The 134,147-nt window shown below is 48.9% G+C and overlaps 10 protein-coding genes and 6 long non-coding RNA genes across 24 annotated transcripts; 3 read left to right on the top strand and 13 right to left on the bottom strand.

Moving 5' to 3' along the window:
- Positions 1-29,375: 29,375 nt before the first annotated feature.
- LOC144902032 (uncharacterized) lies at positions 29,376-31,297 on the bottom strand. The gene is made up of 2 exons (XR_013630265.1): positions 30,535-31,297; positions 29,376-30,465 (listed from the first exon to the last, which is right to left on the bottom strand). It is a non-coding gene; the product is annotated as an uncharacterized LOC144902032 (long non-coding RNA).
- A 4,126-nt stretch (positions 31,298-35,423) lies between these two features.
- LOC144902054 (extended synaptotagmin-1-like) lies at positions 35,424-36,136 on the bottom strand. The gene is made up of 4 exons (XM_078798592.1): positions 36,100-36,136; positions 35,864-36,010; positions 35,659-35,804; positions 35,424-35,566 (listed from the first exon to the last, which is right to left on the bottom strand). Exons 2-3 carry the CDS (start codon positions 35,984-35,986, stop codon positions 35,691-35,693), a joined length of 237 nt encoding a protein of 78 aa, XP_078654718.1. The 5' UTR covers positions 35,987-36,010; positions 36,100-36,136; the 3' UTR covers positions 35,424-35,566; positions 35,659-35,690.
- Positions 36,137-36,307: 171 nt separating this feature from the next.
- Positions 36,308-37,868, bottom strand: LOC144902044 (uncharacterized). Its single transcript, XR_013630281.1, has 7 exons — positions 37,809-37,868; positions 37,643-37,694; positions 37,188-37,244; positions 36,756-36,804; positions 36,583-36,681; positions 36,409-36,504; positions 36,308-36,337 (listed from the first exon to the last, which is right to left on the bottom strand). It is a non-coding gene; the product is annotated as an uncharacterized LOC144902044 (long non-coding RNA).
- Positions 37,869-39,427: 1,559 nt separating this feature from the next.
- LOC144902043 (uncharacterized) lies at positions 39,428-41,997 on the bottom strand. Its single transcript, XR_013630280.1, has 6 exons — positions 41,115-41,997; positions 40,769-40,820; positions 40,591-40,687; positions 39,706-39,776; positions 39,540-39,612; positions 39,428-39,458 (listed from the first exon to the last, which is right to left on the bottom strand). It is a non-coding gene; the product is annotated as an uncharacterized LOC144902043 (long non-coding RNA).
- A 1,782-nt stretch (positions 41,998-43,779) lies between these two features.
- On the bottom strand, positions 43,780-44,492 carry LOC144902070 (extended synaptotagmin-1-like). Its single transcript, XM_078798762.1, has 4 exons — positions 44,456-44,492; positions 44,220-44,366; positions 44,015-44,160; positions 43,780-43,922 (listed from the first exon to the last, which is right to left on the bottom strand). The coding sequence occupies exons 2-3, from the start codon at positions 44,340-44,342 to the stop codon at positions 44,047-44,049; spliced, it is 237 nt and encodes a 78-aa protein (XP_078654888.1). The 5' UTR covers positions 44,343-44,366; positions 44,456-44,492; the 3' UTR covers positions 43,780-43,922; positions 44,015-44,046.
- A 171-nt stretch (positions 44,493-44,663) lies between these two features.
- LOC144902021 (uncharacterized) lies at positions 44,664-46,224 on the bottom strand. Its single transcript, XR_013630248.1, has 7 exons — positions 46,165-46,224; positions 45,999-46,050; positions 45,544-45,600; positions 45,112-45,160; positions 44,939-45,037; positions 44,765-44,860; positions 44,664-44,693 (listed from the first exon to the last, which is right to left on the bottom strand). It is a non-coding gene; the product is annotated as an uncharacterized LOC144902021 (long non-coding RNA).
- Positions 46,225-49,700: 3,476 nt separating this feature from the next.
- On the bottom strand, positions 49,701-53,345 carry LOC144902019 (uncharacterized). Its single transcript, XR_013630244.1, has 5 exons — positions 53,286-53,345; positions 52,818-53,064; positions 52,320-52,388; positions 49,803-49,854; positions 49,701-49,721 (listed from the first exon to the last, which is right to left on the bottom strand). It is a non-coding gene; the product is annotated as an uncharacterized LOC144902019 (long non-coding RNA).
- Positions 53,346-57,215: 3,870 nt separating this feature from the next.
- On the bottom strand, positions 57,216-61,331 carry apof (apolipoprotein F). Of its 3 annotated transcripts, none has more exons than XM_078798607.1 (4): positions 61,255-61,331; positions 58,823-61,172; positions 58,537-58,729; positions 57,216-57,444 (listed from the first exon to the last, which is right to left on the bottom strand). In XM_078798607.1, exon 2 carries the CDS (start codon positions 61,160-61,162, stop codon positions 59,969-59,971), a length of 1,194 nt encoding a protein of 397 aa, XP_078654733.1. In that variant the 5' UTR covers positions 61,163-61,172; positions 61,255-61,331; the 3' UTR covers positions 57,216-57,444; positions 58,537-58,729; positions 58,823-59,968. The 3 variants fall into 3 exon arrangements, with proteins under 3 accessions (XP_078654733.1, XP_078654731.1, XP_078654732.1); XM_078798605.1 differs by having other exon boundaries at positions 58,537-58,668; XM_078798606.1 differs by having other exon boundaries at positions 57,216-57,441; positions 58,537-58,668.
- A 918-nt stretch (positions 61,332-62,249) lies between these two features.
- c1galt1lb (core 1 synthase, glycoprotein-N-acetylgalactosamine 3-beta-galactosyltransferase 1, like b) lies at positions 62,250-70,251 on the bottom strand. Its single transcript, XM_058054308.2, has 5 exons — positions 69,486-70,251; positions 69,132-69,389; positions 65,116-65,780; positions 64,360-64,585; positions 62,250-62,847 (listed from the first exon to the last, which is right to left on the bottom strand). The coding sequence occupies exons 2-5, from the start codon at positions 69,355-69,357 to the stop codon at positions 62,843-62,845; spliced, it is 1,122 nt and encodes a 373-aa protein (XP_057910291.1). The 5' UTR covers positions 69,358-69,389; positions 69,486-70,251; the 3' UTR covers positions 62,250-62,842.
- Positions 70,252-70,378: 127 nt separating this feature from the next.
- Positions 70,379-83,456, bottom strand: os9 (OS9 endoplasmic reticulum lectin). Of its 3 annotated transcripts, none has more exons than XM_058054303.2 (15): positions 83,279-83,456; positions 82,722-82,904; positions 82,168-82,231; positions 82,009-82,085; positions 80,168-80,266; positions 79,842-80,043; positions 78,270-78,416; positions 78,084-78,199; positions 77,436-77,496; positions 77,275-77,357; positions 76,972-77,181; positions 74,578-74,767; positions 73,565-73,732; positions 73,091-73,200; positions 70,379-71,810 (listed from the first exon to the last, which is right to left on the bottom strand). In XM_058054303.2, the coding sequence occupies exons 1-15, from the start codon at positions 83,426-83,428 to the stop codon at positions 71,673-71,675; spliced, it is 1,998 nt and encodes a 665-aa protein (XP_057910286.2). In that variant the 5' UTR covers positions 83,429-83,456; the 3' UTR covers positions 70,379-71,672. The 3 variants fall into 3 exon arrangements, with proteins under 3 accessions (XP_057910286.2, XP_057910288.2, XP_057910289.2); XM_058054305.2 differs by having other exon boundaries at positions 78,084-78,196; XM_058054306.2 differs by lacking the exon at positions 73,565-73,732.
- A 1,307-nt stretch (positions 83,457-84,763) lies between these two features.
- b4galnt1b (beta-1,4-N-acetyl-galactosaminyl transferase 1b) lies at positions 84,764-92,117 on the top strand. The gene is made up of 12 exons (XM_078798484.1): positions 84,764-85,073; positions 86,334-86,411; positions 86,820-87,037; positions 88,112-88,282; positions 88,367-88,473; positions 88,547-88,584; positions 88,652-88,832; positions 89,592-89,684; positions 90,257-90,444; positions 90,527-90,667; positions 90,759-90,996; positions 91,204-92,117. Exons 3-12 carry the CDS (start codon positions 86,829-86,831, stop codon positions 91,410-91,412), a joined length of 1,575 nt encoding a protein of 524 aa, XP_078654610.1. The 5' UTR covers positions 84,764-85,073; positions 86,334-86,411; positions 86,820-86,828; the 3' UTR covers positions 91,413-92,117.
- Positions 86,385-93,011, bottom strand: LOC144902034 (uncharacterized). The gene is made up of 5 exons (XR_013630268.1): positions 90,812-93,011; positions 90,195-90,664; positions 88,181-89,661; positions 86,837-87,010; positions 86,385-86,399 (listed from the first exon to the last, which is right to left on the bottom strand). It is a non-coding gene; the product is annotated as an uncharacterized LOC144902034 (long non-coding RNA).
- An 859-nt stretch (positions 93,012-93,870) lies between these two features.
- arhgef25b (Rho guanine nucleotide exchange factor (GEF) 25b) lies at positions 93,871-118,829 on the bottom strand. Of its 3 annotated transcripts, XM_058055254.2 has the most exons (19): positions 118,598-118,829; positions 112,100-112,308; positions 110,350-110,455; positions 108,704-108,802; positions 101,455-101,717; positions 101,282-101,383; positions 99,284-99,411; positions 98,712-98,778; positions 98,499-98,602; positions 98,346-98,415; positions 97,815-97,904; positions 97,651-97,743; positions 97,530-97,580; positions 97,389-97,466; positions 97,129-97,320; positions 96,078-96,258; positions 95,799-95,992; positions 95,636-95,713; positions 95,084-95,246 (listed from the first exon to the last, which is right to left on the bottom strand). In XM_058055254.2, the coding sequence occupies exons 4-19, from the start codon at positions 108,750-108,752 to the stop codon at positions 95,196-95,198; spliced, it is 1,791 nt and encodes a 596-aa protein (XP_057911237.2). In that variant the 5' UTR covers positions 108,753-108,802; positions 110,350-110,455; positions 112,100-112,308; positions 118,598-118,829; the 3' UTR covers positions 95,084-95,195. The 3 variants fall into 3 exon arrangements, with proteins under 3 accessions (XP_057911234.2, XP_057911237.2, XP_057911235.2); XM_058055251.2 differs by lacking the exons at positions 108,704-108,802; positions 110,350-110,455; positions 112,100-112,308; positions 118,598-118,829 and adding an exon at positions 105,309-105,782 and having other exon boundaries at positions 93,871-95,246; XM_058055252.2 differs by lacking the exons at positions 108,704-108,802; positions 110,350-110,455; positions 112,100-112,308; positions 118,598-118,829 and adding an exon at positions 105,309-105,791 and having other exon boundaries at positions 101,458-101,717.
- On the top strand, positions 111,707-116,574 carry ankrd33ab (ankyrin repeat domain 33Ab). Its single transcript, XM_058055265.2, has 4 exons — positions 111,707-112,362; positions 112,428-112,557; positions 113,219-113,359; positions 115,024-116,574. Exons 1-4 carry the CDS (start codon positions 112,108-112,110, stop codon positions 115,839-115,841), a joined length of 1,344 nt encoding a protein of 447 aa, XP_057911248.2. The 5' UTR covers positions 111,707-112,107; the 3' UTR covers positions 115,842-116,574.
- Positions 118,450-124,381, top strand: LOC131106322 (activin receptor type-1B-like). Of its 3 annotated transcripts, XM_058055264.2 has the most exons (9): positions 118,455-118,626; positions 119,531-119,776; positions 120,040-120,306; positions 120,369-120,599; positions 121,202-121,369; positions 122,672-122,828; positions 122,895-123,019; positions 123,089-123,219; positions 123,690-124,380. In XM_058055264.2, exons 1-9 carry the CDS (start codon positions 118,563-118,565, stop codon positions 123,813-123,815), a joined length of 1,515 nt encoding a protein of 504 aa, XP_057911247.2. In that variant the 5' UTR covers positions 118,455-118,562; the 3' UTR covers positions 123,816-124,380. The 3 variants fall into 3 exon arrangements, with proteins under 3 accessions (XP_078654608.1, XP_057911247.2, XP_078654609.1); XM_078798482.1 differs by having other exon boundaries at positions 118,450-118,626; positions 122,895-123,219; positions 123,690-124,381; XM_078798483.1 differs by having other exon boundaries at positions 118,486-119,776; positions 122,895-123,219; positions 123,690-124,381.
- Positions 124,382-124,424: 43 nt separating this feature from the next.
- On the bottom strand, positions 124,425-133,433 carry LOC131106325 (5'-AMP-activated protein kinase subunit gamma-1). Its single transcript, XM_058055266.2, has 13 exons — positions 133,311-133,433; positions 131,532-131,583; positions 131,365-131,465; positions 131,213-131,294; positions 131,092-131,150; positions 130,980-131,025; positions 130,145-130,199; positions 129,466-129,592; positions 129,173-129,338; positions 128,321-128,358; positions 128,093-128,239; positions 127,244-127,343; positions 124,425-127,176 (listed from the first exon to the last, which is right to left on the bottom strand). Exons 1-13 carry the CDS (start codon positions 133,410-133,412, stop codon positions 127,166-127,168), a joined length of 1,086 nt encoding a protein of 361 aa, XP_057911249.2. The 5' UTR covers positions 133,413-133,433; the 3' UTR covers positions 124,425-127,165.
- Positions 133,434-134,147: the final 714 nt, after the last annotated feature.

Genomic DNA, 134,147 nt, shown 5'->3' with positions numbered 1-134,147 from the left:
AAGGGCCAGCTTAAAGGGCCAGCCTTAAAGGGCCAGCTTAAAGGGCCAGCCTTAAAGGGCCAGCTTAAAGGGCCGGCCTTAAAGGGCCAGCCTTAAAGGGCCAGCTTAAAGGGCCAGCCTTAAAGGGCAAGCCTTAAAGGGCCAGCCTTAGAGGGCCAGCTTAAAGGGCCAGCCTTAGAGGGCCAGCTTAAAGGGCCAGCCTTAAGGGGCCAGCTTAAAGGGCCAGCCTCAAAGGGCCAGCCTTAAAGGGCCAGCTTAAAGGGCCAGCCTTAAAGGGCCAGCTTAAAGGGCCAGCCTTAAAGGGCCAGCCTTAAAGGGCCAGCTTAAAGGGCCAGCCTTAAAGGGCCAGCTTAAAGGGCCAGCCTTAAAGGGCAAGCCTTAAAGGGCCAGCCTTAAAGGGCCAGCCTTAGAGGGCCAGCTTAAAGGGCCAGCCTTAGAGGGCCAGCTTAAAGGGCCAGCCTTAAAGGGCCAGCCTTAAGGGGCCAGCTTAAAGGGCCAGCCTTAAAGGGCCAGCCTTAGAGGGCCAGCTTTAGAGGGCCAGCTTACAGGGCCAGCCTTAAAGGGCCAGCTTAAAGGGCCAGCCTTAGAGGGCCAGCCCTAAGGGGCCAGCTTAAAGGGCCAGCCTTAAAGGGCCAGCCTTAGAGGGCCAGCTTAAAGGGCCAGCCTTAAAGGGCCAGCTTAAAAGGCCAGCCTTAGAGGGCCAGCTTTACAGGGCCAGCTTAAAGGGCCAGCCTTAAAGGGCCAGCTTAAAGGGCCAGCCTTAAAGGGCCAGCTTAAAAGGCCAGCCTTAGAGGGCCAGCTTTACAGGGCCAGCTTAAAGGGCCAGCCTTAAAGGGCCAGCTTAAAGGGCCAGCCTTAGAGGGCCTGCTTAAAGGGCCAGCCTTAAAGGGCCAGCTTAAAGGGCCGGCCTTAAAGGGCCAGCCTTAAGGGGCCAGCTTAAAGGGCCAGCTTAAAGGGCCAGCCTTAGAGGGCCAGCTTAAAGGGCCAGCCTTAAGGGGCCAGCTTAAAGGGCCAGCCTTAAAGGGCCAGCTTAAAGGGCCAGCCTTAGAGGGCCAGCTTAAAGGGCCAGCCTTAAGGGGCCAGCTTAAAGGGCCAGCCTCAAAGGGCCAGCCTTAAAGGGCCAGCTTAAAGGGCCAGCCTTAAAGGGCCAGCTTAAAGGGCCAGCCTTAAAGGGCCAGCCTTAAAGGGCCAGCTTAAAGGGCCAGCCTTAAAGGGCCAGCTTAAAGGGCCAGCCTTAAAGGGCAAGCCTTAAAGGGCCAGCCTTAAAGGGCCAGCCTTAGAGGGCCAGCTTAAAGGGCCAGCCTTAGAGGGCCAGCTTAAAGGGCCAGCCTTAAAGGGCCAGCCTTAAAGGGCCAGCCTTAAAGGGCCAGTCTTAAAGGGCCAGCCTTAGAGGGCCAGCCTTAAAGGGCCAGCCTTAAAGGGCCAGCCTTAAAGGGCCAGCCTTAGAGGGCCAGCCTTAAAGGGCCAGCTTTAAAGGGCCAGTCTTAAAGGGCCAGCCTTAGAGGGCCAGCCTTAAAGGGCCAGTTTAAAGGGCCAGCCTTAAAGGGCCAGCTTAAAGGGCCGGCCTTAAAGGGCCAGCCTTAAAGGGCCAGCTTAAAGGGCCAGCCTTAAAGGGCCAGCTTAAAGGGCCAACCTTAGAGGGCCAGCCTTAAGGGGCCAGCTTAAAGGGCCAGCCTTAAAGGGCCAGCCTTAGAGGGCCAGGTTAAAGGGCCAGCCTTAGAGGGCCAGCCTTAAGGGGCCAGGTTAAAGGGCCAGCCTTAAAGGGCCAGCCTTAGATGGCCAGCTTAAAGGGCCAGCCTTAGAGGGCCAGCTTAAAGGGCAAGCCTTAAGGGGCCAGCTTAAAGGGCCAGCCTTAAAGGGCCAGCCTTAAAGGGCCAGCCTTAAAGGGCCAGCTTAAAGGGCCAGCCTTAAAGGGCCAGCTTAAAAGGGCCAGCCTTAAAGGGCCAGCTTAAAGGGCCAGCCTTAAAGGGCCAGCCTTAAAGGGCCAGCCTTAAAGGGCCAGCTTAAAGGGCCAGCCTTAAAGGGCCAGCTTAAAGGGCCAGCCTTAAAGGGCCAGCTTAAAGGGCCGGCCTTAAAGGGCCAGCCTTAAGGGGCCAGCTTAAAGGGCCAGCTTAAAGGGCCAGCCTTAGAGGGCCAGCTCAAAGGGCCAGCCTTAAGGGGCCAGCTTAAAGGGCCAGCCTTAAAGGGCAAGCCTTAAAGGGCCAGCCTTAGAGGGCCAGCTTAAAGGGCCAGCCTTAGAGGGCCAGCTTAAAGGGCCAGCCTTAAGGGGCCAGCTTAAAGGGCCAGCCTCAAAGGGCCAGCCTTAAAGGGCCAGCTTAAAGGGCCAGCCTTAAAGGGCCAGCTTAAAGGGCCAGCCTTAAAGGGCCAGCCTTAAAGGGCCAGCTTAAAGGGCCAGCCTTAAAGGGCCAGCTTAAAGGGCCAGCCTTAAAGGGCAAGCCTTAAAGGGCCAGCCTTAAAGGGCCAGCCTTAGAGGGCCAGCTTAAAGGGCCAGCCTTAGAGGGCCAGCTTAAAGGGCCAGCCTTAAAGGGCCAGCCTTAAAGGGCCAGCCTTAAAGGGCCAGTCTTAAAGGGCCAGCCTTAGAGGGCCAGCCTTAAAGGGCCAGCCTTAAAGGGCCAGCCTTAGAGGGCCAGCCTTAAAGGGCCAGCTTTAAAGGGCCAGTCTTAAAGGGCCAGCCTTAGAGGGCCAGCCTTAAAGGGCCAGCTTAAAGGGCCAGCCTTAAAGGGCCAGCTTAAAGGGCCGGCCTTAAAGGGCCAGCCTTAAAGGGCCAGCTTAAAGGGCCAGCCTTAAAGGGCCAGCTTAAAGGGCCAACCTTAGAGGGCCAGCCTTAAGGGGCCAGCTTAAAGGGCCAGCCTTAAAGGGCCAGCCTTAGAGGGCCAGCCTTAAGGGGCCAGCTTAAAGGGCCAGCTTAAAGGGCCAGCCTTAAAGGGCCAGCTTAAAGGGCCAGCCTTAGAGGGCCAGCTTAAACGGCCAGCCTTAAGGGGCCAGCTTAAAGGGCCAGCCTTAAAGGGCAAGCCTTAAAGGGCCAGCCTTAGAGGGCCAGCTTAAAGGGCCAGCCGTAGAGGGCCTGCTTAAAGGGCCAGCCTTAAGGGGCCAGCTTAAAGGGCCAGCCTTAAAGGGCCATCCTTAAAGGGCCAGCCTTAAAGGGCCAGCTTAAAGGGCCAGCCTTAAAGGGCCAGCTTAAAGGGCCAGCCTTAAAGGGCCAGCTTAAAGGGCCGGCCTTAAAGGGCCAGCCTTAAAGGGCCAGCTTAAAGGGCCAGCCTTAAAGGGCCAGCTTAAAGGGCCAGCCTTAGAGGGCAAGCCTTAAGGGGCCAGCTTAAAGGGCCAGCCTTAAAGGGCCAGCCTTAGAGGGCCAGCTTTAGAGGGCCAGCTTACAGGGCCAGCCTTAAAGGGCCAGCTTAAAGGGCCAGCCTTAGAGGGCCAGCCCTAAGGGGCCAGCTTAAAGGGCCAGCCTTAAAGGGCCAGCCTTAGAGGGCCAGCTTAAAGGGCCAGCCTTAAAGGGCCAGCTTAAAAGGCCAGCCTTAGAGGGCCAGCTTTACAGGGCCAGCTTAAAGGGCCAGCCTTAAAGGGCCAGCTTAAAGGGCCAGCCTTAAAGGGCCAGCTTAAAAGGCCAGCCTTAGAGGGCCAGCTTTACAGGGCCAGCTTAAAGGGCCAGCCTTAAAGGGCCAGCTTAAAGGGCCAGCCTTAGAGGGCCTGCTTAAAGGGCCAGCCTTAAAGGGCCAGCTTAAAGGGCCGGCCTTAAAGGGCCAGCCTTAAGGGGCCAGCTTAAAGGGCCAGCTTAAAGGGCCAGCCTTAGAGGGCCAGCTTAAAGGGCCAGCCTTAAGGGGCCAGCTTAAAGGGCCAGCCTTAAAGGGCAAGCCTTAAAGGGCCAGCCTTAGAGGGCCAGCTTAAAGGGCCAGCCTTAGAGGGCCAGCTTAAAGGGCCAGCCTTAAGGGGCCAGCTTAAAGGGCCAGCCTCAAAGGGCCAGCCTTAAAGGGCCAGCTTAAAGGGCCAGCCTTAAAGGGCCAGCTTAAAGGGCCAGCCTTAAAGGAACAGCCTTAAAGGGCCAGCTTAAAGGGCCAGCCTTAAAGGGCCAGCTTAAAGGGCCAGCCTTAAAGGGCAAGCCTTAAAGGGCCAGCCTTAAAGGGCCAGCCTTAGAGGGCCAGCTTAAAGGGCCAGCCTTAGAGGGCCAGCTTAAAGGGCCAGCCTTAAAGGGCCAGCCTTAAAGGGCCAGCCTTAAAGGGCCAGTCTTAAAGGGCCAGCCTTAGAGGGCCAGCCTTAAAGGGCCAGCCTTAAAGGGCCAGCCTTAGAGGGCCAGCCTTAAAGGGCCAGCTTTAAAGGGCCAGTCTTAAAGGGCCAGCCTTAGAGGGCCAGCCTTAAAGGGCCAGCTTAAAGGGCCAGCCTTAAAGGGCCAGCTTAAAGGGCCGGCCTTAAAGGGCCAGCCTTAAAGGGCCAGCTTAAAGGGCCAGCCTTAAAGGGCCAGCTTAAAGGGCCAACCTTAGAGGGCCAGCCTTAAGGGGCCAGCTTAAAGGGCCAGCCTTAAAGGGCCAGCCTTAGAGGGCCAGCTTAAAGGGCCAGCCTTAGAGGGCCAGCCTTAAGGGGCCAGCTTAAAGGGCCAGCCTTAAAGGGCCAGCCTTAGATGGCCAGCTTAAAGGGCCAGCCTTAGAGGGCCAGCTTAAAGGGCAAGCCTTAAGGGGCCAGCTTAAAGGGCCAGCCTTAAAGGGCCAGCCTTAAAGGGCCAGCCTTAAAGGGCCAGCTTAAAGGGCCAGCCTTAAAGGGCCAGCTTAAAAGGGCCAGCCTTAAAGGGCCAGCTTAAAGGGCCAGCCTTAAAGGGCCAGCCTTAAAGGGCCAGCCTTAAAGGGCCAGCTTAAAGGGCCAGCCTTAAAGGGCCAGCTTAAAGGGCCAGCCTTAAAGGGCCAGCTTAAAGGGCCGGCCTTAAAGGGCCAGCCTTAAGGGGCCAGCTTAAAGGGCCAGCTTAAAGGGCCAGCCTTAGAGGGCCAGCTTAAAGGGCCAGCCTTAAGGGGCCAGCTTAAAGGGCCAGCCTTAAAGGGCAAGCCTTAAAGGGCCAGCCTTAGAGGGCCAGCTTAAAGGGCCAGCCTTAGAGGGCCAGCTTAAAGGGCCAGCCTTAAGGGGCCAGCTTAAAGGGCCAGCCTCAAAGGGCCAGCCTTAAAGGGCCAGCTTAAAGGGCCAGCCTTAAAGGGCCAGCTTAAAGGGCCAGCCTTAAAGGGCCAGCCTTAAAGGGCCAGCTTAAAGGGCCAGCCTTAAAGGGCCAGCTTAAAGGGCCAGCCTTAAAGGGCAAGCCTTAAAGGGCCAGCCTTAAAGGGCCAGCCTTAGAGGGCCAGCTTAAAGGGCCAGCCTTAGAGGGCCAGCTTAAAGGGCCAGCCTTAAAGGGCCAGCCTTAAAGGGCCAGCCTTAAAGGGCCAGTCTTAAAGGGCCAGCCTTAGAGGGCCAGCCTTAAAGGGCCAGCCTTAAAGGGCCAGCCTTAAAGGGCCAGCCTTAGAGGGCCAGCCTTAAAGGGCCAGCTTTAAAGGGCCAGTCTTAAAGGGCCAGCCTTAGAGGGCCAGCCTTGAAGGGCCAGCTTAAAGGGCCAGCCTTAAAGGGCCAGCTTAAAGGGCCGGCCTTAAAGGGCCAGCCTTAAAGGGCCAGCTTAAAGGGCCAGCCTTAAAGGGCCAGCTTAAAGGGCCAACCTTAGAGGGCCAGCCTTAAGGGGCCAGCTTAAAGGGCCAGCCTTAAAGGGCCAGCCTTAGGGGGCCAGCTTAAAGGGCCAGCCTTAGAGGGCCAGCCTTAAGGGGCCAGCTTAAAGGGCCAGCCTTAAAGGGCCAGCCTTAGATGGCCAGCTTAAAGGGCCAGCCTTAGAGGGCCAGCTTAAAGGGCAAGCCTTAAGGGGCCAGCTTAAAGGGCCAGCCTTAAAGGGCCAGCCTTAAAGGGCCAGCCTTAAAGGGCCAGCTTAAAGGGCCAGCCTTAAAGGGCCAGCTTAAAAGGGCCAGCCTTAAAGGGCCAGCTTAAAGGGCCGGCCTTAAAGGGCCAGCCTTAAAGGGCCAGCTTAAAGGGCCAGCCTTAAAGGGCCAGCTTAAAGGGCCAGCCTTAGAGGGCAAGCCTTAAGGGGCCAGCTTAAAGGGCCAGCCTTAAAGGGCCAGCCTTAGAGGGCCAGCTTAAAGGGCCAGCCTTAAAGGGCCAGCCTTAGAGGGCCAGCTTTACAGGGCCAGCTTAAAGGGCCAGCCTTAAAGGGCCAGCTTAAAGGGCCAGCCTTAGAGGGCCAGCTTAAAGGGCCAGCCTTAAGGGGCCAGCTTAAAGGTCCAGCCTTAAAGGGCAAGCCTTAAAGGGCCAGCCTTAGAGGGCCAGCTTAAAGGGCCAGCCTTAAGGGGCCAGCTTAAAGAGCCAGCCTCAAAGGGCCAGCCTCAAAGGGCCAGCCTTAAAGGGCCAGCCTTAAAGGGCCAGCTTAAAGGGCCAGTCTTAAAGGGCCAGCTTAAAGGGCCAGCCTTAAAGGGCCAGCCTTAAAGGGCCAGCTTAAAGGGCCAGCCTTAAAGGGCCAGCTTAAAGGGCCAGCCTTAGAGGGCCAGCTTAAAGGGCCAGCCTTAAGGGACCAGCTTAAAGGGCCAGCCTTAAAGGGCCAGCCTTAAAGGGCCAGCCTTAAAGGGCCAGCTTAAAGGGCCAGCCTTAAAGGGCCAGCTTAAAAGGGCCAGCCTTAAAGGGCCAGCTTAAAGGGCCAGCCTTAAAGGGCCAGCCTTAAAGGGCCAGCCTTAAAGGGCCAGCTTAAAGGGCCAGCCTTAAAGGGCCAGCTTAAAGGGCCAGCCTTAAAGGGCCAGCTTAAAGGGCCGGCCTTAAAGGGCCAGCCTTAAGGGGCCAGCTTAAAGGGCCAGCTTAAAGGGCCAGCCTTAGAGGGCCAGCTCAAAGGGCCAGCCTTAAGGGGCCAGCTTAAAGGGCCAGCCTTAAAGGGCAAGCCTTAAAGGGGCCAGCTTAAAGGGCCAGCCTTAAAGGGCCAGCCTTAAAGGGCCAGTCTTAAAGGGCCAGCCTTAGAGGGCCAGCCTTAAAGGGCCAGCCTTAAAGGGCCAGCCTTAAAGGGCCAGCCTTAGAGGGCCAGCCTTAAAGGGCCAGCTTTAAAGGGCCAGTCTTAAAGGGCCAGCCTTAGAGGGCCAGCCTTAAAGGGCCAGCTTAAAGGGCCAGCCTTAAAGGGCCAGCTTAAAGGGCCGGCCTTAAAGGGCCAGCCTTAAAGGGCCAGCTTAAAGGGCCAGCCTTAAAGGGCCAGCTTAAAGGGCCAACCTTAGAGGGCCAGCCTTAAGGGGCCAGCTTAAAGGGCCAGCCTTAAAGGGCCAGCCTTAGAGGGCCAGCCTTAAGGGGCCAGCTTAAAGGGCCAGCTTAAAGGGCCAGCCTTAAAGGGCCAGCTTAAAGGGCCAGCCTTAGAGGGCCAGCTTAAACGGCCAGCCTTAAGGGGCCAGCTTAAAGGGCCAGCCTTAAAGGGCAAGCCTTAAAGGGCCAGCCTTAGAGGGCCAGCTTAAAGGGCCAGCCGTAGAGGGCCTGCTTAAAGGGCCAGCCTTAAGGGGCCAGCTTAAAGGGCCAGCCTTAAAGGGCCATCCTTAAAGGGCCAGCCTTAAAGGGCCAGCTTAAAGGGCCAGCCTTAAAGGGCCAGCTTAAAGGGCCAGCCTTAAAGGGCCAGCTTAAAGGGCCGGCCTTAAAGGGCCAGCCTTAAAGGGCCAGCTTAAAGGGCCAGCCTTAAAGGGCCAGCTTAAAGGGCCAGCCTTAGAGGGCAAGCCTTAAGGGGCCAGCTTAAAGGGCCAGCCTTAAAGGGCCAGCCTTAGAGGGCCAGCTTTAGAGGGCCAGCTTACAGGGCCAGCCTTAAAGGGCCAGCTTAAAGGGCCAGCTTAAAGGGCCAGCCTTAGAGGGCCAGCCCTAAGGGGCCAGCTTAAAGGGCCAGCCTTAAAGGGCCAGCCTTAGAGGGCCAGCTTAAAGGGCCAGCCTTAAAGGGCCAGCTTAAAAGGCCAGCCTTAGAGGGCCAGCTTTACAGGGCCAGCTTAAAGGGCCAGCCTTAAAGGGCCAGCTTAAAGGGCCAGCCTTAAAGGGCCAGCTTAAAAGGCCAGCCTTAGAGGGCCAGCTTTACAGAACCAGCTTAAAGGGCCAGCCTTAAAGGGCCAGCTTAAAGGGCCAGCCTTAGAGGGCCTGCTTAAAGGGCCAGCTTTAAAGGGCCAGCTTAAAGGGCCGGCCTTAAAGGGCCAGCCTTAAGGGGCCAGCTTAAAGGGCCAGCTTAAAGGGCCAGCCTTAGAGGGCCAGCTTAAAGGGCCAGCCTTAAGGGGCCAGCTTAAAGGGCCAGCCTTAAAGGGCAAGCCTTAAAGGGCCAGCCTTAGAGGGCCAGCTTAAAGGGCCAGCCTTAGAGGGCCAGCTTAAAGGGCCAGCCTTAAGGGGCCAGCTTAAAGGGCCAGCCTCAAAGGGCCAGCCTTAAAGGGCCAGCTTAAAGGGCCAGCCTTAAAGGGCCAGCTTAAAGGGCCAGCCTTAAAGGGCCAGCCTTAAAGGGCCAGCTTAAAGGGCCAGCCTTAAAGGGCCAGCTTAAAGGGCCAGCCTTAAAGGGCAAGCCTTAAAGGGCCAGCCTTAAAGGGCCAGCCTTAGAGGGCCAGCTTAAAGGGCCAGCCTTAGAGGGCCAGCTTAAAGGGCCGGCCTTAAAGGGCCAGCCTTAAAGGGCCAGCTTAAAGGGCCAGCCTTAAAGGGCCAGCTTAAAGGGCCAACCTTAGAGGGCCAGCCTTAAGGGGCCAGCTTAAAGGGCCAGCCTTAAAGGGCCAGCCTTAGAGGGCCAGCCTTAAGGGGCCAGCCTTAAAGGGCCAGCTTAAAGGGCCAGCCTTAGAGGGCCAGCTTAAACGGCCAGCCTTAAGGGGCCAGCTTAAAGGGCCAGCCTTAAAGGGCCAGTCTTAAAGGGCCAGCCTTAGAGGGCCAGCCTTAAAGGGCCAGCTTAAAGGGCCAGCCTTAAAGGGCCAGCTTAAAGGGCCGGCCTTAAAGGGCCAGCCTTAAAGGGCCAGCTTAAAGGGCCAGCCTTAAAGGGCCAGCTTAAAGGGCCAACCTTAAAGGGCCAGCTTAAAGGGCCGGCCTTAAAGGGCCAGCTTAAAGGGCCGGCCTTAAAGGGCCAGCCTTAAAGGGCCAGCTTAAAGGGCCAGCCTTAAAGGGCCAGCTTAAAGCGCCAGCCTTAGAGGGCAAGCCTTAAGGGGCCAGCTTAAAGGGCCAGCCTTAAAGGGCCAGCCTTAGAGGGCCAGCTTTAGAGGGCCAGCTTACAGGGCCAGCCTTAAAGGGCCAGCTTAAAGGGCCAGCCTTAGAGGGCCAGCCCTAAGGGGCCAGCTTAAAGGGCCAGCCTTAAAGGGCCAGCCTTAGAGGGCCAGCTTAAAGGGCCAGCCTTAAAGGGCCAGCTTAAAAGGCCAGCCTTAGAGGGCCAGCTTTACAGGGCCAGCTTAAAGGGCCAGCCTTAAAGGGCCAGCTTAAAGGGCCAGCCTTAAAGGGCCAGCTTAAAAGGCCAGCCTTAGAGGGCCAGCTTTACAGGGCCAGCTTAAAGGGCCAGCCTTAAAGGGCCAGCTTAAAGGGCCAGCCTTAGAGGGCCTGCTTAAAGGGCCAGCCTTAAAGGGCCAGCTTAAAGGGCCGGCCTTAAAGGGCCAGCCTTAAGGGGCCAGCTTAAAGGGCCAGCTTAAAGGGCCAGCCTTAGAGGGCCAGCTTAAAGGGCCAGCCTTAAGGGGCCAGCTTAAAGGGCCAGCCTTAAAGGGCAAGCCTTAAAGGGCCAGCCTTAGAGGGCCAGCTTAAAGGGCCAGCCTTAGAGGGCCAGCTTAAAGGGCCAGCCTTAAGGGGCCAGCTTAAAGGGCCAGCCTCAAAGGGCCAGCCTTAAAGGGCCAGCTTAAAGGGCCAGCCTTAAAGGGCCAGCTTAAAGGGCCAGCCTTAAAGGGCCAGCCTTAAAGGGCCAGCTTAAAGGGCCAGCCTTAAAGGGCCAGCTTAAAGGGCCAGCCTTAAAGGGCAAGCCTTAAAGGGCCAGCCTTAAAGGGCCAGCCTTAGAGGGCCAGCTTAAAGGGCCAGCCTTAGAGGGCCAGCTTAAAGGGCCAGCCTTAAAGGGCCAGCCTTAAAGGGCCAGCCTTAAAGGGCCAGTCTTAAAGGGCCAGCCTTAGAGGGCCAGCCTTAAAGGGCCAGCCTTAAAGGGCCAGCCTTAAAGGGCCAGCCTTAGAGGGCCAGCCTTAAAGGGCCAGCTTTAAAGGGCCAGTCTTAAAGGGCCAGCCTTAGAGGGCCAGCCTTAAAGGGCCAGCTTAAAGGGCCAGCCTTAAAGGGCCAGCTTAAAGGGCCGGCCTTAAAGGGCCAGCCTTAAAGGGCCAGCTTAAAGGGCCAGCCTTAAAGGGCCAGCTTAAAGGGCCAACCTTAGAGGGCCAGCCTTAAGGGGCCAGCTTAAAGGGCCAGCCTTAAAGGGCCAGCCTTAGAGGGCCAGCTTAAAGGGCCAGCCTTAGAGGGCCAGCCTTAAGGGGCCAGCTTAAAGGGCCAGCCTTAAAGGGCCAGCCTTAGATGGCCAGCTTAAAGGGCCAGCCTTAGAGGGCCAGCTTAAAGGGCAAGCCTTAAGGGGCCAGCTTAAAGGGCCAGCCTTAAAGGGCCAGCCTTAAAGGGCCAGCCTTAAAGGGCCAGCTTAAAGGGCCAGCCTTAAAGGGCCAGCTTAAAAGGGCCAGCCTTAAAGGGCCAGCTTAAAGGGCCAGCCTTAAAGGGCCAGCCTTAAAGGGCCAGCCTTAAAGGGCCAGCTTAAAGGGCCAGCCTTAAAGGGCCAGCTTAAAGGGCCAGCCTTAAAGGGCCAGCTTAAAGGGCCGGCCTTAAAGGGCCAGCCTTAAGGGGCCAGCTTAAAGGGCCAGCTTAAAGGGCCAGCCTTAGAGTGCCAGCTTAAAAGGCCAGCCTTAAGGGGCCAGCTTAAAGGGCCAGCCTTAAAGGGCAAGCCTTAAAGGGCCAGCCTTAGAGGGCCAGCTTAAAGGGCCAGCCTTAGAGGGCCAGCTTAAAGGGCCAGCCTTAAGGGGCCAGCTTAAAGGGCCAGCCTCAAAGGGCCAGCCTTAAAGGGCCAGCTTAAAGGGCCAGCCTTAAAGGGCCAGCTTAAAGGGCCAGCCTTAAAGGGCCAGCCTTAAAGGGCCAGCTTAAAGGGCCAGCCTTAAAGGGCCAGCTTAAAGGGCCAGCCTTAAAGGGCAAGCCTTAAAGGGCCAGCCTTAAAGGGCCAGCCTTAGAGGGCCAGCTTAAAGGGCCAGCCTTAGAGGGCCAGCTTAAAGGGCCAGCCTTAAAGGGCCAGCCTTAAAGGGCCAGCCTTAAAGGGCCAGTCTTAAAGGGCCAGCCTTAGAGGGCCAGCCTTAAAGGGCCAGCCTTAAAGGGCCAGCCTTAAAGGGCCAGCCTTAGAGGGCCAGCCTTAAAGGGCCAGCTTTAAAGGGCCAGTCTTAAAGGGCCAGCCTTAGAGGGCCAGCCTTAAAGGGCCAGCTTAAAGGGCCAGCCTTAAAGGGCCAGCTTAAAGGGCCGGCCTTAAAGGGCCAGCCTTAAAGGGCCAGCTTAAAGGGCCAGCCTTAAAGGGCCAGCTTAAAGGGCCAACCTTAGAGGGCCAGCCTTAAGGGGCCAGCTTAAAGGGCCAGCCTTAAAGGGCCAGCCTTAGAGGGCCAGCTTAAAGGGCCAGCCTTAGAGGGCCAGCCTTAAGGGGCCAGCTTAAAGGGCCAGCCTTAAAGGGCCAGCCTTAGATGGCCAGCTTAAAGGGCCAGCCTTAGAGGGCCAGCTTAAAGGGCAAGCCTTAAGGGGCCAGCTTAAAGGGCCAGCCTTAAAGGGCCAGCCTTAAAGGGCCAGCCTTAAAGGGCCAGCTTAAAGGGCCAGCCTTAAAGGGCCAGCTTAAAAGGGCCAGCCTTAAAGGGCCAGCTTAAAGGGCCGGCCTTAAAGGGCCAGCCTTAAAGGGCCAGCTTAAAGGGCCAGCCTTAAAGGGCCAGCTTAAAGGGCCAGCCTTAGAGGGCAAGCCTTAAGGGGCCAGCTTAAAGGGCCAGCCTTAAAGGGCCAGCCTTAGAGGGCCAGCTTAAAGGGCCAGCCTTAAAGGGCCAGCCTTAGAGGGCCAGCTTTACAGGGCCAGCTTAAAGGGCCAGCCTTAAAGGGCCACCTTAAAGGGCCAGCCTTAGAGGGCCAGCTTAAAGGGCCAGCCTTAAGGGGCCAGCTTAAAGGTCCAGCCTTAAAGGGCAAGCCTTAAAGGGCCAGCCTTAGAGGGCCAGCCTTAGAGGGCCAGCTTAAAGGGCCAGCCTTAGAGGGCCAGCTTAAAGGGCCAGCCTTAAGGGGCCAGCTTAAAGAGCCAGCCTCAAAGGGCCAGCCTCAAAGGGCCAGCCTTAAAGGGCCAGCTTAAAGGGCCAGCCTTAAAGGGCCAGCTTAAAGGGCCAGCCTTAAAGGGCCAGCCTTAAAGGGCCAGCTTAAAGGGCCAGCCTTAAAGGGCCAGCTTAAAGGGCCAGCCTTAAAGGGCCAGCCTTAGAGGGCCAGCTTAAAGGGCCAGCCTTAGAGGGCCAGCTTAAAGGGCCAGCCTTAAGGGACCAGCTTAAAGGGCCAGCCTTAAAGGGCCAGTCTTAAAGGGCCAGCCTTAGAGGGCCAGCCTTAAAGGGCCAGCTTAAAGGGCCAGCCTTAAAGGGCCAGCTTAAAAGGCCAGCCTTAAAGGGCCAGCTTAAAGGGCCAGCCTTAGATGGCCAGCCTTAAGGGGCCAGCTTAAAGGGCCAGCCTTAAAGGGCCAGCCTTAAAGGGCCAGCCTTAAAGGGCCAGCCTTAAAGGGCCAGCCTTAAAGGGCCAGCTTAAAGGGCCAGCCTTAAAGGGCCAGCTTAAAGGGCCAGCCTTAAAGGGCCAGCTTAAAGGGCCAGCCTTAGAGGGCCAGCTTAAACGGCCAGCCTTAAGGGGCCAGCTTAAAGGGCCAGCCTTAAAGGGCAAGCCTTAAAGGGCCAGCCTTAGAGGGCCAGCTTAAAGGGCCAGCCGTAGAGGGCCTGCTTAAAGGGCCAGCCTTAAGGGGCCAGCTTAAAGGGCCAGCCTTAAAGGGCCATCCTTAAAGGGCCAGCCTTAAAGGGCCAGCTTAAAGGGCCAGCCTTAAAGGGCCAGCTTAAAGGGCCAGCCTTAAAGGGCCAGCTTAAAGGGCCGGCCTTAAAGGGCCAGCCTTAAAGGGCCAGCTTAAAGGGCCAGCCTTAAAGGGCCAGCTTAAAGGGCCAGCCTTAGAGGGCAAGCCTTAAGGGGCCAGCTTAAAGGGCCAGCCTTAAAGGGCCAGCCTTAGAGGGCCAGCTTAAAGGGCCAGCCTTAAAGGGCCAGCTTAAAGGGCCAGCCTTAGAGGGCCAGCTTTACAGGGCCAGCTTAAAGGGCCAGCCTTAAAGGGCCAGCTTAAAGGGCCAGCCTTAGAGGGCCAGCTTAAAGGGCCAGCCTTAAGGGGCCAGCTTTAAAGGGCCAGTCTTAAAGGGCCAGCCTTAGAGGGCCAGCCTTAAAGGGCCAGCTTAAAGGGCCGGCCTTAAAGGGCCAGCCTTAAAGGGCCAGCTTAAAGGGCCAGCCTTAAAGGGCCAGCTTAAAGGGCCAACCTTAGAGGGCCAGCCTTAAGGGGCCAGCTTAAAGGGCCAGCCTTAAAGGGCCAGCCTTAGAGGGCCAGCTTAAAGGGCCAGCCTTAGAGGGCCAGCCTTAAGGGGCCAGCTTAAAGGGCCAGCCTTAAAGGGCCAGCCTTAGATGGCCAGCTTAAAGGGCCAGCCTTAGAGGGCCAGCTTAAAGGGCAAGCCTTAAGGGGCCAGCTTAAAGGGCCAGCCTTAAAGGGCCAGCCTTAAAGGGCCAGTCTTAAAGGGCCAGCCTTAGAGGGCCAGCTTTAAAGGGCCAGCTTAAAGGGCCAGCCTTAAAGGGCCAGCTTAAAGGGCCAGCCTTAGAGGGCCAGCTTAAAGGGCCAGCCTTAAGGGGCCAGCTTAAAGGGCCAGCCTTAAAGGGAAAGCCTTAAAGGGCCAGCCTTAGAGGGCCAGCTTAAAGGGCCAGCCGTAGAGGGCCTGCTTAAAGGGCCAGCCTTAAGGGGCCAGCTTAAAGGGCCAGCCTTAAAGGGCCAGCCTTAAAGGGCCAGCTTAAAGGGCCAGCCTTAAAGGGCCAGCTTAAAAGGGCCAGCCTTAAAGGGCCAGCTTAAAGGGCCGGCCTTAAAGGGCCAGCCTTAAAGGGCCAGCTTAAAGGGCCAGCCTTAAAGGGCCAGCTTAAAGGGCCAGCCTTAGAGGGCAAGCCTTAAGGGGCCAGCTTAAAAGGCCAGCCTTAAAGGGCCAGCCTTAAAGGGCCAGCTTAAAGGGCCAGCCTTAAAGGGCCAGCTTAAAGGGCCAGCCTTAGATGGCCAGCCTTAAGGGGCCAGCTTAAAGGGCCAGCCTTAAAGGGCAAGCCTTAAAGGGCCAGCCTTAGAGGGCCAGCCTTAAAGGGCCAGTCTTAAAGGGCCAGCCTTAGAGGGCCAGCCTTAAAGGGCCAGCCTTAAAGGGCCAGCCTTAAAGGGCCAGCCTTAGAGGGCCAGCCTTAAAGGGCCAGCTTTAAAGGGCCAGTCTTAAAGGGCCAGCCTTAGAGGGCCAGCCTTAAAGGGCCAGCTTAAAGGGCCAGCCTTAAAGGGCCAGCTTAAAGGGCCGGCCTTAAAGGGCCAGCCTTAAAGGGCCAGCTTAAAGGGCCAGCCTTAAAGGGCCAGCTTAAAGGGCCAACCTTAGAGGGCCAGCCTTAAGGGGCCAGCTTAAAGGGCCAGCCTTAAAGGGCCAGCCTTAGAGGGCCAGCCTTAAGGGGCCAGCTTAAAGGGCCAGCTTAAAGGGCCAGCCTTAAAGGGCCAGCTTAAAGGGCCAGCCTTAGAGGGCCAGCTTAAACGGCCAGCCTTAAGGGGCCAGCTTAAAGGGCCAGCCTTAAAGGGCAAGCCTTAAAGGGCCAGCCTTAGAGGGCCAGCTTAAAGGGCCAGCCGTAGAGGGCCTGCTTAAAGGGCCAGCCTTAAGGGGCCAGCTTAAAGGGCCAGCCTTAAAGGGCCATCCTTAAAGGGCCAGCCTTAAAGGGCCAGCTTAAAGGGCCAGCCTTAAAGGGCCAGCTTAAAGGGCCAGCCTTAAAGGGCCAGCTTAAAGGGCCGGCCTTAAAGGGCCAGCCTTAAAGGGCCAGCTTAAAGGGCCAGCCTTAAAGGGCCAGCTTAAAGGGCCAGCCTTAGAGGGCAAGCCTTAAGGGGCCAGCTTAAAGGGCCAGCCTTAAAGGGCCAGCCTTAGAGGGCCAGCTTTAGAGGGCCAGCTTACAGGGCCAGCCTTAAAGGGCCAGCTTAAAGGGCCAGCTTAAAGGGCCAGCCTTAGAGGGCCAGCCCTAAGGGGCCAGCTTAAAGGGCCAGCCTTAAAGGGCCAGCCTTAGAGGGCCAGCTTAAAGGGCCAGCCTTAAAGGGCCAGCTTAAAAGGCCAGCCTTAGAGGGCCAGCTTTACAGGGCCAGCTTAAAGGGCCAGCCTTAAAGGGCCAGCTTAAAGGGCCAGCCTTAAAGGGCCAGCTTAAAAGGCCAGCCTTAGAGGGCCAGCTTTACAGAACCAGCTTAAAGGGCCAGCCTTAAAGGGCCAGCTTAAAGGGCCAGCCTTAGAGGGCCTGCTTAAAGGGCCAGCTTTAAAGGGCCAGCTTAAAGGGCCGGCCTTAAAGGGCCAGCCTTAAGGGGCCAGCTTAAAGGGCCAGCTTAAAGGGCCAGCCTTAGAGGGCCAGCTTAAAGGGCCAGCCTTAAGGGGCCAGCTTAAAGGGCCAGCCTTAAAGGGCAAGCCTTAAAGGGCCAGCCTTAGAGGGCCAGCTTAAAGGGCCAGCCTTAGAGGGCCAGCTTAAAGGGCCAGCCTTAAGGGGCCAGCTTAAAGGGCCAGCCTCAAAGGGCCAGCCTTAAAGGGCCAGCTTAAAGGGCCAGCCTTAAAGGGCCAGCTTAAAGGGCCAGCCTTAAAGGGCCAGCCTTAAAGGGCCAGCTTAAAGGGCCAGCCTTAAAGGGCCAGCTTAAAGGGCCAGCCTTAAAGGGCAAGCCTTAAAGGGCCAGCCTTAAAGGGCCAGCCTTAGAGGGCCAGCTTAAAGGGCCAGCCTTAGAGGGCCAGCTTAAAGGGCCGGCCTTAAAGGGCCAGCCTTAAAGGGCCAGCTTAAAGGGCCAGCCTTAAAGGGCCAGCTTAAAGGGCCAACCTTAGAGGGCCAGCCTTAAGGGGCCAGCTTAAAGGGCCAGCCTTAAAGGGCCAGCCTTAGAGGGCCAGCCTTAAGGGGCCAGCCTTAAAGGGCCAGCTTAAAGGGCCAGCCTTAGAGGGCCAGCTTAAACGGCCAGCCTTAAGGGGCCAGCTTAAAGGGCCAGCCTTAAAGGGCCAGTCTTAAAGGGCCAGCCTTAGAGGGCCAGCCTTAAAGGGCCAGCTTAAAGGGCCAGCCTTAAAGGGCCAGCTTAAAGGGCCGGCCTTAAAGGGCCAGCCTTAAAGGGCCAGCTTAAAGGGCCAGCCTTAAAGGGCCAGCTTAAAGGGCCAACCTTAAAGGGCCAGCTTAAAGGGCCGGCCTTAAAGGGCCAGCTTAAAGGGCCGGCCTTAAAGGGCCAGCCTTAAAGGGCCAGCTTAAAGGGCCAGCCTTAAAGGGCCAGCTTAAAGCGCCAGCCTTAGAGGGCAAGCCTTAAGGGGCCAGCTTAAAGGGCCAGCCTTAAAGGGCCAGCCTTAGAGGGCCAGCTTTAGAGGGCCAGCTTACAGGGCCAGCCTTAAAGGGCCAGCTTAAAGGGCCAGCCTTAGAGGGCCAGCCCTAAGGGGCCAGCTTAAAGGGCCAGCCTTAAAGGGCCAGCCTTAGAGGGCCAGCTTAAAGGGCCAGCCTTAAAGGGCCAGCTTAAAAGGCCAGCCTTAGAGGGCCAGCTTTACAGGGCCAGCTTAAAGGGCCAGCCTTAAAGGGCCAGCTTAAAGGGCCAGCCTTAAAGGGCCAGCTTAAAAGGCCAGCCTTAGAGGGCCAGCTTTACAGGGCCAGCTTAAAGGGCCAGCCTTAAAGGGCCAGCTTAAAGGGCCAGCCTTAGAGGGCCTGCTTAAAGGGCCAGCCTTAAAGGGCCAGCTTAAAGGGCCGGCCTTAAAGGGCCAGCCTTAAGGGGCCAGCTTAAAGGGCCAGCTTAAAGGGCCAGCCTTAGAGGGCCAGCTTAAAGGGCCAGCCTTAAGGGGCCAGCTTAAAGGGCCAGCCTTAAAGGGCAAGCCTTAAAGGGCCAGCCTTAGAGGGCCAGCTTAAAGGGCCAGCCTTAGAGGGCCAGCTTAAAGGGCCAGCCTTAAGGGGCCAGCTTAAAGGGCCAGCCTCAAAGGGCCAGCCTTAAAGGGCCAGCTTAAAGGGCCAGCCTTAAAGGGCCAGCTTAAAGGGCCAGCCTTAAAGGGCCAGCCTTAAAGGGCCAGCTTAAAGGGCCAGCCTTAAAGGGCCAGCTTAAAGGGCCAGCCTTAAAGGGCAAGCCTTAAAGGGCCAGCCTTAAAGGGCCAGCCTTAGAGGGCCAGCTTAAAGGGCCAGCCTTAGAGGGCCAGCTTAAAGGGCCAGCCTTAAAGGGCCAGCCTTAAAGGGCCAGCCTTAAAGGGCCAGTCTTAAAGGGCCAGCCTTAGAGGGCCAGCCTTAAAGGGCCAGCCTTAAAGGGCCAGCCTTAAAGGGCCAGCCTTAGAGGGCCAGCCTTAAAGGGCCAGCTTTAAAGGGCCAGTCTTAAAGGGCCAGCCTTAGAGGGCCAGCCTTAAAGGGCCAGCTTAAAGGGCCAGCCTTAAAGGGCCAGCTTAAAGGGCCGGCCTTAAAGGGCCAGCCTTAAAGGGCCAGCTTAAAGGGCCAGCCTTAAAGGGCCAGCTTAAAGGGCCAACCTTAGAGGGCCAGCCTTAAGGGGCCAGCTTAAAGGGCCAGCCTTAAAGGGCCAGCCTTAGAGGGCCAGCTTAAAGGGCCAGCCTTAGAGGGCCAGCCTTAAGGGGCCAGCTTAAAGGGCCAGCCTTAAAGGGCCAGCCTTAGATGGCCAGCTTAAAGGGCCAGCCTTAGAGGGCCAGCTTAAAGGGCAAGCCTTAAGGGGCCAGCTTAAAGGGCCAGCCTTAAAGGGCCAGCCTTAAAGGGCCAGCCTTAAAGGGCCAGCTTAAAGGGCCAGCCTTAAAGGGCCAGCTTAAAAGGGCCAGCCTTAAAGGGCCAGCTTAAAGGGCCAGCCTTAAAGGGCCAGCCTTAAAGGGCCAGCCTTAAAGGGCCAGCTTAAAGGGCCAGCCTTAAAGGGCCAGCTTAAAGGGCCAGCCTTAAAGGGCCAGCTTAAAGGGCCGGCCTTAAAGGGCCAGCCTTAAGGGGCCAGCTTAAAGGGCCAGCTTAAAGGGCCAGCCTTAGAGGGCCAGCTTAAAAGGCCAGCCTTAAGGGGCCAGCTTAAAGGGCCAGCCTTAAAGGGCAAGCCTTAAAGGGCCAGCCTTAGAGGGCCAGCTTAAAGGGCCAGCCTTAGAGGGCCAGCTTAAAGGGCCAGCCTTAAGGGGCCAGCTTAAAGGGCCAGCCTCAAAGGGCCAGCCTTAAAGGGCCAGCTTAAAGGGCCAGCCTTAAAGGGCCAGCTTAAAGGGCCAGCCTTAAAGGGCCAGCCTTAAAGGGCCAGCGTAAAGGGCCAGCCTTAAAGGGCCAGCTTAAAGGGCCAGCCTTAAAGGGCAAGCCTTAAAGGGCCAGCCTTAAAGGGCCAGCCTTAGAGGGCCAGCTTAAAGGGCCAGCCTTAGAGGGCCAGCTTAAAGGGCCAGCCTTAAAGGGCCAGCCTTAAAGGGCCAGCCTTAAAGGGCCAGTCTTAAAGGGCCAGCCTTAGAGGGCCAGCCTTAAAGGGCCAGCCTTAAAGGGCCAGCCTTAAAGGGCCAGCCTTAGAGGGCCAGCCTTAAAGGGCCAGCTTTAAAGGGCCAGTCTTAAAGGGCCAGCCTTAGAGGGCCAGCCTTAAAGGGCCAGCTTAAAGGGCCAGCCTTAAAGGGCCAGCTTAAAGGGCCGGCCTTAAAGGGCCAGCCTTAAAGGGCCAGCTTAAAGGGCCAGCCTTAAAGGGCCAGCTTAAAGGGCCAACCTTAGAGGGCCAGCCTTAAGGGGCCAGCTTAAAGGGCCAGCCTTAAAGGGCCAGCCTTAGAGGGCCAGCTTAAAGGGCCAGCCTTAGAGGGCCAGCCTTAAGGGGCCAGCTTAAAGGGCCAGCCTTAAAGGGCCAGCCTTAGATGGCCAGCTTAAAGGGCCAGCCTTAGAGGGCCAGCTTAAAGGGCAAGCCTTAAGGGGCCAGCTTAAAGGGCCAGCCTTAAAGGGCCAGCCTTAAAGGGCCAGCCTTAAAGGGCCAGCTTAAAGGGCCAGCCTTAAAGGGCCAGCTTAAAAGGGCCAGCCTTAAAGGGCCAGCTTAAAGGGCCGGCCTTAAAGGGCCAGCCTTAAAGGGCCAGCTTAAAGGGCCAGCCTTAAAGGGCCAGCTTAAAGGGCCAGCCTTAGAGGGCAAGCCTTAAGGGGCCAGCTTAAAGGGCCAGCCTTAAAGGGCCAGCCTTAGAGGGCCAGCTTAAAGGGCCAGCCTTAAAGGGCCAGCCTTAGAGGGCCAGCTTTACAGGGCCAGCTTAAAGGGCCAGCCTTAAAGGGCCACCTTAAAGGGCCAGCCTTAGAGGGCCAGCTTAAAGGGCCAGCCTTAAGGGGCCAGCTTAAAGGTCCAGCCTTAAAGGGCAAGCCTTAAAGGGCCAGCCTTAGAGGGCCAGCCTTAGAGGGCCAGCTTAAAGGGCCAGCCTTAGAGGGCCAGCTTAAAGGGCCAGCCTTAAGGGGCCAGCTTAAAGAGCCAGCCTCAAAGGGCCAGCCTCAAAGGGCCAGCCTTAAAGGGCCAGCTTAAAGGGCCAGCCTTAAAGGGCCAGCTTAAAGGGCCAGCCTTAAAGGGCCAGCCTTAAAGGGCCAGCTTAAAGGGCCAGCCTTAAAGGGCCAGCTTAAAGGGCCAGCCTTAAAGGGCCAGCCTTAGAGGGCCAGCTTAAAGGGCCAGCCTTAGAGGGCCAGCTTAAAGGGCCAGCCTTAAGGGACCAGCTTAAAGGGCCAGCCTTAAAGGGCCAGTCTTAAAGGGCCAGCCTTAGAGGGCCAGCCTTAAAGGGCCAGCTTAAAGGGCCAGCCTTAAAGGGCCAGCTTAAAAGGCCAGCCTTAAAGGGCCAGCTTAAAGGGCCAGCCTTAGATGGCCAGCCTTAAGGGGCCAGCTTAAAGGGCCAGCCTTAAAGGGCCAGCCTTAAAGGGCCAGCCTTAAAGGGCCAGCCTTAAAGGGCCAGCCTTAAAGGGCCAGCTTAAAGGGCCAGCCTTAAAGGGCCAGCTTAAAGGGCCAGCCTTAAAGGGCCAGCTTAAAGGGCCAGCCTTAGAGGGCCAGCTTAAACGGCCAGCCTTAAGGGGCCAGCTTAAAGGGCCAGCCTTAAAGGGCAAGCCTTAAAGGGCCAGCCTTAGAGGGCCAGCTTAAAGGGCCAGCCGTAGAGGGCCTGCTTAAAGGGCCAGCCTTAAGGGGCCAGCTTAAAGGGCCAGCCTTAAAGGGCCATCCTTAAAGGGCCAGCCTTAAAGGGCCAGCTTAAAGGGCCAGCCTTAAAGGGCCAGCTTAAAGGGCCAGCCTTAAAGGGCCAGCTTAAAGGGCCGGCCTTAAAGGGCCAGCCTTAAAGGGCCAGCTTAAAGGGCCAGCCTTAAAGGGCCAGCTTAAAGGGCCAGCCTTAGAGGGCAAGCCTTAAGGGGCCAGCTTAAAGGGCCAGCCTTAAAGGGCCAGCCTTAGAGGGCCAGCTTAAAGGGCCAGCCTTAAAGGGCCAGCTTAAAGGGCCAGCCTTAGAGGGCCAGCTTTACAGGGCCAGCTTAAAGGGCCAGCCTTAAAGGGCCAGCTTAAAGGGCCAGCCTTAGAGGGCCAGCTTAAAGGGCCAGCCTTAAGGGGCCAGCTTTAAAGGGCCAGTCTTAAAGGGCCAGCCTTAGAGGGCCAGCCTTAAAGGGCCAGCTTAAAGGGCCGGCCTTAAAGGGCCAGCCTTAAAGGGCCAGCTTAAAGGGCCAGCCTTAAAGGGCCAGCTTAAAGGGCCAACCTTAGAGGGCCAGCCTTAAGGGGCCAGCTTAAAGGGCCAGCCTTAAAGGGCCAGCCTTAGAGGGCCAGCTTAAAGGGCCAGCCTTAGAGGGCCAGCCTTAAGGGGCCAGCTTAAAGGGCCAGCCTTAAAGGGCCAGCCTTAGATGGCCAGCTTAAAGGGCCAGCCTTAGAGGGCCAGCTTAAAGGGCAAGCCTTAAGGGGCCAGCTTAAAGGGCCAGCCTTAAAGGGCCAGCCTTAAAGGGCCAGTCTTAAAGGGCCAGCCTTAGAGGGCCAGCTTTAAAGGGCCAGCTTAAAGGGCCAGCCTTAAAGGGCCAGCTTAAAGGGCCAGCCTTAGAGGGCCAGCTTAAAGGGCCAGCCTTAAGGGGCCAGCTTAAAGGGCCAGCCTTAAAGGGAAAGCCTTAAAGGGCCAGCCTTAGAGGGCCAGCTTAAAGGGCCAGCCGTAGAGGGCCTGCTTAAAGGGCCAGCCTTAAGGGGCCAGCTTAAAGGGCCAGCCTTAAAGGGCCAGCCTTAAAGGGCCAGCTTAAAGGGCCAGCCTTAAAGGGCCAGCTTAAAAGGGCCAGCCTTAAAGGGCCAGCTTAAAGGGCCGGCCTTAAAGGGCCAGCCTTAAAGGGCCAGCTTAAAGGGCCAGCCTTAAAGGGCCAGCTTAAAGGGCCAGCCTTAGAGGGCAAGCCTTAAGGGGCCAGCTTAAAAGGCCAGCCTTAAAGGGCCAGCCTTAAAGGGCCAGCTTAAAGGGCCAGCCTTAAAGGGCCAGCTTAAAGGGCCAGCCTTAGATGGCCAGCCTTAAGGGGCCAGCTTAAAGGGCCAGCCTTAAAGGGCAAGCCTTAAAGGGCCAGCCTTAGAGGGCCAGCTTAAAGGGCCAGCCTTAGAGGGCCAGCTTAAAGGGCCAGCCTTAAGGGGCCAGCTTAAAGGGCCAGCTTCAAAGGGCCAGCCTTAAAGGGCCAGCTTAAAGGGCCAGCCTTAAAGGGCCAGCCTTAAAGGGCCAGCTTAAAGGGCCAGCCTTAAAGGGCCAGCTTAAAGGGCAAGCCTTAAAGGGCCAGCCTTAAAGGGCCAGCCTTAGAGGGCCAGCTTAAAGGGCCAGCCTTAGAGGGCCAGCTTAAAGGGCCAGCCTTAGAGGGCCAGCTTAAAGGGCCAGCCTTAAGGGGCCAGCTTAAAGGGCCAGCCTTAAAGGGCCAGCCTTAAAGGGCCAGTCTTAAAGGGCCAGCCTTAGAGGACCAGCCTTAAAGGGCCAGCTTAAAGGGCCAGCCTTAAAGGGCCAGCTTAAAGGGCCAGCCTTAAAGGGCCAGCTTAAAGGGCCAGCCTTAGATGGCCAGCCTTAAGGGGCCAGCTTAAAGGGCCAGCCTTAAAGGGCCAGCCTTAAAGGGCCAGCCTTAAAGGGCCAGCCTTAAAGGGCCAGCCTTAGAGGGCCAGCCTTAAAGGGCCAGCCTTAAAGGGCCAGCCTTAAAGGGCCAGCCTTAGAGGGCCAGCCTTAAAGGGCCAGCTTAAAGGGCCAGCCTTTGAGGTCCAGCCTTAGAGGCCCAGCCTTAAAGGGCCAGCTTAAAGGGCCAGCCTTAGAGGACCAGCTTAAAGGGCCAGCCTTAAGGGGCCAGCTTAAAGGGCCAGCCTTAAAGGGCCAGCCTTAAAGGGCCAGCCTTAAAGGGCCAGCTTAAAGGGCCAGCCTTAAAGGGCCAGCTTAAAGGGCCAGCCTTAAAGGGCCAGCTTAAAGGGCCAGCTTAAAGGGCCAGCCTTAAGGGGCCAGCTTAAAGGGCCAGCCTTAAAGGGCAAGCCTTAAAGGGCCAGCCTTAGAGGGCCAGCCTTAGAGGGCCAGCTTAAAGGGCCAGCCTTAAGGGGCCAGCTTAAAGGGCCAGCCTTAAAGGGCCAGCCTTAAAAGGCCAGTCTTAAAGGGCCAGCCTTAGAGGGCCAGCCTTAAAGGGCCAGCCTTAAAGGGCCAGCCTTAAAGGGCCAGCTTAAAGGGCCAGCCTTAAAGGGCCAGCTTAAAGGGCCAGCCTTAGATGGCCAGCCTTAAGGGGCCAGCTTAAAGGGCCAGCCTTAAAGGGCCAGCCTTAAAGGGCCAGCCTTAGAGGGCCAGCCTTAGATGGCCAGCCTTAAGGGGCCAGCTTAAAGGGCCAGCCTTAAAGGGCCAGCCTTAGAGGGCCAGCTTAAAGGGCCAGCCTTAAAGGGCCAGCCTTAAAGGGCCAGCCTTAAAGGGCCAGCCTTAAAGGGCCAGCCTTAAAGGGCCAGCCTTAAAGGGCCAGCCTTAGAGGGCCAGCTTAAAGGGCCAGCCTTAGAGGGCCAGCTTAAAGGGCCAGCCTTAAGGGGCCAGCTTTAAAGGGCCAGTCTGAAAGGGCCAGCCTTAAGGGGCCAGCTTAAAGGGCCAGCCTTAAAGGGCCAGCCTTAAAGGGCAAGCCTTAAAGGGCCAGCCTTAAAGGGCCAGCCTTAGAGGGCCAGCTTAAAGGGCCAGCCTTAGAGGGCCAGCTTAAAGGGCCAGCCTTAAAGGGCCAGCTTAAAGGGCCAGCCTTAGAGGGCCAGCCTTAAGGGGCCAGCTTAAAGGGCCAGCCTTAAAGGGCCAGCCTTAGAGGGCCAGCTTAAAGGGCCAGCCTTAGAGGGCCAGCTTAAAGGGCCAGCCTTAAGGGGCCAGCTTAAAGGGCCAGCCTTAAAGGGCCAGTCTTAAAGGGCCAGCCTTAGAGGGCCAGCTTTAAAGGGCCAGCTTAAAGGGCCAGCCTTTGAGGGCCAGCTTAAAGGGCCAGCCTTAAAGGGCAAGCCTTAAAGGGCCAGCCTTAAAGGGCCAGCCTTAGAGGGCCAGCTTAAAGGGCCAGTCTTAAGAGGCCAGCTTAAAGGGCCAGCCTTAAAGGGCCAGCCTTAAAGGGCCAGTCTTAAAGGGCCAGCCTTAGAGGGCCAGCCTTAAAGGGCCAGCTTAAAGGGCCAGCCTTAGAGGGCCAGCTTAAAGGGCCGGCCTTAAAGGGCCAGCCTTAAAGGGCCAGCCTTAAAGGGCCAGCCTTAAAGGGCCAGCCTTAAAGGGCAAGCCTTACAGGGCCAGCCTTAAAGGGCCAGCCTTAGAGGGCCAGCTTAAAGGGCCAGCCTTAGAGGGCCAGCCTTAAGGGGCCAGCTTTAAAGGGCCAGTCTTAAAGGGCCAGCCTTAGAGGGCCAGCCTTAAATTGCCAGCTTAAAGGGCCAGCCTTAAAGGGCCAGCTTAAAGGGCCGGCCTTAAAGGGCCGGCCTTAAAGGGCCAGCTTAAAGGGCCAGCCTTAAAGGGCCAGCTTAAAGGGCCAGCCTTAAAGGGACAGCCTTAAAGGGCCAGCTTGAATGGCCAGCCTTAAAGGGCCAGCCTTAAAGGGCAAGCCTTAAAGGGCCAGCCTTAAAGGGCCAGTCTTAAAGGGACAGCCTTAAAGGGCCAGCTTGAATGGCCAGCCTTAAAGGGCCAGCCTTAAAGGGCAAGCCTTAAAGGGCCAGCCTTAAAGGGCCAGTCTTAGAGGGCCAGCTTAAAGGGCCAGCCTTAGAGGGCCAGCTTAAAGGGCCAGCCTTAAAGGGCCAGCTTAAAGGGCCAGCCTTAGAGGGCCAGCCTTAAGGGGCCAGCTTAAAGGGCCAGCCTTAAAGGGCCAGCCTTAGAGGGCCAGCTTAAAGGGCCAGTCTTAGAGGGCCAGCTTAAAGGGCCAGCCTTAGAGGGCCAGCTTAAAGGGCCAGCCTTAAGGGGCCAGCTTAAAGGGCCAGCCTTAAAGGGCCAGCTTAAAGGGCCAGCCTTAGAGGTCCAGCCTTAGAGGCCCAGCCTTAAAGGGTCAGCTTAAAGGGCCAGACTTAGATGGCCAGCCTTAAAGGGCCAGCCTTAGATGGCCAGCCTTAAAGGGCCAGCTTAAAGGGCCAGCTTTAAGGGCCAGCTTAAAAGGCCAGCCTTAGAGGGCCAGCCTTAAAGGGCCAGCCTTAAAGGGCCAGCCTTAAAGGGCCAGCCTTAAAGGGACAGCCTTATAGGGCCAGCTTAAAGGGCCAGCCTTAAAGGGCCAGCTTAAAGGGCCAGCCTTAAAGGGCAAGCCTTAAAGGGCCAGCCTTAAAGGGCCAGCCTTAGAGGGCCAGCTTAAAGGGCCAGCCTTAAGGGGCCAGCTTAAAGGGCCAGCCTTAAGGGGCCAGCTTAAAGGGCCAGCCTTAAAGGGCCAGCCTTAGAGGGCCAGCTTAAAGGGCCAGCCTTAAAGGGCCAGCTTAAAGGGCCAGCCTTAGAGGGCCAGCCTTAAGGGGCCAGCTTAAAGGGCCAGCCTTAAAGGGCCAGCCTTAAAGGGCCAGCTTAAAGGGCCAGCCTTAAAGGGCCAGCCTTAGAGGGCCAGACTTAAAGGGCCATTTTAAAGGGCCAGCTTAAAGGGCCAGCTTAAAGGGCCAGCCTAAAAGGCCAGCCTTAGAAGGCCAGCCTTAAAGGGCCTGCCTTAAAGGGCCAGCCTTAAAGGGCCAGCTTAAAGGGCCAGCCTTAAAGGGCCAGCTTAAAGGGCCAGCCTTAAAGGGCCAGCTTAAAGGGCCAGCCTTAGAGGGCCAGCCTTAAGGGGCCAGTCTTAAAGGGCCAGCCTTAGAGGGCCAGCCTTAAAGGGCCAGCTTAAAGGGCCAGCCTTAAAGGGCCAGCTTAAAGGGCCAGCCTTAAAGGGCCAGCTTAAAGGGCCAGCCTTAGAGGGCCAGCCTTAAGGGGCCAGTCTTAAAGGGCCAGCCTTAGAGGGCCAGCCTTAAAGATCCAGCTTAAAGGGCCAGCCTTAAAGGGCCAGCTTAAAGGGCCAGCCTTAAAGGGCCAGCTTAAAGGGCCAGCCTTAGAGGGCCAGCCTTAAGGGGCCAGCTCTGTAAGGCTGGCCCTCTAAGGCTGGCCCTTTAAGGCTGGCCTTCTAAGGCTGGCCCTTTAAGGCTGGCCCTCTAAGGCTGGCCTTTTAGGCTGGCTCTTAAAGCTGGCCTTTTAAGCTGGCCCTTAAAGCTGGCCCTTTAAGGCTGGCCCTCTAAGGCTGGCCCTTTAAGGCTGGCCCTTTAAGGCTGGCCCTCTAAGGCTGGCCCTCTAAGGCTGGCCCTTTAAGGCTGGCCTTCTAAGGCTGGCCCTTTAAGGCTGGCCCTCTAAGGCTGGCCCTTTAAGGCTGGCCCTCTAAGGCTGGCCTTTTAGGCTGGCCCTTAAAGCTGGCCTTTTAAGCTGGCCCTTAAAGCTGGCCCTTTAAGGCTGGCCCTTTAAGCTGGGCCTTTAAGGCTGGCCCTCTAAGGCTGGCCCTTTAAGCTGGGCCTTTAAGGCTGGCCCTCTAAGGCTGGCCCTTTAAGGCTGGCCCTCTAAGGCTGGCCCTTTAAGGCTGGCCCTCTAAGGCTGGCCTTTTAGGCTGGCCTTTTAAGCTGGCCCTTAAAGCTGGCCCTTTAAGGCTGGCCCTTTAAGGCTGGCCCTTTAAGCTGGGCCTTTAAGGCTGGCCCTCTAAGGCTGGCCCTTTAAGGCTGGCCCTTTAAGCTGGGCCTTTAAGGCTGGCCCTCTAAGGCTGGCCCTTTAAGGCTGGCCCTCTAAGGCTGGCCCTTTCAGGCTTGCCCTTTAAGGCTGGCCCTTTAAGCTGGCCCCTTAAGGCTGGCCCTTTAAGCTGGCCCTCTAAGGCTGGCCCTTTAAGCTGGCCCTTTAAGCTGGCCCCTTAAGGCTGGCCCTTTAAGGCCGGCCCTTTAAGCTGGCCCTTTAAGGCTGGCCCTTTAAGCTGGCCCTTTAAGGCTGGCCCTTTAAGCTGGCCCTTTAAGGCTGGCCCTTTAAGGCTGGCCCTTTAAGCCTGCCCCTTAAGGCTGGCCCTTTAAGCAGGCCCTCTAAGGCTGGCCCTTTAAGCTGGCCCTCTAAGGCTGGCCCTTTAAGGCTTGCCCTTTAAGGCTGGCCCTTTAAGCTGGCCCCTTAAGGCTTGCCCTTTAAGGCTGGCCCTTTAAGCTGGCCCCTTAAGGCTGGCCCTTTAAGCTGGCCCTTTAAGGCTGGCCCTTTAAGGCTGGCCCTTTAAGCTGGCCCTTTAAAGCTGGCCCTTTAAGGCAGGCCCTTTAAGGCTGGCCCTTTAAGCCCTCCCCCTTAAGGCTGGCCCTTTAAGCTGGCCCTTTAAGCTGGCCCTTTAAGGCTGGTCCTCTAAGGCTGGCCCTTTAAGACTGGCCCTTTAAGGCTGGCCCTTTAAGGCTGGCCCTTTAAGCTGGCCCCTTAAGGCTGGCTGTTTAAGCTGGCCCTCTAAGGCTGGCCCTTTAAGCTGGCCCTCTAAGGCTGGCCCTTTAAGGCTGGCCCTTTAAGGCTTGCCCTTTAAGGCTGGCCCTTTAAGCTGGCCCTTTAAGGCTGGCCCTTTAAGCTGGCCCTTTAAGGCTGGCCCTTTAAGGCTGGCCCTTTAAGCTGGCCCTTTAAGGCTGGCCCTTTAAGCTGGCCCCTTAAGGCTGGCCCTTTAAGCTGGCCCTCTAAGGCTGGCCCTTTAAGCTGGCCCTTTAAGGCTGGCCCTCTAAGGCTGGCCCTTTAAGACTGGCCCTTTAAGGCTGGCCCTTTAAGGCTGGCCCTTTAAGCTGGCCCCTTAAGGCTGGCCCTTTAAGCTGGCCCTCTAAGGCTGGCCCTTTAGGCTGGCCCTTTAAGCTGGCCCTTTAAGGTTGGCCCTTTAAGGCTGGCCCTTTAAGCTGGCCCTTTAAGGCTGGCCCTTTAAGGCTGGCCCTTTAAGGCTGGCCCTTTAAGCTGGCCCTTTAAGCTGGCCCTTTAAGGCTGGCCCTTTAAGCTGGCCCCTTAAGGCTGGCCCTTTAAGCTGGCCCTGTAAAGCTGGCCCTCTAAGGCTGGCCCTTTAAGCTGGCCCCTTAAGGCTGGCCCTTTAAGCTGGCTCTCTAAGGCTGGCCCTTTAAGCTGGCCCTCTAAGGCTGGCCCTTTAAGGCTGGCCCTTTAAGGCTGGCCCTTTAAGGCTGGCCCTTTATGGCTGGCCCTTTAAAGCTGGCCCTTTAATGCTGGCCCTTTAAGGCTGGCCCTTTAAGCTGGCCCTCTAAGGCTGGCCCTCTAAGGCTGGCCCTTTAAGGCTGGCCCTTTAAGCTGGCGCTCTAAGGCTGGCCCTTTAAGGCTGGCCCTCTAAGGCTGGCCCTTTAAGGCTGGCCCTTTAAGGCTGGCCCTTTAAGGCTGGCCCTTTAAGCTGGCCCCTTAAGGCTGGCCCTTTAAGCTGGCCCTCTAAGGCTGGCCCTTTAAGCTGGCCATCTAAGGCTGGCCCTTTAAGCTGGCCCTTTAAGCTGGCCCCTTAAGGCTGGCCCTCTAAGGCTGGCCCTTTAAGGCTGGCCCTTTAAGCTGGCCCCTTAAGGCTGGCCCTTTAAGCTGGCCCTCTAAGGCTGGCCCTTTAAGCTGGCCCTTTAAGCTGGCCCCTTAAGGCTGGCCCTCTAAGGCTGGCCCTTTAAGCTGGCCCTTTAAGGCTGGCCCTTTAAGCTGGCCCTCTAAGGCTGGCCCTTTAAGCTGGCCCTTTAAGGCTGGCCCTTTAAGCTGGCCCTCTAAGGCTGGCCCTTTAAGCTGGCCCTTTAAGGCTGGCCCTTTAAGCTGGCCCTCTAAGGCTGGCCCTTTAAGGCTGGCCCTTTAAGCTGGCCCTTTAAGGCTGGCCCTTTAAGCTGGCCCTTTAAGGCTGGCCCTTTAAGGCTGGCCCTTTAAGGCTGGCCCTCTAAGGCTGGCCCTTTAGGACTGGCCCTTTAAGGCTGGCCCTTTAAGGCTGGCCCTTTAAGCTGGCCCCTTAAGGCTGGCCCTTTAAGCTGGCCCTCTAAGGCTGGCCCTTTAAGCTGGCCCTCTAAGGCTGGCCCTTTAAGGCTGGCCCTTTAAGGCTTGCCCTTTAAGGCTGGCCCTTTAAGCTGGCCCTTTAAGGCTGGCCCTTTAAGCTGGCCCTTTAAGGCTGGCCCTTTAAGGCTGGCCCTTTAAGGCTGGCCCTTTAAGGCTGGCCCTTTAAGCTGGCCCCTTAAGGCTGGCCCTTTAAGCTGGCCCTCTAAGGCTGGCCCTTTAAGCTGGCCCTCTAAGGCTGGCCCTCTAAGGCTGGCCCTTTAAGGCTTGCCCTTTAAGGCTGGCCCTCTAAGGCTGGCACTTTAAGCTGGCCCTATAAGGCTGGCCCTTTAAGCTGGCCCTTTAAAGCTGACCCTCTAAGGCTGGCCCTTTAAGGCTGGCCCTTTAAGGCTGGCCCTCTAAGGCTGGCCCTTTCAGGCCAGAAACATGTAGCAACATGTCAGTCCACTTTACAAAATTTACCGGTAAATAATCCAACACTTATACATCCAATTCAAGATGGCCATCCTTCATAGTTGCAGTAAAAGTTCACTATTGGCATTCATCCCACTCTACTGTCTAGCAATGTGTTTAGCAGTTGAAATATGCATGTGCTGGAAATGGTGTGTTCCTAACGTCCGAGTGTACTCGGAAGATGAAAACTTGAGCTTTGTTGTCCTTCACATTGTCCCGGAACACATTGGGAGCGTTGTCTCCGTCAAAGGCAATATTAGCGACATCTGGTGGAAGAAGGAAGGCAAAGCAATCTCGCTACAACGAGTGAAAGACAGATCGCCATTACAAACAAAAATGCTTTAATTAGTTCATGTCATTAACAGTTCAATTGCTTGGTGGTCATTATATGCACAAGTTAGCGCCAAAATAACCAGTCCGTTTCAATGCGCGCTGTGACATAAGATGCTCATGACGTCAGCGGTCACGTGATGAAATGGTCACCATTTGGAAGCAGTGTGACTCAGGAAGACTTGACACACTTCGAGGCTTCGGGCTCATTTCACCATCTCTACTAAAAACAAATAGTTGATGGAAAAGCAGAAATCATGAAAATAATGCGTGTAACATCTATTCGCCTTCTTACAGTGTGCATGTTCATCGTTTCGTCGCATGCTTGAGCTTCATGGCCAATTTTTACACGGATTTACGCACCACATTTCCCAAAACGGTGGAAACTTTGGGTCTTGGGAGTTAACTCGGAGTTATGAGGGTGTTAGCGGAGCAATGCTGTCACCTAGTGGCGTTATGGCAGTACTGCAGTGATTTCAAATTGTCACTTTGTTCCAACGATTGAGGGAAGGTTGTCATGTAGCTATGATACCTATTAAGTATCCTCCCTGCTGCGTTAGGAACCTTGGGGGCTGGTCTACAATTGGGTGTGGAGGGGGTGAGGGGTTTCCTTGGGGCTACTCCTTTGCCCTCGGCATGGTTCTGGCTCGGTCACCCTTCTATTTTAACCGCACTAGATACAGGCACGGGACCCACCATAGCCCAGCTGTCCTCCACCTTGAACTACTTGACCAACCCATATATTCATACCGTATATAAACCACATAGAGGCCAGCCCTTTGGAGTGGGTCTCTTTAGTTGACTTATTTTTTATTGCATAATATACACAATGCCATTTCATCACACACATGGGTGAGGCGGGCTTGGCTGGGGTTCCAAGCAGCAATTGAAGACAAGGACAATCCTCCATGTCCAAAGCAGGGATGTCAGAGAGCGGGCGGCAGCAAAGATACGTCCAACAGTTGAGAGTCAGTGAAAGGGCTGCTGGAGTACACGACATCCTCGTCTGAGTTTGCAGCAGAGTCGTACAGCATGGGGTCCACGTCGAGATCCAAATGAGTCTCTAGGATGTCATCGCTCAGTCCTGAACCAACCACAAGAAAGACAGAGGAAGCAAAGTGCACAGTACGGGTCAAAGGTCACAACAACTAACCTTACATGAGACGTCAACACACGTTTGTCTCCATGAAGGTACAGTGCATCCGGAAAGTATTCACAGCGCTTCACTTTTTCTACATTTTGTCATGTTACATTCATGTTTTGAATATATTAAAAATAGAAAACCAAAAAAATCACATTTACATAAGTATTCACAGATCTTTCTACAGCTCAATTGGAGTCCACCTGCAGTAAATTCAGTTGATTGGACATGATTTGGAAATACAATAACTGTCTATATAAGGTCCCACAGTTGACTGTGCATGTCAGAGCACAAACGCCAAGCATGAAGTCAAAAGAACTGTCTGTAGACCTGCGAGACAGGATTGTCTTGAGGCACAAATCTGGGGAAGGATACAGAAACATTTCTGCTGCTTTGAAGGTCCCAATGAGCACAGTGGCCCCCATTATTCGACTAGTCAGGATAGAAGGAAAAATGAATGCAGCAATATATAGAGATATCCTGGATGAAAATATTGTGGGACCTTATATAGACAGTTATTATATTTTCCAAATCATGTCCAATCAACTGAATTTACTGCAGGTGGACTCCAATTACGCCGTAGAAAGATCTCAAGGATGATCAGTGGAAAAAAGATGCACCTGAGCTCAATTTTGAGCTTCATGGCAAAGGCTGTGACTACTTATGTAAATGTGATTTTTTGTTTTCTATTTTTAATAAATTCAAAAAAGTAAAAAAAATACTTTTTCACATTGTCATAATGGAGTATTTTGAGGTAAGAGATTAAATTAATACAATTTGGAATGAGGCTGTAACTTGACAAAATGTGGAAAAAGTGAAGCGCTGTGAATACTTTCCGGATGTACTGTATGTGCCCTGGGATTGGCTGGCCACCGGTCCAGGGTGTACCCCGCCTCTCGCCCCAAATCAGGCTCCAGCATACCCCCACCCTAGTGAGGATAAGAGACATAGAAAATGAATGAATAACTAAACCATGTTGGTGTCATTCAACAGCTGTACTGTAATCTTACCTTGTCTAAGCTGTTGGGACCAAATTCTTGAGCGTCAACATCCTTCAGTATTCTGTTAAATGGATGGTCAAATTTATATCTGGCCCTAACGAGCCCTAGCCAGCCCTAAAGAGCCCTGGCCCCAACTCGCCCTAGCCAGCCCTAAAGAGCCCTGGCCCCAACTCGCCCTAGCCAGCCCTAACTCGGCCCTAAAACCCTCCTCCAACCATAGCCCTAAAACCCTAACCCAAACATTCAAACGAGATCTATGTTGACTACTTACCCAACGGCGCAGCGCAGACTACTCATGTTTCCTTCGGTTAGCTGGTCCGTTGATACCACCATTCTCTGCCAGTCTGTCTTCTTCCTCTTTTGTTTCAACGCTCCAAGGCGTATTACTGCCCTCCACAGGTTGGGCACAAGTGTAAGAAGGCTGGGGGGGCTGGGGCGAGGGAGTGGGGGGCTGGGGTGTGGGACGGGGGAGGCTGGGCCTAAATGTAGAAGGCTGGGGGGCTCGGGGACTGGGGTGTGGAAGGCTGGGCCCAAATGAGGAAGGCAGGGGGTGAGGGAGGGGGGAGGCTGCTATTTCTACTTGCTATGTACTGCCAACTAGGGGTCACTTTAAAGTAATGCTATTCTACTCGGTAAATACCACCATCTCGTGGTCACTTTAATGGACTGCTGCTTCCAACAATGCAATCTCAATGGGCGACGTTTTTCGCCAGTAACTCCCCAACGAAAGGTCGTATAAACATAGAACCGACTTCTGCCTACACAAATTCAGCTGCAAGCTTTCCGTTGAGACCCCCAAGCCAAACAAACTTGGGTGCCCTCATTCCATCCCAAGACCTGCAAAACATCCTTACCGCCAAAGGACAAAACCCCTGAGACTCCAGCGCTACCCCCTGGGTCAGCACCCAGCGCAAACGCACGAGGAAAGAGAAAAACCTTGACCAAGGTCAGCCACCGGGAGAGGAATCCGGCGATTACGGTGACCAGCTGTCCCTGCTCTTGGATCTGATGGCGCGAGGGGAATCGGTTCCCCCCACTCCCCCACCAACCCGGGCCACAGAGGCCCTTCGGCGTTGGGAGTCAGAATTCGCTTTCTGTTGAGAACCCTAAGAAATTGAAAAATAGAATCCAGGAATATGAACCTGTAAAACCTGTAAAACCTCATCCCAAGACCTGCAAAACATGCTTACCGCCGAAGGACAAAACCCCTGAGACTCCAGCGCTACCGCACGAGTAAAGAGAAAAACCTCGACCAAGGTCAGCCACCGGGAGAGGAATCCGACCATTACGGTGACCAGCTGTCCCTGCTCTTGGATCTGATGGCGCGAGGGGAATTGGTTCCCCCCACTCCCCCACCAACCCGGGCCACAGAGGCCCTTCGGCGTTGGGAGTCAGAATTCGCTTTCCGTTGAGAAACCTGTGAAACCTGTGAAACCTGTAAAACCTGTAAAACCTGTAAAACCTGTAAAACCTGTAAAACCTGTAAAACCTGTAAAACCTGTAAAACCTGTAAAACCTGTAAAACCTTATCCCAAGACCTGCAAAACATGCTTACCGCCGAAGGACAAAACCCCTGAGACTCCAGCGCTACCGCACGAGTAAAGAGAAAAACCTCGACCAAGGTCAGCCACCGGGAGAGGAATCCGACCATTACGGTGACCAGCTGTCCCTGCTCTTGGATCTGATGGCGCGAGGGGAATTGGTTCCCCCCACTCCCCCACCAACCCAGGCCACAGAGGCCCTTCGGCGTTGGGAGTCAGAATTCGCTTTCCGTTGAGAACCCTAAGAAAGTGAAACCTGTGAAACCTGTGAAACCTGTGAAACCTGTGAAACCTGTAAAACCTGTAAAACCTGTAAAACCTGTAAAACCTGTAAAACCTGTAAAACCTGTAAAACCTGTAAAACCTGTAAAACCTGTAAAACCTGTAAAACCTGTAAAACCTGTAAAACCTGTAAAACCTGTAAAACCTGTAAAACCTGTAAAACCTGTAAAACCTGTAAAACCTGTAAAACCTGTAAAACCTGTAAAACCTGTAAAACCTGTAAAACCTGTAAAACCTGTAAAACCTGTAAAACCTGTAAAACCTGTAAAACCTGTAAAACCTGTAAAACCTGTAAAACCTGTAAAACCTGTAAAACCTGTAAAACCTGTAAAACCTGTAAAACCTGTAAAACCTGTAAAACCTGTAAAACCTGTAAAACCTTATCCCAAGACCTGCAAAACATCCTTACCGCCGAAGGACAAAACCCCTGAGACTCCAGCGCTACCGCACGAGTAAAGAGAAAAACCTCGACCAAGGTCAGCCACCGGGAGAGGAATCCGACGATTACGGTGACCAGCTGTCCCTGCTCTTGGATCTGATGGCGCGAGGGGAATCGGTTCCCCCCACTCCCCCACCAACCCAGGCCACAGAGGCCCTTCGGCGTTGGGAGTCAGAATTCGCTTTCCGTTGAGAACCCTAAGAAATTGAAAAATAGAATCCAGGAATATGAACCCTGTGAACCCTGTGAACCCTGTAAAACCTGTAAATCCTCATCCCAAGACCTGCAAAACATCCTTACCGCCGAAGGACAAAACCCCTGAGACTCCAGCGCTACCGCACGAGGAAAGAGAAAAACCTCGACCAAGGTCAGCCACCGGGAGAGGAATCCGACGATTACGGTGACCAGCTGTCCCTGCTCTTGGATCTGATGGCGCGAGGGGAATCGGTTCCCCCCACTCCCCCACCAACCCAGGCCACAGAGGCCCTTCGGCATTGGGAGTCAGAATTCGCTTTCCGTTGAGAACCCTAGAGAAATTGAAAAATAGAATCCAGGAATATGAACCTGAATATGAACCGACATTGCTTCAAACAATATTATGTGTGTTAGCCTGTTAAACTATTCAATCTGCAACATTTTACACACACACTGAATGTTGAACCTGAATTTGCCAACAAATAGTTTAACGTCTGTCACCCCCTTGTGACAGCTCTTAGTTTTCCTCAGTTCCTCGTTCATGCCCTTGTTTTGTATTTCCTTCCTGTGTTGCTCTGCTGTGTTTTCAGTTGATGTCCATTATCTCCCGCACCTGTTTCTCATTATTTGTGATGCCTATTTGGTTCAGGTGCGCTCCTTTCTTTGTTGGGTCATTGATGTTGTTTTCTCTGTTGAACATGCTAGTGCGTTGGTCTGCTGCATAGTATCAACAATAAATGCCTTTTTACCTGCTATTGGGTCCTCATCTCTGCATCCTGGGGTCGTGCCGTAAAGCTCCCAAGCCGGAACGTGACAACCTCTCTGTGCTAACCACAAAAAAGAAAAATAATTATCTAACCAGATCATTTAACTTTGAGACAGACAACATGTGGTGCTAAAGTTAGCTTTCTGCTTGTTTAAAGCATCGGCAGCTTACCGGAGCAAAGGTAGCTTAACACAGAGCCAGTGCAATCCTAGCCTCAAGAGGCTGACACTGCACTTCCTGCAAGCCCTCCAAAATGCACGCCAGGTCCTCAACAACCAACCCCGCTGCAAATTAAAACAACCATGGCTGCGGTCACATGATGCACCGTCACCGGTACACGCCCAGTAATTTTATGCCTACCTTTCACATACGCTGCTGATGGCACGACAGACCAGAGCCCGCCACCGGAGCGCGCCAACACAGCCTCGACAGGTGAACAGCAAGGAACAATGAGCGCCCCGGTGACGCCAAGACCCATCAATAACCCTGGCACCGCCTCGCAATCGAGCCCCAACAGCTGATGCCAATTCAGGTGGAAGCGCAACAACGCTCAACCTACCAAAAATGCTGCACATGTAATTCATGTGGCAGCAAGAATATCTGTATTCATTAGTGCAGTTCATTAGTGGAGTGGAGTATTTTGAGGTAAGAGATTAAATTAATACAATTTGGAATGAGGCTGTAACTTGACAAAATGTGGAAAAAGTGAAGCGCTGTGAATACTTTCCGGATGCACTGTATGTGCCCTGGGATTGGCTGGCCACCGGTCCAGGGTGTACCCCGCCTCTCGCCCCAAATCAGGCTCCAGCATACCCCAACCCTAGTGAGGATAAGACATAGAAAAGAGTTTCTACCGGAGTGTCCACCAAACTTGACCTAAGAACCCAATGTAGCATGAAAACCAAATAAGACCTGAGACTAGTGTGCTTGGATATACGCAGCGCTCACTTTTGCATCACATCTGCCTCCCGTTTCTGCTGCTCAGTCGAGCGGTCGGAGTCTTTGGAAGTGAATTTAGCCTCATGATCACCACGAGGACATTTGCTCGGAATCAGCATCTGCAACAATTGCATGTGAAGTCTGGTGCGAGTTAAGACTAGAATGAGAGATCGCCTACCTTGAGTTCAGCTCGAAGAAGAATCTGACTCTCTGGGGAGGCGCCATCCAGATGGAACCACTGATCCAGGACCAGTTCTGGTTCCGAGAGCAGCTCTCTGATTGGGACGACTAAGGAACCCATGGGCAACGTCCAGCTGTGAGAGAGCTGGAGAAACAAAGTGTAAAGGTAGTAATACAAGTCAAGTTTGTTGATATCACATGGTGGAAATACTAAAAATAATATTGTTAACTTACCTTGACAACAACATTCTCTTCTCTAGGGTCATGAACCAGGAAGCAGAACGCCTCATTCCACTGAGGTGATGTCGTGCGATCACACACCTACAGCAAAGATGGACGTGTTAGTCCCGGATGCCAATACCCTGGTTATTATTTGGCTAGTTGCCACGCTTAGTAGTCTCACAGTTTTGTGGGATGTTTTTCCAAGAAGCATATCCGCTCCCACTTTTGGCTCTTTTCCACTCTTTTCCACCTGTTGACACGCCACATGGGTCATAATAAAACACAGATCATGCCTCCTCAGTACCTCCTCGACTCACTTACTGGTAAACCATCTGCTTGTTCGATGAAGACAAACAAAAGTCCCACAGATGGAACGGCTTTGTTCTGGTAGGACTGCCTGGAGTAGAACTTGAGAATCTGAAGAGAATGGTTCGATATTAGTATTTTTTATAGTTGAATGAAGCATTAGTACGCTTTTTCTTCTTCTGGAAGCACCCCCCTTATCCAGTTGGTCTGCCTCCGAGGCTGTTGGAAGCCATTCCAGGATCAGGTGAACGCGACCTGACTTGACATCACTGAGCGTGTACTGATACACTGATACATAAAACACACACAATCCTTTGAATGCTTGAACAATTCAATGACAATAATATAAGCCGTTTCCATACCTGATCCGTGTACTGAGAATCAATTATGTCCTTCAGTTTGACCTTCAGCCTGCATGTTGAGAAACATGACAATTATTTCAACCACTTGATAATGGAATGGATTTCTTTTCTCTAATTCATGTTTATTTTTATTTATTTACACTGCAATATTTGATATTTATACATATATATTTAATATCATTTGCGTTCTACATGAATGTTCTAAATGATTCCAACCATATCAAATTCTACAACCTGTCTTTAATATACTGTAAGTGTGTGACATAATTTTTCTTGTGAATCGGACAATAAAGTGTAGATAAAGGAGGATGGCGGTGCTCTTCTCAATACTGGCATCGCTGCGCTGGAGGTAGTAAGCAGTATTATCAAGCAGTTGCAGTATGTGACAGTATCGATAATAACAACACTACTAATGTGTACTGGAAGCAGTACCTTCCCATAAAGTCATCCTTCATGTCCATGTCTTTATCAAACACCTCCAGATGTAACCTGATGGAGCAACAAAACTCATCATTTATCATCTGGTACATGTATTCATAATGTGACGAGTTGCTACTTTACTGTGGCCAGCAAGCTTTCTACAAATGGATTAAGGATTAAATATTCTAAAACAAAAGATGCAGATTGGGCATTGATACTTTTATGTTGAAAGAACTCAATTGTACATCAATAACTCCTGTAACCACAAATCTCACTCTCTCAATTTCTGCGGCAGTTTTTCCTTGTGTATGGAAGGCATCAGCTGTCATTCAATATATAAGAACGTAGATCCTTGTCCGTTTCCAATTTCAAACCAATCTTCGACTTGAAAAAAGGTTTTGACACTGTAAAGCATAGAATAACCTAAACCATGTTGGTGTCATTCAACAGCTGTACTGTAAGCTTACCTTGTCTAAGCTGTTGGGACCAAATTCTTGAGCGTCAACATCCTTCAGTATTCTGTTAAATGGATGGAGAATGCTGCACATGTAATTCATGTGGCAGCCAGAATATCTGTATTCATTAGTGCAGTCCAAAAAAGGAAAAGCAAGGCGATGGGGGCAGAAGGCATACCATGGAGCAGTCCAGAGACAAAAGAACTCCCAAAATCAGCTGGAGGAGGTCGCGGTCCACTGGGCAGTACACTGAAAAAAAATTTGGAGTGCCATTTACTTGAGCAAAGCTAGGTAACAATTTGCACGCACAATTCCCAAGCAACTTTTCCTTGGGAAATACTCTGGTCAAATTTACTTTTTTTGAATGAAAAGGGTACTCTTTGCTAGTAAATTTGACCCCAAACTACCTTTGAATCTACTTCAAAATCCATATAAATGTACTCGCTTTTCAGGATTGTTTAACTAGTTTTCCCTGACTTTATTTGGAGCAAATTATAAGTAATATTTACATGATTTAAGCTACCACCTACACCACTTTTCTAATATGATTGTGTAGTATTTTTTTTAAGATGGCCTTCTTTGAATGAAATGATCTTAACACATCTTCTACAAAACATTATTTCAAACCAGAACAGCTTCACTGCATTTGTACTAAAGCTGTATTTACTTCCAGATGGCGGTGCACAAAAACACAACACAGCCACAGGTTGAGGCACCTGTGAAATTAATTCAACATTTCATAACTAAACCAAAGACCTGGGATTTATTCCCTTAATTGGGAATCGTATTATTAGAATGATTATTTTTGACTTCCACTTTCCTCATGCAGGTATGGACTTCCCACACTAGTGTGCCAGTCGCCTCCTTCTGGACGTTTGGTGTCTACTATACACTCAGTTGGAGTCCACCTGCAGTAAATTCAGTTGATTGGACATGATTTGGAAATATAATAACTGTCTATATAAGGTCCCACAGTTGACTGTGCATGTCAGAGCACAAACGCCAAGCATGAAGTCAAAAGAACTGTCTGTAGACCAGCGAGACAGGATTGTCTTGAGGCACAAATCTGGGGAAGGATACAGAAACACTTCAGCTGCTTTGAAGGTCCCAATGAGCACAGTGGCCTCCATCCCTACAGTGAAGCATGGTGGTGGCAGCATCATGCAGCAGCAGCAGGAACTGGCAGACTAGTCAGGATAGAAGGAAAAATGAATGCAACAATATATAGAGATATCCTGGATGAAAATATTGCTGCATTCATTTTTCCTTCTATCCTGGCTAGTCGAATAATGGGGGCCACTGTGCTCATTGGGACCTTCAAAGCAGCAGAAATGTTTCTGTATCCTTCCCCAGATTTGTGCCTCAAGACAATCCTGTCTCGCAGGTCTACAGACAGTTCTTTTGACTTCATGCTTGGCGTTTGTGCTCTGACATGCACAGTCAACTGTGGGACCTTATATAGACAGTTATTATCTCAAGGATGATCAGTGGAAAAAAGATGCACCTGAGCTCAATTTTGAGCTTCATGGCAAAGGCTGTGAATACTTATGTAAATGTGATTTTTTTGTTTACTATTTTTAATAAATTCAAAAAAGTAAAAAAAAAAAACTTTTTCACATTGTCATAATGGAGTATTTTGTGTAGAATTTTGAGGTAAGAGATTAAATTAATACAATTGGGAATGAGGCTGTAACTTGACAAAATGTGGAAAAAGTGAAGCGCTGTGAATACTTTCCGGATGTACTGTATGTGCCCTGGGATTGGCTGGCCACCGGTCCAGGGTGTACCCCGCCTCTCGCCCCAAATCAGGCTCCAGCATACCCCCACCCTAGTGAGGATAAGAGACATAGAAAATGAATGAATAACTAAACCATGTTGGTGTCATTCAACAGCTGTACTGTAATCTTACCTTGTCTAAGCTGTTGGGACCAAATTCTTGAGCGTCAACATCCTTCAGTATTCTGTTAAATGGATGGAGAATGCTGCACATGTAATTCATGTGGCAGCCAGAATATCTGTATTCATTAGTGCAGTCCAAAAAAGGAAAAGCAAGGCGATGGGGGCAGAAGGCATACCATGGAGCAGTCCAGAGACAAAAGAACTCCCAAAAACAGCTGGAGGAGGTCGCGGTCCACTGGGCAGTACACTGAAAAAAATTTGGAGTGCCATTTACTTGAGAAAAGCTAGGTAACAATTTGCACGCACAATTCCCAAGCAACTTTTCCTTGGGAAATACTCTGGTCAAATTTACTTTTTTTGAATGAAAGAGGTACTCTTTGCTAGTAAATTTGACCCCAAACTACCTTTGAATCTACTTCAAAATCCATATAAATGTACTCGCTTTTCAGGATTGTTTAACTAGTTTTCCCTGACTTTATTTGGAGCAATTTATAAGTAATATTTACATGATTTAAGCTACCACCTACACCACTTTTCTAATATGATTGTGTAGTATTTTTTAAGATGGCCTTCTTTGAATGAAATGATCTTAACACATCTTCTACAAAACATTATTTCAAACCAGAACAGCTTCACTGCATTTGTACTAAAGCTGTATTTACTTCCAGATGACGGTGCACAAAAACGCAACACAGCCACAGGTTGAGGCACCTGTGAAATTAATTCAACATTTCATAACTAAACCAAAGACCTGGGATTTATTCCCTTAATTGGGAATCGTATTATTAGAATGATTATTTTTTGACTTCCACTTTCCTCATGCAGGTATGGACTTCCCACACTAGTGTGCCAGTCGCCTCCTTCTGGACTTTTGGTGTCTACTATACACTCAATTGGAGTCCACCTGCAGTAAATTCAGTTGATTGGACATGATTTGGAAATATAATAACCTTTTTCACATTGTCATAATGGAGTATTTTGAGGTAAGAGATTAAATTAATACAATTTGGAATGAGGCTGTAACTTGACAAAATGTGGAAAAAGTGAAGCGCTGTGAATACTTTCCGGATGCGCTGTATGTGCCCTGGGATTGGCTGGCCACCGGTCCAGGGTGTACCCCGCCTCTCGCCCCAAATCAGGCTCCAGCATACCCCCACCCTAGTGAGGATAAGAGACATAGAAAATGAATGAATAACTAAACCATGTTGGTGTCATTCAACAGCTGTACTGTAATCTTACCTTGTCTAAGCTGTTGGGACCAAATTCTTGAGCGTCAACATCCTTCAGTATTCTGTTAAATGGATGGTCAAATTTATATCTGGCCCTAACGAGCCCTAGCCAGCCCTAAAGAGCCCTGGCCCCAACTCGCCCTAGCCAGCCCTGGCCCCAACTCGCCCTAGCCAGCCCTGGCCCCAACTCGCCCTAGCCAGCCCTGGCCCCAACTCGCCCTAGCCCCAACTCGCCCTAGCCAGCCCTGGCCCCAACTCGCCCTAGCCAGCCCTAACTCGGCCCTAAAACCCTCCTCCAACCATAGCCCTAAAACCCTAACCCAAACATTCAAACGAGATCTATGTTGACTACTTACCCAACGGCGCAGCGCAGACTACTCATGTTTCCTTCGGTTAGCTGGTCCGTTGATACCACCATTCTCTGCCAGTCTGTCTTCTTCCTCTTTTGTTTCAACGCTCCAAGGCGTATTACTGCCCTCCACAGGTTGGGCACAAGTGTAAGAAGGCTGGGGGGGCTGGGGCGAGGGAGTGGGGGGCTGGGGTGTGGGACGGGGGAGGCTGGGCCTAAATGTAGAAGGCTGGGGGGCTCGGGGACTGGGGTGTGGAAGGCTGGGCCCAAATGAGGAAGGCAGGGGGTGAGGGAGGGGGGAGGCTGCTATTTCTACTTGCTATGTACTGCCAACTAGGGGTCACTTTAAAGTAATGCTATTCTACTCGGTAAATACCACCATCTCGTGGTCACTTTAATGGACTGCTGCTTCCAACAATGCAATCTCAATGGGCGACGTTTTTCGCCAGTAACTCCCCAACGAAAGGTCGTATAAACATAGAACCGACTTCTGCCTACACAAATTCAGCTGCAAGCTTTCCGTTGAGACCCCCAAGCCAAACAAACTTGGGTGCCCTCATTCCATCCCAAGACCTGCAAAACATCCTTACCGCCAAAGGACAAAACCCCTGAGACTCCAGCGCTACCCCCTGGGTCAGCACCCAGCGCAAACGCACGAGGAAAGAGAAAAACCTTGACCAAGGTCAGCCACCGGGAGAGGAATCCGGCGATTACGGTGACCAGCTGTCCCTGCTCTTGGATCTGATGGCGCGAGGGGAATCGGTTCCCCCCACTCCCCCACCAACCCGGGCCACAGAGGCCCTTCGGCGTTGGGAGTCAGAATTCGCTTTCCGTTGAGAACCCTAAGAAAGTGAAACCTGTGAAACCTGTAAAACCTGTAAAACCTGTAAAACCTGTAAAACCTGTAAAACCTGTAAAACCTGTAAAACCTGTAAAACCTGTAAAACCTGTAAAACCTGTAAAACCTGTAAAACCTTATCCCAAGACCTGCAAAACATCCTTACCGCCGAAGGACAAAACCCCTGAGACTCCAGCGCTACCGCACGAGTAAAGAGAAAAACCTCGACCAAGGTCAGCCACCGGGAGAGGAATCCGACGATTACGGTGACCAGCTGTCCCTGCTCTTGGATCTGATGGCGCGAGGGGAATCGGTTCCCCCCACTCCCCCACCAACCCAGGCCACAGAGGCCCTTCGGCGTTGGGAGTCAGAATTCGCTTTCCGTTGAGAACCCTAAGAAATTGAAAAATAGAATCCAGGAATATGAACCCTGTGAACCCTGTGAACCCTGTAAAACCTGTAAATCCTCATTCCAAGACCTGCAAAACATCCTTACCGCCGAAGGACAAAACCCCTGAGACTCCAGCGCTACCGCACGAGGAAAGAGAAAAACCTCGACCAAGGTCAGCCACCGGGAGAGGAATCCGACGATTACGGTGACCAGCTGTCCCTGCTCTTGGATCTGATGGCGCGAGGGGAATCGGTTCCCCCCACTCCCCCACCAACCCAGGCCACAGAGGCCCTTCGGCATTGGGAGTCAGAATTCGCTTTCCGTTGAGAACCCTAGAGAAATTGAAAAATAGAATCCAGGAATATGAACCTGAATATGAACCGACATTGCTTCAAACAATATTATGTGTGTTAGCCTGTTAAACTATTCAATCTGCAACATTTTACACACACACTGAATGTTGAACCTGAATTTGCCAACAAATAGTTTAACGTCTGTCACCCCCTTGTGACAGCTCTTAGTTTTCCTCAGTTCCTCGTTCATGCCCTTGTTTTGTATTTCCTTCCTGTGTTGCTCTGCTGTGTTTTCAGTTGATGTCCATTATCTCCCGCACCTGTTTCTCATTATTTGTGATGCCTATTTGGTTCAGGTGCGCTCCTTTCTTTGTTGGGTCATTGATGTTGTTTTCTCTGTTGAACATGCTAGTGCGTTGGTCTGCTGCATAGTATCAACAATAAATGCCTTTTTACCTGCTATTGGGTCCTCATCTCTGCATCCTGGGGTCGTGCCGTAAAGCTCCCAAGCCGGAACGTGACAACCTCTCTGTGCTAACCACAAAAAAGAAAAATAATTATCTAACCAGATCATTTAACTTTGAGACAGACAACATGTGGTGCTAAAGTTAGCTTTCTGCTTGTTTAAAGCATCGGCAGCTTACCGGAGCAAAGGTAGCTTAACACACAGCCAGTGCAATCCTAGCCTCAAGAGGCTGACACTGCACTTCCTGCAAGCCCTCCAAAATGCACGCCAGGTCCTCAACAACCAACCCCGCTGCAAATTAAAACAACCATGGCTGCGGTCACATGATGCACCGTCACCGGTACACGCCCAGTAATTTTATGCCTACCTTTCACATACGCTGCTGATGGCACGACAGACCAGAGCCCGCCACCGGAGCGCGCCAACACAGCCTCGACAGGTGAACAGCAAGGAACAATGAGCGCCCCGGTGACGCCAAGACCCATCAATAACCCTGGCACCGCCTCGCAATCGAGCCCCAACAGCTGATGCCAATTCAGGTGGAAGCGCAACAACGCTCAACCTACCAAAAATGCTGCACATGTAATTCATGTGGCAGCAAGAATATCTGTATTCATTAGTGCAGTTCATTAGTGGAGTGGAGTATTTTGAGGTAAGAGATTAAATTAATACAATTTGGAATGAGGCTGTAACTTGACAAAATGTGGAAAAAGTGAAGCGCTGTGAATACTTTCCGGATGCACTGTATGTGCCCTGGGATTGGCTGGCCACCGGTCCAGGGTGTACCCCGCCTCTCGCCCCAAATCAGGCTCCAGCATACCCCAACCCTAGTGAGGATAAGACATAGAAAAGAGTTTCTACCGGAGTGTCCACCAAACTTGACCTAAGAACCCAATGTAGCATGAAAACCAAATAAGACCTGAGACTAGTGTGCTTGGATATACGCAGCGCTCACTTTTGCATCACATCTGCCTCCCGTTTCTGCTGCTCAGTCGAGCGGTCGGAGTCTTTGGAAGTGAATTTAGCCTCATGATCACCACGAGGACATTTGCTCGGAATCAGCATCTGCAACAATTGCATGTGAAGTCTGGTGCGAGTTAAGACTAGAATGAGAGATCGCCTACCTTGAGTTCAGCTCGAAGAAGAATCTGACTCTCTGGGGAGGCGCCATCCAGATGGAACCACTGATCCAGGACCAGTTCTGGTTCCGAGAGCAGCTCTCTGATTGGGACGACTAAGGAACCCATGGGCAACGTCCAGCTGTGAGAGAGCTGGAGAAACAAAGTGTAAAGGTAGTAATACAAGTCAAGTTTGTTGATATCACATGGTGGAAATACTAAAAATAATATTGTTAACTTACCTTGACAACAACATTCTCTTCTCTAGGGTCATGAACCAGGAAGCAGAACGCCTCATTCCACTGAGGTGATGTCGTGCGATCACACACCTACAGCAAAGATGGACGTGTTAGTCCCGGATGCCAATACCCTGGTTATTATTTGGCTAGTTGCCACGCTTAGTAGTCTCACAGTTTTGTGGGATGTTTTTCCAAGAAGCATATCCGCTCCCACTTTTGGCTCTTTTCCACTCTTTTCCACCTGTTGACACGCCACATGGGTCATAATAAAACACAGATCATGCCTCCTCAGTACCTCCTCGACTCACTTACTGGTAAACCATCTGCTTGTTCGATGAAGACAAACAAAAGTCCCACAGATGGAACGGCTTTGTTCTGGTAGGACTGCCTGGAGTAGAACTTGAGAATCTGAAGAGAATGGTTCGATATTAGTATTTTTTATAGTTGAATGAAGCATTAGTACGCTTTTTCTTCTTCTGGAAGCACCCCCCTTATCCAGTTGGTCTGCCTCCGAGGCTGTTGGAAGCCATTCCAGGATCAGGTGAACGCGACCTGACTTGACATCACTGAGCGTGTACTGATACACTGATACATAAAACACACACAATCCTTTGAATGCTTGAACAATTCAATGACAATAATATAAGCCGTTTCCATACCTGATCCGTGTACTGAGAATCAATTATGTCCTTCAGTTTGACCTTCAGCCTGCATGTTGAGAAACATGACAATTATTTCAACCACTTGATAATGGAATGGATTTCTTTTCTCTAATTCATGTTTATTTTTATTTATTTACACTGCAATATTTGATATTTATACATATATATTTAATATCATTTGCGTTCTACATGAATGTTCTAAATGATTCCAACCATATCAAATTCTACAACCTGTCTTTAATATACTGTAAGTGTGTGACATAATTTTTCTTGTGAATCGGACAATAAAGTGTAGATAAAGGAGGATGGCGGTGCTCTTCTCAATACTGGCATCGCTGCGCTGGAGGTAGTAAGCAGTATTATCAAGCAGTTGCAGTATGTGACAGTATCGATAATAACAACACTACTAATGTGTACTGGAAGCAGTACCTTCCCATAAAGTCATCCTTCATGTCCATGTCTTTATCAAACACCTCCAGATGTAACCTGATGGAGCAACAAAACTCATCATTTATCATCTGGTACATGTATTCATAATGTGACGAGTTGCTACTTTACTGTGGCCAGCAAGCTTTCTACAAATGGATTAAGGATTAAATATTCTAAAACAAAAGATGCAGATTGGGCATTGATACTTTTATGTTGAAAGAACTCAATTGTACATCAATAACTCCTGTAACCACAAATCTCACTCTCTCAATTTCTGCGGCAGTTTTTCCTTGTGTATGGAAGGCATCAGCTGTCATTCAATATATAAGAACGTAGATCCTTGTCCGTTTCCAATTTCAAACCAATCTTCGACTTGAAAAAAGGTTTTGACACTGTAAAGCATAGAATAACCTAAACCATGTTGGTGTCATTCAACAGCTGTACTGTAAGCTTACCTTGTCTAAGCTGTTGGGACCAAATTCTTGAGCGTCAACATCCTTCAGTATTCTGTTAAATGGATGGAGAATGCTGCACATGTAATTCATGTGGCAGCCAGAATATCTGTATTCATTAGTGCAGTCCAAAAAAGGAAAAGCAAGGCGATGGGGGCAGAAGGCATACCATGGAGCAGTCCAGAGACAAAAGAACTCCCAAAATCAGCTGGAGGAGGTCGCGGTCCACTGGGCAGTACACTGAAAAAAAATTTGGAGTGCCATTTACTTGAGCAAAGCTAGGTAACAATTTGCACGCACAATTCCCAAGCAACTTTTCCTTGGGAAATACTCTGGTCAAATTTACTTTTTTTGAATGAAAAGGGTACTCTTTGCTAGTAAATTTGACCCCAAACTACCTTTGAATCTACTTCAAAATCCATATAAATGTACTCGCTTTTCAGGATTGTTTAACTAGTTTTCCCTGACTTTATTTGGAGCAAATTATAAGTAATATTTACATGATTTAAGCTACCACCTACACCACTTTTCTAATATGATTGTGTAGTATTTTTTTTAAGATGGCCTTCTTTGAATGAAATGATCTTAACACATCTTCTACAAAACATTATTTCAAACCAGAACAGCTTCACTGCATTTGTACTAAAGCTGTATTTACTTCCAGATGGCGGTGCACAAAAACACAACACAGCCACAGGTTGAGGCACCTGTGAAATTAATTCAACATTTCATAACTAAACCAAAGACCTGGGATTTATTCCCTTAATTGGGAATCGTATTATTAGAATGATTATTTTTGACTTCCACTTTCCTCATGCAGGTATGGACTTCCCACACTAGTGTGCCAGTCGCCTCCTTCTGGACGTTTGGTGTCTACTATACACTCAGTTGGAGTCCACCTGCAGTAAATTCATTTGATTGGACATGATTTGGAAATATAATAACTGTCTATATAAGGTCCCACAGTTGACTGTGCATGTCAGAGCACAAACGCCAAGCATGAAGTCAAAAGAACTGTCTGTAGACCAGCGAGACAGGATTGTCTTGAGGCACAAATCTGGGGAAGGATACAGAAACACTTCAGCTGCTTTGAAGGTCCCAATGAGCACAGTGGCCTCCATCCCTACAGTGAAGCATGGTGGTGGCAGCATCATGCAGCAGCAGCAGGAACTGGCAGACTAGTCAGGATAGAAGGAAAAATGAATGCAACAATATATAGAGATATCCTGGATGAAAATATTGCTGCATTCATTTTTCCTTCTATCCTGGCTAGTCGAATAATGGGGGCCACTGTGCTCATTGGGACCTTCAAAGCAGCAGAAATGTTTCTGTATCCTTCCCCAGATTTGTGCCTCAAGACAATCCTGTCTCGCAGGTCTACAGACAGTTCTTTTGACTTCATGCTTGGCGTTTGTGCTCTGACATGCACAGTCAACTGTGGGACCTTATATAGACAGTTATTATCTCAAGGATGATCAGTGGAAAAAAGATGCACCTGAGCTCAATTTTGAGCTTCATGGCAAAGGCTGTGAATACTTATGTAAATGTGATTTTTTTGTTTTCTATTTTTAATAAATTCAAAAAAGTAAAAAAAAAAACTTTTTCACATTGTCATAATGGAGTATTTTGTGTAGAATTTTGAGGTAAGAGATTAAATTAATACAATTGGGAATGAGGCTGTAACTTGACAAAATGTGGAAAAAGTGAAGCGCTGTGAATACTTTCCGGATGTACTGTATGTGCCCTGGGATTGGCTGGCCACCGGTCCAGGGTGTACCCCGCCTCTCGCCCCAAATCAGGCTCCAGCATACCCCCACCCTAGTGAGGATAAGAGACATAGAAAATGAATGAATAACTAAACCATGTTGGTGTCATTCAACAGCTGTACTGTAATCTTACCTTGTCTAAGCTGTTGGGACCAAATTCTTGAGCGTCAACATCCTTCAGTATTCTGTTAAATGGATGGAGAATGCTGCACATGTAATTCATGTGGCAGCCAGAATATCTGTATTCATTAGTGCAGTCCAAAAAAGGAAAAGCAAGGCGATGGGGGCAGAAGGCATACCATGGAGCAGTCCAGAGACAAAAGAACTCCCAAAAGCAGCTGGAGGAGGTCGCGGTCCACTGGGCAGTACACTGAAAAAAAATTTGGAGTGCCATTTACTTGAGAAAAGCTAGGTAACCATTTGCACGCACAATTCCCAAGCAACTTTTCCTTGGGAAATACTCTGGTCAAATTTACTTTTTTTGAATGAAAAAGGTACTCTTTGCTAGTAAATTTGACCCCAAACTACCTTTGAATCTACTTCAAAATCCATATAAATGTACTCGCTTTTCAGGATTGTTTAACTAGTTTTCCCTGACTTTATTTGGAGCAAATTATAAGTAATATTTACATGATTTAAGCTACCACCTACACCACTTTTCTAATATGATTGTGTAGTATTTTTTTAAGATGGCCTTCTTTGAATGAAATGATCTTAACACATCTTCTACAAAACATTATTTCAAACCAGAACAGCTTCACTGCATTTGTACTAAAGCTGTATTTACTTCCAGATGACTGTGCACAAAAACACAACACAGCCACAGGTTGAGGCACCTGTGAAATGAATTCAACATTTCATAACTAAACCAAAGACCTGGGATTTATTCCCTTAATTGGGAATCGTATTATTAGAATGATTATTTTTTGACTTCCACTTTCCTCATGCAGGTATGGACTTCCCACACTAGTGTGCCAGTCGCCTCCTTCTGGACGTTTGGTGTCTACTATACACTCAATTGGAGTCCACCTGCAGTAAATTCAGTTGACTGGACATGATTTGGAAATACAATAACTGTCTATATAAGGTCCCACAGTTGACTGTGCATGTCAGAGCACAAACGCCAAGCATGAAGTCAAAAGAACTGTCTGTAGACCTGCGAGACAGGATTGTCTTGAGGCACAAATCTGGGGAAGGATACAGAAACATTTCTGCTGCTTTGAAGGTCCCAATGAGCACAGTGGCCCCCATTATTCGACCAGCCAGGATAGAAGGAAAAATGAATGCAGCAATATTTTCATCCAGGATATCTCTATATATTGTTGCATTCATTTTTCCTTCTATCCTGACTAGTCTGCCAGTTCCTGCTGCTGAAAAACATCCCCACAGCATGATGCTGCCACCACCATGCTTCACTGTAGGGATGGAGGCCACTGTGCTCATTGGGACCTTCAAAGCAGCAGAAATGTTTCTGTATCCTTCCCCAGATTTGTGCCTCAAGACAATCCTGTCTCGCAGGTCTACAGACAGTTCTTTTGACTTCATGCTTGGCGTTTGTGCTCTGACATGCACAGTCAACTGTGGGACCTTATATAGACAGTTATTATCTCAAGGATGATCAGTGGAAAAAAGATGCACCTGAGCTCAATTTTGAGCTTCATGGCAAAGGCTGTGAATACTTATGTAAATGTGATTTTTTTGTTTTCTATTTTTAATAAATTCAAAAAAGTAAAAAAAAAACTTTTTCACATTGTCATAATGGAGTATTTTGTGTAGAATTTTGAGGTAAGAGATTAAATTAATACAATTGGGAATGAGGCTGTAACTTGACAAAATGTGGAAAAAGTGAAGCGCTGTGAATACTTTCCGGATGTACTGTATGTGCCCTGGGATTGGCTGGCCACCGGTCCAGGGTGTACCCCGCCTCTCGCCCCAAATCAGGCTCCAGCATACCCCCACCCTAGTGAGGATAAGAGACATAGAAAATGAATGAATAACTAAACCATGTTGGTGTCATTCAACAGCTGTACTGTAATCTTACCTTGTCTAAGCTGTTGGGACCAAATTCTTGAGCGTCAACATCCTTCAGTATTCTGTTAAATGGATGGAGAATGCTGCACATGTAATTCATGTGGCAGCCAGAATATCTGTATTCATTAGTGCAGTCCAAAAAAGGAAAAGCAAGGCGATAGGGGCAGAAGGCATACCATGGAGCAGTCCAGAGACAAAAGAACTCCCAAAAGCAGCTGGAGGAGGTCGCGGTCCACTGGGCAGTACACTGAAAAAAAATTTGGAGTGCCATTTACTTGAGAAAAGCTAGGTAATTTGCACGCACAATTCCCAAGCAACTTTTCCTTGGGAAATACTCTGGTCAAATTTACTTTTTTTGAATGAAAAAGGTACTCTTTGCTAGTAAATTTGACCCCAAACTACCTTTGAATCTACTTCAAAATCCATATAAATGTACTCGCTTTTCAGGATTGTTTAACTAGTTTTCCCTGACTTTATTTGGAGCAAATTATAAGTAATATTTACATGATTTAAGCTACCACCTACACCACTTTTCTAATATGATTGTGTAGTATTTTTTTAAGATGGCCTTTGAATGAAATGATCTTAACACATCTTCTACAAAACATTATTTCAAACCAGAACAGCTTCACTGCATTTGTACTAAAGCTGTATTTACTTCCAGATGACGGTGCACAAAAACACAACACAGCCACAGGTTGAGGCACCTGTGAAATGAATTCAACATTTCATAACTAAACCAAAGACCTGGGATTTATTCCCTTAATTGGGAATCGTATTATTAGAATGATTATTTTTTGACTTCCACTTTCCTCATGCAGGTATGGACTTCCCACACTAGTGTGCCAGTCGCCTCCTTCTGGACGTTTGGTGTCTACTATACACTCAATTGGAGTCCACCTGCAGTAAATTCAGTTGATTGGACATGATTTGGAAATACAATAACTGTCTATATAAGGTCCCACAGTTGACTGTGCATGTCAGAGCACAAACGCCAAGCATGAAGTCAAAAGAACTGTCTGTAGACCTGCGAGACAGGATTGTCTTGAGGCACAAATCTGGGGAAGGATACAGAAACATTTCTGCTGCTTTGAAGGTCCCAATGAGCACAGTGGCCCCCATTATTCGACTAGCCAGGATAGAAGGAAAAATGAATGCAGCAATATTTTCATCCAGGATATCTCTATATATTGTTGCATTCATTTTTCCTTCTATCCTGACTAGTCTGCCAGTTCCTGCTGCTGAAAAACATCCCCACAGCATGATGCTGCCACCACCATGCTTCACTGTAGGGATGGAGGCCACTGTGCTCATTGGGACCTTCAAAGCAGCAGAAATGTTTCTGTATCCTTCCCCAGATTTGTGCCTCAAGACAATCCTGTCTCGCAGGTCTACAGACAGTTCTTTTGACTTCATGCTTAGCGTTTGTGCTCTGACATGCACAGTCAACTGTGGGACCTTATATAGACAGTTATTATCTCAAGGATGATCAGTGGAAAAAAGATGCACCTGAGCTCAATTTTGAGCTTCATGGCAAAGGCTGTGAATACTTATGTAAATGTGATTTTTTTGTTTTCTATTTTTAATAAATTCAAAAAAGTAAAAAAAAAAAAACTTTTTCACATTGTCATAATGGAGTATTTTGTGTAGAATTTTGAGGTAAGAGATTAAATTAATACAATTGGGAATGAGGCTGTAACTTGACAAAATGTGGAAAAAGTGAAGCGCTGTGAATACTTTCCGGATGTACTGTATGTGCCCTGGGATTGGCTGGCCACCGGTCCAGGGTGTACCCCGCCTCTCGCCCCAAATCAGGCTCCAGCATACCCCCACCCTAGTGAGGATAAGAGACATAGAAAATGAATGAATAACTAAACCATGTTGGTGTCATTCAACAGCTGTACTGTAATCTTACCTTGTCTAAGCTGTTGGGACCAAATTCTTGAGCGTCAACATCCTTCAGCATTCTGTTAAATGGATGGAGAAATCATTTCAATTATGGCAACTACAAAATCTAAAATCATCACAATGGTTAGTAGTCCAAACGACAAAGCTGCTTGACAATATTTGTTGGGTTTTTTTTTTGTTTTTTTTTTTTTTAAACAAAACACTCAAAATCAACTTAGTTCTTAACCCTAAGATGCATGAGTGACTGGACCCTACACTCTTCCATAAGAGTCCATATTTCTTGAAATGTATAAAAGCTAAGTTAAAAATTTGAATGGTATTATATTGAAAACATGTTTTTTTCGGAATAACTGGAATATGAAATGATAAAAAAAAAATTCATTATGAAGATATTTCAAGAAAACAACCTGACTGGGTCATTTTTGACCCACTTATGCATCTATGGGTTAATACACATTTTTCATCTGTGTCTTGAAACCTAACCTAAACAAAACTCTTTTTTCCTCACAACGGGATATCGTTGAGGAACTCCATTATCCAACTCTTTAAATCAATAAAACTTAAAAGGCTAAACTGCCATTTCCAGATTCAAATAACCATATACATATTGTAATGTTACCTTCTGTAGGGGTTGGCCACCTTGACCCCGGCGGCGGCCTCTCTGTGGCGCGTCCTTCACCCCAGGTGTCTAGAGATGGTGTATGTGTATAGGTGAAATTAAAGTTCCAAAATTCACTTCCATGGAATACTTGTCACAAACAAAAACTCCCGCTCCCCGACGGTATCCACAAGACTCAGGTCGCTAGCATACTTCAACAAATGTTTGCGCTACACGCGGTTCCCATGGCTTAGAGGACACTGCTGCTGCCAAAATAATCACATAACATATATAAAAGGGACGAATCCTTACACATTTAATAAACATAAAAATCTCCTGTTCTGCAACCGAAAACAGCTCGCAGTTGATAGCGAGCTAGCTCGCTAGCTAGCTAGCTGGCTGGCAGGCTAAAGGTAAGCTAATGCTAACGTCGCGTATGTCACATTATGACACTGACGTAAACATTGAACAGGAACAGGAAAGGTGACAGAAAACAAGTCAGATAAGCATATGACCTACCCATATGGCTCCACATCGATGAATTTCCTTGTTAAACGACTGTCCACGTCGTCTTCCGTCGTCTTCCATTGTCTTCCCGTGAAAACATGGCGCCCTCGAACTTCGCCTTGGGAAGTCTGAGCTCAAACGATCCTCTGACGCATGCGCAGAATGGCATGGCACAAGGTGGCCATGTTCACTGTGAGTAGCTGCTGCAATCAATTACAGGTGTGACCGGTGGACCAGCCTCCTGCCATAGAAGGGAGTTCTGTAAAACAAAAAAAGGAGGGAAAGCGCAGTCAATATGCTTTCAAACTATATAGAATTCAGCCTGCTGTCTGCTTTAGTTTTTTGAATATGAGCCTCTGACGTTGAAGGCCATGTGCTACTTAAGCTAGCTCAATGTATGCCGTTTAAAGGTCACTTAAAGCCTTTTCACAATTATAATGTTTTAATAGCGTGTACAAAGAGTACAGAGCGTTTGCATACTTACTACTCACACTTTATTGCGTGTGAGTGCAGGTGCGTAAGAAGCAGGTTGCCCTCAGGCCGTCCCTCTTTTATTTGAAACCTCTCGATAGCGTGCCGGGCGGGGCTTCCGGCCGTCCGTGCTTCATCTGTTTCCGGAAAGTGCGTCATGTTTCAGGCCAAGCGTGGCCCTTTAAGAAAGATGTGTGCTGTAGTTCTGCGTTTTTGGCACCAGGTGTCTCTGTTCTGCATGCAGCGCTTGCAGTGGGGCCGTAGCCTCTCGCATCGTTATGTTTGGGGCCAATAACGTTTTTGTCATAAAATGCTTGTTGAGCCTCTGTAGTGCGGTTAGAAAATAAGAGGGGAAGAACTAATTGTATTTATAAGGGAGTAATTCCATGACTACTATATTGGGGGGAAAGTAACTAATAGTAGTACATTATAAGTGTGTAAGTAAGTCAAAAGGCCTCTAAGGGGCAACAACGGCTAAAAGCCACTAAGTGTACATAAAAAACTTACAATACTGTAATACTGTATATTACTGTATATTATGCACACTCACTACACACATCCAGCCGGGTACTGACATTTGTGTGTATTTGCTTGTACACAGTGTGAACGCACTTAAGTGCAAGTATGCAAGTGTATGTTAAAAGTTGGCTTCTGCATGCATGTGCTTCTACCATATAAGACCATTCACTCGGGAAAGAGACGCCCACAGGAGGACTGAGGCTTCCAAAAGAAGACTTTGACTTTGTACCGCCCATAAGCGAGATAGGTCAGAGTCATCCAAGCTCTCGTCCACCTGTTATTTTTGGAGAAAAGGTCTCTGATTTGCTGTGCTAACCCACTGTTCTTTTAAGGAGAAGGACTTTTGGTCAAGCAACTTTTTCCTACGGAGCGACAAATTCTTGGAACTCCGCACCAAGTGCCTGATCTACCCACTATTGCTTCATTTTCCAAGCATCTTCAACTTTGGAAAATCAAACCCGTTGCCACTAATTGTGATCATTTTTAACTTGTCCACTGCTGCTGATTTGTTGTGTGTTATTATCTATTGTATGTTATAATGTTGCATTTTTACATAGTTGGGTAGCCACAAATTATAACTGCTAATTCATTATTGTAGTATGTCATAAGTCTGTAATTCTGTCATCATTTATCTTTTATTCTTAGGCAGGAGAGCAACGTGCAATTCAACAAGCACTTTATATTTCTGTTCTAGTTCTCTCAGTATTATAAAATGACCATTGTTGGTATTTCATGATTGTAAAATGTTTGGAGAATTGTCAAATGAAAATAGCACTTTACAGCATCTAGTGTGCACTTGGGCAAGTTGCAATATAGTAATACGCATGAAACACATAACCTTGCATGTTTTATGAATAATGTGATTTATATGTTCAAAACCAAGCTGCCAATGGGAAGTGCAAATTAGCCATACGGCTATCATCTCCCATGTCCCATTTTTTCAAAAATCAATCAATCTACACATTTCTTACATATAGTACCTTTAAGACTGACAGCACTCAGTCTGTGACCATCGCTGTCTATGGTCCTGAAGTCTCAGACAGGTCACAGCCCAGAAGGTCCTACAATCAAACACATAGGATTTCTGAACATTTACACCTCTGACCACAACAGTCATAGTACATAGTACATAGTACATAGTACATAGTACATAGTACATAGTACATAGTACGGCTGACTTGGGGGCGAGAGGCGGGGTACACCCTGGACCGGTGGCCAGTACACCACAACTGTAATGTAAAGTATTACAATATCAAATTGCATTTTGTGAAAACAAACTAAAGGATGCTGTAAATAGTACAGGCTATAGACATTAAGCAAAACATCACATTAAAACATAACCATCTCAAATGATCCTTACTAATAACAATTCATGATTGGCAATGTTTACAAACATTAGGCCTAGCGTGCTGGAGGCTCCTAGCGTACTGCATAAGAGAGAAAAATGCAACATGGACATGTTTGACAATCTAGCGGACGCAAAGGTAGCACCAAACCAGTGGTATTATATGAATCTTGAGATTTCAACCAATCCATTGACACCAAATACATCATGCTTGCTGACCGGGAAAGGAGTGAAAAGTTGTTGCAAAGTTGAACTGTTTTACCGCGACGTGACCATAGACTTTTATTTCAACTGTATGTGGTGCAGCTAATTGTTTTGGAGTATCATGCTGTATAAGAGGAAAAAAATACAAGAGTGACACTTTTGACAATATAGCGGACTGAGCTTTAAAACTACTGCCAAACCATCATATATCTTGAGATTTCAATGAATTCATCCATACAAAATACATCATGCTGACTTACCGGGAAATGAGTGAAAAGTTCTTCCAAAGTTGTAGCCTGTCAGTGCGTCTTCTTTGTTCTGATTGGCAGAGTGGTGGAGCATACCCATACATTCATTTATTTGCTGCAACAAATCATCAACAATGACATCACACTTCATTGAAAGGCCGTTGATGAAATATAATGTAACATAAAGTAACACTGGGAAATGTTCTGTTACTTACGGTAGCCTACATGGCAATTCTCATTGTCCTGCATTCACAATGGTAGATTCATTGAAGTTACAGTCATGATTTATTTGTCAGTCATACTTGAATTGTCACAGACAGTCTTGGTCCATGTGACTATCAAAAAGAGCATAGGCCAGTCTTAAATCTTGACTAATGTTTCCATTAGGCCTACTTCAAAGAATGGACTGTCTATCTATTCAAGTTTTTGGCTTTTGATATGCAGACATGAAATGGTTCAAACATTGGCTCTCATAAGCCACCAGCATAGGCTTGTAGCCATAGCCCTTAAAATGATGAGCATGATCTGTGTGTGTGTGTGTTATTAATAACTTGGGACACTGCTCTGTCACTTTCTGACCTGCGGGTTGCTTGTCAACATTCAGTCACTATTGGCAGGTTTATAAGTAAACAAATAGACAACAACAACAACCACAAAGATCAGTATTTTGTCTCATATTCCATTTGTGGGAAGGTATTACATTTACAGATTTGGACTTTCCCACATTTGGAATCATTTCCTGCAAATGTAAAGGAAGGTGTAACTCCCTCGGATGTGCAACGATCAGACAGCTACTAGTTCTCGTCTTTTACTGATGGATTTATTACAAAACCGACGTGAGAACTAAAAGGGGACAAAAGATACAAAACCCTAAAGGGCTGGCCCTTGAAGACTGGCCCTTTAAGACTGGCCCTCTAAGGATGGCCCTCTAGGCTGGACCTCTAAGGCTGGACCTCTAAGGCTGGACCTCTAAGGCTGGACCTCTAAGGCTGGACCTCTAAGGCTGGACCTCTAAGGCTGGCTCTTTAAGCTGGCCCTTTCAGGCTGGCCCTTTCAGGCTGGCCCTTTCAGGCTGGCCCTTTCAGGCTGGCCCTTTCAGGCTGGCCCTTTCAGGCTGGCCCTTTCAGGCTGGCCCTTTCAGGCTGGCCCTTTCAGGCTGGCCCTTTCAGGCTGGCCCTTTCAGGCTGGCCCTTTCAGGCTGGAGCTTTAAGGCCTGCTCTGGCTGGCCCTTTAAGGCTGGCCCTCTAAGGCTGGCCCTTTCAGGCCAGAAACATGTAGCAACATGTCAGTCCACTTTACAAAATTTACCGGTAAATAATCCAACACTTATACATCCAATTCAAGATGGCCATCCTTCATAGTTGCAGTAAAAGTTCACTATTGGCATTCATCCCACTCTACTGTCTAGCAATGTGTTTAGCAGTTGAAATATGCATGTGCTGGAAATGGTGTGTTCCTAACGTCCGAGTGTACTCGGAAGATGAAAACTTGAGCTTTGTTGTCCTTCACATTGTCCCGGAACACATTGGGAGCGTTGTCTCCGTCAAAGGCAATATTAGCGACATCTGGTGGAAGAAGGAAGGCAAAGCAATCTCGCTACAACGAGTGAAAGACAGATCGCCATTACAAACAAAAATGCTTTAATTAGTTCATGTCATTAACAGTTCAATTGCTTGGTGGTCATTATATGCACAAGTTAGCGCCAAAATAACCAGTCCGTTTCAATGCGCGCTGTGACATAAGATGCTCATGACGTCAGCGGTCACGTGATGAAATGGTCACCATTTGGAAGCAGTGTGACTCAGGAAGACTTGACACACTTCGAGGCTTCGGGCTCATTTCACCATCTCTACTAAAAACAAATAGTTGATGGAAAAGCAGAAATCATGAAAATAATGCGTGTAACATCTATTCGCCTTCTTACAGTGTGCATGTTCATCGTTTCGTCGCATGCTTGAGCTTCATGGCCAATTTTTACACGGATTTACGCACCACATTTCCCAAAACGGTGGAAACTTTGGGTCTTGGGAGTTAACTCGGAGTTATGAGGGTGTTAGCGGAGCAATGCTGTCACCTAGTGGCGTTATGGCAGTACTGCAGTGATTTCAAATTGTCACTTTGTTCCAACGATTGAGGGAAGGTTGTCATGTAGCTATGATACCTATTAAGTATCCTCCCTGCTGCGTTAGGAACCTTGGGGGCTGGTCTACAATTGGGTGTGGAGGGGGTGAGGGGTTTCCTTGGGGCTACTCCTTTGCCCTCGGCATGGTTCTGGCTCGGTCACCCTTCTATTTTAACCGCACTAGATACAGGCACGGGACCCACCATAGCCCAGCTGTCCTAAGCTAAGAGTTGTGGTTAGACATGACCAATGTTAACTTAAGCTAAGAGTTGTGGTTAGACATGACCAATGTTAACTTAAGCTAAGAGTTGTGGTTAGACATGACCAATGTTAACTTAAGCTAAGAGTTGTGGTTAGACATGACCAATGTTAACTTAAGCTAAGAAATACTTGAGTTAGCACTGCTTTTGACAGCCCTATTACAAACACATTATTATAAACACATTATAATGGGACTGTCTGCCAACGGAGCTGGTTGTTCCAACTCTGCTTCATGACGCATCTCATACATGAGAGTCTGCCTGTTAATAAGAAGATGTTGCAAGAGGGATCGGTGACGCCATCTTAGCAATTCTGTTGCTGGATTGTATTCTGGATGGTATTCAGACCCCTCTGAATTATGTTTATCAAAGAAAGAGGCAACTCTTGACATTTGTGGTCTTAGTGGACACTTTAGACTTTGTTGCTGGGTTTTGTTCCCACAGTGTCTTCCATCACGAAGATGCTTTGACAAGACGCGATGTTGTGGAAGTAAAAGACGACATACACTATGCCTCCTAATTGTTACTTCGTGTGTAAAGCCGATGTCGTGAATGGACTCACCACGGCTGTGATTCTATCCGGGAGGACAGATAGTGTCGGACATCCATGGGTAGAGCTTCCTTGTCGTACAGGTCGTGTAACTGCTGAGTGAAGGCAGCCGGCATCTTCGTCAGCTTCTCCCACTGAGACATCCTACAGTCAAACGTCCCACAAAACAGCACTGCATCCACAAATGTGCTTTAACGCCACAATACTACGAAAGAAGAGCAAAAGCTACATTATTTTACTCAGTTCGTAAATAGGTACAAAGTAGAGAGTCGGTAACGTTAAAAACACATGCTCATACCTTTCTTCAAAGGTTCGGTCGGTCGGTTGTCGAGACAAGGGGTATATTTAATACTTGACGCTAGCGGGAACTGTCCACTGACTTCCACGAGACTGCGACTTCCCTAAGTCGGAAACCCTAAAACAGAAACCCGGGGTAGCCATTTTGGTTCTGACGTGTGACACAAAACAGCGTTATTGACCCACAATGAACGCTCGCGAGAGAGACGGTTTCCCTCACGAGCTGATTGGTGAATTAGCTGTCAGGGCAGCGCCCACAATTGGTCGGGGGACCCGTCAATCAAGATGTGACGCAAGGGAAAGCGGAACTTAAACCACTCGTTGAATATTTCCAAGGAAATGAGTGGTGACAATGATGACGCAAATGTCGAGTGATTATCGCCACAACCCAATTAGACCACATTTTATTATTTATTTTATTACTATATTAAATGTTGCTCGCATTAATATTTTTTGTGTTCAGCTTACAAAACCTTATAGTACTGAGTAGGACGGCATGAATAAATAATGTTTAAACTTGAACTTTGAAGTTGAATAACAGCGCCACCCTGTGCCTGTATTTGTCACTACAACCCAAGACAACACAGCAGGGTGGGGTGCACGACATTCCAATCCCCCATGACGACGTCTCAAAAGCGACTAGCGACTTTCTCTGACGTCGTTAGGGAGTTTTGTAACATGGTGAAAGCACCTATTGGTCTGAATTTTCTGTTCACTGATTGCCTGGCGACCAGTCCAGGGTGTGCCCCGCCTCTCGCCGGGATAGGCCCCAGCACCCCCCGCGACCCACGTGAGGATAAGAAAATGAATGAATGAATGAATGAGCAGCAGCGGCTGCCCCGCCATGATGTGGCGCTCTACGCAGCCTAGGTGCACACGAGTTGCTATTACATATATTCACCAGAAGAGTGCGCTACTTTTTATGCTACATAATACTCATACTGCTACAGATGTTGAATTGCTGACTAATAAGTTTGCTATCCTGATTTTTAATCATGAGGAAATCACAGCCAAGATTAGAAAAGAATATCATGGGCTTGAAAAATTCTAGTAAAAAGTATCCGTAGTGGCGATACGAAATGGTGTGCTATCGCCTACCCTTCACATTCAAGTTTGATTGAGATGGATACAGAAAGACGGTATGAGTTCACGGAAAGGTGAAGATGCCATCCTGCCAGCCGGCCTGGTTGACCAACACGTCATCTTCATGCTTCAAAGAGTTAAGCAGGTACTTGACCCCGGCTTTAACCCCTGTCTTCACCCCGGCCCCGAGAGCGTAACCGGCCACACCGGCGGTTCCGCCTGTGGCGACCATGAGGACGTCAGTGCCGACGTCCACCGCGGTGAGCACGGCTCTCTCTCTGGCCATTTCGGAGCAGTTGACCGAGGCGTAATACACGGCTGTGCCCAGGTTGTAGAGGGTGCTAACCGCAGGGATCCACTCCATCACCCTGAACACACGCTCCTCCTTTTGGTTGACACATCCCTGCTGGAGGCTGCGTCCCACGCGTCCGGCCGAGACGTCGCTGCACCGAAGGATCCAACATTTGGTGGACTGTGACGGCAGGATGCAACTCCCTCTCTTCAACACCGCCTCATAACTTCTAGGGAGTCCACCTCTCCTGACACCAGCGCATCTGACCCCCAGGTTCTCACAGGCGTCCACCGCCTCCTCCAGCCCACCCGGGGCGTCCCGGACAGCTTCTCCAAGCAGTGTGCTTCCATTGACTTGGCTCCAAGCGTCACATCTGGACTTCTCGTGGGCTCGTCCCGCCGTGGCCAGCTGCTGGATATTAAACATCACCGCCTCAAGGTGGTGCACGCTTTCCTGAGGGGGCGGTTCAGACACCGATGTCCGCCTCCTCTGGATCAGATCCTGCACCTCCAGGAGGAGCTGGTCAGTATCGCCCACCCCCAGTTGGCCATAGAGTTTGACCACCAGGGCGTGGGCCTCCTGCGGGCAGCCTGCCACCACCAGCACCGGCACCAAAGACAGACCCAGAAGCTCCTGAGAGAACATGGAGGACAAGGAGTCATCCAGGCCGCTGGCAGACAGCAGGTCACCACAGCTGACATTCCCATCAACTTGGAGAGCTGGAATCTTCTCTTGCAGCTTTGCCCCCAGGATGGCTACGATGCGTTTGGCAGACGTCTTTGCGGGTGCCAACTTCAATTTGGGACCAGACGGGAGCATCTGAGGATCGAGCGTGGGCGTCATGTCATCCCCAAGGACGCCGCTCGCCGGAGAAGCGACAGAGGCCAAAGGCTGTGTCCTGCACAGAGCGAGTTCACTCAGCAGGAAGTGGACCACGAAAAGCCACTTGAGCTTGGAGGGCGCCATCTTGCTTGCTCTAAAGAAGACAATAAGTACCAATACCAGTGAGGGACTTTTACCAGACGTGAGAAACCCGGGAAGGTCTCATTCCAACCTACCTTGGGACCGTGGACTGCAGTAAAACTGAAAAGTTGTCCTCTCCACGGCTTCTCCTCAAATTCCAAGCAATCTTCCCCCCCCCCCCCCAGCAGCCTCCAATGAAAATCATCCCTTTCTCTCCTAAAGTTCCTCCTCCCTCCAACCTCATCTGTCTTTCAGCTCGCTCTTCTCTCTGCTGGCGAGCAGCTGAGCTGAGGCCTAGAATGTTGATTCACGTGTGGGGGAGAGGAGTCCATGTGTTGTTTGTCTGCTCTCCTTCTCACCAGGAAGTGAGGAAACTGGGGGGGGGGGGGGGTACCTGAGTTGACGGGGCCAACTCCAAAGTGGTGCTTTTTGCTTTTGAAAAAGTTATTACTTATTGGAAAAAGTCGTTTACACGGTTTCAGGTCCACACTGCTGTGTCCTCATGCGGCATAGCGTCTGACCTCAGAACCGGGTCACCGGTCGGGTTGCCAAGTCCTGGAAAAGGACAAACAGGAACACCTGGTGGCGGGCACAGCCATCCGACCAAACTGTTGGTTATTTTTACGCACAACTGGTGTCAGCATGTACATCATACACATCATAGCTGCTTGTAGTGTAGTGTTCCTCAGTAACTACTCTACTCAGTTCTTCATCTGTTCCTTAGTAACTACTCTAAATGGATGTACCTTAGTTCCTCAGTAACTACTCATTAATTCTCCATTAGTTCCTCAGTAACTACTCTACTCAGTTCTTCATCTGTTCCTTAGTAACTACTCTAAATGGATGTACCTTAGTTCCTCAGTAACTACTCATTAATTCTCCATTAGTTCATCAGTAACGACTCATTAGTTCCTCAGTAACTACTCGGTTCTCCATTAGTTCCTCAGTAACTAATCTAAAAAGCTCAAGTTTTCATCATCTTCCGAGTACACTCAGGCGTTAGGAACACACCATTTCAAGCACATGCACAGTTATCAGCTGTCATCTCCCCCACATAGCACAAACATACGGAGTGTGGAAGCGGCCTATGTTATGCTTCATTTTCACATGTGAAGTTTATTTTTCATGAAAACAATAAACATCTTGGGAAAAATCATGCCATATGGAGTAAAAGAACAAGGTAAACGGGAAAGGACAAACAAGCCCATGGGGGGTTCATGCAAAAATTGTATCAAAGTGCCCCCCATCTAAAAAAATACGTTTATATTCAGCCCTGCTTTCTCTTGTGTGTAGAGGACGGCTAGTACAGTTCATAGGATGAAAGAAGGATGGCGCTCCGGACTAGGATAAAATAGGCTTTAGTTGTCTAGCTGCACTCTGATCAGTTCTAGCAAAAACCATTCATGATGAATAGAGTGCAAACATCAACGGCGTGCTGGACACCTTTCCCTCGCGGGAAGGCTGACATGAAGAAGAGTTCAGGACCGCTTGGAAACCAAAAGGAAGAGTCACTGGTGGGTCCGTATGGCCTGCTCATGTTGTCCTTGCCCCACCTTGCTTCATCTGGCCTTGGGGACATTCCTCACACTCCATTCCTCAGCTCCTTTCATGTTGTTTTCACCTCTAAATGCAACAGGACATCTTCCAAGCTCTGCCTCCCATCCAAGCCGACCCCAAGTGTGTTCAGTCTACGGCAAAAAAAAGGAAAACTGGGATTGGCCTCAGTGTTCCAAGACTGGGTGGCCGAAACACTGCAGAGTTTCGGTAGTTCCCAACGTTCTCAAAGTACTCGCTGCTGGTGAGCCTTTTATTTGATGACACGATTCTCCACGTCACAATATCCCACATCATATTCCCCCAAATATGCCGTTTGAAAAGGAGCCTTTGGCAGCCGTACCAGAGGTGAATTCATGTCCACAGTTTGTGTACCGGCCTTCTCCAATATGACTGACCAGGAAATAGAAGGCTGGAATCTCACAAGAACAAGTCAGATGTCGGAAGCTTTGTGTAGGAGTCCACACCTCCATACGACATCAGAGGTCCCTTTTGGTCATGAGAACAGGACTGTGGTCATCTTTTCATCTTATTCCTGGTAGATGACTGCAGTTTTTCTCCTTTCTGCTGTTTCTTAAACTCCCAGCTTTTCTTCCCATCATCCTGACTTTATCCCCACGGTATCTGGACTTGCTTCCCGGCGTGTAAGCTTCTGCTTCTTCCAAGATGACAACTATTGTCATAAAAAAGGTCCAACTTCTATAGTTGAACTTTCTGTTACTACAATGTTATTTCTCCTGATATTCCAACAGTGCAGTCACCTGTTTTCCCCTCTTGATGACTGGACCTTCTCCCTGTCAACGGAGAGTTTTAGCGTGTCTTGAAACGGTGCCAAGGAGGACGGTGGGGGGGGGGGACGAGTCAATAAAGTGCTTTGTTTGAGGAAAGCCTCGACAGTCACTCAACATTCCAGAGATGCATTCCAGTGGAACACCTTTGCTTATTCAGTCCTTCCAGACGGTGCCTTCAGACCAAAGGATTCCAAACCGAAAGAACCTGTGGAACCAGAAAAGGCGGGGCGAGGCACCGCCACCCCCGCCACCTCGGCCACCAAAGTCTTGTCCGGGGGAATAAACTTTGGAGTATTTTCAGGAAAAATCTTCTTTGTTTTAGGGAACATGAAGCTGAAATATTGAAGGGACTAAAGTCCAGGTTGGACGGGAATAAAGTCCAGGTAGGTCGGGAATAAAGGTTGAGGAGAGGAAAACGTCCAAGAAGGAAACAAAGGCCACCGGGAATGTGAAACCAGATGATGTAATATAATATAATGTAATGTAATATAATATAATATGCGGCTGTGATGGAGTTGAATTATGAAAGGAAAAATGTTTTCTAAGTTTTACGGTACAAAAGATGTGAAGTTGATGTAAATAATATTCTTTTTCACCTTCTCTTGTTTCATATTATATATATATATATATATATATATATATACTATATATATATATATATACAAAATATGAAAGTGCTTTCTTTGTTGACTATGAGGCCACAGGGTCAAGGTCAAGGTCAAGGTCCCTCTCCAGACTGAGCTGGCAGCTAAACGTTGCAAAGATAAAGAGAGATGACACCGACACCTTCACGCTGCTACTGTGGAGCAGCAGGAGGGCCTTTGGAATCATCTGCTCTCTTCTCAGCGAGCTCACCTTCTCCTGCGTCCTTTTCCTGAGAAACCTTCTGGCTTTCCTCAGCAGCATCCGCAGCATCCCTGGAGTGCAGCTGGCGGTAGGAGTAGCCGAGAGGGGCGGGGGGTTGGTATCGGTATCTGTAGCCAAAGGCACGCAGGTGATAGGCGTAGTACTCCAGCAAGTACATGTTGCTGTCGTGCACGTAGTGGAAGGACACGGTCAAGTCCGAGCAGCAGTTTGGACCCTGGGGAGCAGCACAGCGTGAGCACAGCGTGAGCACAGTGACCCCCCCCCAACCCAAGTAGACCCATATACAAGTGTCCTTGTATAGGTGGCGCCAAAACTCAACACATCCATAGCAAGTCACAAAGCATGCTGGGTAGTCCAGCAGCAATAATAAACATATTTTGAAATCGAGCAAAATATGCAACAAATATGGTAAAATGTTGGGGGCCACAGCTACCCAGCATGCTTTGTGGCAGGTACGTATGGGTGTTGTTACTCCCAAGGGGTCCAGCAGGTAGGTTGTGTTGGTCGGATGGATTTTTCCTACAAGCTACAGATTGCATCTGACTATTTTGGCGACTCAAGCGCGCCGCTAGCACCGCAAGCCATGTCACCAGCTACACTTTCCAGGTCAAAGGTTGAAAAAAAAAAAAAAAAAAAGGAACTTAAGGTCTGTAAATGCCCGGCGGGCCAGATGAAGACGCTTGGCGGGCCTAATGTGGTCGGCAGGCCGCAGTTTGAGAGAATAGGAGGGATAGGTAGACTTGCCTGTGAGATGGGGTAGTAGCAGTAGCTCCAGTACCAGAAGCTTTTGGGAAACTTGGCGGTCAGGTGCTGCTCTGGGACAAAAGGGTGAAAGGTCTCCCGCTGCAAAGTGTCCCTGGAGTCCCCCGCCATCACGCCCACCTTCTCCATGCACTGTCCCATGGCCAGGTCCTCCACGGAGCTGGTGTGAGTGCACACTTTGTTTTTAAAGCCTTGCACAAATCGCCGCAGGGCCTCCTTGCTCAGCACGTAGCCTGCGCCGCCGCTCATGTAGCCTTGCTTGACGTAGGGCTTGAATCGTCGGCCAAAATAAATGGGCTCGTCCGCGCTGTGGTTCGCCAGCACCCAGCGCATGTTGTCCACTATGACGTAGGTGTCGTCGTCCGCCTTGAGGAACCAGTCGGCTTCGTGGCCGTGGTGCTCGTAGACGTAATGAAAGGCCCGGATGGTTTTCCAGTAAAGCTGGTCACGGCCCTCTTTGGTATTCAGACCCACTGCTGGGAAGTCGGGATCACCCACAGAGCTCATGAAGACCACGATGTTGCAGTGGCGGCCCCACGTGTCCCTCACGTAGCGAGCCCTCGTCTCCAGGTTGTTGGGTCCAGTCATCACCCAGCAAAGAATACGCACTTTTTTGTACAACTCGTCTGCCATTCTGCTGTCCTCATCTGGGAAAACAACACAAGCCACAGCATGAAAAAACACTCTGCACTTTGTACTCCCGTTTACTTCTGTCACGAACGCGTCATATTACATTCTCCCTGCTGGCGCTCAGCTATCGACGCTGCAGCTTGTCCCTCTCCCTTGTCTTCCCGGCTTCCTGGCTGTCTCCTTCTTCCAAGAACCTCCCACCGTATTTTGCTTAACACTTTTTTTTATTTGGAAAAAAATGACTATATGCTGGGCCTGGATGATGAGGGTGGTTGGGATTAGGGTGGTCGTTGCCCGAGCGGTGCGGGTGTTTGAGGTCGCTAGCCCCAACGGTGAGGGGGCTTGAGGTCGCTAGCCCCAACGGTGAGGGGGCTTGAGGTCGCTAGCCCCAACGGTGAGGGTGTTTGAGGTCGCTAGCCCCAAAGGTGAGGGGGCTTGAGGTTACTTGCCCCAACGGTGAGGGGGTTTGAGGTCGCTAGCCCCAACGGTGAGGGGGTTTGAGGTCGCTAGCCCCAAAGGTGAGGGGGCTTGAGGTCGCTAGCCCCAAAGGTGAGGGGGCTTGAGGTCGCTAGCCCCAACGGTGAGGGGGTTTGAGGTCGCTAGCCCTAACAGTGAGGGGGTTTGAGGTCGCTAGCCCCCACGGTGAGGGGGTTTGAGGTCGCTAGCCCCTACGGTGAGGGGGTTTGAGGTCGCTAGCCCCCACGGTGAGGGGGTTTGAGGTCGCTAGCCCCTACGGTGAGGGGGTTTGAGGTCGCTAGCCCCTACGGTGAGGGGGTTTGAGGTCGCTAGCCCCTACGGTGAGGGGGCTTGAGGTCGCTAGCTCCTACGGTGAGGGGGCTTGAGGTCGCTAGCCCCTACGGTGAGGGGGCTTGAGGTCGCTAGCCCCAAAGGTGAGGGGGTTTGAGGTCGCTAGCCCCAACGGTGAGGGGGTTTGAGGTCGCTAGCCCCAAAGGTGAGGGGGCTTGAGGTCGCTAGCCCCAAAGGTGAGGGGGCTTGAGGTCGCTAGCCCCAACGGTGAGGGGGTTTGAGGTCGCTAGCCCCAACGGTGAGGGGGTTTGAGGTCGCTAGCCCCAAAGGTGAGGGGGCTTGAGGTCGCTAGCCCCAACGGTGAGGGGGTTTGAGGTCGCTAGCCCCAACGGTGAGGGGGCTTGAGGTTACTTGCCCCAACGGTGAGGGGGCTTGAGGTTACTTGCCCCAACGGTGAGGGGGTTTGAGGTCGCTAGCCCTAACGGTGAGGGGGTTTGAGGTCGCTAGCCCCCACGGTGAGGGGGTTTGAGGTCGCTAGCCCCTACGGTGAGGGGGTTTGAGGTCGCTAGCCCCCACGGTGAGGGGGTTTGAGGTCGCTAGCCCCTACGGTGAGGGGGTTTGAGGTCGCTAGCCCCTACGGTGAGGGGGTTTGAGGTCGCTAGCCCCTACGGTGAGGGGGCTTGAGGTCGCTAGCCCCTACGGTGAGGGGGCTTGAGGTCGCTAGCCCCTACGGTGAGGGGGCTTGAGGTCGCTAGCCCCTACGGTGAGGGGGTTTGAGGTCACTTGCCCCAACGGTGAGGGGGTTTGAGGTCGCTAGCCCTAACGGTGAGGGGGTTTGAGGTCGCTAGCCCCCACGGTGAGGGGGTTTGAGGTCGCTAGCCCCCACGGTGAGGGGGTTTGAGGTCGCTAGCCCCCACGGTGAGGGGGTTTGAGGTCGCTAGCCCCAACGGTGAGGGGGTTTGAGGTCGCTAGCCCCAACGGTGAGGGGGTTTGAGGTCGCTAGCCCCCACGGTGAGGGGGTTTGAGGTCGCTAGCCCCAACGGTGAGGGGGTTTGAGGTCGCTAGCCCCCAACGGTGAGGGGGTTTGAGGTCGCTAGCCCCCAACGGTGAGGGGGTTTGAGGTCGCTAGCCCCCAACGGTGAGGGGGTTTGAGGTCGCTAGCCCCCACGGTGAGGAGGTTTGAGGTCGCTAGCCCCCACGGTGAGGGGGTTTGAGGTCGCTAGCCCTAACGGTGAGGGGGTTTGAGGTCGCTAGCCCCCACGGTGAGGGGGTTTGAGGTCGCTAGCCCCCACGGTGAGGGGGTTTGAGGTCGCTAGCCCCCACGGTGAGGGGGTTTGAGGTCGCTAGCCCCAACGGTGAGGGGGTTTGAGGTCGCTAGCCCCCACGGTGAGGGGGTTTGAGGTCGCTAGCCCCAACGGTGAGGGGGTTTGAGGTCGCTAGCCCCAACGGTGAGGGGGTTTGAGGTCGCTAGCCCCCAACGGTGAGGGGGTTTGAGGTCGCTAGCCCCTACGGTGAGGGGGCTTGAGGTCGCTAGCTCCTACGGTGAGGGGGCTTGAGGTCGCTAGCCCCTACGGTGAGGGGGCTTGAGGTCGCTAGCCCCAAAGGTGAGGGGGCTTGAGGTCGCTAGCCCCAAAGGTGAGGGGGCTTGAGGTCGCTAGCCCCAAAGGTGAGGGGGCTTGAGGTTACTTGCCCCAACGGTGAGGGGGTTTGAGGTCGCTAGCCCCAACGGTGAGGGGGTTTGAGGTCGCTAGCCCCAAAGGTGAGGGGGCTTGAGGTCGCTAGCCCCAACGGTGAGGGGGTTTGAGGTCGCTAGCCCCAACGGTGAGGGGGTTTGAGGTCGCTAGCCCCAAAGGTGAGGGGGCTTGAGGTCGCTAGCCCCAACGGTGAGGGGGTTTGAGGTCGCTAGCCCCAACGGTGAGGGGGTTTGAGGTCGCTAGCCCTAACGGTGAGGGGGTTTGAGGTCGCTAGCCCCCACGGTGAGGGGGTTTGAGGTCGCTAGCCCCTACGGTGAGGGGGTTTGAGGTCGCTAGCCCCCACGGTGAGGGGGTTTGAGGTCGCTAGCCCCTACGGTGAGGGGGTTTGAGGTCGCTAGCCCCTACGGTGAGGGGGTTTGAGGTCGCTAGCCCCTACGGTGAGGGGGCTTGAGGTCGCTAGCCCCTACGGTGAGGGGGCTTGAGGTCGCTAGCCCCTACGGTGAGGGGGCTTGAGGTCGCTAGCCCCTACGGTGAGGGGGTTTGAGGTTACTTGCCCCAACGGTGAGGGGGTTTGAGGTCGCTAGCCCTAACGGTGAGGGGGTTTGAGGTCGCTAGCCCCCACGGTGAGGGGGTTTGAGGTCGCTAGCCCCCACGGTGAGGGGGTTTGAGGTCGCTAGCCCCAACGGTGAGGGGGTTTGAGGTCGCTAGCCCCAACGGTGAGGGGGTTTGAGGTCGCTAGCCCCCACGGTGAGGGGGTTTGAGGTCGCTAGCCCCAACGGTGAGGGGGTTTGAGGTCGCTAGCCCCCAACGGTGAGGGGGTTTGAGGTCGCTAGCCCCCAACGGTGAGGGGGTTTGAGGTCGCTAGCCCCCACGGTGAGGGGGTTTGAGGTCGCTAGCCCCCACGGTGAGGGGGTTTGAGGTTGTTACCTGAATGATGAGGGTGTTTGAGGTTGAAGAGGGCAGACCTCTCCTTCTTCCACACCTTGTCTTCTTCCAGCTGCTGCTGTTGGTGATCATGATGCTGTTCGAAGCTGCTGGCTCGTTGCGAGGAGAAGGTGTTGACCAAGATGACCGGCCGTAAATAAACGTAGAGCATGAAGGATCCCACCACGAAACCCGCACAGAAGGGGATTCTGGACGCCGTGGCTTTCATGCTGGGTTCGGTGTGTCACTGCCAGCCAAAAGCTTTACAGAGACAAAAGATGACAGCAACGTGGCTCACACGGCCAGAGGAACACTTGTTGAACGTCAACTCCTTTTGGAAAGGAGTGGTTTACTTACCAGCCACTCGGACCGCAGCCATGATATCAGCTTTGATCAGCAACGTAGCGGCCACCCGGAAGAAGAAAGACTAACTTCCATTCCATTTGATTCCTGGACCTAAGACCAAAGACCTTGCCTGTCTAGCCTCAGCAATATCCACGCGGGAGGAGGACACAATTATTTCCTTCCAATATCCACCACCGATTGCCAAACACTATTAACACTCGGCGACCGTCAGCTAGCTGGTTTTGATGGCGAGTCAGTACTCAGCCGACACGCAGGAAGTCGTCGTCGTCGGCTCCCCGCCCCTTTAACACGCCGTGGTCTTTTTTCCACACCCTTTCCCACTTGCGGGCATCACAGTCATCCAGGGAATACATTTCCCTAACTAATGGCTAAACTCTGTATTTTCATTGCTTATATTCACAGGTCCAGATAAGTGACTTCCGCCCACAAATCAATCGTTTCCGGTGACGTCGCGTGAAACGTTTAAAGGGCATTCGTGGAATTCCACACAAGGAAATACATTATACATGATACGGATACATGATACTGCACATTGTTTATACACTTAACATTCTGGATGCAAATGACGTCACATATGCTTTCTTTCTATATGAAGGGGTCCCTTAGCCACTTCCGGTTTCCGGTAGTGATGTGCTGATCGATACTGAACTCGATACTACCGATGCAAATTGAATTTAGAATTTGATTATTCATAAACTTATATTTGTAAATTTGTATTTGTAATATTTTAAAATGTTATAGATTTATATTTTTACTGTTTCTGTAAATGTGTAAATCTTATATCCTTCCTATTTTCATGTTGTATTGCATTTGATTTACTTTTCCCCTTGTACATCAATAAAACTGCTGTCAAAACTGAATGATAACTAAAGTAATTATATATGAATAGTTGAATGTTTTGTTAATGCAGACAAAAGAATAGAGGCGTTAATAAGACATCTAGGAATGTCGACAGAAGAATGAAAGGAGGTGTGAATAACAGGCCAGGCCAAGAGAGCTGTCAGTCAGCGTGTCATGCCAGACATAGCTATGCCTCATTATGATGGTGACATCTAACGCGGTAATCATTAAATAGAACAAGACAGCTGACAGGATTTTAATGGTACTTAATGGTACACGTGCTCCTCCCAAAATCTTCCCTCATCTTGATAAGCCCTCAAAGTGTATTTATCATGTACTCCTGCGGTCACTATTCGTTCACTCGTCTACACAGCTTCAAGCTCTGGCGTGTTTGTGCTCACACACGACAGAATAAGATTCCAAAATAAAATTAACTATGTACAAGTAGAGCCCTGATTATTCACAAAAACCCAGCCCTTTTGATGCCCCTCCAAAATGTGAAACATCCAAAACGATGTGTTTTTTGGTACAATTACCAAATTGGGCATGGGAGCGTCCTTTGCTTTCGAGAACTAAAGAAAAGAAATGAAACTTAAAATGTCAGCGTTCCTCCCACATAGACTAACCTTAAAGGAAAAGTGCATTTTTTTTTAACTTTTACCCATCATCCACAATCCTGACAGTATGTGAGACATGAACCCACGTGTCCGTCTTTCTGTGCGTTGTAACATAGACCAACATAGAAAGGAAGACTAGACCTAGCCTCCAAAACAAAAAGCTAGCCGGCTCTAGAGTCGCTAGCCGGTCGCTAGCCGGCTCTAGAGTCGCTAGCCGGTCGCTAGCCGTCTCTAGAGTCGCTAGCCGCTGTGGTGTGACTACTCTGTTTTATATCTGTAGGAGGCAGAGAAGAGAGAAAGATGTGTTCATGGCTCGCATAAGGATGGTGGATGATGGGCAAAATGAAAAGTGCATTTTCCTTGAGGAAGTGCCGTAGCGTGCCGGTACACGTACATGTACACACGTTTAGAATGTTGTGTGCCCCGTGTTGTAGTTTAGTGTTTGTGATGAGCATGGGTATGGATGAGCCATGTGCCATTCCTCCAAGGCAAACAGACACTATCATACATCCCTGGTGGCTTCTCTTGCTGACATTTAGTCAAACGATATCCCACCATTACTCATTCAAGTAGGCCTGACAGTGATTGACATCAATCTCACGGATCCACTGCAAACTATCTTGGTGAAGGTGCATACATGTGCATCACCTGCCAGCTTCAATACTACTTCCATCAGTCTGTTGCAGAGCCCCGCCCACTTTGGGGGTGGGCCCTGGCGGGCTCATAGATCCACGTCTTCTGAGTCAGACGTGCTGGAAGACGGGGACTCCTCCTGGGCCTCTCCCCACACAAACTTGTAGTTGTTCTCCAACTCCTGCAGGCGCTTTTGCTCCTTGTAAACTTCCTCTGTACCGCCGGTCTGTGGCAACAAAAAAAACAAAAGCACCACTTCATGAACATATAGGTGTGTCCTCTTATTATGTCTACTATATTGGGTAATAGGAGTGTAAAGGTGACTACAGGGGTGTTATTTCATGTCTAGAGGGCTCTAATAATGTTAAAATGTATTTAGAAGGCCATTATTGTCTTTGTTTCTGCTAATAAGAGTATAACGGTTGACTATAGGGGTGTTATTTCATGTCTAGAGGGCTCTAATAATGTTAAAATGTATTTAGAAGGCCATTATTGTCTTTGTTTCTGCTAATAAGAGTATAACGGTTGACTATAGGGGTGTTATTTCATGTCTAGAGGGCTCTAATAATGTTAAAATGTATTTAGAAGGCCATTATTGTCTTTGTTCCTGGTAATAAGAGTATAACAGTTGACTATAGGGGTGTTATTTCATGTCTAGAGGGCTCTAATAATGTTAAAATGTATTTAGAAGGCCATTATTGTCTTTGTTTCTGGTAATAAGAGTATAACAGTTGACTATAGGGGTGTTATTTCATGTCTAGAGGACTCTAATAATGTTAAAATGTATTTAGAAGGCCATTGTCTTTGTTTCTGCTAATAAGAGTATAATGGTTGACTATAGGGGTGTTATTTCATGTCTAGAGGGCTCTAATAATGTTAAAATGTATTTAGAAGGCCATTATTGTCTTTGTTTCTGGTAATAAGAGTATAACAGTTGACTATAGGGGTGTTATTTCATGTCTAGAGGGCTCTAATAATGTTAAAATGTATTTAGAAGGCCATTATTGTCTTTGTTTCTGGTAATAAGAGTATAACAGTTGACTATAGGGGTGTTATTTCATGTCTAGAGGGCTCTAATAATGTTAAAATGTATTTAGAAGGCCATTATTGTCTTTGTTTCTGGTAATAAGAGTATAACGGCTGACTATAGGGGTGTTATTTCACGTCTAGAAGGCTCTAATAATGTTAGCAAGTGTATTGAGAAGGTGGTAAACAGGTGTTCTCTGCTCCAATTGCAATACTATTCCATTTCATAAGGAATCCTAGTTGGCGGACATTGACGTACGATGGGGTCTGGAAGCAACGAGCCGCCATAAAGCAGGTATTACTGCATCTATTAATACTTGTCGTATTCTTGTGTAATCTCTCAATGTTTGTAAATGTTTTCTATTGGAATGATAGAACGTACTCCGGAGGAGGTGGGAAAGCGCCAATTCAGGTCTCCTCTGGCGAGAAGGAATCCAATAAAGTGAAGCCACTAAAAGAGTAGATGATAAGTCGACTTACCAGCAGGTTTATGAGGAGCTCTCGGAAGGACTTTGTATCTTCTTCCGTCAGCCACTGTTCGCCTGCCTCTTCTGCATTCTTCCTTGTCAAGATCTTCACCTCAATTCTACCTAAAAAAGAAACAGGAGTGGGGGCGCTTTCTTATTAAATGTAAGCAGGACGGTGATGCAACAGAAGACATACTATATGTGGAAAGAGCGAGGACACAGAGAGCACACACATGGATGGACTTGCATCGGATGGCATTCGTGTGTTGTGAAGACGGAAATAAAAGCTTCCTGGTCTCAAGTCCAACCAATGCAACAATTTACAGCCACCAAAACCGTCCTCCTCACGTACCATTTGTGAAGCCAAAGAAAGATTTAGATTTTGATACATCATGTTCCTTAGGACAAAAGAGGGTTAAGGAAGCCAAGATAAGAAACAGAAAGGGAGGGGGGCCGTAAAGTGAAGGTTAACACTCCCCATTCATACCTTCGGCCTTCAGTCCTGCTTTCTCTAGCTGCTCTTTAACCACATCCTTTATGTGCTGCCACTCGGGATCGCCTTTGTCCAACTCCTGCACTGTCAACTCACCTGGGGGGCTGCTGCCTGCCTTATACTTAGTTATTTTGATCTTAATATGGTCAGCAACGTCTTGTTCTGGGGTGACGAGACAAAAGAGGGACAAAAGTCATCGTCAGAGACCAGCAGTCTCAAGCAGGGGTGTCCAAAGTGCGGCCCTGTGGCACCTTCCAAATACAGTATTTAACATTTAAGAAAAACACCAACAGCAACAATGGCAGATATAAATATTATGAGAATATAATATTATGAGAAGAGCATCAAGTTGAAGCCTTAATACTATGAGAAACGACGAATGAAGTTGGACTATTTGGAAAATTTGTACGTATAATGTTGTATGTGTATGACCCAAAGTTTGCATATTATGGGCTGACAATATCCGATCCCTGTCTCCACCGTACCATCCAATCAAAATGTCTGATTATTATCATGGTATCCTCAGGTCAGTATCTACCATCTACTGTATCTACCTGGCAGGACTCTCCTGTGGATACTACCAGTAAGCTGCTATTCCTGGGGGGTTCCCCACATTCCCGCTACCCCCCCTTCCAATTAGCATTGTTCTGACAGCCCTCCACGTCCCCTCCCGCCTGCCCAAAAAGCACATGTGGACTGTGACGGTGGTACTGACGGTAGAAATGTCGGCCATGTGGGGGGGTGAAGTATTAACTACATACTGTCTGCTTGTTCAATTCAGCAATGTTGCAATCTTAAAGGGTTAACAAAGCACATATATCACTTGTTAGCATAGTGCCGACTATGTAACCAAGGGGGGGACTGTGGTAAACACAAAGTAAGACGGTCTCATTTAGTCTGCATGAATCCATGTGTGTGCCTGTTCTGCGATGGGTTGTCAGGACAGATGGGTGGGAGGTGACGAGGAATGGAGGTGGGGGGTGTGACGGAAGAGTCCGCCGTGTTACCGGGCTGCTTGGGAGCCAAGCCGGGGCCGCCCCGGGTCGAGTCCTTGGCTCTTTGCTCCTCATCGGGGTCCTGCTCGTCTTTCTCCTCCAGATGGTCCAGCAGCTTATCCAGCGTGGTTTCCAGCGCTTGTGTCGCCTGAGTGCGATCAAACTCGCCTTTCAGACCTTCTGTCTCCAATTCCTGCTGCGCCTACACAACAACAGAATGAAGCTTAGAGGGACAAACCATGAAAAAGTGAGCTTTAACTGGCTTGGAGACATGTTTGGTTTTTGGTGTGCTCCAATTCTTTATCTTTGGGCTATTTTGACCAAGGGGGTTCCCTTCCCTTCCCGTGTGATGCAGGCTTGAGAGCTGGCCGATTCTGACATCAATCCCAGCCGATAGCAGCATGAATTGGGAGGTTTCTCAGTTCTGTGCCACCACACCGGTTTTGCACGTCTTTTTTGGACTCTGATATTTCTCCTCTTCACGTTAGCATGTGTTGGCATGTTGTTGCAATCGCACAAAGCTGAGCGTGGAATGGACCGGATCATGTCTCCGAGTGCTGATATCAGTGATTTTAGATGCCAATCATATAATCTCATACTAATTTGCTGTCCTCCATGATGGACACGATGGACTCCCATGTGTATACATATATGACCTTGATGGTGCACTTTCTATGCTCTTGTAAGCTTTTGCTACTGTAAACCTGGAATTTCCCCCTGTGGGAATAATATTGACACATACATATCAATATCAATAGCAGATAAGGACACCCCTAATTTGGAGTGACGCATGTCAGACATGATAGAGGAAAAGTGCACTTTATAAATGTTGCCCATCATCCACAACCCTTATGTGAGACATGAACACTAAGACACAAAGATATCAAAAGAGGCAGCTAGGAATGCACGTAATGGGACACACCCATTCCGCCTTCTGGAAAAGCACCAACCACGCTCCATTTACATCATGTGACCAGCATATTAACTACAGGTGCAACGATTCCCTAAACAATGGCAATACGTCCATGACAAAAAAAGGTAGGATGTTTTTCTGCTTACATCACCAACGATCGAAGAGGCGACGAAAGCGAAGGAAAACTAAATGTTAAAACAGCACATCTTCCACGTGATATCATCTCCTCAGGAGACAAGGTTAACGTAGAACAAATCAGCCAGATGACGGTAAATGTAGCTTACTCACATAACGGTAGTTGTGTGGAGGGCTAGCTGGCTCTTAAGGAGGACCATGATGCTATTCCCACTTTTCTGAGCTATAAATGTTGTTAGAATGTTGTATTCTGGTGTTAAACCAAGCCAAAGTTTCAGATAAGGAGGTTTGTGCCTTTAGAAGTGAGCCCTGAAAGAACTTTGGGAAGGCTGTGAACACTCTCTCTCAGAGGGCGTTCCAACACTGGCGCCCTGGGCGTGGCTGGAATCCAGGTACCCTCTCAGCCCTCCCCCAAGCTCGACTTCTGTGTTTAGTGTTAGCAATGTCTACCAGGAAGTGTTTCTTCCAGTGTAAGGGAAAGCTACATTTGTTTCCAATTCCTAACGAGGCAAACATCAGGCACAGGTGGTTGGAGTTCCTGATTCCCTACCAGTAAAAGAAATGCATTTTCATCTGTCAAGGGCATTTCTCACTGTTTAGTGAACATGGGCCACTATGCAGCTGGACTAGCCCCCAAACTGTTGCTGAAGCCCTACGCCTTCCCAACGTTACTTGGTGGTGTGGAAGAGTTAGAAGATCCAGCAGTAAGTAACATTTTATCAGTGTCTTAACTGTCTGCACAAAAGTGCTTGTCTGTGTAGCATTATAGAGTATGCATACGGGGGGTTGCTAATTGCTAATAGCCATTTTCCACCTCCCTCGCTCCCTCCCTCCCTCCCTCCATCCATCCATCCATCCCATCCCATCCCTCAGGTAGGTTTCAGCAAGCAACTTTCAGTGTACATTACCGCAGAACAGAATCTAAACCCTTCTATGATCTATTCATAAGTCGGCTTTTTCTTCAAAAAGAAAATATATGTCTAAATAAAACATGTCCCAAGTTTAATGATAAAATTTAGCAAGATTGAGTTTGATTGTTGTCCTGTTTAAATTTCTCCTGAGTGCCTTCTTGGAGCACATGCTCAGATATGATGTCAAACGCAGCTAGAGACGTTCCTCAGTTTTTAAAATGGAGGCAAGCAATCAGCACTGGACTGCTGTGGAAAGTTTGTTTTTGATCCAAACTATGAAAGAGCTGAACATAATTTCAAGACTGTACGGACGAAAAACTGTCAATATGGAGTTATTCCAACAACTGGAAGAAAAAGTCAGGGAAGCCGGTATCACGTGATGTTGACGTTTACGTTGTACTGCACATGCCCCATTGACTATTGTTTGATTGTAGCGTGTTTTGGTACCTCATCAATGATGTTGTCAAATTCCTTCTGCATTTTCTCCTTTATCTCATCACTTTTATCGGCCGGCACCGACACGTCAGCCATGTCATCCTCAAACTCCCGAAGCAGCAGCTCATCTTCATCATCCTCTCCCTCGTCTTTGCCGGGCTTCGCCGACACCCTTTCCCTGGCACGTTCCTCTGCTCGCCGTTTAGCTTGCTTTTGTGCTTTCTACACAAGACACACAGAGCGCATGGACTTGGCACACAGATCCACTGCACAGACGGGGGGAGGGCACACGCTGGTGTCGAGGACGGCACCAACCTTTCTGTTGCTCTCCTTGAGATGCTGGACGAACTTCATCAGGTCCGCTGGGTCCGTGATGATTTTGAAATTGAAGTTTTCGGCTGACAGAGAAAGCGGAGAGGATTGCAGAGCAGAGCAGCAGCCAAATCATGCTGACGGTGACTTATCCGATGAGATACCTTCACTGTCGTCGTCCATGACTTCCTGGTCTGTCTGCAAGTTCAGGTCCGAATCAGTGGCCTGTGAACACAACGCTTTTAAAAAGGGAAGCACATCTTCAAGTGTGCCCTCTAGTGGACGAAAACAGAGGCTGTCATATGACAGCTCCATAGTGACAGCTATGATGCGGGCAACATGCCACCCTCCACGGTGGCCATAATGGGCTCGGCTCATGTCGCATACTGATATGTCCATCCATACAGCGCTTTTACTTCACATTGATGAAAATTCATTCCATGTAGCAAAAACCCTGGTGATGAGGGATGATGAAATGCCATGTGACCGACCGACATTATGTGAACTTTCCCAATGCTAACATGTGAGTTATGTTATGTTTTATTATGGCTTATCATGTCTAATATAGATCGTAGGAGTGTAAAAGTGACTACAGGGGTGTTGCTTCACGTCTAGAGGGCTCTAAGAATGGTAAAAAGGCATAAAGATGTTTTCTATGTCCTAACTGCCAAAATATTCCATTTCTTAATATTGCATCCTATCCACGGTCCGGTCTGGAACTAATTGGCCACGACGAAGGGATGACAGTAGAGTAGAAATAACGGAACAGAGCACACATGACGGTGTGTTATGGTTGATAACTGTACGTGTACCTCATGTTCCTGGTGAGAAACACTGGTTTTTGAACTTCCTGGTTTTGCAACTCCCTCCCAAAATTGAGCATCCTCTGCCTCTTCTGACCCTGCATCTTCTGCATCAGCAGAATCTGCTAGAAAAAACAGGAAGACCTTCACAGGAGAGAAAAGCAAGGAAATGCTGGGGACAGGCCGGAGGAGTACCTTCTGTGTCTGGCCGGTCTGAGCCATCGGTGGTCGCTTCTTCTGCAGCTACTTCCACGGGGGACCCCGCCTCTTCACCGCCAGCCAACATCTCATCAAGACTCCTGAGCTCCTGGGAGATTTGCTCCACTTTCCGCTTTGTGTCCGCTGGGAATAAGCAGAGAGAAACAAGATGACACTTTCTTCCAGACTTTATTCCATGATTAAAGAAAGATGCTGGGGAAGGGGCCACCACCATCGGTATCGGTCTAATTCACAGATTACAAATGTTCAATCCCACTGATTCATGAGCCGGTCATTACAAGAAAAGTGCACTTGTTTGGTTTCAGCAAACAAAAACGGCTTTTAGTGAGAAGATACATTTCAAGCATAACTTTCACTTTGACAACTATTTGCAAATATAACAGCCTCAACTATTAACATTGAGGTTTCCCTACAAGGTGAAAACTTTTGCAGGCTACACCCCTCCGCACTCCTCCGTGCTCCTCCTCCAAGACCCATGCCGCCGTGCAGCTCAGAGCTGCTTGAATAGTGACTTCTTTTATTCTGCAGTTTGCCTCATCACCTCTTTTTGCATCTTGTGCAAAAACAAGTAAAAGACGTAGAATTGCTTCTTTGGTCTTCAATTAGTTAAACGTGCTCCAAAAAGCTCCAAGGAGGTTTCCATCCATGCTGTTAGCCTGTAGTAACAAGTACTACACCTGTCATACGTGTAGTACTTCCTTCCTGGGTGCATGGATGTCACATAGCAACATAGAAAGGAAGGCTACACCGAGCCTGTAGAACAAAGCTTTGCTAGTGGCCTGAGGCTTTGGGAGCCAGTGTGTGCTGATGCTAGTCGCTAGCCTGCTAGTAGCCAGGTGTCACTACGCCAGTATTGTAGTTCTTGGGCGTAACAATGGTAAAAACACTGATAACAATGTGCTTCATATGCCGTTGCCATGATGGACATGCAGCCTGGTTGGCGCTTTGTGGAGGTGGGATAGGTGTGGCCCATCACGTGCATTCTTACCTGCCTCTTTTTCTGTTTGAGACGATTGTTCGTGCCTCGCATAATGATCGTGGATGATGGGCAAAATTCCAAAAAAGTGCACTTTTCCTTTAATGTTAGCAAACATAGCCACAGTAGAGGAAGGCTGTCAGAGAAGCTAGCTGCGTCCACACTCCACACGCACACACACACACACACACACTCACTCACTCACTCCACCTGAAACATTCACAGCCACACAACAGTCCAATTCCAGCCTCTTCTAAAAAGGAACAATAAAGATAACATTGGCACACAAAGTGGTGTGTTCGTGTGCCAGGCGTGTGTTTGCTGATATTCTTTTGGCATGGTTACATATTCAAGCAAGCAGGCGTGTGCTTTCGCTCTGGCGCGGTCAATAGAGGGCCAAAGCACTGCAGGTTTTCTTTCCAACCAGTTTCTCCAGCAAGCGACTGAACTGACGAGCTCCTTCCCTCAAACCAAGGAGGCTTCATCGTTCAAATCTCCTGCTTTAGTGACCGGCTGGAAAGAAAACCTGTAGTGTCTCGGCCCCCCATGGCAGCGTGGGCAGGGGTACTCACAGACTTGAGCTTTGACGTAGTCCATGTACTGTTGTGCGCTGAGTGCCGGCTGGCATACGATCCCCAGTGGCTGGCCAGAGGAAGGAGGGCGCAGTGAAGGATGCTGGCAGCTGCGACTCGTGTGAACGGTCAGCACGTAGCGACATGACTGGGGCTCGTCCACCCGGGCGATGTGGTCGGCAGAACCGCTTTCACACACAAACTGACAGGAGGAAGGAAACAGACTACTAATTGGCGGACACCGTCAGAGGTATTGATGAAATATGTGCAGACACACACAGCACCGTACGTTTATTCGTCTTCTGACATTAGCTGAAAAGTCTCACCCGCACTTCGGCCTCCCGAGGATTCCCGCTGACGTCACACTTACTGCCATTCACGTAGGTATGACTGTGGTAGCGTTTCAGTCTGTGCTGCTTGGCGGCCTGGAGATGAACAACAGGGACAGCACTGTAAGTACTAGGAGTACACACTTGCTGCCAGTTTATTTCCATAATCATGGAAATAAGTGCATAGTAAATCTACACCGCTGTACCAGATGGTATAGAGGTTGAGAGTTCCTTGAGTGTCGTTGGTAAAAGTTCATGAGTTCAGTTGAGGTGTTGGCAACCATGAACCATATAACCAACACAGACAATGATTTCTTCCCAATAACGGCCGACATCAAGGCAACCCAACAAACCCTTCAGCCAAGACACGTCTAGTCACTTAGCCGCTAGTCAATGAGAAGGAGCCTTCCCACACCAGCTACACCGCATAGCCTTCAAACCCCGTGGGTGGCAATTCATTCATTTCATTCCCCCAGCTGCCCTGAGCAGGCTTTTCACGCTGGGATTTCATTGGTGCAATTATTGGAATTGTTATTCCAATAATGGTTGCAGCCCTGCAACACTACCCAAGTTTATTCAACTGTTTTTTGAGCTATTTTTACTCTTTTCGTATTTATCGGTATGAAAATTGTCATGCGCCCCGAATAATCATCAGGATACTTCATAATACTAATAAAAGGGGCTACTGTGGAGGCCATAACCCACTACATGCTAACACTCAAAACCCAAACCGTCCAACGTCACTTTCTGTCTGCTTGGCACTAAGGTTTTATTTCAGTCTTAAATGTCGTATTTACTCTTATTCCGTCTACTCTATTGGCTAACAGGAGTGGACAACCCTTGAAGGACGCTATTAGTATGGGTGCTACAATTGATTGGCCACCACTTGGTATTGCCGATATCAGCAAATATAGAGCCTCAGTACGGATTTGGTAGCAAGCAGACACGATGGTGTGGTTGTGTGCCACGACTTCAGATGATGTGTGACGTGTGAGCGTTGGCGCCGCGCTTGAAATGGCCACATAAGAGGGGGTCGGCTGCATCCGTGCTTCAGAAGGCAGCGGATGCGGCTGGAGGAGCCCAGCAGAGGTGGAAAAACCTGCTTTTCATTAAGGTTTCCAGTAAGACTAGAAATAAATGCATTGTGAAGTAGAAAAGGCGAGTTGTGGATAACCAGCATATCTACCACCCAGCACACAGACTGTTTGCCCTCCTCCCCTCAGGGAGGCGCTATAGGAGTTTACGGACAAGAACCACCAGGTTCAGGAACAGCTTTTTCCCAACAGCTGTCTCCTTGCTGAACTCTGCCCCCCATTGCCCACGTTGAATCTAATCTAATCTAATCTAATCTTGTTCTTGTCGTGGTAAAACCAGCATATTGTCTTTGTTTGGCTGGAAATATGGAAAGAAATGTTACAAACATGAGTAGCTCTTGGACATTTTCAGTTGGTAAAAGTATTGAGTGATGATAAAAGCTGTATAGAAGACTAGAAGATCATCCTGACCACAGGAGTGTGGTGGTCTCCCAACCTGAATGTTGCGTCATCAGCAGGTAAATGTGCTAGCAGTGTCCAAGCGCTGTAAGCACCTTGGAGTTGGAGCAGCTATACAAGTGAAAGACTTGGTCTCTGGTCTTTTTGTCTATGGGGAATGCCACCTGGGTCTGGAACAAATGAGCTGTGATAACAGAGGGATGACCGCATGTGAGTCTCAATTCTGTCATTATGCCCCTTGAGGAGACAGCAAGATGAATAAGATGTTTGCTGGCGTGACAGTGGATCTGTGTGTGTGTGTGTGTGCGTGTGTCAGGAACACAACAAATGGAATCATGACATTACCTTTGCTGTTTCGTTGTGCCAGTCAAATTCAGACTCAAAGTAACCAAGGAAGAGAACGCTCCCTTTGATTTCAGAGTCTGCAAGGAAAAAAAACTGTAAAAAAAAAACAAAACATGTGCCTGGAGGAAAGAAAGGATGAAATGAAGATCAGGGCTTTACCTTCAAGGTGGTACTGTCTGATATGCCGACCGTAGCAGAACTCATACGTCCACCAGTCTTTTGTCTGAGGGGGGACAAATAGCCACGGCCGTATTTAGTCACCTGGGGGCCCAGGGCATAGCCACTCATCCTTGTGCTGCATTTCCAAAAGCTTTGGAAATGTGTAACACATGTCATTTCAAACATCAATGATTATTATGGACCAACAAGCATCCATGTTTCAAGCGCTCTCCCGTCAGATTGATTCAGAAGGACAGCAAAACAAACTTGACGGCCTGGTTAGAGAAAACTGAAGACAAGTTGCACCAGTAGAGTGGAGAAGGCCAGAGGAAAAGTTCTAAATCAACCTGTGTCACAGTCACACCAAACGTAGACACCCGGCGACGGCAGCGCTTGAAAAGTCTTCTTCTTTGGTTATGTCTGTTTACAGCGCCACACGTAGGTGTGCCTTGTGTATTACATCATATTCACCCAGCGATCCATCCCGTTAACTAATCCAGCCTCAAAAAAGACAACGGAACCAGTAGTGGAGACAGAGAGCATTGTGTACCAACCTTCACTAGACAGGGGGAGTCCTGCATTGGTCTGAGTAGGTCAGGGATGTCCGGTCCTGCGTACCCTTGTGTTTCGGGCTCTGAAGCCAGCTCCTGGTGAAAGTGGATCGCCTGGGCTGGAAGTCGACACTCGTACATCTGCTTGTACTTGCTGGACACCATCATAACCTCCTGTGTTTTAGTCTAAGGGACAAAGAAGTCACTGAAGTCCATACTATGAGGTGACACAAGGATTGTTGTATATCGTTTACTACCATAAAGTCCAAAGAAAGTTACGTAATGGGTCACCAAAGGGTGGCCCATAGTACATGTTGTCACCACATAGCTGTGTTGTGACAGCTGTCACCAGTGGCTGTTGCATGGATCGTCATCTATAAACATTTCCTTCCATAACGCATAATGATAAGTAGTATAGGAATGGAGTTTTACCATACCTTGCATATTTGTATTATCTGTATATATTTATAACTGTATGTTTTAGTTGGTCGGGCTAAGCGTGCATTAGCGCTAGCTAGCATGCTAACCATTAGCTTCCCTGATTTCAACCCTTTACTCACCTGCCCCAAGATGACGGGATCGGAAAGAATTTCAATGCCGTACTTCATCTCATTCAGCTCTTCCAGATTTAAGAAAGCCGAGACGCAGATGGGGCATATCAAGCACAAAACGTATAACCTATAAAGCCACCGTATTCGGTGAGCGGCCATGATTGACGCCTACCCCCACCCCTCCTCCTCCTCCTCCTGCTTTTTGTTTTTCTTCTTCTTCCGCTTCCTCCTCCTCTTCTTCTTCTTCTGTTGTTTATTTATTTCGGTGTGCATAGCGCCGCCCTCCGAACAGGAGTGGAGAACCGAATCTAACCCCTTCTACAGTCTATTCGTAGATCCAGTTTTCTTTCAAAATAAAATATATATCTTTATAAAACATATCCCGAGTTTAAAATATTAGCAACATTGAATCTTATCTTTTCCTGATGACATTTATCCTTCTTTCTGTCGGCACTGTTTGCAATCTATGAAGACATGAGTCCCACATTTGACTTCATATCTCCTTCGTCCTCACCTTACCAGGGGCGTCACTAGGCTCTGAGGACAGGGGGGGCTTAGCCCCCTGGAGATGCACAGGATATGAATGAATGCAGTAGACAGAAGAAAATCCAAAAAATCTCATCTAATCTAAAAAAAATAATACATTTATATGTACAAGTACACACAATCTACACTACAAAATCGCTGCTCAAGCTCTGCAACCATTCTGTCCGGTGGAAAGTGATCAATGATATAATAATCATTATTATATTATTAATTAGCCTATTATTATTACTATGATCATTCTTTGTCTTCTGATTATTACTGCTACAAGTACTAGGCTAGTATTAGCCTGCTTATCGGCTTGCTTATTAGTCTGTTTTGCCCTAGTATATAACATTTGTCAGAGATTTTTTTGTAAAAAAATCAATAAAAATGATCAAAAAATCAATAAAATATATAAAACTATTTAGGGGGGCTTAAGTACATTTTGGGGGGGGGGGGTGACGTCACTGGTGGTTACGCCTTTTGGTTACATCCAATGCTAGCTGTCCTGACAATATTTTCCCGGTTAAACACCAAAAATCAATGATTACTGGATATTAGGAGTCTAGTAATGGGTCATAATGGGTCATAATGGGTCATAATGGGTCATAATGGGTCACAATGGGTCATAATGGGTCATGGAGGTGTCAATATGGAAACTTCTACTTAAACTTCCCTCCTTCGGTCAATTGACCCGGTCTTGGAAATTAGAGCCCGTTATATCTACTGTTGGTCTTACATAAAAATACACGTATTTTGTTGTATTCAATGTTGAACAAAATGTATATATACATTTGAAATATGTGGCCTTCACGGCCCGATGAAGACAACACAGCAGCCCGCGGTGAACGCACCGTTTAACAGTCGCCACCAGGGGGCAGGCTACTCGTAGGGGATTGGTTAGGATGAAGTTGTGATCCACTGTGATTGGCTGACTAGCCTGTCAGTGTACTCTTAGGTCCACGCTCGTTAATGGGCCCGTTTGGTCATTCGGTGTAGTTTTCGCTCAAATGCCAGGAAAAACCAGTTCGTTGTATGAAAGAGTGGATTTGGAATCCAGCACATAGAAGGACGAGACCCTGTCAGGAAATTGCAAGATGCCACGGCAGCACGGATGATGCGTGGGATAATAAGCCTCGTTGGGACTGTGTGCCGTGTATAGTCTGCATTGCTCCTTCCTCCTTCACAGCCATCTGCAGGAGGGGGAGGAGGATCCACAATAGCTGCCTCGCATCCAGCCGAGCCAAGGGAAGCGGATGGGATGCGGATTTGATGAAAGGTGAGTGCCGATCCGACCTGCATCAAAATGCTCCTTATTTATCCAAAGGCACGTGCCTGGAATATCGCCATGAGGTTGTCACGTCATCTCCTTTTTAGGGATGCTTCCTTCCCGTCCAGGCCTCTGCAGTCTGACGTTTTTCAATAACAGCCCCTCTGCCATGGTTGCTAATTATGCTTTGATGATTATGACTTGGTGATTGGGCGTCGTCTTGAAGCTAATCTGGAAGCAGCACGTTGACTTGTTATCATCCAGCATGCTAACAGTGGAGGGTTTAACGCTCCTCAAACTACTACAATAACTGCCGTGGTCAATATTTGTATACAATTTGGATGAGCATGAAAAAGACGCAAGAGTACATTGTTGGAATAGGTAATAAACATCAAAATGGAAACTAGAATTCTTTTCCATTCCCCTCCCCATCTTCTGCTGCTCCAAGCCCCTCTTGCTCCATCATTTGTCTGGATTTAGCTATCACGTGTTCATTTTTGAGTGGCATGATGACGTTCCTCTGTGACGTCATCTCATGGGTGCCTTTCTTGGACAGTGCATCTACTGTGGGTCCTGCAGCTTCTCTAAAGACATTGGAACTCTGACGCCCGACTGTCCCCGCTGGGCCATTTTTTGCTGTTCCATACCTCTGTGCTGAAGGTTGTGGGACAGCATCTTCATCCAATGGCAGGTTGGGTGCTCTTGTGGTTGCCAATGGAGGCCATCCAGGATGATGGAACCATGATTCCACTCCATCCAGGATGAGCAAAGTCATTGGATGGATGGGTGGATGGGTGGCTGGGTGGATAGGACTAATGGAGGCAACAGTAAAAATTGTCATGTAATTGTATTTGAACATCCATCAGGTTCCAATGGAATACATCCCATCATCAATTCCCAGTTCCACATGTCCAAAAAAAGAGTAGGAAGAAGCAAAGCTTATTAAATCCTACCCTTTGAGTGTTCCCTCGGTATTGTCTCACCCAATACCGACACCTAGTGGCCAACGTAGACTACTACATTCACAATGATAACAATGATCATTTGTATTTTACTTCATTTAGTTCCATCATTTCAATATTTCATGCTTGAAAATGCTTCATTTAGGCCCAAAATGAATAAATATGCACAATAAGTCATAACAATAACTAGTCCATGTTCAACCACCAAGCACTGATCACTTGTTGTTATTCATATTTAATAAGTAGTAAATGAAGTACCCGTGGGCCCGGTGAAAGGCCACACATAATAAGTTCTTCTTCTTCACAGAAGCGCAACTTTCCTGGGGATGCAGATTTCCACAGAGGAGGTTTTTGTCTTGACCGGATAGAGGGCCTGTTAGACACGGTACGTGTTTGTACATATGATCGTTGACGAGGCACGTCATCATGCTGTCAGCTTTACAGATGCCACTTTAGTTTCCATAGCGACCCTCGCGGTAGTAGGAGTGTGAAGGTGACCGTAGGGGTGCTATTTTATGTCTAGAGGGCTCTATTCATGTTTAACGTGTATTTAGAAAGTGGTACAGAGACTTTTTAGTGTCTGTCTAGCAAAAGATTCCATGTATAAATAAAGAATCCTGTTGGTTGGGTGGAACCAAGGAATTGAAACCAATGAGGGATTATGCTCAAAGTGAGAGGTAGCGTTAAACACCAACAGGAAATGAAAGCAGAGAAGAGAAAGAAGCAACATGGAAGGCAGAACATGGCTTCCTGGTGTTTCTGTTTGGATGGATGATATCTTTGTGCTCGACAGGCGTTTAGCATGCGTACCGTGAGGAAACCTCTCCTCTTCGCCATCCTGGTGTCGGTGGTTCTGGTGCTGGCTCTCATCCACATGTGGTCCACCTGCGTGTCCACCACCGTAGACGTCTGGCAGCGACATGATCTTCTCGAGAAGCACACCGACCAACTGCGGCAAGCCGACCCCCAACTGAGCGCCATCCCCTTCCACGTGCGTGAGGGTGTAGCGAGGTAAGAGTTAGCATGGCTTTCTTCTTCTTCTTTTCACACATAATGTCAATGCTGTAGCTTACAGGTCTTCTATTCATTGGAAGGAGGCCACAGGTTATTATTTCCTCCATGTGAAAACTTTACCTACAACATTTCCCTTTGGTTGGGGTTAACCCCTTTGGTTGGGGTTAACCCCTTTGGTTGGAGTTAACCCCTTTGGTTGGGGTTAACCCCTTTGGTTGGGGTTAACCCCTTTGGTTGGGGTTAACCCAACGCAGTACGAACAACTGACAGTTTAAGTGGCTTAGTTGTCATATTTGTCAATGTTAGAAAGGGCCAATGCTAACGGCGAGGAGCATTTACAGGGTATGCTAGAGGGTATGCTAGAGGGTATGGTAGAGGGTATGGTAGAGGGTATGGTAGAGTGTATGGTAGAGTGTATGGTGGAGTGTATGGTGGAGTGTATGGTGGAGTGTATGGTAGACGGTATGGTAGACGGTATGGTGGAGTGTATGGTAGACGGTATGGTAGAGTGTATGGTAGAGTGTATGGTGGAGTGTATGGTAGACGGTATGGTAGAGTGTATGGTGGAGTGTATGGTGGAGTGTATGGTAGACGGTATGGTAGACGGTATGGTGGAGTGTATGGTAGACGGTATGGTAGAGTGTATGGTAGAGTGTATGGTAGAGTGTATGGTAGAAAGAATGGTAGAGTGTATGGTAGAGTGTATGGTAGACGGTATGGTAGAGTGTATGGTAGAAAGTATGGTAGAGTGTATGGTAGACGGTATGGTAGAGTGTATGGTAGACGGTATGGTGGAGTGTATGGTAGAAAGTATGCTAGAGTGTATGGTAGAGTGTATGGTAGATGATATGGTGGAGTGTATGGTAAAAAGTATGGTAGAGTGTATGGTAGAGTGTATGGTAGAAAGTATGGTAGAGTGTATGGTAGACTGTATGGTGGAGTGTATGGTAGAGTGTATGGTAGACTGTATGGTAGACGGTATGGTAGAGTGTATGGTAGACAGTATGGTAGACGGTATGGTAGAGTGTAGGACGAACTCCAGCGTGGTGAACTCCACGGTGACTTTGCCAGCTTGTTGGGGCGCAACGGATGCGTGTGCGAGAGCCAAGGCGTCCACCTGCCCTACCTGCAAATGCTCACCTCGTGGGTGTCGGCTCAGCCGCTGCACACGGCCTTCCAGGCATCGGAGCTGGAGGAGGTGAGGAGGAGGCGGGACCAGGAGTTCAAGAGTTTCCAGAGCAGGCAAGCGGCGCTGTGCCAACAAAGCAAGAGCGGCTGTTAGTGACTTTGGCGCCGGTGCTGACAGGCGCACGCTGTGCCTTGCAGGTCATACACGCCGGCGGATACGCTCATCACAGCTGAGGCTAACAATCCTTTGCAGTATCCCACGCAGGGAGTGGAGGTGCGGCCGATGAAGACCATCATCATCCCAGGTAGGAAGCACCAAATGTGGCTGAGCCAGCAGCCACCAAAGAACAAACCAATGGATTCTTCTGCTCATTTCAGGTTTGGCCTTACATGCCCCCCCCAGAGACCGCTACTCGGTGAGCGTTGATTCAGGGTCGCTATCCAAAGACGTTACCTTCATTTGTGTCTCTGGCGCCACCGCAGATCAACCTCACCGCCACGCTGGGGACCCTGAATGTGGCCGCCGAGGTGCAAGGGGTTCAAATCCGGGGCGACGGAAAGATGCACATGTCTCTGTCCAGCGACGTGCTGACCAACCTCAACCGCCAGCTGCAGTTTGTCACCTACACCAACACCGTCTTCCACCCCAGCACCGCCGACGCAGGTACACACACGGCCAGGAGGCCCCGCATCAAACCTCACGTAATCGTCTCACCTCATCTGGATTGAAAGTCGTTCACATTACGTTTACAACCAAACTCAATATGACTTTGATCCAAATTGAGCACCGATCTGAATGGAACATGAGAATATATTCTTTACAATATGCTAAAAACAATAAAAGGACTGTATATGAAACCACATTTGATCTGAATTTAACACTATGTCAGATTGGATCTGATCCAGATTCGGCATGTGGCACCTAAATTATATTCACATATTTTGTTATCATTTCAAACAGACATATATTATACATTTTATATGAAACGACTGTACTGTAGTGTGAAACCAAATTTAATCTGGATCAGATTTGGCATCTGGATTTTTTAAATATTATATCAACATATTTTGATATCATTTCAAATAGGGGTAGGCTCCAGCACCCCCACGACCCTGGTGAGAATAAGATGAACTGTAGTGTGTTACCAAGTTGAATCTGTATCTGATCCAGATGAAACCTGGTTTAAGTGTTTGGCAGAAATGCTATTGAAGCTAGACAAACATTTCATTCCAAAGGATGCTGTTCCTATACTATAAAAGCAGATTCAATGTGGATGTAATCCAGATTGGGTATTTGTTGCCTCCTGTTTGGTTCCTAAGATGTGAGCTGGTCCACTTGTTGAGGTTGCAGGTGAGACCTGTATGAGTATGAGATCTGAGTCAGCAGCTCTGTTCCAAGTCCAAGCAGTGTCGTGTTTCTTAGTGCACGTGGAGACGGAGGGCCATGGCGCCAACTTCATCATCAAAGTCCGCCACGGCGTGAGACCCAAACTCTACAACACAGGACCCCAAGGAGGTGCCTTGCACTTTCACTTCTTTTCTTTTTGGGGAATGCTGCCCGGCATCCATTTGCAATCCTTATGTCAAACATGAACACACGTTTTTATAAAGATACACAAAGAGATAAAGAGGCAGACACACCTATTCCATCTTTACACCATCTTCCATGTCCGTCATGGCAGCTGCCTGTGAAGCACATTGGTCTTATTGTTTTTAGGAACATTGTGACACCCAAGAACTACGTTATGGGCGTAGCAGGCCAGCGACTAGCAGGCTAGCGACTAGCATCTATGTTGCTATGTGTCATGCGTGCACCCAGGAAGGAAGTACTACACGTATGACACGTTGCCATCAATGTACCTGTTACTACAGGCTCACAGCACGGATGGAAAACCTTGTTGGAGCTTTTTGGAGTTTGGCGTTAGCACGGAGGGAATGGGTGTGTCCCATTACGTACTTTGTTAGCACCCTCATGCTAGCCGTGTTTGTGTGTTCATGCCTCACATAAGGACCGTGTGCACGTTACCTTGAATAATCCAAGTGGTGAAGGTGACTTCCATCTTCCGTCTTCCTTCTTCCGTCTGCAAGAGTACAACATCAGCACTCTGGTCACCATCTTAACGAAGACCTTCCTGCGTTACGACAAGCTTCAAAACCTCATCGACAGCGTGAGGAAATTCTATCCCACCGTGACCATCATCATCGCCGACGACAGTAAAAATCCCCAGACCATCTCGGGACCTTACATTGAGCATTACATCATGCCTTTTGGAAAGGTAAGGGCGGCGCTGGGACGCTTCAGGCTGCGGGATAGTCCACCTGTCTTCCTGTCCTCCTGTCCTCCTGTCTGTCCTCCAGGGGTGGTTTGCTGGCCGAAACCTGGCCCTTTCCCAGGCGACCACCAAGTATGTGCTGTGGGTGGATGATGACTTCATCTTCACCAGCAGCACCAAGCTGGAGAAACTGGTGGACGTCTTAGAGAGGACCACCTTGGACCTGGTGGGAAACACACACACACACACACACACACACCTTTGCTGCTTGACCTTTCTGACGTCCTACCTGTGTGTGTGTGTGTGTGTGTGTGCAGGTGGGCGGCGCAGTGCGGGAGGTGACGGGGTATACCAGCAGCTACAGGCATACCATGTCCGTTGAACCGGGGGAGGAGGATGGCGACTGTCTGCACATCCGGAGGGGCTTTTATCACGGCATCCAAGGCTTCCCCAACTGCGTGGTGACAGACGGGGTCATCAACTTCTTCCTGGCTCGCACCGACAAGCTGCAGCAGGTCGGCTTCGACCCACAACTCAACAGGGTGGCCCACCTGGGTAAGTACAGAGGAGACTTTTTGCTTTCAAAATGAGAGAAAATGCCTCAGCCTGGTGGCCAGGCGCACCTGGGTCTCCAAAACATTGGTGGCTGTAGGCAACCCCCAATGTCGTTCTTTCATGTGCCGTCAACATCCAGCAGCTTGATCTACCTCTGCATGCGCTCTAAGAACCTTGAGTGCATCATGTGATGGCATTTGTTTGCAGAGTTTTTCATCGAGGGCCTGGGGTCTCTCCACGTGGGCTCTTGTGACGACGTCATCGTCGGCCATGCCAGCAAGATCAAAGTCCCCTGGGTCGCCCAGTCGGAAAGCGACAAGGCCTACGCCAGCTTCCGGTACGCGGCGACCTCCCCCAGCAGATTCGGCCTGATGTACTTCAAGTATCGACTGCAATGTCTGACTCACAGCAACTAGTTTGGGCTTTTTGGAACCTGAAGATGCCAAAGGGGACCAGGATAACGATGACACCTTTTGGAACCTGAAGATGCCAAAGGGGACCAGGATAACGATGACACCTTTTGGAACCTGAAGATGCCAAAGGGGACCAGGATAACGATGACACCTTTTGGAACCTGAAGATGCCAAAGGGGACCAGGATAACGATGACACCTTTTGGAACCTGAAGATGCCAAAGGGGACCAGGATAACGATGACACCTTTTGGAACCTGAAGATGCCAAAGGGGACCAGGATAACGATGACACCTTTTGGAACCTGAAGATGCCAAAGGGGACCAGGATAACGATGACACCTTTTGGAACCTGAAGATGCCAAAGGGGACCAGGATAACGATGACACCTTTTGGAACCTGAAGATGCCAAAGGGGACCAGGATAACGATGACACCTTTTGGAACCTGAGGATGCCAAAGGGGACCAGGATAACGATGATTCCATACGTCAAGCAAACAGTATTGACAAAGACCCTGTGACACTTGGCGAGTCCCGGGCACCGATGGTGTGAATGCACCAGGGACGACGTCTGTTGATATTGTGACCCGTCAGACCATTTTGGGCTTTGAGGTGTTTCTACTGCACCGTTAGCCTTCCTACTCCTGTCCTCGGGTGGCCGGTTGACATATTGGACCAACGTCAAGCGAAGGCTTGAAAAAAAAAACCAAACTCAAAACAACTTGCTTCTATTGCTGTTTTTACCCTGGCCTACAGAGGGCGACATTTGCCAATACAGCAGATAGACCATCTATTCGCGGTCGCTAACCGACATAGTGTTGCCAACTTGGTGATCTGGCACCATTCTAGACTTTCCTTGACGTTGTTGGGGACTTTTCTCACATGGTGAGAGCACGTATTGTCCTATTGTCCTGCATTTGGTGTCCTGACTTGGTCCGCCCTGCCAAGTTGTGGAGCTACTGGCAGCCAAAGTGCTATGGCACATATTCACCAAAAGAGGGTGCTACTCACCCAATGGGCCGCCAATGGGCCGCCAATGGGCCACCAAAGGGGCCGCAAGGGGGCTCTTTTTAAATCAGCCCTCTAGGCATTTTAGAAAATCTAATTAAACAAGAAAACTATGAAAAACCACAAGAAAAGAGCAGTTATTTGACTCATGAAAATATTGGAATAAAATCATAATATTCAAATAAAATAAATGTATTCAGTATTAGCCATAAGACAGAAGAACGTTGTACATGTCGGGAAGATGAGATTGGGAAAAATTGTGACATTATGAGAATAAAGTCAAAATATGGAAGTTATGAAAAAAGAGAGAAATGACACCAAAATAATGTCAATGTAATGTAATATAATGTCAAAGAACAATGGCGGTTTCATTCCAAGAAGTTGATTTAAATAAAGTATCAAGAAAGCAGAAGAAGGCCGTTCGTGTTTGGACTCAGGCTGGCTAAACACGGGTGATAGGAATAAAACCATGAGAATGAGGCCCCCATCTGATGGAATAAAACCATGAGAATGAGGCCCCCATCTGATAGGAATAAAACCATGAGAATGAGGCCCCCATCTGATAGGAATAAAACCATGAGAATGAGGCCCCCATCTGATAGGAATAAAACCATGAGAATGAGGCCCCCATCTGATAGGAATAAAACCATGAGAATGAGGCCCCCATCTGATAGGAATAAAACCATGAGAATGAGGCCCCCATCTGATGGAATAAAACCATGAGAATGAGGCTCCCTTCTGATGGAATAAAACCATGAGAATGAGGCCCCCATCTGATAGGAATAAAACCATGAGAATGAGGCCCCCATCTGATGGAATAAAACCATGAGAATGAGGCCCCCATCTGATGGGAATAAAACCATGAGAATGAGGCCCCCATCTGATGGAATAAAACCATGAGAATGAGGCCCCCATCTGATGGAATAAAACCATGAGAATGAGGCCCCCATCTGATGGAATAAAACCATGAGAATGAGGCCCCCATCTGATGGGAATAAAACCATGAGAATGAGGCCCCCATCTGATGGAATAAAACCATGAGAATGAGGCCCCCATCTGATAGGAATAAAACCATGAGAATGAGGCCCCCATCTGATGGAATAAAACCATGAGAATGAGGCCCCCATCTGATGGGAATAAAACCATGAGAATGAGGCCCCCATCTGATGGGAATAAAACCATGAGAATGAGGCCCCCATCTGATGGAATAAAACCATGAGAATGAGGCCCCCATCTGATGGAATAAAACCATGAGAATGAGGCCCCCATCTGATGGAATAAAACCATGAGAATGAGGCCCCCATCTGATGGAATAAAACCATGAGAATGAGGCCCCCATCTGATGGAATAAAACCATGAGAATGAGGCCCCCATCTGATGGAATAAAACCATGAGAATGAGGCCCCCATCTGATGGAATAAAACCATGAGAATGAGGCCCCCATCTGATAGGAATAAAACCATGAGAATGAGGCCCCCATCTGATGGAATAAAACCATGAGAATGAGGCCCCCATCTGATGGGAATAAAACCATGAGAATGAGGCCCCCATCTGATGGGAATAAAACCATGAGAATGAGGCCCCCATCTGATGGGAATAAAACCATGAGAATGAGGCCCCCATCTGATGGAATAAAACCACTTTGGTATCTCTTTACCACCTTCTTAATACGTTTTTGAACATGACGAGAGCCCTCCATACATGAAATAACACCCCTACAGTCATGAAAAACAGTTATGTTGGCTGAGACACACAAGCACCATGACAGTAACATGAGTGCCACCTAGTGACCAGTGCACAATACTACATACTACAATACTACAATACTAAATACTACATACACAACCTGTTTCCATGGTCTCTTGGATGCCTTATATTCCTATTAGGCATTGTCATGCTTCAAGATTAGGATGTTTGATATCGAAAACCAATATTGTCCAACTATTAATTTCTGATTCCAATATCAACCAATTCTAATACCAATATTGATATGTGGAACATCAAATGTTTGATTGAGTAAAACATATGTAGTACTTTACATTTATTTCATGTGAAGGAACTTATTGATTTCATTTATTGATCATTATGTATTCATTTTTTCCTTCTGCATTAATTGATCGTTATGTATTGATTGATCACTGATCATTATGTATTGATTGATCATTGTATATTGTATATGGATTGACCACAGTGTATAGCCAGAGGAGTTTAACACCCCCCCCCCCTTGCAGGCTGGTTGCAAGGTTTCCCTGAGAGGATCCCAGTTTTGGTCTTACGGGCTTTGCTAGCTCATTCTGCATTATTCGCTGGTACTGTCTTTTGTGTTGCTATCTGCTCCTGCCAATGCTGTGTGATGTTTTAGCACCTTCTCCAAGACACCGTGACCTTCTGACATTTCCGTCAAGTTGGAGAGGGGATTACGGTCTCTGACGTTACGCTGCCTGAAGTCGGGTCTATTTCTCACCCGGAGAACGTTTCATCAACTCAGTACTAATGACATGCTCTACATGGGTCCTCATCAAAGGGAAGATCCAGATACCGATAAATATTTGTGTCCGATACTATTGGACATCCCTAAGCTCCCTGAGCTTCAATATGCATCACGTAGGCCGGATTCTAACACCATGAAGTGGTGAGGGATTTACTGTATGCAAAAGAAGGATTTTTACCAAAAGTGATTTATTGTCTTCTTTTCTTGTTTCTTGTGAATGAGCCACTGTGACTTGAAGAATGCGAGCGAGAGTACCAGATTGTCGCTGCCTTGACCAGGTGATGATGGACTCAGGGTTCACCGTCAAGGAGGGTGCTGGCCTGGAAGCCGGCAGTCACACCCTGAAGGAAGAAACGGTTACAAGCTCATCCAAAAAGCTGCAGTCATGACTTCCGGCCACTGGAGGCAGCATTCAGGCAGAAATACAAACAGTCCCAAAAGTGAGCCCTACATTAGTGTCAACCATTTGAGTACACACTTGGATGCATGGCCGTCACCATTGGGAGTGATAGTTTTGACTTCCGGGGTCTGTGCAATACTTCCTGGGGTGGCTACCATCCCATCAAGGTAACATTACTGACACCTGTTGGCCAGTTCCAGTACTACACATCATCACTACTTCTCAATGCCTTACTCTGTAGTTGGAAAATGCTTCATCGCCGCCAAAAGAAGGTGAAATGAGCTGTGGGAAACTATTCAGGAATAGATTTAGATGAAGGGACGACCGTACCTGCATGCTGGGCGTCCCGTGGCGTACAGCGAGGCGGGGGGCTGCTTGATGCGGCATCACTGCATCAGGGTTAGAAACCTTAAGAGTGGGGGAGGATGAAGGAAGGGTGAGAAAGGTGAAGAAAGGTGAAGCGTGAACGCCAGGTGCGAGGGATCGGTTGTACCGCCTTTCCTGCCGGGCTGTGCTGGGGCAGACGCAGCGACGGCAGGGAGGTGTTGTGACACAACAGGCCAGGCTGCTGATGGCGTTCCATGGACGCACACGAGAACGTCTGCGGGCCGCCGGGAGACTTGACGTTCCTGCCGAGGCTGCTTGATTTGCTCTCCCTTCGTTGGTACTCGATAGGAGACTGGAGGGCTGGAGCCGGGACAGGAAGAACCAAATGAAACGCAACCTTTCTGATGGTTTCTGATTGTGCCATGATGGCACCATGCTGGAGTACCGTTAAGGAAGTTCCTTTGGGTCTCTAAAATTTGCACCACATCGCCGAACCAAGTACGTCGTATTTCTGGAGATGACGCCTGCATGATGAAGCGAGTCACGCTGCGGTTCATGCCACGGGACGTCAGGACCAGGCAGCACGGGTCCTCCACGCCGTTCTGCTCCACGCCCAAGCAGCTGACCTGCCATCATCAACAGTAGTTGTACCAAGCCAAATACAACTACAGGGCATTCAGGAGGTGCATTCAAAGACCTTGTAATGACCTGTGGTTACACTCCTTGGGATCTAATTCTGCAGAGCACCGAGACCGAGATGGGCGTGGCGTGGCGGCACACCAGGTCGAGGTGTCCACAATGTTGTGACCAAACAGCATGACAACGGTGCCGAGAAAGCTCGCCAGCGCCGACCTGGTCTATTTTTGGCGCAAGCGAAGCGCAGCCTGCATAATGGTAAGTTGGCTGACGTCATTGGGACCCTCCGAAACCCTCTACCAACATTTTCCATCCAAGTCCATTGATGATAACATGTAGTACTACAGTACTTAGTACTTAGTACCATACGGGACATCTTCCTTATCTCACTGATTGGAACTAAGGCTACTTCCGTCAACAAGGTCATGGAAATGGAACACTGTTCCAGTTTTTGGGAAAGTTGGTGTCAAAGAAGCTATGTCTCAATGACGTGCATTGGTAGCTTGCTCATATTAACTTATGAACATATTATAACACCAGAAAAAAGTGAATATGACCAGAGTTGCATTAACACCTATTTCATGGCGGAAATATGTGTATCCCAATACTAGCATGACTAGCTAGCTCATATGAAATCATTTTCTCCTGTTATAATGCACAGCAAATGGAAAGACATACGTACGTATGTGCTCATGTTTCACATAAGGATTGGGAATGATGGTCAATATTCCAAAGAAGTACACTTCCCCTTTAAGACTGATATGGTAGAGACAAGGTTTTTGTGTCTAGCGGTACTTGATGATCCACTGGGTGCTGAGACCTTGGAAGATGTGACTGAGGAAGACATGATCAACACTTACCTTGATGCTGTTTTTAAAAGTGTAGCCTGGTAAAGAGAAGCCTTTTTTCTTATCGATTGGCTCGCTGAAGATGACCAGCTGCTCAAACAGGAAGACTCTCCTCTCCTTGGGTCTGGACAGGAAGCCGCCTTCCTGCTCGCTGACAGAGAAGGTGTCCTGCTGGAGCAGCTTCCCTTGCGCCGTGATTTTCCCCTGACACAAATAGACATCCATCACACAGTCGTCATGAAGCATCTGCACGCAGAAGTGGAATGTCTCACCTCGAAGCCTTGCAGCCTGCCCACGTTCATCATGTCGTTGCAGCGTTTGGGCACAAAACACATGACCTCCACAGCCCTCTGCAGGACAAGGGTCATGTCAAAAGACGCCTGTTGCACAGAGGAACGCTTGAAAGGGAATACCTGCAGCTGCTCCACATCGCGCCCCGCTTTGCTGTAATGCTTGAGGAAGTCCTGAGGGCGACAAACAACTTTGAATGGATGTCAGGGATCCGAGCGAACGTCACCACAGGGTGATGTGAACCTTGAGTAGGAGCTGATACTTCATGATGCGCTGGACCGGTTTGATCAGCAGGTCGTTGAGCTGCAGCCTGTGGCCCAACTGCTGCCTGAGATCCTGGCAGGCGACACGAGAAGGCGGTGGGGGTGTACTGTTCGCCGACGCCACTCGTCAAGTAACACTCTTACCTCAAAGAAGGTGTCGATGTACTCGGAGACCACGTGCTCCGATTTGGGTTTGTTCTGACAGTAAACCACGTACATGTGAAGCCTGCGCTCCTGGAAGCACACGGACACGCCTCAGGCTTTGCTTGAACTTGCCGGATGGGGGGCTTGTCCGGGTGGGTGTGGCTGGACGGGTGCTGAATAGGTGGTTGGGTGGGTAGGCTGCTGGATAGACTTTGGGTGATGGGGGTTTTGGGGGCGGATGGATGGATAGCTGAGGGGTGGTTGGATGGTTTGTTGGGTGGCTGAGATGGATATGAGGGGTTGGTGGTGTAATGGACAGAAGGTTCAGGGAGGGATGTGTCGGCAGGGGGGGGGTCTGTTGGATGCATTTCTGGAGGGTGTGTGCGTGCATTGATGGATGGATGGGTGAGAAAGTGGGGGGGGTTGGATGGATAGTGAGGTGAATGGTTGGGTCAACGTGGGTACCATCTGTACCTGGTGTGGGCGGGTACGTTGGTGGTTTCGTTGAATGGATGGGTTTGATGTACTCACATGTTTAATGAAGAGCTGGGCCAAGGAGTCGGGATCAGCCACACATTTCTCCAGCTCGCCAAGGAAATAGCTGAGGAACACAATAGAGGAAAACATCTGACAAGGTGGCAAACAAGTCTCCTTGATATGAAATGAAATTGTTTTTTCATCCACCTCTTATGCCAGTCCAATATCTGATGGATGTTTCCAAACACAATCCTATCTTTCCCCTTAAGATCTTCTGGAACGCCCTGATTGGCCATGGTTGCCATATAGCCCTACACACACACACATGGGATATCAGAAGATGCAGATTGGTAGCTATACTGGTAGCTATACTGGTAGCTGTACTGGTAGCTCTACTGGTAGCTATGAAGTGCAACATACGTGTACGATGAGTCCAAGGTCTTCCACATACAAGCGTTCAGTCTCTACCAGCTCAGTCAGCACATATCTAAGAGGAAGACATGCTTCATTCATTATCGAGGGTGAGGGGGGGTGCCACTGGTGCCACTCGGTTCACCATATTGGGGCTACCAGATGTCTACTACATTACACCCTGTGTGTATGCAAGCGGCCCCGCCTCCACCCACCCAGACAGAGTGCTCCCTCCATTCATGCCATTGTTCTATGGAACAAACATGCCAATGCCCAGAGTGAACTCTCTTCCTGTCTTTCCATTGATTAGTGATTGATTGATTGATTGACTGTCGTCCCAGGCCCACAGACAATCTGGACGCCACATTCACCTTCTATGGCGACCTATTTTCCTTAGTTTTAACATTGACAGACACGCATATATTTACATATATATATATATATATATATATATAAATATAAAACAGATGAGGGCCCAGGCGTTTCGGGTCTTTTCTGCAGAACTCTGTCACAGATAGCTGGCTTCTCTGTCCCTCTCCATCACATGGGCTGGAGCTCATGATAAAAATGCCGACACTTACAAGCTCTTCTCCAAGGCCCCGTTTCTCTCCTCCTCGCCGGCCGCTGCTCCACACCACTGGCTTTCTGCGTCCGGGGTCACAGCGCGGCTGTCCTCGGTTTGCGTGGCGTTGAAGACGGATTTGTGGCCCTGAAAGAAAGACATGACGTTGTCAGCATGACATGCTGGGGTCTGACCAGCGGTGAGTGGCGTGTGGAGCTTATCCGGAGATGCTGCACACACGTGGGGCCACTGGTGCTGACCCGGGGAGCATGCAGCACTAATGGCTATGGCGGCTGTTTGCGGGAGACGCCGCCATGTAGAATGAGGTCTGATGGATGGTCAAGACCTATAACATTAGAGGTTTGGGTGGGGGGGGCAAAGGAGAGCTGTTACATAACAAAGCCCTCCTCCACCCCCCTCCCCCAAAGCAGTCTGATTTAATGTGAATTTGCCTATAATCCTCTTGACATACTGCAGTCTGTTCCCTCCATCTCTCAACACTGCTGCAAATCCGTGTTACAGTAAGTCGCCACCTAGGTCACATGTGCACTTTGCTGTCTTCCTCCTGCAGACATTTTGCCTTTTCAACTGGGGGTGCACGGCATTATGGGATCAATAATTAGCCGGCAACAATTAAGAAATGATGATGTTGGATATACACCAAAAATAGCTCAGATAACCCATCACTCAAAAAAAACACTCCAATCAGACCCGTATTGTGAGGGTCAGCAAATGGCGACCTCCGAAGGACGCTGTACCAAATGCTGCATGGAGCCTCACCGGCCACCGGAAACGCCAGCACCACGGCGTATGAAAAGTGACCTCCGTGGCGTCCCACCAGCTGCTTGGGGCGTGTGCATCTTGGTGGGCCACAGCAGGTGTCTCCTCCCCTCTTGATGGCAGTGATGTGCCATGATATTTCATTAGGACTAATCAATCAAATCTTCCCTCCATTTGAAAGAAGAAGATATAAAAAGTGTCTCTTGAGAAGCAGGAAGTTCTAGAATACTAAATTCAGTTGTAATGCTGAGTGTATTTTTGGGACGAATGCTCTCCAACATCCTTCGGCCGTCTCCTCACCTGGCCTCCGGGCCTCCTTAATGACATCCAGATGTGGTGGCCAAAAGCTCCCAGGCCTGATGGGACTCCCCGTCAAGCGGGTTCAGGTGAAGTTCTCGGGACAATCGGCATTATGAGTACCCACCACATGCTCCTACGGCCGAGCATGAGCGTTTTCCTCACGTGTGATCCCCTCAGCAGTCAACAAGTCTTACTGATAGCATGTAAATATATGACTTTAGTGTTTACATAAATCATCATCAAGGCATGACAGCTGAAGAATGAAACAATCTGGCGGCTGGAGAGAAGCACATCTGGCCTGAAATAACCACAAAGGAAGTGCCGATGCTGAGAATGAACTCTGTTGTCCATACTTGGACTTGTTACATTGCTTTCCATCATCTCAGAACGTCTTTTACAGCCTCAAAAAGGCCGCTCTGTGTTTTTCATGTACAAAGAAGTACGAGGGCCACCCTGCAAAGACAAAAGATACTACCTGGATACTACGGTACAGTAAATAGCATACCATACATTTACACACGCGGTATATTTAAGTAGGAGAATGTCTAAATCATATTTTGGAAGAAAAACATCATTATTTTGGAGGACAGGTTGTAGTATGAGAACAAGAGAATTGGGGGCCCATGTCCTTGTCTGTAGTGGGCCCCACGCTATTGTAAAAATGGCCGCCACAATTGAAAGCTTTGTATTCTCCGTCTTTTAACTCCTTTGGTCCTCTTTTTGTCTTAAAAGTATAGAGATTTACTAAAAAAATACAGTATAAATATTATTCTTGCTAAATGTGTTTTGGTGACCAACATGAGTGGCTGATTGGGGCTTTTTGCTTGACTTGGAGCTGGCCCTGATACTCCTTTGTACGTACACGGCCCCTACGGCCCTACTTGGGCTGGTGTATTAGTGACATGTGCACTGTGTGTGTGTGTGTGTGTTCCTTTACAAGAGTGGGTGTGTCTCCGTCTTGCGGGAGGTCCGCCGATGAGTCGCCCCGATACGAAGGAGGAGAGGCAGCTTCCGTACGGCGCAAGCCGTCTTTCCACACCTGCAGAGGAAAAGACAAACATTCCAAGCCAATGTGGTGCGTGAATGAAAAAGGCGGAGCTAAGAAGTCACCACGTGTGTGGAGGGGAGGGTGGCGTAGCCGTCATCCCACAGCTCCAAATGGCGCGCTCCGCCGGGGCAAAGGAGCGACGGCGTCTGCTTCTCCAGCCGCCCCGCTGCTCCTCTGCCGTCAGAGCTTAGCTTGCGAACCGGAGAGGCCAGCCACTTCTTCAGGGCGCTGACGGGGCGCCGCGCTCCGCCCGAGACGGGGCCGGGGACGCCCGGGGGCGCGGGGTTGATGGGGCCATCGACGGTCGCCACGGAGTAGGACTCGGCTGCAGGGAAGCCAAAATGGACTGTGGGAGTTTGTCGTCTCGGGTCACACATGAGTTGCATACATAGCACTAAGTATAACACTGTGTATACCACCATGTACCACCAAGTATAGCACTATGTATAACACTGTGTATACCACCATGTATACCACTGTGTACCACCGTGTAGCACTGTGTACACCACCATGTACCACCAAGTATAGCACTAAGTATAACACTGTGTATACCACCATGTACCACCAAGTATAGCACTATGTATAACACTGTGTATACCACCATGTATACCACTGTGTACCACCGTGTAGCACTGTGTACACCACCATGTACCACCAAGTATAGCACTATGTATAACACTGTGTATACCACCATGTACCACCAAGTATAGCACTATGTATAACACTGTGTATACCACCATGTACCACCAAGTATAGCACTATGTATAACACTGTGTATACCACCATGTATACCACTGTGTACCACCGTGTAGCACTGTGTACACCACCATGTACCACCAAGTATAGCACTATGTATAACACTGTGTATACCACCATGTACCACCAAGTATAGCACTATGTATAACACTGTGTATACCACCATGTACCACCAAGTATAGCACTATGTATAACACTGTGTATACCACCATGTATACCACTGTGTACCACCGTGTAGCACTGTGTACACCACCATGTACCACCAAGTATAGCACTATGTATAACACTGTGTATACCACCATGTACCACCGTGTAGCACTGTGTACACCACCATGTACCACCAAGTATAGCACTATGTATAACACTGTGTATACCACCATGTACCACCGTGTAGCACTGTGTACACCACCATGTACCACCAAGTATAGCACTATGTATAACACTGTGTACACCACCATGTACCACCAAGTATAGGACTAGTATGTATAACACTGTGTATACCACTGTATACCACCATGTAGCAGCATGTACACCACTGTGTATACCACCATGTAGCACTGTGTACACCACCATGTACCACCAAGTATAGCACTATGTATAACACTGTGTATACCACCATGTACCACCAAGTATAGCACTATGTATAACACTGTGTATACCACTGTATACCACCATGTAGCAGCATGTACACCACTGTGTACCACCATGTAGCACTGTGTATACCACCATGTAGCACCAAGTATAGGACTAGTATGTATAACACTGTGTATACCACTGTATACCACCATGTAGCAGCATGTACACCACTGTGTACCACCATGTAGCACTGTGTATACCACCATGTATACCACTGTGTACCACCATGTAGCACTGTGTACACCACCATGTAGCACCAAGTATAGGACTAGTACTATAACACTGTGTACACCACCATGTAGCACCAAGTATAGGACTAGTATGTATAACACTGTGTACACCACTGTATACCACCATGTAGCACCAAGTATAGCACTTTGTATACAGCGGGCGAGGGTGCAGTCTCCTACAGTCCCCAACTAAGGCTGCAGTCTTAGAAGTGCAGCTTTTTACTGCACACGAGTCCAGCTGTCAGTCAGTAGGAGTGGAATGTAGAGACACCCGATTGTGTGCATATCATTATCATTATCATTATGCTCCACGAAACGTTCTCTTGCTTCGTATTTCTGGGGGTCTGGAATTGGACTGACATGATTTCTTCTGGGAAGGTTTGATTCTGCTTTTGCACGTTTTGGTTTTGGAAGAAATTCATGAAGAGAACCCAAGTTCTAGACAGCCTTTAAGGTACACGTGACTGCGCTTGGGGAGAATTAGCATTAGCATTCATTTATGCATGCGCAGAAACATGAGAATGCATTCAGCATCCAGCAGCTTCATCGTTGAAACTTTGAAATCAGATGGGGTGGCTTACGTATTTACCAGATCCAAATCTCTGGAGTCCATGCGCCGCTCTCGCCCCCTTAAATGGTCACCACGGGGAGCAGGATGAGCCAGATGCCGTGAGGAGCGCCTCACGCGGCCTTGCACCCAGAACACTCTGCTTACGCATCACGTCAACTCCGCATTCTCCCATGTTGTGTTTTTCAGACCGATGGATGCAATTCTCAGTCCAACTAAATCACATTGCAGTTTTCCTCGAACAAATACTTCCCCGAGAATGTACCTCACTTAGACCCCTGAACCCTCCTTCATGCGCCACCGGGACAGGTCCATTTCCATCGACTGGAACAGCACAGAAAAGCTCTTTACCGCCTTTTAAATGGACTTTAACATTCCTAGAGCCCTCTACAAATGAAATAACACCCCTATAGTCACCCAATGTAGTAGACATCATAAGAAAAAATAAGACATTAATAACCTTCACTTTTAACATTATTTGAGCCCTTTAGTCATGAAATAACACCCCTATAGTCACTGTGATTACTTTACTGCGTAAGACTGAAGTAATCCAACTATGCAGTGTAGTGTTGGTGTTGCTGAGATGGACTGGTCACCCCTGCTTTGACCTGTACTTTTCATTACTACTTTATTCCACTTGAGCAACTTAGTAGTTGAAGAAACAAGGTCCAATTTAGATAAGTGACCTGTATGTTAATGTACACCAGACATACTGTATCAGTCTGACATTACATTCCTGATCCAATGTGAAGAATCAACATCTGGCACTGTTGGATCTGAAGGAGGTTCCAAGTAGAGCTTCAACATGGAGGGAGAGAAAAAGCAGCATTGAAGTGGAATAGGCTGTTTCCAAAAAAGGTTCAAGTAGAACTAAGGTGTATAAAAAGGAGGGAGTGATGAGGTGAAAATGTCTTTGGGCATGCTTGACGCCAGTGTTCCCAGGAGGCTAGTGGGAATGTTGCTCCGGGTGCTGAAGATGGCTTCACTGTCTGGAACTCATCTCCATTTTTATAAATCCATCCCAAATCTTCTCCATTGGATTTAGATGAGGGGAAGACGCAGGATGGTCCAAAAGAGTCAGCTTATTCCTCTGGAAGAAGTCCTTGGTCAAGTGTTGGACCAGGGCCTTCAGACCCCTCCACCGTTTGACGCGGGCCACAGAGGGAAAGTGACATCATTTTGCGGCTGTGTCACACATAAACCAGACCCGGCTTAGCGGAGCGCTGTCAGAGGCCGGGCTTATCAAGCCCACCATGTCCAAAGAGAGAAGGCTTTTTGCCTTTGCCACCATGACAGTGGGAATCCCTGACACTAAATCACATTCAATCCACATTCTGCTGCCTTCTTTCAAGGCTGAAGGCTTCAGTTGCTTTGTTGTCTCACTCCATGTCTTCTTTTTGAATCTCCACTTGGAACCTCTCCACGTGAGAACATGCTTGCAGTGCAGGACGCTGATGGCGAGAGTATTTGCAGCATCCATCAGCGCTGTAAGCAGTCAGTCAGCAAGTGGAACGCTGCAGGATTTAAGGGTCAGGGCAGTAATGGCGTGGCGTTTAGTGGCTTTGGCTCCGAGGGAATATGGCTTTCTGCATTTCATTGGGGCTGTCAGAGCCCTGCTAACGTAAGAACATGTTTATGATGATGTATTCTCCACACGTTTAGTGCAGAGTGGAGCTGCCATAAACAAATGATGTTCATCATAATAACAAGCAAGTAGCGAGCGTACCTCTGCTTGGGACAAGGCAGCATCCACATTGGCAGAGCAGTTTTCTGAACAGGTGCTGACACCCGCACCCCTGCCGCCGCCGACCCCCTCTCGTGACCATCCTTTATCCCGGCATGGCGCCGACCGCACGCTCATACACGCAAAGGCACGCTCCCAACACTAATCCCCACAGGACAGGAAGGGAGGAAGGGCGCAGGAGGGAGAGTGGGGGTCATAGTCCGGTCCAGGCAGGAAGTGCTCCTATTCCACGCTCAGGAGATGGAAGGAGAACAAAAGAAGAGTTGCCGCGGCCAGAGAAGGGAACGCGTATGAATGCATCCAAAGTGCTGTAAAAGTGAGAGGATGATGTGTGATGGGCGGGATGACACGCATCCTGGCCCCGCCTCCTCCTGCCCTGCTCTCCTCCCATTTTGTCAGCCTCTTCCATCCACCATGACCTTCAGCATCCCAACACACTCAACAAAAATATGAACAGACAAATAGAGCACGTTTACTCCCAATTTTCACCAGCTGAACTCAAAGATGTCAAAGTTCTTCAACAGCTTCAAAGTTCTTCCACTTCATTGCATAGGAAACCTGTTTACCACCTTCTAAATACCCCTTTTAACATTCTTAAAGCCCTCTCGACAAGAAGTAACACCCCCATAGTCAACTTGAAACTCCCATTCACCAGTATAGTGGACGTAATGAGAGAAAATAAGACATTAATGACCTTCTAAATACACTTTTTAACATGATCGTAGCATTCTCTAGTTCCACTATGAAGCCCACTAAAAAAGCATCTACCAAGGTTGCATGGTTTGATCCATGCCGTGATCATGCATGAACACGTACACTGATGCTAACATGTCAGAGTTGCAGTACCCTGCCCTATTTGGATGATTCAAAACACGACCAAACTTCTTTCCTAGGTGCATCATACCAGCTAACTTGTCATGGTTCTATTTGTGCTGCTCTGCTGCCACCTGTCTTCCTCTGTCTGCACTGCACCCTGAGTCAGTGGGAGGAGTTCATCCAGCTCACCTGCAGCCGAATACTTAAGATACCTTGTGTTTAGTGCTCCTCACCAGATTGCCAAGCTGTGTCTCCTTACCCCTCACCCTCACCCTCACCCGTACCTGTACCCGTACCCGTAACCTCACTTGCTTTCTGGTCAAACGTTCTGTAACCGTGAGTACATTGTTCCCTGCCTTCATGTTGTGACTTTATTCCCATAATGTTGTGACTTCATTCTCATAATGTTGTGACTTTATCCCCATAATGTTGTGACTTTATTCCCATAATGTTGTGACTCTATTCCCATAATGTTGTGACTCTATTCCCATAATGTTGTGACTTTATTCCCATAATGTTGTGACTCTATTCCCATAATGTTGTGACTCTATTCCCATAATGTTGTGACTTTATTCCCATAATGTTGTGACTTTATTCCCATAATGTTGTGACTTTATTCCCATAATGTTGTGACTTCATTCCCATAATGTTGTGACTCTATTCCCATAATGTTGTGACTTCATTCCCATAATGTTGTGACTTTATTCCCATAATGTTGTGACTTTATTCCCATAATGTTGTGACTTTATTCCCATAATGTTGTGACTCTATTCCCATAATGTTGTGACTTTATTCCCATAATGTTGTGACTTTATTCCCATAATGTTGTGACTTTATTCCCATAATGTTGTGACTTTATTCCCATAATGTTTTGACTCTATTCCCATAATGTTGTGACTTCATTCCCATAATGTTGTGACTTTATTCCCATAATGTTGTGACTTTATCCCCATAATGTTGTGACTTTATTCCCATAATGTCGTGACTTTATTCCCATGATGTTGTGACTTTATTCCCATAATGTTGTGACTTCATTCCCATAATGTTGTGACTTTATTCCCATAATGTTGTGACTTTATTCCCATAATGTTGTGACTTTATTCCCATAATGTTGTGACTTTATTCCCATAATGTTGTGACTTTATTCCCATAATGTTGTGACTTTATTCCCATAATGTTGTGACTTTATTCCCATAATGTTGTGACTCTATTCCCATAATGTTGTGACTCTATTCCCATAATGTTGTGACTTTATTCCCATAATGTTGTGACTCTATTCCCATAATGTTGTGACTCTATTCCCATAATGTTGTGACTTTATTCCCATAATGTTGTGACTTTATTCCCATAATGTTGTGACTTTATTCCCATAATGTTGTGACTTCATTCCCATAATGTTGTGACTCTATTCCCATAATGTTGTGACTTCATTCCCATAATGTTGTGACTTTATTCCCATAATGTTGTGACTTTATTCCCATAATGTTGTGACTTTATTCCCATAATGTTGTGACTCTATTCCCATAATGTTGTGACTTTATTCCCATAATGTTGTGACTTTATTCCCATAATGTTGTGACTTTATTCCCATAATGTTGTGACTTTATTCCCATAATGTTTTGACTCTATTCCCATAATGTTGTGACTTCATTCCCATAATGTTGTGACTTTATTCCCATAATGTTGTGACTTTATCCCCATAATGTTGTGACTTTATTCCCATAATGTCGTGACTTTATTCCCATGATGTTGTGACTTTATTCCCATAATGTTGTGACTTCATTCCCATAATGTTGTGACTTTATTCCCATAATGTTGTGACTTTATTCCCATAATGTTGTGACTTTATTCCCATAATGTTGTGACTTTATTCCCATAATGTTGTGACTTTATTCCCATAATGTTGTGACTTTATTCCCATAATGTTGTGACTTTATTCCCATAATGTTGTGACTTTATTCCCATAATGTTGTGACTTTATTCCCATAATGTTGTGACTTTATTCCCATAATGTTGTGACTTTATTCCCATAATGTTGTGACTTTATCCCCATAATGTTGTGACTTTATTCCCATAATGTTGTGACTTTATTCCCATAATGTTGTGACTTTATTCCCATAATGTTGTGACTTTATTCCCATAATGTTGTGACTTTGTTCCCATAATGTTGTGACTTTATTCCCATAATGTTGTGACTTTATTCCCATAATGTTGTGACTTTATTCCCATAATGTTGTGACTTTGTTCCCATAATGTTGTGACTCCTTGCTAAAGAAGGTGAGATGCGAGTGAAGCCGTGGTACCAAAGTCCAAAGGTAGTGTCTGGCATGAAAATATGTGTTAAGGACACGTTGCAGGGGGGACCATTTTAGGTTGGGCGCATAGCAGGAAGTGCAATGTAAAATGTACTGCAAATCAAGGAGCCAGCGGCCCAGACTGCGGCATGGGATGAGGGAGACCTCCATCAACTCTAGGGGCAGGCAATGTGTGCTATCCATTGGCTGATGGATTCATCATCCATTCATCGTTGCAGCTCCACACTGAGGTGTTAATATTGTTACCTGCGCATCCTGCGTCCACAGTGGACCTCCTGGTCCACCTGAACTCCATCTGGACAAGCCGGCGGCTGTCATCTACCGCCACTTCCTCCTTGCTGCCGCCTGGAGGTGGTTAAATAGGGCCTAATGTTAGCATGCCGATGAAATCCAAATACCAGGCATTGAAAGAGGTTGTGATGCTATGTAGTACTCTACACTGGCCATTAGGTGTCAGCACTCGTAAAAGGAGGATGTTTTATCAACTCAACTCCAGTAGACCTTCTTGCCTTTTAGGTTAGCTTGATAACATTTGAATCAAAGAGGACCACCTAGCATGATCTCATGGCTAGCACAGTTACCGTATGTCTCATACCGTCCTGGAGATATCATCATCACACCCCCCTTCCAGCAATACACACGTATTTTAACAATACATTCTCAAATAAGCCAAATGCCACCAAACAGGAATGCTACTGCCATGTTGGGTAAGATGCACAAGCACCAGACTCGATGGCTGGAACAACAGGCTTTTATTGCAGCTTTAAATGATCTCCCAACAGTCTGCCCCCCACACAGCCCCCCCAGCAGGCAACAAGTCTTATTTATGTCTTCATTTTGTCTTCTGTCTACTATATTGCGTAATAGGAGTGTAAAGGTGACTATACCATAATGTTTCATGTCTAGAGGGGTGTACTTACAAGGTGGAAAACCAGACCAGCTGGGACTGGGCCTTCTATTGGCCTGGAACACCCCACCAGGGAGGTGTCCTTTTGGTCCAGATGTTAGTTTCCTTGCCACTATGCCCTCATGCTACCCCCCAAAAAAAAGAACCCTGTAGGATTTGACCCTGCTCTTTTACACCCGCCACCTCCCTGCTAATTTTGCTTGACTTATCTTATCTCGGAAATTCCTCCCAGAGCTACGTAAGAGTTCATTGGGATTTGCAAGGAGGTGCGTGCATTCTAATTCTTCTTTTTCCTATTATTATTATTATTATTATTATTATTATTATTATTATTATTATTATTATTATTATTATTATGAAGCAAGAAAACACAACACCATGATGTGTTTAATTCCACAACATGTCCACTAATACGTGGGTTGCTTTCTCATACACATATTATGATCACAATATCATATAGTACAGATATCTCGTTATCAATCATCGTTATTAATATCATATTAATATTTTTCCAAATACTTCAACTTTTTTCTTCAATAATTGTTGTTTCCTTTTCATAACATCACAACCTTATTGCCATAAAAGTCACTTTACTTCTATAATATTACCCCCCCCCCACCTCATTTCCCCAAATGACTTTATTTTGTTTTGACTCATAATATACATTTTTCCCCCCGAGTATTTCAACTCTACGGTACTAAAACAATGCTTGTAGCATTCCAGGTTTATTCCCGTGAGAACAGGACTATATTCATATTTAGACTTTTGTCTCCTACCATTCCAGCTGGCTTCTCCCAAGTTCCTTCTGTTATTTTCATAATATTTGGACTTTATTCCCCAAGCTAATGTTCCCAAGAGGAAAAAGTGCCTTGGTTTGGATTGTGTCCTAATATATATACACTATATTTTTTCAAATCAGATGTTTGCCATTGATGGAATAAAGAGTACAAAGTACAATGCCGATACGATCAATGTGTTGACTCACGTTGTCCCGGTTGACGCCCGTAGGATGTTGGGTCCTCCTTGGTGAGTTCATCTTCATTCTTGGTTCCTCGTCATGCCAAGCCCCGCGCCTTCATTCCTCCACCACCCTGAATGAGCAGACAAGAAGGAGACTTGCTACAACGTCTCTTCACTAAAAAAGCTGTGTGTGGGGGGTGGGGGTGGGGGGGATGTGTCCGGACAGGCCCACACAGCCACGTCCTGCGAGTCCCACGGCCTGGTTTTAGCCTGCAGGCCTCTGGAGTCTCTCGGTCGACATTTGAACTGGCGTGGTTGCTAAGCTCGTAGCTAGAGGCCTCTTTCATTCTCCATCGTGTCAACTCATACTCCTGGATCCATCTGTACAGGGACTAGCTTCACTTCCTGTCCTATCCTGTCATGTCTGTCCTCACCCAGATGGGGACATGTCTGTCCTCACCCAGATGGGGACATGTCTGTCCTCACCCAGAAGGGGACATGTCTGTCCTCACCCAGATGGGGACATGTCTGTCCTCACCCAGAAGGGGACATGTCTGTCCTCACCCATATTATATCTCAATAGTGCAATATTGCTCTTAGCAAAGACAGACATGCTAATATTAGCATTGTAGCCATTTTAGTTGCAAGCTTACAGAAACGGTCTTGAGGAGCAGAAGGTTTTTGATACAGGTCTGGGGGGAGGGAAGATATCAAGCTGTTCTACAAGGCATTCAGAAGACATAGCGAAAGAAAGGTGACCATAGGGGTGTTATTTCATGTGTAGAGGGCTCTAATAATAAAAAGTTTATCTTGAAGGTAATAAAAAGGTCTTCTATGTCTTATTTTCTCTTATGATGTCTACTATATTGTGTAATAGGAGTGTAAAGGTGATTATAGGGGTGTTATTAAAGACAACGTAAATAAAGTTATATCAAAGTTTGGTAATGCCAAGCGTCTGCCTTTGGACCCCCCCCCGGACACAACAGCTCACAACATAGACATGTTGTTGTGGTGACATAAAAGTGGGAGGGGGGGTCAAGACCTTGTTCTCAGCTCATCCCAATTACAGTGCTAGCTTAGCATGGAGGATTACTCGCTGCTTTGGCCATTTTCATCTTTCAGCCGCTGATGGATCAACTCTTGGTCCAACTCCTTGGACCTCAAACCCTCAGACATTGCTCTTCTTTGGAGCTCTGCTAAAGATCATGGTGCTCCCAAGTGGTGTCACAGGGTGACAGCCACTGGAATGGTTCCGTCCTCAGACATCTTTGAGGCACGTTTGGCAGGGTGCAAAGATCCTTCCTTGATATCCTTTTCAGTGGCTGACTTTGTTGTCCCGTTCCATCTGGGTGCAGGCAGACATTTTTCTATAAAAACCTCATGCATCGTTTGGCCTTGTCGTCTCCAACCCAACCAAAGGTGACCACAAGTATTTTACATGAAAAGCAGGTAAAAATGTGGCCGAGTCGACAAGCGACACGTGACTGCGGTTATTCTGAGGTGCAGCGTTATTCCTGATTTAGGCCGCCTGTGCGCTCAGCCAGGCTTTTAATTCCTGATCCAGTTACTCAACCGTGAGGACCCTCCAGTGGCCACGCCCACTGCATGACAGCCAGGTAATGCAGCCCTAATCCCCCACTGATGCTGGCCCTCGTGCTCCTCAGCGGGTGTGTGTCCTTCAAGGCCGAGCTGGAATGCTTCCATGGTGGAGAACTAAGAAGGAGAAAAGTTTGCTTCTCTTGTAGATGTAGCCGCGGGTTCGGGTGTTACCTCACCTGACTCCATGGCCTCGGCAGCGGAGGACCCTCACCTGGGTCCGGGCCCCGATGAGGAGGACGGGTCTTCGTCGGGGTGGGACTCAGACAGCATCCTGTCCGACGACTCGGTGCTTCCAGACTACCCGCCGGGAACATCTGATGGGCCGACGGCATCCACGCTCTACCAAGCGTGCGCCCGCAACAACCTGGCCTCCCTGCACGGGGTCCTGGAGAGAGGGGTGACACGAGAGGAGGTCATGGAGTTGGACATCAACCACTGGGTAAGGCGCTCCATCACGCTGGGAAGATAGTGTTGAAGATTGACAGCCAGCTCCGTCCTGTGCAGAACGGCTTGATGGTGGCTTGCGCCAAAGGCTTCCTGGACATCGTCTACGCCCTCAACACCTGCCCCTACATGGACGTCAACCACCAGGACCATGAAGGCAACACCGCACTCATGATCGCATCCCAAGCAGGTACCTAGCCATGTTTATGTGCTTGTTTCAGCCCAAATATTACAAATACAAATCAAATTATTATTCCAGGAATAAAGTCACATGATTATTATTATTTACAAGAGGATTTACAAGGAAAATCCAACAAAAACAACTGAAAAAATGAACAAAAATGGCTGGAATTTTACAAGAATAAAGTCAAAGTGTTAGAGGAAAAAGTCATACTTTTACAAGTATGAGAATTTATCATTATTTCAGTAGCATAGGGTGGCATATGGTGAGAAAAAAACAAATAATTGATTTTGGGACAATTTGCTTGCAGACAAAGTCATGGTGTCAAAATGTTGTGAGAAGAAAATCTCCAAAAGGGACGGAGAAAAATGGTGGAAAGTTGAACAAAACAACAACAGTGACAATGAAAACAGAAGACCAAATATGAATTGAAAGTCCGATTCCAACACAAAAGGTTGCAGGCTTAAGACAATAAAGGGCTCATATCCTTTAGGCAGCATAAGACTTAGAATATATTCAATATTAAAGGTCTAAATAATAAAGTCTTAACATGATGATGATAGCCATAGCATTATGAAAGGGACATTGCATCCCGGCTGGGTCATCCCGGCTGGGCCACCCCCGGCCTCAGTGCATGGTGATGTTTACATGGTGCTCATGTCTTCCCCAGGACACGCCAGCACGGTGATGTACCTCCTAAACTACTACCCCGGGATAGACACAGAAGTAAGGGACTGTCGTGGTTTCACCGCCCTCATCAAAGCAGCCATGACGGGCCGTGACGACGTGGTGGCGGCGCTGGTTATGGCAGGTGAGGCCACAGCCGACATCAAGGAAGGCGGTGCAGGGAGCTCTTCTACTATGACACAGATCTTTGTCTTCATCCCATTAACCTGCCAAGGTCCAGCTTCCAGAATAGCCGGCCATCTTGTTGAGCTGACCATATTCTAATCCGCCACACCGCTTTAAGGGATCATATTAGCACCTCCAAACACACTCCCCTCTAATCTCTGCACTTTTTCCCACAGGACTATCATCTCCTTGTGTGTGTGTGGGGGGGGGGGGCATAATGACATCATTGTCAGATTTGCATAACTGGCTATGATGACATTTGCAGAAAGTGAGTAGAAAACCAAAAGCAAGAAAAGATGACGGAAATGGAACCTTTCTACATCTACACGCCCAAAGGATGAGGAAAAGCATTTTACTGAGAACAATTCTAGTTCAGCTTGCACAAAAGATCATGTGTGAAGAAAGAGGGGAAAGATGTCCACCTCCTTGAGATGGTTGGCCCCTTGTTTGCATGTGGATCAGCTCCACCGAAAGGACACGATGGCGTTCCCAGGCCAGATGGGGGACATAATCCCTCCAGTGTGTCCTAGGTCTGCCCCGGGGGCCTTCTCGCCAGGGAGGTGTCTGGGAGGCATCCGGACTAGATGCCCGAGCCCCCTCAACTGACTCCTCTCCATGTGAATGAGAACCATCTCTACTCTGAGCCCTCCCATCCCTTAGGGTGAGTTCAGCCACCCTACAGAGGAAACTCATTTCAGCCGCTCGTGTCCACCATCTCCTTCGTTCCCTCGTGAGGGTGTAGAGCTGGTCCAGTGTCCCCCAACGGGAATCAAAACCACATTGCCCCTCTTGTAGCCAAGGTTCCACTAATGGTTGTAGCCTTCTCTCCAGCACCCTGAAATAGACTTTCTCAGGGAGGCCGTTGACCCCCTATAGTTGGAACACGCCATCAGTCACCCTTCTTAAAGAGGGGGACCACCCCCCCCTTGAGGAATTCAGGGCGAAACTTGTCCACGCTTGGAGCTTTGCCACCAAGGACCGTTTGGACCGTTTTAGACCACCCCAGATACCTCAGCCACGGTGATGGAACCGTCCACGTACATGTCCTCGGACTCTGCTTCCTCTATGGAAGGTATGTCAGTGGGACTGAGAAGGGCCTCAAAGTATTCCCTCCACCGCCCGACGGCATCCTGAGTGGAGGTCAGCAGGCCCCCGTCCCCACTGGAAACAGTGTGGACCAGGCACCACTTCGGACGGTTTGCCACAACCTCTTGGAGACCGACTGAAAGTGGTGGTCCATGGGCTCAAGTATGGTGTGGATTTAGAGAATAAAGTCATTGTGAATCTTTCAAATGTTCTCCACAGATAGATCGTGAGTTGACTTCTGTTGATACACAGAAATACAGGAAATACAGGAAATACAGGAAATACAGGAAATACAGGAAATACAGGAAATACAGGAAATACACATTTGTAGATGAAATAAAAGGCAATACCTTACATGTACTAAAACACTTTTTACTTTCTTTACTTCATTTGCCTTTTTTTAAGCTACAAATGTGCCAGATCGTTTTGCCTGACTGTAGATATAAATTCATCTTTCTGTACATGAAATACTGTAAACTGGCCATATTTCAAACATAGTGTGTGTGTGTGTGTGTGTGTGTGTGTGTGTGTGTGCAGGTGCTGACATTCATGCAACGGACACCAAGAAAGGAAAGGGCGTTCAGGACTGGGCCCTAAAAACAGGGCGCTACGAGACAGCGCATCGCCTGCGCCGCCTCACCATGAGGCCCCAGGCTGAGCAGTTCTGTGAACGCTACATCCCGGAGTGGCCCGAGCTCCAGCAGCGAGTGGCCAAGGCCACAGCGGAGAAGAGCACACGAGAGAAAATCAGCCAGCACATCAAGACCAGGTTCGGGTTCCGATTGCCCCGTGACCCCGAGGACAACGGGGTTTTGGACCACATGGTGCGCATCACCACCAGTCTCCACAGCCCGCTCGTTTCCACCGGGTGTCGTCCGCTGTGCCCTACCAGCCCCCCCGAGGTGGGCAGGAGGCGCCTGGCCGTGCCGGAGCTGATGAAGAAGCACTCAACGCGGGAACTGGAGGAGAGTTCGGTCTGCCACAGCAACGGCTCCGTGTCGCACGCCGTTCCCTCCTTGCACTCGGCCGAATCCATCGCCACCGCCTGCTGCGCCGACGGCGAGAGGAGGGGCAGCATCCTCTCGTTGGCCTCCACCAAGGTGGCGTCCACGTTCATCCCCCGTGGCGTGGCCAGGAGGAACAGCGTCTTCCCTTCTGGGTGCATCCCCCAGATCAACATCAACAGGCCGGTGGAGGCCACGCCCAAGAAAGAGAAGAAGAGGAAGAAGACAGACAAGGGCTACCTGGACATCCCCAAGTGGAAATACAAGGAGCACAAGGAGGAGAAGAAAAGGGCGGAGAAGGAAAAGACGGAGAAGGAGAAGAGAAGAGACAGCACCAAGCGCAAGAAATAATCAGGGCGCCTTCTGACGCTACACTTTCCTTTAGAGGGAAACAATATGGAAACAATAACCCTCAGGGAAAGACATATTTCAATCTAATCTAATCTTCCACAACAAGACGGTCAAATCACGCTTTTTCAGGACTTGGCTCACTCAGGAAGATGAACATGTTCTCTTGTTGACCGGTGCTAACTTGTTTATTCATCTACCTCACTCAGGTGCTCCTACGCTGTCTCTCAATGCCGTATCTACTGAATCCAATACAACACATGAACATCACGTCCTTCCCCTCTGGGACCGTGTTCCCGAGGCGGCATTCACAGAAATACAAGCACCGGGCACTCGGCTTCTCCTCTCACTGTTATTGTTGCTTTGTACTTAATGTCAATGTAGTAGTCATCAATTAAACACAAATACCTCGACTTGACTCAAAGATTCTCCATTTGACAGAAGATCACTGCTGAACCAAAAGCCCTAGTCAAAGATCTGTTTTGGAGACTTGACTGCAGAAACGTCAGTCAAAGATCCTTTACACGACAGGACTACTGTTGGGAAGTACCTGCTATAAAAACACTTGTCAAAGATCCTTTACACGACAGAAGCACTCTGCTGTTTTTAAGGCCCCACTACAAAAATGCTCGTCACAGATCCTCTCTTTATGACGCGAGTGCTGTGCTGTTTTGAAGACCCAACAGGGTCTTCAGGAAGTAACAGGAAATACCTGCTCCAAAAGCACTAGCCAAAGATCCTATAAACAACAGGAGTGCTCTATTGTTTCGAAGGATCAACTACAAAAACATAACTCAAGGAGCACTCTGCTGCTTTTAAGGCCCTACCACAAAAATCCTGTCAACAACAGGAGCATTCTGCAGTTTTTAAGGACTTTTTGTTTTTATCTTTTGGCTTTTTCCTGAGTTCGGAGTCGCCACAGCGGATCTATTAATCCTATTTTTAAGGAGCAGCTGTAGAAATGCTCGTCAAAGATCCTCTATATGCAGGAGCATTCTGCTGTTTTTAAGGAGCAGCTGTAGAAATGCTCGTCAAAGATCCTCTATATGCAGGAGCATTCTGCTGTTTTTAAGGAGCCGCTGCAAGAATGCTCATCAAAGATCCTCTATATGCAGGAGCATTCTGCTGTTTTTAAGGAGCCACTGCAAGAATGCTCATCAAAGATCCTCTATATGCAGGAGCATTCTGCTGTTTTTAAGGAGCAGCTGTAGAAATGCTCGTCAAAGATCCTCTATATGCAGGAGCATTCTGCTGTTTTTAAGGAGCAGCTGTAGAAATGCTCGTCAAAGATCCTCTATATGCAGGAGCATTCTGCTGTTTTTAAGGAGCCGCTGCAAGAATGCTCATCAAAGATCCTCTATATGCAGGAGCATTCCGCTGTTTTTAAGGAGCCGCTGCAAGAATGCTCATCATAGATCCTCTATATGCAGGAGCATTCTGCTGTTTTTAAGGAGCAGCTGTAGAAATGCTCGTCAAAGATCCTCTATATGCAGGAGCATTCTGCTGTTTTTAAGGAGCAGCTGTAGAAATGCTCATCAAAGATCCTCTATATGCAGGAGCATTCCGCTGTTTTTAAGGAGCCGCTGCAAGAATGCTCATCATAGATCCTCTATATGCAGGAGCATTCTGCTGTTTTTAAGGAGCAGCTGTAGAAATGCTCGTCAAAGATCCTCTATATGCAGGAGCATTCTGCTGTTTTTAAGGAGCAGCTGTAGAAATGCTCATCAAAGATCCTCTATATGCAGGAGCATTCTGCTGTTTTTAAGGAGCAGCTGTAGAAATGCTCGTCAAAGATCCTCTATATGCAGGAGCATTCTGCTGTTTTTAAGGAGCAGCTGTAGAAATGCTCATCAAAGATCCTCTATATGCAGGAGCATTCTGCTGTTTTTAAGGAGCAGCTGTAGAAATGCTCGTCAAAGATCCTCTATATGCAGGAGCATTCTGCTGTTTTTAAGGAGCAGCTGTAGAAATGCTCGTCAAAGATCCTCTATATGCAGGAGCATTCTGCTGTTTTTAAGGAGCAGCTGTAGAAATGCTCGTCAAAGATCCTCTATATGCAGGAGCATTCTGCTGTTTTTAAGGAGCAGCTGTAGAAATGCTCGTCAAAGATCCTCTATATGCAGGAGCATTCTGCTGTTTTTAAGGAGCAGCTGTAGAAATGCTCGTCAAAGATCCTCTATATGCAGGAGCATTCTGCTGTTTTTAAGGAGCAGCTGTAGAAATGCTCATCAAAGATCCTCTATATGCAGGATGGCTGTTTTCAAGTACCTTCTACCAAGTGCGCTAAATGATATGAGGAAAATTCAGATGTTTTTAGAGATGTGCTGCAAAGATGTGCTGTTTTGAAGTTAACTTGCAAGCCGGTCTAATGCCATTGGCTGGATTGTTTTGGCCCGCGGCAATCCCCGTTTATATGCACTTTGTTTTGGATAGAAGTGCGTTTTATTTGTCAATTCCTAAACAAAACGGATGACTTGTGTAATAAAGGCTGTAAATACGTAGCGAACATGTATTAAAAGTGATAGCAGTCACAGCCAATCAGTTATTATTTCATTCCAAACGGATAAACAATGAGTGCGTTGTGCTGCCTAGCGGAGGAGGCTCTCAGTCTGGATGTCATGTGTCCTCCTCGCCATGCAAGCTAACCAGCTTATGTTAGCTAAAGGCGCTACGACGGAGCGGAAGGCAGTTATGGCGGAAGAAAAATAAACAAATGTCATCATTATGGCATACTTGGGAATCACACGGGCCTTCCTCACCTGGCTGGTCCTGCGGCGAACCTGCGAAGGTGAGTCCCAATTTTGTTTTTGTTCCACCTCCGAGCCGCAAGGCGGACATCATTGTGGCGTTAGCCGTTAGCATGCTAGCTCGGCTAGCCTCGTGACAACGCCGGGAAAACAAGCGTTTGGCTACTTTGGCTATAGTTTGAATGGGTGTGGTGGTCACGTGACTGCACGTCGCCTCCATCGTGGATTGTTCCATAGTAGTTCCATAGATTTCATAGTAGTCATCATCGCCTGTCAATGTTTTGTCTTCATGCTGTTGAGGAACCGGCAAGTGAATCATCTCCCGGTGAGGTCTAGGTCTAGTTTCTAGTGTCGGGGCAACAAGGGAACGAGGATTAGGGTTCTAACTTTACCCCGACAAAGACATGACCCTCCATCACTTCATGGCAGGTTTGTTGGATCAAAACCAGACAGAGTATCAACACAAATGTAGGGGAGTCTGAAATCAAGCTTAAATATACAAAATCCTCATAAATCTCATCATTTTCTCATAAGTTTTTCATTGTAAATTTCAAAATGTATTACTTTTGTCTTTGGAATTTTTACATTTTTTCTCCTAAATGTACGACTTTATTCTTGTAAGTTTATGACTTTATTCTCGTTTTCCTTGTCCATTTCGGACTTCATTCTTGAAATGTCAGATTGTTTTCTCCATCTACTTATCATCATAACAAAGAACACAAGACATTTATTCAAAGATCAAATCATATCAATAAATGACCAATTTGCTCATGAAAGTAGATGATGAATCTTGAACCCTGAAGTATGTTGAGGTAGCGGGGGGGATTTCAAATATGTCCAAGCTAAATCCAAACCAACACAAGAAAAAGGAGGCCCAAGTGAAAGAATAGCAAAGGAAGAAGTGGAAGAGGAGTAGGAAGGCAGCCCACGTGTCCATGTCCACAGCTCTGTGGTGTAACTGCACCACGGCCCGGTGTGAGAAGACGGGCTTCCGCTGCGAGACGGACGGGGCCTGCATGGCCTCCAGCTCCTTGATTGAGGGTCACGAGCAGCACGTCCGCACGTGCATCGCCCGAGACAACCTGGAGCCTCCCGGGCAGCCTTTCTACTGCCTGAGCGCCCAGGGCCTGGTCACCATCCACTGCTGCTACAGCGACTACTGCAACAGCATCGACCTCCAAGTGCCCTCTGGTGAGAACACAAGACCCTTCCACGCCCTTGCTGGTGTGTGTGTGTGTGTGCGTGAGTGTGAGTGAGACAACAAGACTTGGAAAACAAAGAGCTTTTCCAAAGCCGAGCCAAGTCCTCAGCCCACACATGCCGTGCTGACTGTGCTGATGGAATGGTTTCATCCAAGGTAGCCGTGGAAGGAGATCATGTGATGTCTGTGTTCTCCTTTCAACCTGCCGTGTTGCCGTAAAAGCCAGCTTTGCATTCCACCTGTCCTCCTTCAGTCACCAGCCAGCCGGGCCCGCAGGGAGGGGCGGGTCCAGGGGCGTCGTGGGGGACGGTGCGTCTCGCCGCCGTGATCGCGGGACCGCTGCTCCTGCTTTGTGGGCTGCTGCTGGCGGGCGTCTGCGTGTGCCAGCACCAGCGCCGGGCCTGCGGGACCCGACAGAGGCTGGAGCTGGAAGACCCCTCCTGTGACAACCTGTACGTGCCTCACGACAGGACCCTGCAAGACCTCATCTACGACCTCTCCACGTCTGGCTCGGGCTCAGGTGAGCCGAGAAGCACACGAGCGCGTCTTCCTCGGCTCTGCTGACTGTCTGGCCTGGCGCAGGGCTTCCTCTGTTTGTGCAAAGGACCGTCGCCAGAACCATTGTCCTCCAAGACGTCATTGGGAAGGGGCGCTTCGGCGAGGTGTGGCGAGGCCGTTGGAGGGGGGGCGACGTGGCGGTGAAAATCTTCTCCTCGAGGGAAGAGCGCTCCTGGTTCCGCGAGGCTGAAATCTACCAGACCATCATGATACGGCACGAGAACATCCTGGGCTTCATCGCCGCTGACAACAAAGGTGAGCACCTCTCCTGTCACCATGGCTACCGCTGCCTTTTATGTCTCGGGCTCGCAGCAGGCAGAATGAGTCCGCTGGTGCGCTAGCCGTCCAGCCAAAAGCCCAAACTGAAGGTGTGGAATGCATGCCAGCTACTAGTATCAACTAGTAAAACACTCAACTGGACATTGGACATCAACAAGTTGGTGCCTCAGGGATTTTGCTCAATGGCTAGAGCTCCTGACTCATTCTACAGACGCTGGTCAGACAGATTCATCATGTATATTTTATATACTGTAGCTCACTGACACCTTGAAAGTCACGCTGGACATCTGAGTTGACAGCTCAGGGCTTTTGTTTGGATGGCTAGTGCTCTCAACTCTCATTTCACGGATCCTGGTTTGAGTCTGCGCAGACCACGGGGCAACCTGGACCAGACGGAAACCGCATTCTCTGACATCTCCAGTGTCACGCTGGACATCAAGTTGACCCCTCTGGGCATTTAGCTCGATGGCTAGCGCTCTCGACACTCACTCTGCAGACACTGGTCGAAGCCGGAGCAGACCACCAGCAGGTTTTGTGTTTTGTGCTGTAAATGAAGTGTTCTCGTCTCTCTGTGCTAGACAACGGCACGTGGACCCAGCTGTGGTTGGTGTCCGACTACCACGAGCACGGCTCCCTGTTCGACTACCTCAACCACTACTCCGTGACGTCTGAAGGGATGATCAAACTGGCGCTGACGGCTGCCAGCGGCCTGGCACATCTGCACATGGAGATACTGGGAACGCAAGGTCAACTCCCTTTTTCTCCTTCACACGCCTGAAAACAATCAGGGCCCAGAATCAGGCCTTGGGTGAGGGCACCGTACGCGCCCACCTACGTAGGCATCTACCCGGCAACTCATCTAGTGCAGCCCAGCCTTTGGCTAGTGAGGTCATGTGATGTGATGGTGCCACACCCGGAGAACCCTCGTTAAAGCCCCTCTAAAATATCTAGCTTCAATTTTAGAACACGGGGAGAGGTTCCCAAAATAGCCTGCAATAAGTGAAATCAGCTCCCCTGTGACTAGGAAGTGTCGCCCATAGGTGTCCCAAAGTCAGCCGGGATAGGCTCCAGCGCCCCTGTGACTAGAAAGTGTCGCCCATAGGTGTCCCAAAGTCAGCCGGGATAGGCTCCAGCTCCCCTGTGACTAGGAAGTGTCGCCCATAGGTGTCCCAAAGTCAGCCGGGATAGGCTCCAGCTCCCCTGTGACTAGAAAGTGTCGCCCATAGGTGTCCCAAAGTCAGCCGGGATAGGCTCCAGCTCCCCTGTGACTAGGAAGTGTCGCCCATAGGTGTCCCAAAGTCAGCCGGGATAGGCTCCAGCTCCCCTGTGACTAGAAAGTGTCGCCCATAGGTGTCCCAAAGTCAGCCGGGATAGGCTCCAGCTCCCCTGTGACTAGGAAGTGTCGCCCATAGGTGTCCCAAAGTCAGCCGGGATAGGCTCCAGCTCCCCTGTGACTAGAAAGTGTCGCCCATAGGTGTCCCAAAGTCAGCCGGGATAGGCTCCAGCTCCCCTGTGACTAGGAAGTGTCGCCCATAGGTGTCCCAAAGTCAGCCGGGATAGGCTCCAGCGCCCCTGTGACTAGAAAGTGTCGCCCATAGGTGTCCCAAAGTCAGCCGGGATAGGCTCCAGCTCCCCTGTGACTAGGAAGTGTCGCCCATAGGTGTCCCAAAGTCAGCCGGGATAGGCTCCAGCTCCCCTGTGACTAGAAAGTGTCGCCCATAGGTGTCCCAAAGTCAGCCGGGATAGGCTCCAGCTCCCCTGTGACTAGGAAGTGTCGCCCATAGGTGTCCCAAAGTCAGCCGGGATAGGCTCCAGCTCCCCTGTGACTAGAAAGTGTCGCCCATAGGTGTCCCAAAGTCAGCCGGGATAGGCTCCAGCTCCCCTGTGACTAGAAAGTGTCGCCCATAGGTGTCCCAAAGTCAGCCGGGATAGGCTCCAGCTCCCCTGTGACTAGGAAGTGTCGCCCATAGGTGTCCCAAAGTCAGCCGGGATAGGCTCCAGCTCCAGGTGCATGAGAACCTTAATCAGTTGATGTGTTCTCTTTGCAGGAAAGCCTGGCATCGCACACAGAGACCTAAAGTCCAAGAACATACTGGTAAAGAAGAACTGCACCTGCGCCATCGCGGATCTGGGTTTAGCTGTCCGTCACGACTCCATCACGGACACCATCGACATCGCCCCCAACCAAAGAGTGGGAACCAAGAGGTGCGTCAGCACAAAAGCAAACTAAAAGATGAGCTGGAACTGTTTTGTTTGGGCCCGTTTCCACAGGTACATGGCTCCAGAGGTCCTGGATGAGAGCATCAACATCAGGCACTTTGACTCCTTCAAATGTGCCGACATCTACGCTTTGGGGCTGGTCTACTGGGAGATCGCACGGCGCTGTAACAGCGGAGGTGCGACACTGTGTGGTTTGGCGTCGTGGCAGCGCCCATCCAAACTCATCTGGCGTCCCGTGTTGGCAGGTATCCATGAGGAGTATCAGCTGCCCTACTACGACCTGGTGCCCTCCGACCCTTCGCTGGACGAGATGAAAAAGGTGGTGTGCGACCAGAAGATACGACCCAGCATCTCCAACTGGTGGCAGAGCCATGAGGTAACCGCGATGCCTTCAGGTGCACCGGGAATGACCCGGTGTAGGAATCATGCCCTACAGCAAAAACAATGGGTACAGGTATTCCAAAGCGAGAAGAGGAAGCGTCTACCTGGTAGGCAGAAGGTGTATTAGATGGAGTTTCTTCATCTTTTTATTTGATTGTTTAGGTATGCTAGCGGTAGATGTATTTGATTTGCTATGTTAGATTTAACCTTTGACCTTGTGAGTGAAGTCTATCATAATATTCAGAAGGTAATATTAGTATTTCTTTTTAGCTCGAGTAAAACTCCAATATCTTTAGAAAGGCGACTGACGATGCCCGTGTCCTCTTTTGTTTGCATTGAGGCGCACTGGTCCGTTGGCATAGCAACCACCTGTTAGCATGCCTGCGCTACTGTTTGACCAGAGAAAGATCTAGTGAAGGTTCCAAAAGGCCTCCCTGATGAGATCTCCTCTTGCTTCTGCTGCAGGCTTTGCGGGTCATGGGTAAAATCATGCGAGAGTGCTGGTACGCCAACGGGGCCGCCCGCCTGACGGCGCTACGCATCAAGAAGACCCTGTCCCAGCTGGGAGTCAAGGAGGACGTTAAAGTCTGAGCCGCCGAGTGCCACCTCCAGACCCGACGCCCCGAGGAACTCGTGCAATGCTTTGCCGTTATGATTCCTTTTATTTTGAAGCCACTCCTGACAAAGCCTACCTCGCTTCGCCAGATGACTTTTCCCGTCCGCTTCCTCTCTCCGCCACACGACGAGCACGGCGGGGCTTTCCCTGCGCTTGGAAGCGAAGGAAGACGTGAATGTAAGACGGCCAAGAATGCGTCTGGTGGGGGCTCCGCAACACGGACGACTGCATGGAGCACTTTAGGTCTCAGGTGGAGCTGGTCGATGTGGCATGCCCCCCCCCCCTTTCAGGGAACCTTTGGTATTTGTCTTGGACTGCTTTTTTAGCTGCTGGGTGCATTACTACTGACTATGGTCTGGAAGCAATGGTCTTCAGACATGACGCTGGTTCCTCCAATCCTATTGAGGTACTTCCATGGAGGGGAGATGCTTTCAATGTGAAGATTTATGGCAATAATGAAAGACAGGCCTTATTCTTCATGGAAATATGCTTTGGCGCCTTCGCTGAAATATAATGCGAGTCAAAAGAGTTGTGTTGTCATTCCAGCCCCCCCAAACACACACACACACACACACACACACACACAAGAGTATTGCTCTTTACTTGACAATCATACAACACCTCAGTGTTCTAAACAGCAAAGATGACCTGGCCCTCCAGGGCCCCCAGAAGACAGACGCTCTACACCCGGGGCGTCACCAGATGAGACTAGATTTTAAAGGGGACCTATGATGCTTTTTCCACCTTTGTTTTCTGATTCCGGTGTTAAACCATGTCAAAGTTTCACATCCTGAGGTCTGCACGTATGGAAGTGAGCCCTGGAAGACATTAGGGATGGCTCGGTTTCAAAAGGTGTGGTCAAACTGCCCCTTTGTGATGTCACAGAGGGACGGACTTCCTTATATGGTTCAGATTCTGGAAGATCTAGATAGCTTTCTACGCGGGTTATTGCATATGGCTGCTCTATAGGAGCCAAGTCAGTACAAAGGGTGGAAACATGAGCAAAGTAGGTCCCCTTTAACATGCCTTAGGAAAGGTACAATGAAACAATCTACCAATATCATTTCTATTAGGTTACACTCTGTGTGTATGCTAGTGGCCCCGCCTCCACCCACCCAGAGATTGTATGATTGACAGAAGGTCACACTCCGTTTATGCTGTTGTTAACGACGGTAGCTGAAAGCAATGCACAGAGTGAACCTTCTTCCTGCACGTATATTACAATATATTGATTAGCCACTTGATTTAGTCATTTATCATCGTCACATGCTTAGTGGCAAATCTCACTTTTTATCCCGCAAGATCTTGTGACATGTCTAGTATATACACCCATCCTAATCTGAAGAGGAGGGGCCAATGTGAAGAAAGCACATCTGGCACTGTTGGATCTGAAGGAGGTTCCAAGTAGAGCTTCAACATGGAGGGAGAGAAAAAGAAGCATTGAAGTGGAATAGGCTGTTGAAACTGGCTTCAATCGTCCTTCAATGGAACAATGGAGGTTCAGGTGGTGCGGGGGCGTCAAACGGTGGAGGGGGCTGAAGGCCCCGGTCCAACACTTGACTCAGCTGACTCTTTTGGACCATCCTGCGTCTTCCCCTCATCTAAATCCAATGGAGAAGATTTGGGATGGATTTAGAAAAATGGACATGAGTTCCAGACAGTGAAGCCATCTTCAGCACCTGGAGCAACATTCCCACTAGCCTCCTGGGAACACTGGCATCAAGCATGCCCAAAGACATTTTCACCTCATCACTCCCTCCTTTTTTGGAAACTTTTGATCAGCTGATCAACAGCCTATTCCACTTCAATGCTTCTTTTTCTCTCCCTCCATGTTGAAGCTCTACTTGGAACCTCCTTCAGATCCAACAGTGCCAGACGGGCCCCTGCCCTTCACGTGCTGACGAGGCCTATTAAAAGTGAGGATGAATATAAGATGGACGTTTGATGCCAACATGTGACATTGCTGATGAGCATCATAAAAATCCCTTTGAAGGTGAAGAAGGCCTCCAGTGTGTAGAAACAGCCATGTAGCGTGTGTACATGTATGTTTTTTTTTTAAGGCTAATTATCAACGCTAGCTATCCGTGGCTTACCAGGGCAGTTTCCCACAGGACTACAATATATTTGTGGCGGACGCTCTCCCTGCTCTCATCTAATTTGTGCTTCCAAGTCGGACCAGAAAAGGTCATTCGATTTCATCACTATGTTGAAAAAAGAATCTGAATGCAATCCCTCATTTATCACTGTTAGAACCCGATTAGCACCTTCTAAAAAGGCTTTATAACATGATTAGAGCGCTCTAGACATGAACTAACACCCCTATAGTCACCTTGACACTCTATTACCCAATATTGTAGACATAAGACATAGAAAACCTGCTTACAACTACATACACATGAATGCCTCATTTTAGGGTGCAGTCCAACACGAAGCAGTGCTCATTCATTCATCCATATTGTGACTAACCAAAGCGGACTGAAGCATGAAGGGCGAGGGACTATGTACAGATATACGTATATAGCGACAACGTTGCGACGCGGTTGCGATGCCATCTCGTGTACGGAGTACGCTACATTGACAAGACGGTCGGGTTGTAATGTGTTTATCGGGAGGGTGACCAGCGGTGCCTCGGTTAACAGCCGCCCCGGTTAGCAAGTGTTTCCTTTAACATGACAAATGTTTGCCTTGGTTTGTTGTCCTTGGTGTGTCCTTTGTGTGTCCATGACAGTCATGTCAAATATTCATTCCTCCATGTCATGTCATGTCAAGTCAAGTCATGTCAAATATTGATTCCTGTCATGTCATGTCATGACCTCCGCCACGCTAGTACGAAGGTTGTGTTTTTGGTTGGAAGTGGTGGGGGCTTTTGGGAGGGCTTGACGAAGCTAACCGTATGGCCAGGTCCGCCACAAATAAATGCTTGTCTGGGAAACAGCCAAGATGGCCCCTGGCATGTTGATGGCAATCGTTGAAGACGTGATGATGCGATGATGAGACTGGGTCTGCTAAGGACGGTAAGGCCGATGGACACGATAGCAAATAACGTGTCCACGCTAGAACATGTCTTTGTATTGGTTGATGGACGACCTCAGCTCCTCCTCTAGAGTTCCTTGTGCTCTTATTGCATGTTTGGATTGGGCTCGGTTAGCAGGAATGGCTCCATGTTGGATTTCACAGTGGGAAAGGCGGAATGACAATCATTGGTTCTGTGGTCGTGGTCAAGGTCCACCACCCCCCCCCTCCCCATGTGTGTGTGCCTTTGCCTTGCTCCCTTTTGCTCCGTCCTCACCTGGATGCCTTTTCCTGGGGTGGGGCAGCGTTGGCATCAAGCGGTACCTGAGGGCAGGACAAGCATCAAGCTATCACGTCCAGACGATGACGGAGGTTCCACTTCCCCGCTTACCCTCATCCCTGTCCGTGAGCACGAGCGCCTGCAGGATGTCCGAGAGGGAAACGATGCCTTTCACCACATCCTGCTCGTCCACCACCACCAGCCTGTGCACCTGATAAAACATGAAGTCACAATATTCAAATGAAAAGCTCATATTGGCACGAGTGGCCGTTTCAGAGGAATAATAATGTTATTTTAATAGCATGGCGCTGTTATTACGATTAAGGTCCCACGACTATGACAAACTGGAAGTGGTGGGGGAGCTAATTGATACTGGCCAGAGACCCCTGACGTAGCGTGTATGAACTCAGAGTGGCAACGTAGGCTCGCCTTGACGGCGTGCAGGCATAGTGTCCGACATGAATGCACCTTTCCCAGCGAGAGCATGCTGCTTCTGGCTTCAGAACCATTTTGGCATTTTCACATTCATGTTCACAAAACCAGTCCCGTGTGAAATGCCGTTGAGGGATGAAAATATTTTTCTCTTGTCGGGAATCACCAACTCCAACCACTTCTGCCTGAGCTTGCCTCGTAGAAAGATTTCCTGGGAGCCATAGCTAACGAGCGTAAACAGAGCAAAGCACAGCTATGGGGAGGGCAGTCCTAGAGTGTCTCTGGCCTACATGCCCATATAAGGAAGCCTGGCTCATTGTGATGTCACAGGGAGCCTCTCTGAAACCTAGCATTCAGTGCCATCCTGAACTTCTTTCAGGGCTCCATTGCAAAAGTGCAAACCCCATTATCTGAAGCGTTGGCATGGTCCAACACCAGAATATGACAGTCTAACTACATTTATAGGTAGGAAAATAGGAAAAAGCATCGCAGGTCCCCCTTAAAGTGTTTTCATTTAAAGGACCTCACCTCGGCTTCCACCAGCCTGTTGATGATGGCTTCCAGGGTCTCGTGTCGATGGCAGGTGAGCACGCCTTCAAAGTACTGAGAGCGGTGCTGCAATGCTTTGGTCACGGTCACGTCCAGGTTGTTGTACGTCTTCTCTGCCGCCAGGTTCTAACACAACCAGGACTTATATTTCATATATTTGCACCGGGACCCTTTCTGAACTGAGAGAAAGCATGCGTGGTAACTTACGATGACGTCAAACTTGGAGTAGATGTCCACCACCCGGCCTGCACAGGATGAAATAAGAGAAAAGCAAAGTCAAAGCTCCCCAGACACACGTAGAGCACAGGTGCATCCATTAGTAGAGATCCCTATTCATTTGAGGTTCATTTGGATCATCATTCATGGTTGCCAATACCATTCAAAGCATCTTGGTTCATTTAGATCAAATGGATCCAAAACGTGAAGCAGTGGACAGTACAGGTGAAAGCTCCTACGTTCTCATTGGTCTGTCAGCAAATAAGTCGTTTCCTTATTGATATAAAACAACAATGGATGGAAAATTCATTCACACTTCAGCTTGAATAGCTTTTGTAATCGGCGCTGAAAGGCATTTTTCTTGGATCGATGGTCGAGTATCGCAGCAGCCCGAGTGCAGGCGCCCCGCTTTGCAAGGGAGACGAACACAGGAGCATCAGACTCAAGTCCGAACCAAAACCTGTGATGTCATAGTGTGCCAGAATTCATCGTATGGGCGTGTCCACGTACAAGCCCTTAGTTGTACAAGCCAAGTGGGACCAATCACAGTGGAGTGGGCGTGCCCAGATGTGGGCTGTTGATGGAATAAATGCAAACTGGAAATCCAGCTGGAATAGGTGCAGATTGTGGATGATCCAGAAAGCTTTCTGTAGCTGCTCTCTAGGACCACAACTCAATGCCCATAATGAGCATCATGGGTCCAATTCAGAGTGAAGATGCGTACGTGTTTGGTAGGTCTGCAGGACGTGGCTAAATCCTGCTTGCCTCTGAACCGCCGCCCGCCCCCGCCCCCACCCCCCGACATTCTTGCAAGAGCACGGGTGTTTCCAGCAGCTCACTGACCTTTGTCATCCACCACAGGGAGGGCAGACACTCGCTGCTCTACAAAAATACCCAGCGCCGTGTACAGAGGCGTGTCTGTGCGCACCACTGCTATGTTCTGGTACGTTCCTATGTTCAGCTCCTCCAAGGTTTGGCCCAGGAACGACGGCTTGGGCATCTCCGATATCTGGAAAAACAACCACACGGGTCATTCATGTAAAACCTGGCGGACCGTGTGTCGTGAACTGCTGCAGGAAGCGCACCAGGCCAAGGACCGGTGGCCTGGGGTGGCCTGGGGTGGCTAGGGGACTTACAAACAGCTTCAAGAACTTGAGAATCCTCTTGTGCGTGAGAATGTAGAGAGTGTTTCCAGTCATGGGGTCGATGACGGGGAGTCTGTGGATCTTGTTCTTCAGCAGTGAGGATACGGCGTCATACAAGCTAGCACACACACACCAGGCAAACGGTAAACAGGGTCGGATTTGAGATGTGAAAACTAGCTGGGAATAATAAACATCAGTACAGCAGTGGTCCCCCCCACAGACCGGCTTGTGTTCCCACAAATCCTGGTGGGGGGCGCTGATCGTACATGATAGCGAGCTCATGGATCTTACTGCTGATGTATTGTGTAAAACTATGACAGGAAGAAGATCCAATTTCAAGCACTAGATGACTACAGAACCCCCCTCCACCAGTACCGGCCTGGACTTAGTTTTCTGAGAAGTAGTGCGCCGAGCAAATATGCACATTAGCAGCCAATAAGATCATCAAATCTTACCTTAGCACCCCCACAATGGTGCGTTCAAGGAGGTGGCCGCTTGCAACAAACACCATATCATGTAAAACCTTTGGGATTCCCGACTGGGTATTATTTGCTGAATAAAACCATTCAAATGAAGTTTTTTTTAAACCTTGCGCCTGAAAGTTTTGCGCTGTTCTGGTCGGTGGCCCGGTGGTGAGGGACCCCTGGTCTACAGGCTAAACGTCACCAACCTGGCATTGGGCGATATGCTAACCAAGGGCTTGAAAGAGTCTTGAAGGTACACCTCTGTTCAAATAGAAAAACATGAGCGATAAGCCACAGTTTGGGAAATACCAGGAAATACCAGGAAATACCGTGTTTGTGTGAGTACAGTCGTCCCTCGCCACGTCTTGGTCACCTCGTTCATGAATAATCAAACACAAAAATGTCTATGAAGTCAATGAAGTGAAATACAAATACAAGGCATTCAGAAGACACACTATAGCTATAAGCTGACTATAGGGGTATTATTACATGTCTAGAGGGCTCCAACATAACAAATCTATAGAAGGTAGAGTCTTGAGATGGCTGCTAGCTCTCAAGCTGACCGCTTAGCCTGCAATTTATTTCTTGGTAAAATGGTCAATGGTCTTTCCCTTGTATAGCACTTTTCCACCGCCAAGGCACTCAAAGCGCTTTGACACCGTTTACTACTACTAGCTACTGATGACACAGCATCAGGAGCAACTGGGGGTTCAGTATCTTGCCCAAGGGTACTTCCACATGATCACAGGAGGATGGAGGATCGACCCGCAACCTTTAGGTTGGGAGAGGCCCCACTTCTACTCTTTACCACTTCCACACAAGATGGGAGGAGACCATGGTGGCTGACTTCATGCAGTGTTCCTGTCATGAAAGCTCGTCTCAATGTTATGTGTGGGTGCTGCCACCTAGTGACTTGCTCATTTACTCCTGTTTAACCAGTAAAACACAGTCTACCACCAAACAGCCATCATTCATTCATTTCTAGAAAATGGCGATAGAGCGACTGTACTCACTTTTGGAAGGCACCTTATGTACACTCACCTCTCCATGTTTCAATTTTGTGTTCTTCCAGCTCATAAATCTGAACCTAAAGGACGACAAATGTATCGATGGAAAACACAAGAGCAGAATCATCTGGTGTGTGACGTCTTACCAGTCGAGATTTATAGTAACGATGAAGGATGTTGATAAAGTCTGTGATGGTTAGCATGCCTGCAGAGAGCGTCGGGTCATTCTTTCCGTTTCGTTTCCAACGGTGCCATTAAGCATCTTACCAACAAAGCACTGCTTGTTGCTGTCCCATAGCGGCGCTGCCCTCACCCCATTGGACACAAGCGCAAAAAAAGCCTTCTTGACCTGCAGGAATGTAAAGTTACATCACCGCCACAGCACGACACTACTTCTCCACAAGTAGCCAGCTTCTAACCTGGAGGGACGTGTCAAACACTACCAACTTGGAGCTGGTGGGGACGAGGTCGTAACAGCGGTGGGACTTCATGAACCTGGTGTACACATTGTGCTCGGGGTCTGAAGGACAAAGACAGACAGGTGAGAGTGGACTGGGTCTGGGATGTTGACCACGTCGCCTCTTACCCTCTGCAAGGGGATCCTTTTTGCTCTCAAGATCCTCAAGAGTTGCTGGAATCTGAAAAAAATGAATCATCGTATGTTTGACAAACAGATCACCAAATATTTAGGGGTACTTATCGCACCCATAATTATCTGTCTAATATGACAGAATTTAGTCCTACTGATAAATCTGACAACATTAAAATTAATTAATGAACGCTCCAGTGAGTTGAGAGTAACTGTACTGTGTGGGCGAGCAAATCAATCTCCTGTCTATGACGTTTACGTTTATAATAGGAAGGAAGTTATATCAAATGCTCCACAATGAGGACAAAAATCCATAGAGCACCTTATCAGCCAGCGCCACAGCGTGTGAAAAGTACAAAGGTTTGCCAGAGACCTGCATGGCATTACAGAGGCTGCTCGGAGCATGTGCCTGGATACAGTGCACCTTGCTGGGCCACAGCAGGTGGCTCCTGCCCCGCTATACACTGGTTCTCCTGGTAGTGGTGGCCATGTCATCATATCTTATTAGGACTAATCAACAGATCCTCATTTGTTCCAGTACTTCTTACCTCCAGGTGTCCACAAACTCCAGTCTTGAGAACCAGACTATTATCGGTATCATATCTACTTGCAACTATTTGGTACAGGTATGTCAGTAACACCATAAAACATGACATTAGTTCATCTTGGTATTGTGTTTTTCCTGCCATTAATGATATCCAAGTGCACTACGTTCACCATATAGATTTCATTGTCCATGTGGAATTATTTCCATTTTTCCCCAGAATATGCAGCTCCATACCCAGTAATCCCTGATTTATCAAGCAATTGCTTCCAGACACAGCCATGATAAGTTTATTGACATAAGCAGGAGTCAATATTGATCAAATGAATATTTCACAGTTATGGCAGAGGAATAAGATCTTCTTAATATGCTTTTTAACACGAGAGCCCTCTTGACATGGAACAACACCCCTATAGTCACCTATAACACTCCGATCAGCCAACATAGTAGACAGGATAAGAATAAATAAAACTCCCACTGAAGCAGTGTCACAGTGAATGGGTTCCCTAGGGAATGTCAGACCCAGACCCATACCCAGACCCAGACCCAGACCCAGACCCAGACCTGTCTCTCCAATAGCATCCCCAATTTCTACACAGCATCGGATCGGAAAGCATCACTGAAGAATATCCTTTGCCATTATTCCTATTCATTCAACACAAAGCAGACAGCATTAAAGTAAAGAAACTGGATGAAACAAAGTGAGCCCAGGATATCTTCGGTGTTAAATATCATTTTATGCTACTTTAAGAGACATAATTGGGAGTTTGCTGCTTTGTGGTCACTCTTAATGATTCGGTAAGGAGTCTAGTCGGCACTAGCAATGTTTCAATCTGGATAAATGGACGTTGTCCTGTTTTTTAATGTAGATATTTCTTTACGAATACTTATAAAGTATTTGTATTTGAGCTAGCGTCTTTGCTAAAATCCTCCTTGCTGCTTAGCATTAGCAGGTCTAACGCCTGTTGATATCACTTTGTTAGTTTATAAGCTTTTTTACAGTCAGGCAGAAGAGAAAAGGCGTTGAGTTACGGACTGAGATGTGGATTCTATTAGCAAACGAAATAGATTGTTGGAATAACCACAGCTAACTTAGCCACGGCGCAGCATTCCAATCGGTTGGCTAGCATGGTTGCTACTGCTAGCCTGGATCTGACTGGCGCGCGGCACAACATTGACAAGGTTTCAATAAACAGCGTTGGAAAAAAACAAAGGTTGCGTGGTGGCCTTACACACTCCATGGTCCATTCGCCGTGACACTTTCCCTCCACAGCCGTCCCGGGTTGCTGTACGACAGCCGACTCGCTCCTGGAAATCCGGCGTGTGACGAACATCCGCTCCAGTAGTATGTACACCCGGGGTGGGCGGGGCGGGGCGGGGCGGTGCAAACGTCGATAGTGTCGACACATGGTTGCCATTTTAATTTTGTTATCACATTATTCTTATATCGATAACAATAGCAAATAAAATACATGATCTATGTACATGATCTTGAACATTGTCAAGGAAAAACACATCTGTATCGAATATAATGGTCTATTATTTAGTTCATAATTTGAAGTATCGTCCAACACAAGCGAATAGCTTGATGAATGGAAATGGCTGTAATTATCGTAATCCTTGTATCATTGGCGCAGCCAAAAAAAGTAGTTGTCCCCGATGTAATGGCGGTCATCTCGTTGTGATTTGTGAGGCAATAGAATGTTAGCGAGTCATTTTATTTAAAAAGACAGCATTATCCACTTCCGATTTGACCAACTGTACCCGTTGAAATGTCATGACATTACCGATACAGCAGCAGGACTATCAGGAGAACCGGAGTATATAGGGGAGTAGCAGGTGGCCAAAAAGTGCTCTAGTTTTCGAGATACCCCTACCGGAGGTATAACAAGTCGTACTTGGTATCAAAATGTTCGTTAGAACCTCTACTTTTCAGAACTGGTGTTGTACTTTGAAAAAGTTGTGTATAACATAGTCAATTAACCCCTTTATTGCCGAAACACGCAAAAAAACGACACTTCCTCATACCTTCAATTTATTCAACCCAGGCACTATAAAACTTTGTTTGA

This window comes from Doryrhamphus excisus, linkage group LG18 (assembly GCF_037039965.1).
Source record: "Doryrhamphus excisus strain RoL-2023G ecotype Guam linkage group LG18, RoL_Dexc_Guam_v1.1, whole genome shotgun sequence".
Classification (NCBI taxonomy): Eukaryota; Metazoa; Chordata; class Actinopteri; order Syngnathiformes; family Syngnathidae; genus Doryrhamphus; species Doryrhamphus excisus.
The sequence above is the reverse complement of the archived record's forward strand: the minus strand, read 5'-3'. Positions and strand labels throughout refer to the sequence as shown.

Coding starts and splice junctions, on each gene's coding strand:
- LOC131106325 (XM_058055266.2), bottom strand. CDS start 133,412: ATGTTCGTCACACGCCGGATTTCCAGGAGCGAGTCGGCTGTCGTACAG. Junction 131,466..131,531: donor AAAGGATCCCCTTGCAGAGG/GTAAGAGGCGAC, acceptor TTTGTCCTTCAG/ACCCCGAGCACAATGTGTAC. Junction 128,359..129,172: donor CCCTGTGGTGGATGACAAAG/GTCAGTGAGCTG, acceptor CATCCTGTGCAG/GCCGGGTGGTGGACATCTAC.
- ankrd33ab (XM_058055265.2), top strand. CDS start 112,108: ATGGCCTCGGCAGCGGAGGACCCTCACCTGGGTCCGGGCCCCGATGAG. Junction 112,363..112,427: donor AGTTGGACATCAACCACTGG/GTAAGGCGCTCC, acceptor CGTCCTGTGCAG/AACGGCTTGATGGTGGCTTG. Junction 112,558..113,218: donor CATGATCGCATCCCAAGCAG/GTACCTAGCCAT, acceptor TGTCTTCCCCAG/GACACGCCAGCACGGTGATG.
- b4galnt1b (XM_078798484.1), top strand. CDS start 86,829: ATGCGTACCGTGAGGAAACCTCTCCTCTTCGCCATCCTGGTGTCGGTG. Junction 89,685..90,256: donor CAACACAGGACCCCAAGGAG/GTGCCTTGCACT, acceptor TCCGTCTGCAAG/AGTACAACATCAGCACTCTG. Junction 90,668..90,758: donor AGAGGACCACCTTGGACCTG/GTGGGAAACACA, acceptor GTGTGTGTGCAG/GTGGGCGGCGCAGTGCGGGA.
- apof (XM_078798607.1), bottom strand. CDS start 61,162: ATGGCGCCCTCCAAGCTCAAGTGGCTTTTCGTGGTCCACTTCCTGCTG.
- LOC144902070 (XM_078798762.1), bottom strand. CDS start 44,342: ATGGGTTCCTTAGTCGTCCCAATCAGAGAGCTGCTCTCGGAACCAGAA. Junction 44,161..44,219: donor TTCTTCGAGCTGAACTCAAG/GTAGGCGATCTC, acceptor CAATTGTTGCAG/ATGCTGATTCCGAGCAAATG.
- arhgef25b (XM_058055251.2), bottom strand. CDS start 105,408: ATGGTCACGAGAGGGGGTCGGCGGCGGCAGGGGTGCGGGTGTCAGCAC. Junction 98,416..98,498: donor ATATTGGACTGGCATAAGAG/GTGGATGAAAAA, acceptor TGTGTTCCTCAG/CTATTTCCTTGGCGAGCTGG. Junction 95,247..95,635: donor ACGGGACGCCCAGCATGCAG/GTACGGTCGTCC, acceptor TTCTTCCTTCAG/GGTGTGACTGCCGGCTTCCA.
- os9 (XM_058054303.2), bottom strand. CDS start 83,428: ATGGCCGCTCACCGAATACGGTGGCTTTATAGGTTATACGTTTTGTGC. Junction 82,232..82,721: donor ACTCCCCCTGTCTAGTGAAG/GTTGGTACACAA, acceptor GTCCCCCCTCAG/ACAAAAGACTGGTGGACGTA. Junction 74,768..76,971: donor TTGACAACATCATTGATGAG/GTACCAAAACAC, acceptor GTTGTTGTGTAG/GCGCAGCAGGAATTGGAGAC.
- LOC131106322 (XM_078798482.1), top strand. CDS start 118,563: ATGGCATACTTGGGAATCACACGGGCCTTCCTCACCTGGCTGGTCCTG. Junction 121,370..122,671: donor GGAGATACTGGGAACGCAAG/GTCAACTCCCTT, acceptor TTCTCTTTGCAG/GAAAGCCTGGCATCGCACAC. Junction 122,829..122,894: donor CAAAGAGTGGGAACCAAGAG/GTGCGTCAGCAC, acceptor CCGTTTCCACAG/GTACATGGCTCCAGAGGTCC.
- c1galt1lb (XM_058054308.2), bottom strand. CDS start 69,357: ATGAAAGCCACGGCGTCCAGAATCCCCTTCTGTGCGGGTTTCGTGGTG. Junction 65,781..69,131: donor CAAACACCCTCATCATTCAG/GTAACAACCTCA, acceptor TTGTTTTCCCAG/ATGAGGACAGCAGAATGGCA. Junction 64,586..65,115: donor GCTACTACCCCATCTCACAG/GCAAGTCTACCT, acceptor GCTGCTCCCCAG/GGTCCAAACTGCTGCTCGGA.
- LOC144902054 (XM_078798592.1), bottom strand. CDS start 35,986: ATGGGTTCCTTAGTCGTCCCAATCAGAGAGCTGCTCTCGGAACCAGAA. Junction 35,805..35,863: donor TTCTTCGAGCTGAACTCAAG/GTAGGCGATCTC, acceptor CAATTGTTGCAG/ATGCTGATTCCGAGCAAATG.